The sequence below is a fragment of the Mytilus galloprovincialis genome, chromosome 10 (genome assembly GCF_965363235.1).
Source record: "Mytilus galloprovincialis chromosome 10, xbMytGall1.hap1.1, whole genome shotgun sequence".
Classification (NCBI taxonomy): Eukaryota; Metazoa; Mollusca; class Bivalvia; order Mytilida; family Mytilidae; genus Mytilus; species Mytilus galloprovincialis.
The window spans coordinates 55,940,161-56,084,339 of NC_134847.1; the positions used below are offsets into that span (position 1 = coordinate 55,940,161).

The 144,179-nt window shown below is 30.9% G+C and overlaps 1 protein-coding gene and 1 long non-coding RNA gene across 4 annotated transcripts; both read left to right on the plus strand.

Moving 5' to 3' along the window:
- The first annotated feature begins 224 nt into the window (after window positions 1–224).
- Window positions 225–87,406, plus strand: LOC143047888 (uncharacterized). 3 transcript variants are annotated; one of them, XM_076221212.1, is made up of 44 exons: window positions 225–307; window positions 812–994; window positions 4,648–4,834; window positions 5,227–5,364; window positions 6,001–6,215; window positions 6,859–7,063; window positions 7,458–7,570; window positions 8,220–8,439; window positions 8,936–9,097; window positions 9,501–9,619; window positions 10,114–10,175; window positions 63,374–63,522; window positions 64,081–64,332; window positions 64,763–64,978; window positions 65,239–65,382; window positions 65,961–66,065; window positions 67,049–67,140; window positions 67,595–67,783; window positions 68,458–68,529; window positions 69,133–69,241; window positions 69,867–69,986; window positions 70,543–70,621; window positions 71,486–71,603; window positions 72,222–72,268; window positions 72,964–73,087; window positions 73,384–73,487; window positions 74,057–74,159; window positions 74,345–74,495; window positions 75,014–75,083; window positions 75,853–75,919; window positions 76,565–76,650; window positions 77,068–77,194; window positions 77,705–77,746; window positions 78,253–78,375; window positions 78,711–78,771; window positions 79,086–79,133; window positions 81,331–81,506; window positions 81,861–82,001; window positions 82,401–82,516; window positions 83,425–83,603; window positions 84,417–84,540; window positions 85,077–85,135; window positions 85,865–86,021; window positions 86,642–87,406. In XM_076221212.1, the coding sequence occupies exons 2-44, from the start codon at window positions 887–889 to the stop codon at window positions 86,853–86,855; spliced, it is 5,493 nt and encodes a 1,830-aa protein (XP_076077327.1). In that variant the 5' UTR covers window positions 225–307; window positions 812–886; the 3' UTR covers window positions 86,856–87,406. The 3 variants fall into 3 exon arrangements, with proteins under 3 accessions (XP_076077327.1, XP_076077328.1, XP_076077329.1); XM_076221213.1 differs by having other exon boundaries at window positions 84,420–84,540; XM_076221214.1 differs by having other exon boundaries at window positions 81,861–81,989.
- A 21,150-nt stretch (window positions 87,407–108,556) lies between these two features.
- Window positions 108,557–112,306, plus strand: LOC143049248 (uncharacterized). The gene is made up of 3 exons (XR_012970146.1): window positions 108,557–108,685; window positions 109,372–109,466; window positions 112,183–112,306. It is a non-coding gene; the product is annotated as an uncharacterized LOC143049248 (long non-coding RNA).
- Window positions 112,307–144,179: the final 31,873 nt, after the last annotated feature.

Consider the following 144,179-nt stretch of genomic DNA (forward strand, 5'->3'; position numbering starts at 1 on the left):
GAATACCAATCCATATAAAGTTTTTAATTGTTTCGCGCAACGCGCATTCTGAGATTCAATGAAAACTGAATTGAACAATGTGGATTGATAAGGGAAATTTTTCAAATACGTCAAAACATAATTTTCTGATGTGTATTTGTGAACATCACTTGCGTTAGAATGTGAAAATAGTATTCCCTATTTACAGGATTAGAAAAGGATAAATTGTTCCGTTTTCAACAGGATACTTTAAAACTTAAATACATTTGTTTTTCCCTTCTTGTTTAAAATCTTTTTATTGATACATTAATAAGATCGATATAAGGAGGTAAGAAAAAAATGTCTAAATAACAATGATAATAATAATAATAATAATAATAATAATAATAATAATAATAATAATAATAATAATAATAATAATAATAATAATAATAATAATAATAATAATAATAATAATAATAATAATAATAATAAAAATAATAATAATAATAATTTATAATAAAATAATAACGAATCATATTCATACAATGTTGTTTAATATACATGTAATATGTTCTTCTTTAATATTTGGACAACAAAATTTATGAAAAAAAAAATGCAATTAATTTCCACGTGGACATATTTTTAAAAATTTAAATATGCTTTTTATTTGGAATTTTTAGTTTTAGCATTAACTGATATTAGATTAATACATATCTAATTACTACATTAATATGTTCGACCAATACATTGTTCTTTTCTTCGTCTGTGATATTCAAGATGCAATTCATGAAAAAGGGATAATATTTTGATAATTATATTTCTGCTGTATATAGTTGTGAAAATTTTGCAGGTTTATTTATAATTTACTGGAAAAATATATTCTGACAAAAAGAAAGACACACTTGAAGTACCTGTAATAAGTGAGATGTATAAAGTGGGATTTATATTAACAACAATCCTGCTAGTGTCTTCTACAATCGGAAGTGGCTGCGACAAGAACGAAAACACATGTGATCAAGTCAGAAGTCACACGGTAAGAAATAAACAGTCTGAATGAAAGAACCAATCGATCTAATAATGTCCATGGGGTTATTTCTCAAAGCCCTGGAGTCAGCACTTTGTGTTCCAAACAATATCATAGACATGGTATATTTCCATAAATTAACTTTTAATGGAATATTGAATTAATCGAAACACCACAGTTTTTCGACCCCAGGGATAGATGGTCTTAGAAGTTTTTTTATTACAACCTTTAGGAAAGTTTGGCTTGCACTGATATTCTTCTTTGTGTTTTGCCTTCAACCTTTTGAAGCGAGCACCACTGATGAGTCCTTTGTAGACGAAACGTGCGTCTGGTGTAACACATTATTAACATGGTATCTTTAATGAGCTGTTTTCTTATTAACAGAGGATGCTTTAATTTGTTTGAAACATGACAAATCTTATAACTCGGTCTTCATTTCTTTCCTTGGATATTATGAAGTATAAAGTGCAGGGAAAATGCACTTATGTTAAGAGCATACCATTATGGCATGTTCATCATACATCGCATGCATTATATCGAATTTGCCCGTCCAAAGGAATATGAACATGATGAATCCTGTTTTTGTCATTTCTTTACGATTTTGTTAATTTGAGGAAGCTGTAGAAGATTGTATGTTGCCCTTTAGGGATGTCTTTTGGTTTCATGTTGTTGTTGGAATGCTGTCTCTGTGATATACACAAATTCCTTATTTGACATCTACATAACACGTTTACAATCAAACATCAAAATTACATTTAGAGTTATGAAACTCATGTCAGGTTGAATATAAAACGGAAGGTCAAAGCTATGACGAATATGGTTTGGTCGTTATTTGCACCATAAATATTTTTGGGGCCCTTTATAACTTGCTGTTCGGAGTTAGCCATGGCTCTGTGTTAAAGACCGTACTTTGACCTATAATAGTTTACTTTTACAAACTGTGACTAAGATGGACAGTTGTCTCATTGGCACTCATACCACATCTTTTTATATCTATGTATTGAATAATAGACACAAGTCAGCTTAGCGAATTTTACAGGAGGGTTCCCTCTCAACTTAGAAAACTGTAAGACGCCTTTTTTTATTCTTTCAAGGCTTGCAAACTTCCTTCAAAGGAGATGGTATTGAATTTAAAAATAAAAAAAAAAAGTGTTATTAATCTACCAAATAACACCCTTCAGTTTCTTCAGATGTTCATAAGACATTTGCCTGTTGGACAATAGTATATATTTATTTGACTTTTGTCTAACTTATTTATATTAGAGCTTTAAAAGTTGTGCGAAACAGAAAACCTACCAACAACAGTCTCATGTTAATATATTTTTTGATAATTTGATATTTCAGTAGAAATGAGCAAAAGCCTTACTCAAGCAGATAGTTTGCTACAAAATGTTCTTTCAAAGATATTAAACTGTATACAATATTTTTCGGAGTAAATTTCTTTGTTGTAATTATTTTTTATCAAAAAACTATGCGTGAAATGCAAATTTTGTTCAAATGCGTAAATTTAGGCATGTTTATGATGTCCTAATGATATTACAAATAAAGTGTCCAGATTAAAACAACAGACTAATTTAGCAATAAACTTAACATAGTTTTGAAAGGCTTGAATGCGTTTATATTGTTTTTGCAATTTTAGGAACCAAATTATGTCTCATTGTTATACCTTCTCCTGTGGGAAAAATTATAAACTTTAGAATTGGTTATTATTGGGTGAAAGTCTTAAAGTTCAATTTATTTCTCTTTGACGATTTTTAACATCTCTGACCTACATGGTACCCTACCCTATATCTAGCCAATAATTTCTGATCAGGGAAGTTTGTCTTTATATAGTTTCTACATCTTTGTGCCCTTTTACCATTTTTAAAAGTTTCATAAAGTAAAACAATATGGACCATTATATTTTGTAATGTAAATATCGCCCACAAATATCGTATGCTTAGAAAAAATATTCACTTCCAAACTCTATCTTCAAGATTGCCAATGAGAAATACTATGTTGACGGATTCAGATTTTTTTTCAAGCTGAGTAATGCACTATAGCAGAAAAGAAATATTACTACATAAATTGTGCACATCATTATTTATTCTTTACTTTGGAATAGACTGAAGCTTTTTATTAGTGTTTTCTTGTCATTTGTAATTTCAAGAAATACCCAAAAATTTACAAATAACCAGAAATGAATCATTCTTATTTTTAATTCTAATTTTTTTTAATCTGACAAGAATATACGAAAATATAGTTTTAGGAAGTATTAGATATCCTGCATGACATATTTATTATAATCTGTTAGCATTGAATAAGTGTGTTTCAAAAACACACTATCTTAGATATTTTCCATTTCATATTAAAAAACGAAAGTATTTCAACAGGATATAGAAAATAATCAGGTACTGAAAATAAATAGATATATTTAACTTATATTTGACATCAAAAAGACAGATTGTGAAGGAAAAAAAATCAAAATGTTAACTCAATCACTGTCACTTCTTCCTTTCTTTTATTAAAAAAAATTGCAGAGCATCTATTTGCAAAATTCCACGTGGATAAAGCATGTTCGTATATAATCCTTCACCCGAATACAATAAGACATGTATATGTCAATATAATAACTTCCTAGATTAAGGGTCAATATAAGTTCAATTTGATAATTTGAAAAAAAGATATAGACTTCCTAGAGGCAAAACGTGTCATTAGTTTCTCGTTTGAATTGTTTTACATTGTCATTTTGGGGTCTTTTATAGCTGACTATGCGGTATAGGCTTTGCTCATAGTTGAAGGCCGTATGGTGACATATAGTTCTTAATTTCTGTGTCATTTTGGTCTCTTGTGGAGATTTGTCTAATTTGCAATCATACCACATCCTCGTTTTGTTATACAATAAGATATGTACATGAATTTAAAATATGATGTAACAATCGCACTTTGAAACACATCATTTTTGCCAAGGAGTACAAATGAAACATTAATTAACATGCATAAATACTTTACTTTGCTACTTTAAAACTATGATAAATATATTGTTCAGAGTCTTTAATACACGAACACAAGAACCTTGGGATGCGAATAAAAGCAATATATGGGATAAGCGTCATTTTAAAATATACCGAACCCAACGCCAACTAAAATTAAGACGAAATTTATAGTTCAAAATATGGTCTTTAACTATAGATACTTGACTTTTTGTCAAGTTTTAAATCTTCCCCTGTTACCCATGTTTATTTTCCTGACATGCATGTCATTTATTAATGATTTAAATGCAAAGCAACAACCTGAATTAAGCAGAATTATGATCTCTTTTTTTCACTGATTGACCACATTAAAGGACTATGAGGCGGAAACAGGATTTTGAGACCCCACAAACAAGGCAACGTTTGGAGCGAGACATGTTTTAAGCCTAAGATTCACCATATATATATGTAAACCCTAATAAGGATTGGGGGCTCTCCCTTGAGGATAATAGCATACCTATTATCTAAACTGCTTATACCATTTTTGTTTTTTTTAAATTTCAGTCTACCTTTGTACGCATAAATACAATTAATCAATACAAGAACTTTATACCTAATATATAACGACGATGTTTGATTAAATTTTCATAAGATGGCATAATAACAAGTATACTCATTTCATGTAATAAAATGGTAAACTATTCCTTTCAGGAGAACAGTATCAATGAAGCACCAGTTTGTACCCATGTATTTGAAACTTATGTAATGACAATTTCTGATACAACAGCTATTGGATCAACGATTGGAACATTGGACTGTACCGACCCTGATCATGGCAATGTTACATACCAAATAGCAATTACTGATAATATACAAAATATACAGTCATTGGAAAAAAGTGAGTCCCCACTCAAAAAAAATGTCCCACCATTCAAATAAAATCGATATTTTTCAAACAAATATGCACTGGGTACGCTTATAACAAATATAAAATTTGATCAAATGAATTATTGTTTTTACCATCAAGAAGTAGACATGTCTGTGCTTTGCTATATACATGTTAAATGTTTAAATTTCACTGTTAAGTTTAATGAAATCTACTATAAAAAAAAGTAAATATTTACAATCAACAGAAGGTTTATTTTTTTTTGCAATATTTTTTTGAAAGTTTAACAGTCACCACTGCAAACATTTAAAAAAAATCAAATGTATTCTATCAATGCAGCATACTAGAAAGAAGAGAAGGATAAAAAATGAAACTTTCTTTCAATTCAGCAAACTTTATTTCAGATACGTTTAGTGTAAATTCAGATACGGGTGATTTCAAGCTGAAACAAACTCCAACTTTAGAGTATTACGACTTTGCTGTTATAGTGTCAGATACTGATGGACAAAATACTACAATCAATGTTCAAGTGTTCGTCAATGGTAAGTAAAACTCGTTAGATTATAGCATTGTACAAGACAGACAATTAAACTTGAGGTGTAATCATACAGAAAATTCTTGGCTGTGTTATTTTCTTCTAGTTACCTACTCCAAATCCGAGATTCGAATTGTTGTTTTGGAAGTCTTATTCGGTATTAACTGATTTAATTTATTCAGATATGACAATGCAGTATTGGATTTGCTCATTGTTGAAGGCCCAACGGTTACCTATAGTTGTTAACTTATTGTCATTTTGGTCTGTGATGCAGAGTTGTCTCAATGGCAATCATATCATTTCTTCTTATTTTCGTATTAACCTTGTTTAACGGAAACCTCAGATATACATTGTACATTGGACAAGATTTCTTGCTAGGTTTTTATGGACGTTTGGTTACACTTTTACTTTCGAAAAGTCTATATCAAAAGAGCGGGTTTCTATGCAAACATATTTTTACCATTGATGCTCCAATTGCAGAATTCCGATGCGGCTAAGGGTACGAATAAAACTTATCAGCATCAATTTAATCTTATTCTATGCATGAGCTATGTTTTAATAAAGTGGTCTGTATTGTATTTGAACTGTATAATCTTGACATTTGAAACGTGTTATTGTTAATTTTTGTTCCATTTATTCGCAGATTTTCCACCTGAATGTAATGTTCTGGAAGGATCCGGTACGGTACAAGACAACTTCGATTCATGTTATAGCACAATAATAAAATGTGAAGACCCGCAAGGTGGCTTTGTGAACTATACATCAACCTCTGAACTATTTGATCTGTATAGGAATGCCAATGGTAGACTTGACCTTTGCCCTGCCATGGACCTTCACATTAAATCTGGAATTTACGAGGTAAAATGTAATACTTATTTACAGTTCATATTAGTTTATATGAGATATAGATCAGATCACCACTTTGTATTTATTTATCACATTAGAGAACATAAACACAAATAGTATCCCTGTCAAGTTTTACTATGGTAGACATAATCTCAATCATAGTATACAAACAAAACCAGTAATCCTTCTCAAAAGAGACAGAACAATAGTTAAGACAAAATAATTATTAAAACATGAAAATGAAACAAACGAAAAAGACACGTACGGTTGCCCATAATTGATTACATCTTCTTCATTTGAACTTTTGTGGATAGTTGTCTTACTAGCAATTAAAACAGATCTCTTCGGTTATCTAATAGGGATACATGGTAGTCATATTATAACGATTCCATACACACCTTTTCTATTAGACAGATTTGTTCAAATATTTGAAAAGGCTCTCGTCGAGATATAGACTTTTTGTGCTGATGCAGCGTAAGGCAATCTTTCATGTCAGTTAAAGGTACAGATAGGCGCAGTCCTAACCTGTACAGCATATGCCATTGAGTGATCAAATTCCCCGAATACAGCAGTTCTAATTACTTTTCTGACTAACGTTGTCAGTTTTATATTTTTTTGTCATTTCAATAATTTTTAAGTTTATTTTTTTCCACAGATCATAATATACGCTAATAATGAAATAGGAATGATAGCGTTAGTATTTACAATGACAATCCTGGATGTCAATAATCCACCATACTTTGATGATATCCGTGATTTTAATCTGTTAGAGAAATCACGCCCAGGAACATTGCTGGATGTTATAACAGCAAAAGATCCGGATACTCTACCGGGATATAATACATTAAAATACACAATAGGTACAGTATTTAACGGGACTAGTAAATATTTCACTGAACTTATTTACATGCATCTTAAAATTCGAACTTTTCATATTAAGGTTAAAAGTATCAATTTGAAAATTACAAGTAAGAAAAGGTTTGCTCTTGTTTGCAGTTTTTGCCAAAATATAGTCGAATTATAACATCCTTGTTTTTGGAGATATTTAAAAAATTTAAAAGTATAATTTACTTGCATCATGCAACCCATAAAACAAACTATTTATTTGACTGGCGTTGCACATATATATTTGTAAATCTTTTAAATAGTAAAAAGAAAATTTAAAATCATATGATTTATAACTTCTCTGCATGGAATTGTTAAAGAATAACAAAACAAACGATAAAACTAAAGAATTACTATGATATATTTTAGTTGAACAAACGGTAAACAGTACATTTACTTTGGACCAAGACACTGGAGTATTACGTTTAGGAAATACACCACTGAACGTATCGGATGTATCTATGCACATCTTATCTTTGATGGTAAGTTGAATTTGCCAAAAACGAGGAAAAACACATATCATTAGCCTGTAAAATGACCGATAGAAATCATACAAATTCCATATGGACGACGATGCTTGAACATAAATTTGTTATTGTTTTGTTATGAAATATAACTGAGTGAAAACGCCGTCATTAGATATTTAGATTAGTACAAGCGAAGTAATTTAAAAGAAAAATAGTTGCAACTCACTGTAAACGTTTCATACGTTTTAATTTCAAATGTCCACACAAAGTCATTCAAATACGTCATTGTAACCACCCATGCTTTCTATTTGGTTTGGTTTAGAATTACAACTTATGATACCGCTATTCATATACAAACAACTTTAACAATTCGGAATTTTTATCTTATGTCAAAATTAGGAACAGCACTTTATCTTTCATAACTTGAATATCAATTTTCATAAAATTAATGATAACTTTCATCTTGCATTCAATGCTTGCATGTTGTATAATAAATTTTTGTATAAAAAGCAACTTTAAAATATAAAAAGTGCTACCACTTCTTCGGAGTTAGAAAATGAATAATTAAAAAAAACCACTTACACCAATTAAAAAATGCATTTTTTTCCCTAATTGAAACAGTTTTATACTCATAGTATTTATCACTGACAATTTTTTCTTTAAGGTAACAGATAATGGAGGTCTTTCAGGTTATGGCACGGTCAACGTAACTGTTATTGATGAAAATGATCCTCCTGTCTGTTTACGATCACAAGAAATCCTTAATGCTGAAGTGAGCCGATATGCATCTGTTGGAACAATTGTCACCAGCCTTGTTTGCTGGGACTATGACATTGAACCAGATTATAGTACTATTGTATATACTATCATTGACAACAGTGAAGGTATACACATTTATGTCATTACTTTCCTGTGTATAAGATGGCGTTTACATTCGTTTCGTTTTGCCTTTGCGAATTTTAAATAAATGTCAAAACATTGAGTGTTTTTTATATAATAGAAAGAAAAGGATGCGATGTGGTATCATCTATTACATATGAACTTTGAACTTTGATATGATTTTTTAAATGGATAAAATTTTTATTCAACGAAAGTAAGTTAATTTAAGTGTTTTCATTGGTAAATTAAGAACAATCGATATTGCCTACAGATAATATACCGTCATATTTGCAGGTATTGTTGACAAATATATCAAGTAGTGTCTCGTTTATACAATCTATAAAAGAGAAAAAGTGCGTGCAGTGTGTAGCATTATACTGATATATCCAACAAAATAATTCACATTCTATATAGATCTTACGTTCTTGCGGTACGGTTCTTTGTTAGAAAATAATAAATAGTTTTACTTCCAATGCCATATACACTTTACTTACATTTCAGGACTAGTTTCCATTGACCAAAATGGCAATATTATGACTACCAATGAGATTCCTGCAACAACTGAAAGTTTCAATGTTAAAGTTCGTGTATCAGATTTGATTATGACAAAAACTGGCGACTTTAACGATAGTACCATTTTGGACATACAAATAAGTGTACATGGTAAGTATTTATACATATGGGTCTGTTCTTACAACAGAGATTCAAACTAAAAGATAAAAGTCTCTGTATTCGAACATAATTCGATAAATGTCCATCAATGCACACATGGTAACGTCTTTGTAATAAAATCACCTTTACTTGTTAGAAAGCACATGTCCAATATTAACTGCAATTTTTCTATTTTAGTGCAGTTCCATATTCCATGCTTGTCTTCTATGTTGTTGTAATTTTTAAAACCAAAGAAGTACAAGCTAAAGCCAGGTTTGCATAGCAAACCGTATGATCTATATTGACGCAAAAAAACCCAACCCCAACAACAACCAAAGACTTGTCAAATTATTTAATCAAGAATACTTGCCTTCACAATCTTTACAGCTTAATCATCCATTTATTTGTTTTTTAGTTCCAGAGAAACCATCAATTGTAGTTTCAATTAGAATGCCAAATGAAACATTTGATGTCCAGTTACTTGATTCTCAATCTGAAAGATACCAAAACCTTAGTGCCAAAGTCATAAACAGTGTAAGTTTATCATAAATGGAAAATTTATTTTGAGTTAAATTTCATATCTTTATCTTACATTTTTATTAGTGAAAGATTTAAACATGACAACAAACCGACTTAAAAATATTTTTTCTGAATAACTGCATTATTGGTAATTATGAATCGATTTTACAACAAACTATTTAGAAAAAAAATGGAAAACCAATTTTGCATTACAATTTTTGGTTTCCGAGTAGTATCTGCATGATTTTGCGATGAATAGAAACAAATGTACATATACCGGTAATTTATTTTTACTCTATCTATGTCATCCAACATTTCCTCTATCAAGAATATGGTTTAATCAATCTAAAACACCAAATATTCATTGATAAAAGGATATTTCCACAGTAAATTTGCGTACTAAATGTTGAACGAATAAAACCACATGAAATTATAATGGTTTTCATATATCTTTAACCATACATATATCGGAACAATAACTTACAATGAATGCATTTCTCTGATTGCAGGTAGAATCTATTCTAAACCAGTCCTCTGCCAATGTTCTTTCCGTGACTGTTGTCAGTTTTAGGTAAGCTAACAATTTTGTTGACTTGTTGCTCTAAGACACTATAAAAGAATTATAATTATTTGACTTCCATGATGATACATTGTTTCCTTGCCGAATAACTCATCCAACGAAATTTAGAAATTTACTGTGCGTAAAAATCAAAATAAATAAATCAAAATTAATAATCAAGTTGTTTTATATGGTCCGAGAACACAATTAATTCGTAGTGCATTTCTTTTAGAACATAAATGAAAATAAAAAAAATCCCACCTGCGCTTTCTCAAAGAAACTTTTACAGTGTGTTGTACTACTTTTGGGACAAATTATATCAAATTTATAGAAAACTTCATCGCCTCTAACTCAAAATATGGACAATTTTATGTTTAGGGCGTCTTGAAATCTTTTGACAGCTTCCGAAGTGCTCATTTTCAACCTTTTTCAGCTGGACCAAATCACTACTTTCCTTTAAAATTCTGGACCCAAATTTTTTTACAGTGTAATTTCATCCCCCTCCTTGCAATTTGAGGCATTGAACATGGAGAAATAAATTTGGAAGGGGTATAAAAATTAATGGCAAGTAACCAACCCTCAACACTAGGGACTATATTTGTGGACAACGAAAATCAAGGGACGACAATGGTGATCTCGGACCTAATAGGGTAGAAAGAGTTGACAAATCTTAAAAAAACTTGGTATGAACAAAGTTTAATGTATTATAACACTGCTTACAAAGTTTCATGTCAATAGGATGTATATTGTAGACATTAAATTAAGTTCTATACTCATCTTTGCGTGTAAAATTTTGACGTTAAAATTGAAAAATTTCAACTATCAACATTTGGGGCTTTGAAAATTAAAATATTGCAAAAAAATACTTTTTAAATGCCTTAATATATAACTTATCATGTACTAAAAGCAATAGAGTACTCATTTGATTTATCAGACTTGGCATAATTATTCAAAAGTCAAATTTATATGAGCCTGCCCCTAAAAATTTAGGTTTTTCAATGAAGGGGAGCCTTACATGAAGATGTAATATTTTCCAGCAATTTTAAATTTGTGAAGCTTTTTGGTTATAAATAATCCTTACATATGTATTTAAAGTACTTTAAATGGAAAGAAAAGTTACAAATAACATATCATATTAGTTTAAAAGGGTCTTAGGCCAAGTAAGACTGGAAAAAATTTAGGGTCAATTTAGGCCTTGCCACATATTTACATTAAAAAGTGCATGTTGAGGCTATAAGAAATAAAAATTTGTGTCTTTTTTATCATTTCTATACTCATGTGACATGATACAACAAATCTGAACACAAAAAGACTCTTGCAATTAACTTTTCTTACAAGCAGTATGGGCTGAAACAAAGATTTTTGCCTTTTTAGGGAAAAACTTGCATGCAATTTATTCTCAACAGGCTTATATTTAAACCACTTGCTATCCTACAGAAGAAAAGAAATATATTATGTGAAATGAAACAGGTACAATAGACATTGTAAAGTGCATTTGATGCAAATTTAGTGAGGTCTCTAATATGGACATCAAATTTTATATACCAAGTTCCCCACTATTGACTGCATCCGAACAAGGCGTTAGACAAGGGTCATTTATACAACACATTTTGCACATTTTATCTGAGATAAATTTCTTTTCTGTAGATTCAGAGTTCATAAATAAGTAAAAGAAGCAGATAAAGGCATAGAAACACAAATATTGACACATTAAAACCTGTCAGATAGAAAGTCAGGATGCCATTTATGCATCAATATTGAAAAAGTTATAAAATGCCTATTTTGACAATAAAATGCCAAAATTGGTCGTTTTTGCAGAAATTCTATAAAATAAAAGTTTAAATCCTTTAGTTTCATGCTATTTGACAAGTTGACACCATCAAATCATTAAGGGAAGTTGCCAGAGTACAAATTCTATATTTACAGATTTCACCTCTTAGGTCCGAGAACACAATTAATTCGTAGTGCATTTCTTTTAGAACATAAATGAAAATAAAAAAAATCCCACCTGCGCTTTCTCAAAGAAACTTTTACAGTGTGTTGTACTACTTTTGGGACAAATTATATCAAATTTATAGAAAACTTCATCGCCTCTAACTCAAAATATGGACAATTTTATGTTTAGGGCGTCTTGAAATCTTTTGACAGCTTCCGAAGTGCTCATTTTCAACCTTTTTCAGCTGGACCAAATCACTACTTTCCTTTAAAATTCTGGACCCAAATTTTTTTACAGTGTAATTTCATCCCCCTCCTTGCAATTTGAGGCATTGAACATGGAGAAATAAATTTGGAAGGGGTATAAAAATTAATGGCAAGTAACCAACCCTCAACACTAGGGACTATATTTGTGGACAACGAAAATCAAGGGACGACAATGGTGATCTCGGACCTAATAGGGTAGAAAGAGTTGACAAATCTTAAAAAAACTTGGTATGAACAAAGTTTAATGTATTATAACACTGCTTACAAAGTTTCATGTCAATAGGATGTATATTGTAGACATTAAATTAAGTTCTATACTCATCTTTGCGTGTAAAATTTTGACGTTAAAATTGAAAAATTTCAACTATCAACATTTGGGGCTTTGAAAATTAAAATATTGCAAAAAAATACTTTTTAAATGCCTTAATATATAACTTATCATGTACTAAAAGCAATAGAGTACTCATTTGATTTATCAGACTTGGCATAATTATTCAAAAGTCAAATTTATATGAGCCTGCCCCTAAAAATTTAGGTTTTTCAATGAAGGGGAGCCTTACATGAAGATGTAATATTTTCCAGCAATTTTAAATTTGTGAAGCTTTTTGGTTATAAATAATCCTTACATATGTATTTAAAGTACTTTAAATGGAAAGAAAAGTTACAAATAACATATCATATTAGTTTAAAAGGGTCTTAGGCCAAGTAAGACTGGAAAAAATTTAGGGTCAATTTAGGCCTTGCCACATATTTACATTAAAAAGTGCATGTTGAGGCTATAAGAAATAAAAATTTGTGTCTTTTTTATCATTTCTATACTCATGTGACATGATACAACAAATCTGAACACAAAAAGACTCTTGCAATTAACTTTTCTTACAAGCAGTATGGGCTGAAACAAAGATTTTTGCCTTTTTAGGGAAAAACTTGCATGCAATTTATTCTCAACAGGCTTATATTTAAACCACTTGCTATCCTACAGAAGAAAAGAAATATATTATGTGAAATGAAACAGGTACAATAGACATTGTAAAGTGCATTTGATGCAAATTTAGTGAGGTCTCTAATATGGACATCAAATTTTATATACCAAGTTCCCCACTATTGACTGCATCCGAACAAGGCGTTAGACAAGGGTCATTTATACAACACATTTTGCACATTTTATCTGAGATAAATTTCTTTTCTGTAGATTCAGAGTTCATAAATAAGTAAAAGAAGCAGATAAAGGCATAGAAACACAAATATTGACACATTAAAACCTGTCAGATAGAAAGTCAGGATGCCATTTATGCATCAATATTGAAAAAGTTATAAAATGCCTATTTTGACAATAAAATGCCAAAATTGGTCGTTTTTGCAGAAATTCTATAAAATAAAAGTTTAAATCCTTTAGTTTCATGCTATTTGACAAGTTGACACCATCAAATCATTAAGGGAAGTTGCCAGAGTACAAATTCTATATTTACAGATTTCACCTCTTAGGTCCGAGAACACAATTAATTCGTAGTGCATTTCTTTTAGAACATAAATGAAAATAAAAAAAATCCCACCTGCGCTTTCTCAAAGAAACTTTTACAGTGTGTTGTACTACTTTTGGGACAAATTATATCAAATTTATAGAAAACTTCATCGCCTCTAACTCAAAATATGGACAATTTTATGTTTAGGGCGTCTTGAAATCTTTTGACAGCTTCCGAAGTGCTCATTTTCAACCTTTTTCAGCTGGACCAAATCACTACTTTCCTTTAAAATTCTGGACCCAAATTTTTTTACAGTGTAATTTCATCCCCCTCCTTGCAATTTGAGGCATTGAACATGGAGAAATAAATTTGGAAGGGGTATAAAAATTAATGGCAAGTAACCAACCCTCAACACTAGGGACTATATTTGTGGACAACGAAAATCAAGGGACGACAATGGTGATCTCGGACCTAATAGGGTAGAAAGAGTTGACAAATCTTAAAAAAACTTGGTATGAACAAAGTTTAATGTATTATAACACTGCTTACAAAGTTTCATGTCAATAGGATGTATATTGTAGACATTAAATTAAGTTCTATACTCATCTTTGCGTGTAAAATTTTGACGTTAAAATTGAAAAATTTCAACTATCAACATTTGGGGCTTTGAAAATTAAAATATTGCAAAAAAATACTTTTTAAATGCCTTAATATATAACTTATCATGTACTAAAAGCAATAGAGTACTCATTTGATTTATCAGACTTGGCATAATTATTCAAAAGTCAAATTTATATGAGCCTGCCCCTAAAAATTTAGGTTTTTCAATGAAGGGGAGCCTTACATGAAGATGTAATATTTTCCAGCAATTTTAAATTTGTGAAGCTTTTTGGTTATAAATAATCCTTACATATGTATTTAAAGTACTTTAAATGGAAAGAAAAGTTACAAATAACATATCATATTAGTTTAAAAGGGTCTTAGGCCAAGTAAGACTGGAAAAAATTTAGGGTCAATTTAGGCCTTGCCACATATTTACATTAAAAAGTGCATGTTGAGGCTATAAGAAATAAAAATTTGTGTCTTTTTTATCATTTCTATACTCATGTGACATGATACAACAAATCTGAACACAAAAAGACTCTTGCAATTAACTTTTCTTACAAGCAGTATGGGCTGAAACAAAGATTTTTGCCTTTTTAGGGAAAAACTTGCATGCAATTTATTCTCAACAGGCTTATATTTAAACCACTTGCTATCCTACAGAAGAAAAGAAATATATTATGTGAAATGAAACAGGTACAATAGACATTGTAAAGTGCATTTGATGCAAATTTAGTGAGGTCTCTAATATGGACATCAAATTTTATATACCAAGTTCCCCACTATTGACTGCATCCGAACAAGGCGTTAGACAAGGGTCATTTATACAACACATTTTGCACATTTTATCTGAGATAAATTTCTTTTCTGTAGATTCAGAGTTCATAAATAAGTAAAAGAAGCAGATAAAGGCATAGAAACACAAATATTGACACATTAAAACCTGTCAGATAGAAAGTCAGGATGCCATTTATGCATCAATATTGAAAAAGTTATAAAATGCCTATTTTGACAATAAAATGCCAAAATTGGTCGTTTTTGCAGAAATTCTATAAAATAAAAGTTTAAATCCTTTAGTTTCATGCTATTTGACAAGTTGACACCATCAAATCATTAAGGGAAGTTGCCAGAGTACAAATTCTATATTTACAGATTTCACCTCTTAGGTCCGAGAACACAATTAATTCGTAGTGCATTTCTTTTAGAACATAAATGAAAATAAAAAAAATCCCACCTGCGCTTTCTCAAAGAAACTTTTACAGTGTGTTGTACTACTTTTGGGACAAATTATATCAAATTTATAGAAAACTTCATCGCCTCTAACTCAAAATATGGACAATTTTATGTTTAGGGCGTCTTGAAATCTTTTGACAGCTTCCGAAGTGCTCATTTTCAACCTTTTTCAGCTGGACCAAATCACTACTTTCCTTTAAAATTCTGGACCCAAATTTTTTTACAGTGTAATTTCATCCCCCTCCTTGCAATTTGAGGCATTGAACATGGAGAAATAAATTTGGAAGGGGTATAAAAATTAATGGCAAGTAACCAACCCTCAACACTAGGGACTATATTTGTGGACAACGAAAATCAAGGGACGACAATGGTGATCTCGGACCTAATAGGGTAGAAAGAGTTGACAAATCTTAAAAAAACTTGGTATGAACAAAGTTTAATGTATTATAACACTGCTTACAAAGTTTCATGTCAATAGGATGTATATTGTAGACATTAAATTAAGTTCTATACTCATCTTTGCGTGTAAAATTTTGACGTTAAAATTGAAAAATTTCAACTATCAACATTTGGGGCTTTGAAAATTAAAATATTGCAAAAAAATACTTTTTAAATGCCTTAATATATAACTTATCATGTACTAAAAGCAATAGAGTACTCATTTGATTTATCAGACTTGGCATAATTATTCAAAAGTCAAATTTATATGAGCCTGCCCCTAAAAATTTAGGTTTTTCAATGAAGGGGAGCCTTACATGAAGATGTAATATTTTCCAGCAATTTTAAATTTGTGAAGCTTTTTGGTTATAAATAATCCTTACATATGTATTTAAAGTACTTTAAATGGAAAGAAAAGTTACAAATAACATATCATATTAGTTTAAAAGGGTCTTAGGCCAAGTAAGACTGGAAAAAATTTAGGGTCAATTTAGGCCTTGCCACATATTTACATTAAAAAGTGCATGTTGAGGCTATAAGAAATAAAAATTTGTGTCTTTTTTATCATTTCTATACTCATGTGACATGATACAACAAATCTGAACACAAAAAGACTCTTGCAATTAACTTTTCTTACAAGCAGTATGGGCTGAAACAAAGATTTTTGCCTTTTTAGGGAAAAACTTGCATGCAATTTATTCTCAACAGGCTTATATTTAAACCACTTGCTATCCTACAGAAGAAAAGAAATATATTATGTGAAATGAAACAGGTACAATAGACATTGTAAAGTGCATTTGATGCAAATTTAGTGAGGTCTCTAATATGGACATCAAATTTTATATACCAAGTTCCCCACTATTGACTGCATCCGAACAAGGCGTTAGACAAGGGTCATTTATACAACACATTTTGCACATTTTATCTGAGATAAATTTCTTTTCTGTAGATTCAGAGTTCATAAATAAGTAAAAGAAGCAGATAAAGGCATAGAAACACAAATATTGACACATTAAAACCTGTCAGATAGAAAGTCAGGATGCCATTTATGCATCAATATTGAAAAAGTTATAAAATGCCTATTTTGACAATAAAATGCCAAAATTGGTCGTTTTTGCAGAAATTCTATAAAATAAAAGTTTAAATCCTTTAGTTTCATGCTATTTGACAAGTTGACACCATCAAATCATTAAGGGAAGTTGCCAGAGTACAAATTCTATATTTACAGATTTCACCTCTTAGGTCCGAGAACACAATTAATTCGTAGTGCATTTCTTTTAGAACATAAATGAAAATAAAAAAAATCCCACCTGCGCTTTCTCAAAGAAACTTTTACAGTGTGTTGTACTACTTTTGGGACAAATTATATCAAATTTATAGAAAACTTCATCGCCTCTAACTCAAAATATGGACAATTTTATGTTTAGGGCGTCTTGAAATCTTTTGACAGCTTCCGAAGTGCTCATTTTCAACCTTTTTCAGCTGGACCAAATCACTACTTTCCTTTAAAATTCTGGACCCAAATTTTTTTACAGTGTAATTTCATCCCCCTCCTTGCAATTTGAGGCATTGAACATGGAGAAATAAATTTGGAAGGGGTATAAAAATTAATGGCAAGTAACCAACCCTCAACACTAGGGACTATATTTGTGGACAACGAAAATCAAGGGACGACAATGGTGATCTCGGACCTAATAGGGTAGAAAGAGTTGACAAATCTTAAAAAAACTTGGTATGAACAAAGTTTAATGTATTATAACACTGCTTACAAAGTTTCATGTCAATAGGATGTATATTGTAGACATTAAATTAAGTTCTATACTCATCTTTGCGTGTAAAATTTTGACGTTAAAATTGAAAAATTTCAACTATCAACATTTGGGGCTTTGAAAATTAAAATATTGCAAAAAAATACTTTTTAAATGCCTTAATATATAACTTATCATGTACTAAAAGCAATAGAGTACTCATTTGATTTATCAGACTTGGCATAATTATTCAAAAGTCAAATTTATATGAGCCTGCCCCTAAAAATTTAGGTTTTTCAATGAAGGGGAGCCTTACATGAAGATGTAATATTTTCCAGCAATTTTAAATTTGTGAAGCTTTTTGGTTATAAATAATCCTTACATATGTATTTAAAGTACTTTAAATGGAAAGAAAAGTTACAAATAACATATCATATTAGTTTAAAAGGGTCTTAGGCCAAGTAAGACTGGAAAAAATTTAGGGTCAATTTAGGCCTTGCCACATATTTACATTAAAAAGTGCATGTTGAGGCTATAAGAAATAAAAATTTGTGTCTTTTTTATCATTTCTATACTCATGTGACATGATACAACAAATCTGAACACAAAAAGACTCTTGCAATTAACTTTTCTTACAAGCAGTATGGGCTGAAACAAAGATTTTTGCCTTTTTAGGGAAAAACTTGCATGCAATTTATTCTCAACAGGCTTATATTTAAACCACTTGCTATCCTACAGAAGAAAAGAAATATATTATGTGAAATGAAACAGGTACAATAGACATTGTAAAGTGCATTTGATGCAAATTTAGTGAGGTCTCTAATATGGACATCAAATTTTATATACCAAGTTCCCCACTATTGACTGCATCCGAACAAGGCGTTAGACAAGGGTCATTTATACAACACATTTTGCACATTTTATCTGAGATAAATTTCTTTTCTGTAGATTCAGAGTTCATAAATAAGTAAAAGAAGCAGATAAAGGCATAGAAACACAAATATTGACACATTAAAACCTGTCAGATAGAAAGTCAGGATGCCATTTATGCATCAATATTGAAAAAGTTATAAAATGCCTATTTTGACAATAAAATGCCAAAATTGGTCGTTTTTGCAGAAATTCTATAAAATAAAAGTTTAAATCCTTTAGTTTCATGCTATTTGACAAGTTGACACCATCAAATCATTAAGGGAAGTTGCCAGAGTACAAATTCTATATTTACAGATTTCACCTCTTAGGTCCGAGAACACAATTAATTCGTAGTGCATTTCTTTTAGAACATAAATGAAAATAAAAAAAATCCCACCTGCGCTTTCTCAAAGAAACTTTTACAGTGTGTTGTACTACTTTTGGGACAAATTATATCAAATTTATAGAAAACTTCATCGCCTCTAACTCAAAATATGGACAATTTTATGTTTAGGGCGTCTTGAAATCTTTTGACAGCTTCCGAAGTGCTCATTTTCAACCTTTTTCAGCTGGACCAAATCACTACTTTCCTTTAAAATTCTGGACCCAAATTTTTTTACAGTGTAATTTCATCCCCCTCCTTGCAATTTGAGGCATTGAACATGGAGAAATAAATTTGGAAGGGGTATAAAAATTAATGGCAAGTAACCAACCCTCAACACTAGGGACTATATTTGTGGACAACGAAAATCAAGGGACGACAATGGTGATCTCGGACCTAATAGGGTAGAAAGAGTTGACAAATCTTAAAAAAACTTGGTATGAACAAAGTTTAATGTATTATAACACTGCTTACAAAGTTTCATGTCAATAGGATGTATATTGTAGACATTAAATTAAGTTCTATACTCATCTTTGCGTGTAAAATTTTGACGTTAAAATTGAAAAATTTCAACTATCAACATTTGGGGCTTTGAAAATTAAAATATTGCAAAAAAATACTTTTTAAATGCCTTAATATATAACTTATCATGTACTAAAAGCAATAGAGTACTCATTTGATTTATCAGACTTGGCATAATTATTCAAAAGTCAAATTTATATGAGCCTGCCCCTAAAAATTTAGGTTTTTCAATGAAGGGGAGCCTTACATGAAGATGTAATATTTTCCAGCAATTTTAAATTTGTGAAGCTTTTTGGTTATAAATAATCCTTACATATGTATTTAAAGTACTTTAAATGGAAAGAAAAGTTACAAATAACATATCATATTAGTTTAAAAGGGTCTTAGGCCAAGTAAGACTGGAAAAAATTTAGGGTCAATTTAGGCCTTGCCACATATTTACATTAAAAAGTGCATGTTGAGGCTATAAGAAATAAAAATTTGTGTCTTTTTTATCATTTCTATACTCATGTGACATGATACAACAAATCTGAACACAAAAAGACTCTTGCAATTAACTTTTCTTACAAGCAGTATGGGCTGAAACAAAGATTTTTGCCTTTTTAGGGAAAAACTTGCATGCAATTTATTCTCAACAGGCTTATATTTAAACCACTTGCTATCCTACAGAAGAAAAGAAATATATTATGTGAAATGAAACAGGTACAATAGACATTGTAAAGTGCATTTGATGCAAATTTAGTGAGGTCTCTAATATGGACATCAAATTTTATATACCAAGTTCCCCACTATTGACTGCATCCGAACAAGGCGTTAGACAAGGGTCATTTATACAACACATTTTGCACATTTTATCTGAGATAAATTTCTTTTCTGTAGATTCAGAGTTCATAAATAAGTAAAAGAAGCAGATAAAGGCATAGAAACACAAATATTGACACATTAAAACCTGTCAGATAGAAAGTCAGGATGCCATTTATGCATCAATATTGAAAAAGTTATAAAATGCCTATTTTGACAATAAAATGCCAAAATTGGTCGTTTTTGCAGAAATTCTATAAAATAAAAGTTTAAATCCTTTAGTTTCATGCTATTTGACAAGTTGACACCATCAAATCATTAAGGGAAGTTGCCAGAGTACAAATTCTATATTTACAGATTTCACCTCTTAGGTCCGAGAACACAATTAATTCGTAGTGCATTTCTTTTAGAACATAAATGAAAATAAAAAAAATCCCACCTGCGCTTTCTCAAAGAAACTTTTACAGTGTGTTGTACTACTTTTGGGACAAATTATATCAAATTTATAGAAAACTTCATCGCCTCTAACTCAAAATATGGACAATTTTATGTTTAGGGCGTCTTGAAATCTTTTGACAGCTTCCGAAGTGCTCATTTTCAACCTTTTTCAGCTGGACCAAATCACTACTTTCCTTTAAAATTCTGGACCCAAATTTTTTTACAGTGTAATTTCATCCCCCTCCTTGCAATTTGAGGCATTGAACATGGAGAAATAAATTTGGAAGGGGTATAAAAATTAATGGCAAGTAACCAACCCTCAACACTAGGGACTATATTTGTGGACAACGAAAATCAAGGGACGACAATGGTGATCTCGGACCTAATAGGGTAGAAAGAGTTGACAAATCTTAAAAAAACTTGGTATGAACAAAGTTTAATGTATTATAACACTGCTTACAAAGTTTCATGTCAATAGGATGTATATTGTAGACATTAAATTAAGTTCTATACTCATCTTTGCGTGTAAAATTTTGACGTTAAAATTGAAAAATTTCAACTATCAACATTTGGGGCTTTGAAAATTAAAATATTGCAAAAAAATACTTTTTAAATGCCTTAATATATAACTTATCATGTACTAAAAGCAATAGAGTACTCATTTGATTTATCAGACTTGGCATAATTATTCAAAAGTCAAATTTATATGAGCCTGCCCCTAAAAATTTAGGTTTTTCAATGAAGGGGAGCCTTACATGAAGATGTAATATTTTCCAGCAATTTTAAATTTGTGAAGCTTTTTGGTTATAAATAATCCTTACATATGTATTTAAAGTACTTTAAATGGAAAGAAAAGTTACAAATAACATATCATATTAGTTTAAAAGGGTCTTAGGCCAAGTAAGACTGGAAAAAATTTAGGGTCAATTTAGGCCTTGCCACATATTTACATTAAAAAGTGCATGTTGAGGCTATAAGAAATAAAAATTTGTGTCTTTTTTATCATTTCTATACTCATGTGACATGATACAACAAATCTGAACACAAAAAGACTCTTGCAATTAACTTTTCTTACAAGCAGTATGGGCTGAAACAAAGATTTTTGCCTTTTTAGGGAAAAACTTGCATGCAATTTATTCTCAACAGGCTTATATTTAAACCACTTGCTATCCTACAGAAGAAAAGAAATATATTATGTGAAATGAAACAGGTACAATAGACATTGTAAAGTGCATTTGATGCAAATTTAGTGAGGTCTCTAATATGGACATCAAATTTTATATACCAAGTTCCCCACTATTGACTGCATCCGAACAAGGCGTTAGACAAGGGTCATTTATACAACACATTTTGCACATTTTATCTGAGATAAATTTCTTTTCTGTAGATTCAGAGTTCATAAATAAGTAAAAGAAGCAGATAAAGGCATAGAAACACAAATATTGACACATTAAAACCTGTCAGATAGAAAGTCAGGATGCCATTTATGCATCAATATTGAAAAAGTTATAAAATGCCTATTTTGACAATAAAATGCCAAAATTGGTCGTTTTTGCAGAAATTCTATAAAATAAAAGTTTAAATCCTTTAGTTTCATGCTATTTGACAAGTTGACACCATCAAATCATTAAGGGAAGTTGCCAGAGTACAAATTCTATATTTACAGATTTCACCTCTTAGGTCCGAGAACACAATTAATTCGTAGTGCATTTCTTTTAGAACATAAATGAAAATAAAAAAAATCCCACCTGCGCTTTCTCAAAGAAACTTTTACAGTGTGTTGTACTACTTTTGGGACAAATTATATCAAATTTATAGAAAACTTCATCGCCTCTAACTCAAAATATGGACAATTTTATGTTTAGGGCGTCTTGAAATCTTTTGACAGCTTCCGAAGTGCTCATTTTCAACCTTTTTCAGCTGGACCAAATCACTACTTTCCTTTAAAATTCTGGACCCAAATTTTTTTACAGTGTAATTTCATCCCCCTCCTTGCAATTTGAGGCATTGAACATGGAGAAATAAATTTGGAAGGGGTATAAAAATTAATGGCAAGTAACCAACCCTCAACACTAGGGACTATATTTGTGGACAACGAAAATCAAGGGACGACAATGGTGATCTCGGACCTAATAGGGTAGAAAGAGTTGACAAATCTTAAAAAAACTTGGTATGAACAAAGTTTAATGTATTATAACACTGCTTACAAAGTTTCATGTCAATAGGATGTATATTGTAGACATTAAATTAAGTTCTATACTCATCTTTGCGTGTAAAATTTTGACGTTAAAATTGAAAAATTTCAACTATCAACATTTGGGGCTTTGAAAATTAAAATATTGCAAAAAAATACTTTTTAAATGCCTTAATATATAACTTATCATGTACTAAAAGCAATAGAGTACTCATTTGATTTATCAGACTTGGCATAATTATTCAAAAGTCAAATTTATATGAGCCTGCCCCTAAAAATTTAGGTTTTTCAATGAAGGGGAGCCTTACATGAAGATGTAATATTTTCCAGCAATTTTAAATTTGTGAAGCTTTTTGGTTATAAATAATCCTTACATATGTATTTAAAGTACTTTAAATGGAAAGAAAAGTTACAAATAACATATCATATTAGTTTAAAAGGGTCTTAGGCCAAGTAAGACTGGAAAAAATTTAGGGTCAATTTAGGCCTTGCCACATATTTACATTAAAAAGTGCATGTTGAGGCTATAAGAAATAAAAATTTGTGTCTTTTTTATCATTTCTATACTCATGTGACATGATACAACAAATCTGAACACAAAAAGACTCTTGCAATTAACTTTTCTTACAAGCAGTATGGGCTGAAACAAAGATTTTTGCCTTTTTAGGGAAAAACTTGCATGCAATTTATTCTCAACAGGCTTATATTTAAACCACTTGCTATCCTACAGAAGAAAAGAAATATATTATGTGAAATGAAACAGGTACAATAGACATTGTAAAGTGCATTTGATGCAAATTTAGTGAGGTCTCTAATATGGACATCAAATTTTATATACCAAGTTCCCCACTATTGACTGCATCCGAACAAGGCGTTAGACAAGGGTCATTTATACAACACATTTTGCACATTTTATCTGAGATAAATTTCTTTTCTGTAGATTCAGAGTTCATAAATAAGTAAAAGAAGCAGATAAAGGCATAGAAACACAAATATTGACACATTAAAACCTGTCAGATAGAAAGTCAGGATGCCATTTATGCATCAATATTGAAAAAGTTATAAAATGCCTATTTTGACAATAAAATGCCAAAATTGGTCGTTTTTGCAGAAATTCTATAAAATAAAAGTTTAAATCCTTTAGTTTCATGCTATTTGACAAGTTGACACCATCAAATCATTAAGGGAAGTTGCCAGAGTACAAATTCTATATTTACAGATTTCACCTCTTAGGTCCGAGAACACAATTAATTCGTAGTGCATTTCTTTTAGAACATAAATGAAAATAAAAAAAATCCCACCTGCGCTTTCTCAAAGAAACTTTTACAGTGTGTTGTACTACTTTTGGGACAAATTATATCAAATTTATAGAAAACTTCATCGCCTCTAACTCAAAATATGGACAATTTTATGTTTAGGGCGTCTTGAAATCTTTTGACAGCTTCCGAAGTGCTCATTTTCAACCTTTTTCAGCTGGACCAAATCACTACTTTCCTTTAAAATTCTGGACCCAAATTTTTTTACAGTGTAATTTCATCCCCCTCCTTGCAATTTGAGGCATTGAACATGGAGAAATAAATTTGGAAGGGGTATAAAAATTAATGGCAAGTAACCAACCCTCAACACTAGGGACTATATTTGTGGACAACGAAAATCAAGGGACGACAATGGTGATCTCGGACCTAATAGGGTAGAAAGAGTTGACAAATCTTAAAAAAACTTGGTATGAACAAAGTTTAATGTATTATAACACTGCTTACAAAGTTTCATGTCAATAGGATGTATATTGTAGACATTAAATTAAGTTCTATACTCATCTTTGCGTGTAAAATTTTGACGTTAAAATTGAAAAATTTCAACTATCAACATTTGGGGCTTTGAAAATTAAAATATTGCAAAAAAATACTTTTTAAATGCCTTAATATATAACTTATCATGTACTAAAAGCAATAGAGTACTCATTTGATTTATCAGACTTGGCATAATTATTCAAAAGTCAAATTTATATGAGCCTGCCCCTAAAAATTTAGGTTTTTCAATGAAGGGGAGCCTTACATGAAGATGTAATATTTTCCAGCAATTTTAAATTTGTGAAGCTTTTTGGTTATAAATAATCCTTACATATGTATTTAAAGTACTTTAAATGGAAAGAAAAGTTACAAATAACATATCATATTAGTTTAAAAGGGTCTTAGGCCAAGTAAGACTGGAAAAAATTTAGGGTCAATTTAGGCCTTGCCACATATTTACATTAAAAAGTGCATGTTGAGGCTATAAGAAATAAAAATTTGTGTCTTTTTTATCATTTCTATACTCATGTGACATGATACAACAAATCTGAACACAAAAAGACTCTTGCAATTAACTTTTCTTACAAGCAGTATGGGCTGAAACAAAGATTTTTGCCTTTTTAGGGAAAAACTTGCATGCAATTTATTCTCAACAGGCTTATATTTAAACCACTTGCTATCCTACAGAAGAAAAGAAATATATTATGTGAAATGAAACAGGTACAATAGACATTGTAAAGTGCATTTGATGCAAATTTAGTGAGGTCTCTAATATGGACATCAAATTTTATATACCAAGTTCCCCACTATTGACTGCATCCGAACAAGGCGTTAGACAAGGGTCATTTATACAACACATTTTGCACATTTTATCTGAGATAAATTTCTTTTCTGTAGATTCAGAGTTCATAAATAAGTAAAAGAAGCAGATAAAGGCATAGAAACACAAATATTGACACATTAAAACCTGTCAGATAGAAAGTCAGGATGCCATTTATGCATCAATATTGAAAAAGTTATAAAATGCCTATTTTGACAATAAAATGCCAAAATTGGTCGTTTTTGCAGAAATTCTATAAAATAAAAGTTTAAATCCTTTAGTTTCATGCTATTTGACAAGTTGACACCATCAAATCATTAAGGGAAGTTGCCAGAGTACAAATTCTATATTTACAGATTTCACCTCTTAGGTCCGAGAACACAATTAATTCGTAGTGCATTTCTTTTAGAACATAAATGAAAATAAAAAAAATCCCACCTGCGCTTTCTCAAAGAAACTTTTACAGTGTGTTGTACTACTTTTGGGACAAATTATATCAAATTTATAGAAAACTTCATCGCCTCTAACTCAAAATATGGACAATTTTATGTTTAGGGCGTCTTGAAATCTTTTGACAGCTTCCGAAGTGCTCATTTTCAACCTTTTTCAGCTGGACCAAATCACTACTTTCCTTTAAAATTCTGGACCCAAATTTTTTTACAGTGTAATTTCATCCCCCTCCTTGCAATTTGAGGCATTGAACATGGAGAAATAAATTTGGAAGGGGTATAAAAATTAATGGCAAGTAACCAACCCTCAACACTAGGGACTATATTTGTGGACAACGAAAATCAAGGGACGACAATGGTGATCTCGGACCTAATAGGGTAGAAAGAGTTGACAAATCTTAAAAAAACTTGGTATGAACAAAGTTTAATGTATTATAACACTGCTTACAAAGTTTCATGTCAATAGGATGTATATTGTAGACATTAAATTAAGTTCTATACTCATCTTTGCGTGTAAAATTTTGACGTTAAAATTGAAAAATTTCAACTATCAACATTTGGGGCTTTGAAAATTAAAATATTGCAAAAAAATACTTTTTAAATGCCTTAATATATAACTTATCATGTACTAAAAGCAATAGAGTACTCATTTGATTTATCAGACTTGGCATAATTATTCAAAAGTCAAATTTATATGAGCCTGCCCCTAAAAATTTAGGTTTTTCAATGAAGGGGAGCCTTACATGAAGATGTAATATTTTCCAGCAATTTTAAATTTGTGAAGCTTTTTGGTTATAAATAATCCTTACATATGTATTTAAAGTACTTTAAATGGAAAGAAAAGTTACAAATAACATATCATATTAGTTTAAAAGGGTCTTAGGCCAAGTAAGACTGGAAAAAATTTAGGGTCAATTTAGGCCTTGCCACATATTTACATTAAAAAGTGCATGTTGAGGCTATAAGAAATAAAAATTTGTGTCTTTTTTATCATTTCTATACTCATGTGACATGATACAACAAATCTGAACACAAAAAGACTCTTGCAATTAACTTTTCTTACAAGCAGTATGGGCTGAAACAAAGATTTTTGCCTTTTTAGGGAAAAACTTGCATGCAATTTATTCTCAACAGGCTTATATTTAAACCACTTGCTATCCTACAGAAGAAAAGAAATATATTATGTGAAATGAAACAGGTACAATAGACATTGTAAAGTGCATTTGATGCAAATTTAGTGAGGTCTCTAATATGGACATCAAATTTTATATACCAAGTTCCCCACTATTGACTGCATCCGAACAAGGCGTTAGACAAGGGTCATTTATACAACACATTTTGCACATTTTATCTGAGATAAATTTCTTTTCTGTAGATTCAGAGTTCATAAATAAGTAAAAGAAGCAGATAAAGGCATAGAAACACAAATATTGACACATTAAAACCTGTCAGATAGAAAGTCAGGATGCCATTTATGCATCAATATTGAAAAAGTTATAAAATGCCTATTTTGACAATAAAATGCCAAAATTGGTCGTTTTTGCAGAAATTCTATAAAATAAAAGTTTAAATCCTTTAGTTTCATGCTATTTGACAAGTTGACACCATCAAATCATTAAGGGAAGTTGCCAGAGTACAAATTCTATATTTACAGATTTCACCTCTTAGGTCCGAGAACACAATTAATTCGTAGTGCATTTCTTTTAGAACATAAATGAAAATAAAAAAAATCCCACCTGCGCTTTCTCAAAGAAACTTTTACAGTGTGTTGTACTACTTTTGGGACAAATTATATCAAATTTATAGAAAACTTCATCGCCTCTAACTCAAAATATGGACAATTTTATGTTTAGGGCGTCTTGAAATCTTTTGACAGCTTCCGAAGTGCTCATTTTCAACCTTTTTCAGCTGGACCAAATCACTACTTTCCTTTAAAATTCAGGACCCAAATTTTTTTACAGTGTAATTTCATCCCCCTCCTTGCAATTTGAGGCATTGAACATGGAGAAATAAATTTGGAAGGGGTATAAAAATTAATGGCAAGTAACCAACCCTCAACACTAGGGACTATATTTGTGGACAACGAAAATCAAGGGACGACAATGGTGATCTCGGACCTAATAGGGTAGAAAGAGTTGACAAATCTTAAAAAAACTTGGTATGAACAAAGTTTAATGTATTATAACACTGCTTACAAAGTTTCATGTCAATAGGATGTATATTGTAGACATTAAATTAAGTTCTATACTCATCTTTGCGTGTAAAATTTTGACGTTAAAATTGAAAAATTTCAACTATCAACATTTGGGGCTTTGAAAATTAAAATATTGCAAAAAAATACTTTTTAAATGCCTTAATATATAACTTATCATGTACTAAAAGCAATAGAGTACTCATTTGATTTATCAGACTTGGCATAATTATTCAAAAGTCAAATTTATATGAGCCTGCCCCTAAAAATTTAGGTTTTTCAATGAAGGGGAGCCTTACATGAAGATGTAATATTTTCCAGCAATTTTAAATTTGTGAAGCTTTTTGGTTATAAATAATCCTTACATATGTATTTAAAGTACTTTAAATGGAAAGAAAAGTTACAAATAACATATCATATTAGTTTAAAAGGGTCTTAGGCCAAGTAAGACTGGAAAAAATTTAGGGTCAATTTAGGCCTTGCCACATATTTACATTAAAAAGTGCATGTTGAGGCTATAAGAAATAAAAATTTGTGTCTTTTTTATCATTTCTATACTCATGTGACATGATACAACAAATCTGAACACAAAAAGACTCTTGCAATTAACTTTTCTTACAAGCAGTATGGGCTGAAACAAAGATTTTTGCCTTTTTAGGGAAAAACTTGCATGCAATTTATTCTCAACAGGCTTATATTTAAACCACTTGCTATCCTACAGAAGAAAAGAAATATATTATGTGAAATGAAACAGGTACAATAGACATTGTAAAGTGCATTTGATGCAAATTTAGTGAGGTCTCTAATATGGACATCAAATTTTATATACCAAGTTCCCCACTATTGACTGCATCCGAACAAGGCGTTAGACAAGGGTCATTTATACAACACATTTTGCACATTTTATCTGAGATAAATTTCTTTTCTGTAGATTCAGAGTTCATAAATAAGTAAAAGAAGCAGATAAAGGCATAGAAACACAAATATTGACACATTAAAACCTGTCAGATAGAAAGTCAGGATGCCATTTATGCATCAATATTGAAAAAGTTATAAAATGCCTATTTTGACAATAAAATGCCAAAATTGGTCGTTTTTGCAGAAATTCTATAAAATAAAAGTTTAAATCCTTTAGTTTCATGCTATTTGACAAGTTGACACCATCAAATCATTAAGGGAAGTTGCCAGAGTACAAATTCTATATTTACAGATTTCACCTCTTAGGTCCGAGAACACAATTAATTCGTAGTGCATTTCTTTTAGAACATAAATGAAAATAAAAAAAATCCCACCTGCGCTTTCTCAAAGAAACTTTTACAGTGTGTTGTACTACTTTTGGGACAAATTATATCAAATTTATAGAAAACTTCATCGCCTCTAACTCAAAATATGGACAATTTTATGTTTAGGGCGTCTTGAAATCTTTTGACAGCTTCCGAAGTGCTCATTTTCAACCTTTTTCAGCTGGACCAAATCACTACTTTCCTTTAAAATTCTGGACCCAAATTTTTTTACAGTGTAATTTCATCCCCCTCCTTGCAATTTGAGGCATTGAACATGGAGAAATAAATTTGGAAGGGGTATAAAAATTAATGGCAAGTAACCAACCCTCAACACTAGGGACTATATTTGTGGACAACGAAAATCAAGGGACGACAATGGTGATCTCGGACCTAATAGGGTAGAAAGAGTTGACAAATCTTAAAAAAACTTGGTATGAACAAAGTTTAATGTATTATAACACTGCTTACAAAGTTTCATGTCAATAGGATGTATATTGTAGACATTAAATTAAGTTCTATACTCATCTTTGCGTGTAAAATTTTGACGTTAAAATTGAAAAATTTCAACTATCAACATTTGGGGCTTTGAAAATTAAAATATTGCAAAAAAATACTTTTTAAATGCCTTAATATATAACTTATCATGTACTAAAAGCAATAGAGTACTCATTTGATTTATCAGACTTGGCATAATTATTCAAAAGTCAAATTTATATGAGCCTGCCCCTAAAAATTTAGGTTTTTCAATGAAGGGGAGCCTTACATGAAGATGTAATATTTTCCAGCAATTTTAAATTTGTGAAGCTTTTTGGTTATAAATAATCCTTACATATGTATTTAAAGTACTTTAAATGGAAAGAAAAGTTACAAATAACATATCATATTAGTTTAAAAGGGTCTTAGGCCAAGTAAGACTGGAAAAAATTTAGGGTCAATTTAGGCCTTGCCACATATTTACATTAAAAAGTGCATGTTGAGGCTATAAGAAATAAAAATTTGTGTCTTTTTTATCATTTCTATACTCATGTGACATGATACAACAAATCTGAACACAAAAAGACTCTTGCAATTAACTTTTCTTACAAGCAGTATGGGCTGAAACAAAGATTTTTGCCTTTTTAGGGAAAAACTTGCATGCAATTTATTCTCAACAGGCTTATATTTAAACCACTTGCTATCCTACAGAAGAAAAGAAATATATTATGTGAAATGAAACAGGTACAATAGACATTGTAAAGTGCATTTGATGCAAATTTAGTGAGGTCTCTAATATGGACATCAAATTTTATATACCAAGTTCCCCACTATTGACTGCATCCGAACAAGGCGTTAGACAAGGGTCATTTATACAACACATTTTGCACATTTTATCTGAGATAAATTTCTTTTCTGTAGATTCAGAGTTCATAAATAAGTAAAAGAAGCAGATAAAGGCATAGAAACACAAATATTGACACATTAAAACCTGTCAGATAGAAAGTCAGGATGCCATTTATGCATCAATATTGAAAAAGTTATAAAATGCCTATTTTGACAATAAAATGCCAAAATTGGTCGTTTTTGCAGAAATTCTATAAAATAAAAGTTTAAATCCTTTAGTTTCATGCTATTTGACAAGTTGACACCATCAAATCATTAAGGGAAGTTGCCAGAGTACAAATTCTATATTTACAGATTTCACCTCTTAGGTCCGAGAACACAATTAATTCGTAGTGCATTTCTTTTAGAACATAAATGAAAATAAAAAAAATCCCACCTGCGCTTTCTCAAAGAAACTTTTACAGTGTGTTGTACTACTTTTGGGACAAATTATATCAAATTTATAGAAAACTTCATCGCCTCTAACTCAAAATATGGACAATTTTATGTTTAGGGCGTCTTGAAATCTTTTGACAGCTTCCGAAGTGCTCATTTTCAACCTTTTTCAGCTGGACCAAATCACTACTTTCCTTTAAAATTCTGGACCCAAATTTTTTTACAGTGTAATTTCATCCCCCTCCTTGCAATTTGAGGCATTGAACATGGAGAAATAAATTTGGAAGGGGTATAAAAATTAATGGCAAGTAACCAACCCTCAACACTAGGGACTATATTTGTGGACAACGAAAATCAAGGGACGACAATGGTGATCTCGGACCTAATAGGGTAGAAAGAGTTGACAAATCTTAAAAAAACTTGGTATGAACAAAGTTTAATGTATTATAACACTGCTTACAAAGTTTCATGTCAATAGGATGTATATTGTAGACATTAAATTAAGTTCTATACTCATCTTTGCGTGTAAAATTTTGACGTTAAAATTGAAAAATTTCAACTATCAACATTTGGGGCTTTGAAAATTAAAATATTGCAAAAAAATACTTTTTAAATGCCTTAATATATAACTTATCATGTACTAAAAGCAATAGAGTACTCATTTGATTTATCAGACTTGGCATAATTATTCAAAAGTCAAATTTATATGAGCCTGCCCCTAAAAATTTAGGTTTTTCAATGAAGGGGAGCCTTACATGAAGATGTAATATTTTCCAGCAATTTTAAATTTGTGAAGCTTTTTGGTTATAAATAATCCTTACATATGTATTTAAAGTACTTTAAATGGAAAGAAAAGTTACAAATAACATATCATATTAGTTTAAAAGGGTCTTAGGCCAAGTAAGACTGGAAAAAATTTAGGGTCAATTTAGGCCTTGCCACATATTTACATTAAAAAGTGCATGTTGAGGCTATAAGAAATAAAAATTTGTGTCTTTTTTATCATTTCTATACTCATGTGACATGATACAACAAATCTGAACACAAAAAGACTCTTGCAATTAACTTTTCTTACAAGCAGTATGGGCTGAAACAAAGATTTTTGCCTTTTTAGGGAAAAACTTGCATGCAATTTATTCTCAACAGGCTTATATTTAAACCACTTGCTATCCTACAGAAGAAAAGAAATATATTATGTGAAATGAAACAGGTACAATAGACATTGTAAAGTGCATTTGATGCAAATTTAGTGAGGTCTCTAATATGGACATCAAATTTTATATACCAAGTTCCCCACTATTGACTGCATCCGAACAAGGCGTTAGACAAGGGTCATTTATACAACACATTTTGCACATTTTATCTGAGATAAATTTCTTTTCTGTAGATTCAGAGTTCATAAATAAGTAAAAGAAGCAGATAAAGGCATAGAAACACAAATATTGACACATTAAAACCTGTCAGATAGAAAGTCAGGATGCCATTTATGCATCAATATTGAAAAAGTTATAAAATGCCTATTTTGACAATAAAATGCCAAAATTGGTCGTTTTTGCAGAAATTCTATAAAATAAAAGTTTAAATCCTTTAGTTTCATGCTATTTGACAAGTTGACACCATCAAATCATTAAGGGAAGTTGCCAGAGTACAAATTCTATATTTACAGATTTCACCTCTTAGGTCCGAGAACACAATTAATTCGTAGTGCATTTCTTTTAGAACATAAATGAAAATAAAAAAAATCCCACCTGCGCTTTCTCAAAGAAACTTTTACAGTGTGTTGTACTACTTTTGGGACAAATTATATCAAATTTATAGAAAACTTCATCGCCTCTAACTCAAAATATGGACAATTTTATGTTTAGGGCGTCTTGAAATCTTTTGACAGCTTCCGAAGTGCTCATTTTCAACCTTTTTCAGCTGGACCAAATCACTACTTTCCTTTAAAATTCTGGACCCAAATTTTTTTACAGTGTAATTTCATCCCCCTCCTTGCAATTTGAGGCATTGAACATGGAGAAATAAATTTGGAAGGGGTATAAAAATTAATGGCAAGTAACCAACCCTCAACACTAGGGACTATATTTGTGGACAACGAAAATCAAGGGACGACAATGGTGATCTCGGACCTAATAGGGTAGAAAGAGTTGACAAATCTTAAAAAAACTTGGTATGAACAAAGTTTAATGTATTATAACACTGCTTACAAAGTTTCATGTCAATAGGATGTATATTGTAGACATTAAATTAAGTTCTATACTCATCTTTGCGTGTAAAATTTTGACGTTAAAATTGAAAAATTTCAACTATCAACATTTGGGGCTTTGAAAATTAAAATATTGCAAAAAAATACTTTTTAAATGCCTTAATATATAACTTATCATGTACTAAAAGCAATAGAGTACTCATTTGATTTATCAGACTTGGCATAATTATTCAAAAGTCAAATTTATATGAGCCTGCCCCTAAAAATTTAGGTTTTTCAATGAAGGGGAGCCTTACATGAAGATGTAATATTTTCCAGCAATTTTAAATTTGTGAAGCTTTTTGGTTATAAATAATCCTTACATATGTATTTAAAGTACTTTAAATGGAAAGAAAAGTTACAAATAACATATCATATTAGTTTAAAAGGGTCTTAGGCCAAGTAAGACTGGAAAAAATTTAGGGTCAATTTAGGCCTTGCCACATATTTACATTAAAAAGTGCATGTTGAGGCTATAAGAAATAAAAATTTGTGTCTTTTTTATCATTTCTATACTCATGTGACATGATACAACAAATCTGAACACAAAAAGACTCTTGCAATTAACTTTTCTTACAAGCAGTATGGGCTGAAACAAAGATTTTTGCCTTTTTAGGGAAAAACTTGCATGCAATTTATTCTCAACAGGCTTATATTTAAACCACTTGCTATCCTACAGAAGAAAAGAAATATATTATGTGAAATGAAACAGGTACAATAGACATTGTAAAGTGCATTTGATGCAAATTTAGTGAGGTCTCTAATATGGACATCAAATTTTATATACCAAGTTCCCCACTATTGACTGCATCCGAACAAGGCGTTAGACAAGGGTCATTTATACAACACATTTTGCACATTTTATCTGAGATAAATTTCTTTTCTGTAGATTCAGAGTTCATAAATAAGTAAAAGAAGCAGATAAAGGCATAGAAACACAAATATTGACACATTAAAACCTGTCAGATAGAAAGTCAGGATGCCATTTATGCATCAATATTGAAAAAGTTATAAAATGCCTATTTTGACAATAAAATGCCAAAATTGGTCGTTTTTGCAGAAATTCTATAAAATAAAAGTTTAAATCCTTTAGTTTCATGCTATTTGACAAGTTGACACCATCAAATCATTAAGGGAAGTTGCCAGAGTACAAATTCTATATTTACAGATTTCACCTCTTAGGTCCGAGAACACAATTAATTCGTAGTGCATTTCTTTTAGAACATAAATGAAAATAAAAAAAATCCCACCTGCGCTTTCTCAAAGAAACTTTTACAGTGTGTTGTACTACTTTTGGGACAAATTATATCAAATTTATAGAAAACTTCATCGCCTCTAACTCAAAATATGGACAATTTTATGTTTAGGGCGTCTTGAAATCTTTTGACAGCTTCCGAAGTGCTCATTTTCAACCTTTTTCAGCTGGACCAAATCACTACTTTCCTTTAAAATTCTGGACCCAAATTTTTTTACAGTGTAATTTCATCCCCCTCCTTGCAATTTGAGGCATTGAACATGGAGAAATAAATTTGGAAGGGGTATAAAAATTAATGGCAAGTAACCAACCCTCAACACTAGGGACTATATTTGTGGACAACGAAAATCAAGGGACGACAATGGTGATCTCGGACCTAATAGGGTAGAAAGAGTTGACAAATCTTAAAAAAACTTGGTATGAACAAAGTTTAATGTATTATAACACTGCTTACAAAGTTTCATGTCAATAGGATGTATATTGTAGACATTAAATTAAGTTCTATACTCATCTTTGCGTGTAAAATTTTGACGTTAAAATTGAAAAATTTCAACTATCAACATTTGGGGCTTTGAAAATTAAAATATTGCAAAAAAATACTTTTTAAATGCCTTAATATATAACTTATCATGTACTAAAAGCAATAGAGTACTCATTTGATTTATCAGACTTGGCATAATTATTCAAAAGTCAAATTTATATGAGCCTGCCCCTAAAAATTTAGGTTTTTCAATGAAGGGGAGCCTTACATGAAGATGTAATATTTTCCAGCAATTTTAAATTTGTGAAGCTTTTTGGTTATAAATAATCCTTACATATGTATTTAAAGTACTTTAAATGGAAAGAAAAGTTACAAATAACATATCATATTAGTTTAAAAGGGTCTTAGGCCAAGTAAGACTGGAAAAAATTTAGGGTCAATTTAGGCCTTGCCACATATTTACATTAAAAAGTGCATGTTGAGGCTATAAGAAATAAAAATTTGTGTCTTTTTTATCATTTCTATACTCATGTGACATGATACAACAAATCTGAACACAAAAAGACTCTTGCAATTAACTTTTCTTACAAGCAGTATGGGCTGAAACAAAGATTTTTGCCTTTTTAGGGAAAAACTTGCATGCAATTTATTCTCAACAGGCTTATATTTAAACCACTTGCTATCCTACAGAAGAAAAGAAATATATTATGTGAAATGAAACAGGTACAATAGACATTGTAAAGTGCATTTGATGCAAATTTAGTGAGGTCTCTAATATGGACATCAAATTTTATATACCAAGTTCCCCACTATTGACTGCATCCGAACAAGGCGTTAGACAAGGGTCATTTATACAACACATTTTGCACATTTTATCTGAGATAAATTTCTTTTCTGTAGATTCAGAGTTCATAAATAAGTAAAAGAAGCAGATAAAGGCATAGAAACACAAATATTGACACATTAAAACCTGTCAGATAGAAAGTCAGGATGCCATTTATGCATCAATATTGAAAAAGTTATAAAATGCCTATTTTGACAATAAAATGCCAAAATTGGTCGTTTTTGCAGAAATTCTATAAAATAAAAGTTTAAATCCTTTAGTTTCATGCTATTTGACAAGTTGACACCATCAAATCATTAAGGGAAGTTGCCAGAGTACAAATTCTATATTTACAGATTTCACCTCTTAGGTCCGAGAACACAATTAATTCGTAGTGCATTTCTTTTAGAACATAAATGAAAATAAAAAAAATCCCACCTGCGCTTTCTCAAAGAAACTTTTACAGTGTGTTGTACTACTTTTGGGACAAATTATATCAAATTTATAGAAAACTTCATCGCCTCTAACTCAAAATATGGACAATTTTATGTTTAGGGCGTCTTGAAATCTTTTGACAGCTTCCGAAGTGCTCATTTTCAACCTTTTTCAGCTGGACCAAATCACTACTTTCCTTTAAAATTCTGGACCCAAATTTTTTTACAGTGTAATTTCATCCCCCTCCTTGCAATTTGAGGCATTGAACATGGAGAAATAAATTTGGAAGGGGTATAAAAATTAATGGCAAGTAACCAACCCTCAACACTAGGGACTATATTTGTGGACAACGAAAATCAAGGGACGACAATGGTGATCTCGGACCTAATAGGGTAGAAAGAGTTGACAAATCTTAAAAAAACTTGGTATGAACAAAGTTTAATGTATTATAACACTGCTTACAAAGTTTCATGTCAATAGGATGTATATTGTAGACATTAAATTAAGTTCTATACTCATCTTTGCGTGTAAAATTTTGACGTTAAAATTGAAAAATTTCAACTATCAACATTTGGGGCTTTGAAAATTAAAATATTGCAAAAAAATACTTTTTAAATGCCTTAATATATAACTTATCATGTACTAAAAGCAATAGAGTACTCATTTGATTTATCAGACTTGGCATAATTATTCAAAAGTCAAATTTATATGAGCCTGCCCCTAAAAATTTAGGTTTTTCAATGAAGGGGAGCCTTACATGAAGATGTAATATTTTCCAGCAATTTTAAATTTGTGAAGCTTTTTGGTTATAAATAATCCTTACATATGTATTTAAAGTACTTTAAATGGAAAGAAAAGTTACAAATAACATATCATATTAGTTTAAAAGGGTCTTAGGCCAAGTAAGACTGGAAAAAATTTAGGGTCAATTTAGGCCTTGCCACATATTTACATTAAAAAGTGCATGTTGAGGCTATAAGAAATAAAAATTTGTGTCTTTTTTATCATTTCTATACTCATGTGACATGATACAACAAATCTGAACACAAAAAGACTCTTGCAATTAACTTTTCTTACAAGCAGTATGGGCTGAAACAAAGATTTTTGCCTTTTTAGGGAAAAACTTGCATGCAATTTATTCTCAACAGGCTTATATTTAAACCACTTGCTATCCTACAGAAGAAAAGAAATATATTATGTGAAATGAAACAGGTACAATAGACATTGTAAAGTGCATTTGATGCAAATTTAGTGAGGTCTCTAATATGGACATCAAATTTTATATACCAAGTTCCCCACTATTGACTGCATCCGAACAAGGCGTTAGACAAGGGTCATTTATACAACACATTTTGCACATTTTATCTGAGATAAATTTCTTTTCTGTAGATTCAGAGTTCATAAATAAGTAAAAGAAGCAGATAAAGGCATAGAAACACAAATATTGACACATTAAAACCTGTCAGATAGAAAGTCAGGATGCCATTTATGCATCAATATTGAAAAAGTTATAAAATGCCTATTTTGACAATAAAATGCCAAAATTGGTCGTTTTTGCAGAAATTCTATAAAATAAAAGTTTAAATCCTTTAGTTTCATGCTATTTGACAAGTTGACACCATCAAATCATTAAGGGAAGTTGCCAGAGTACAAATTCTATATTTACAGATTTCACCTCTTAGGTCCGAGAACACAATTAATTCGTAGTGCATTTCTTTTAGAACATAAATGAAAATAAAAAAAATCCCACCTGCGCTTTCTCAAAGAAACTTTTACAGTGTGTTGTACTACTTTTGGGACAAATTATATCAAATTTATAGAAAACTTCATCGCCTCTAACTCAAAATATGGACAATTTTATGTTTAGGGCGTCTTGAAATCTTTTGACAGCTTCCGAAGTGCTCATTTTCAACCTTTTTCAGCTGGACCAAATCACTACTTTCCTTTAAAATTCTGGACCCAAATTTTTTTACAGTGTAATTTCATCCCCCTCCTTGCAATTTGAGGCATTGAACATGGAGAAATAAATTTGGAAGGGGTATAAAAATTAATGGCAAGTAACCAACCCTCAACACTAGGGACTATATTTGTGGACAACGAAAATCAAGGGACGACAATGGTGATCTCGGACCTAATAGGGTAGAAAGAGTTGACAAATCTTAAAAAAACTTGGTATGAACAAAGTTTAATGTATTATAACACTGCTTACAAAGTTTCATGTCAATAGGATGTATATTGTAGACATTAAATTAAGTTCTATACTCATCTTTGCGTGTAAAATTTTGACGTTAAAATTGAAAAATTTCAACTATCAACATTTGGGGCTTTGAAAATTAAAATATTGCAAAAAAATACTTTTTAAATGCCTTAATATATAACTTATCATGTACTAAAAGCAATAGAGTACTCATTTGATTTATCAGACTTGGCATAATTATTCAAAAGTCAAATTTATATGAGCCTGCCCCTAAAAATTTAGGTTTTTCAATGAAGGGGAGCCTTACATGAAGATGTAATATTTTCCAGCAATTTTAAATTTGTGAAGCTTTTTGGTTATAAATAATCCTTACATATGTATTTAAAGTACTTTAAATGGAAAGAAAAGTTACAAATAACATATCATATTAGTTTAAAAGGGTCTTAGGCCAAGTAAGACTGGAAAAAATTTAGGGTCAATTTAGGCCTTGCCACATATTTACATTAAAAAGTGCATGTTGAGGCTATAAGAAATAAAAATTTGTGTCTTTTTTATCATTTCTATACTCATGTGACATGATACAACAAATCTGAACACAAAAAGACTCTTGCAATTAACTTTTCTTACAAGCAGTATGGGCTGAAACAAAGATTTTTGCCTTTTTAGGGAAAAACTTGCATGCAATTTATTCTCAACAGGCTTATATTTAAACCACTTGCTATCCTACAGAAGAAAAGAAATATATTATGTGAAATGAAACAGGTACAATAGACATTGTAAAGTGCATTTGATGCAAATTTAGTGAGGTCTCTAATATGGACATCAAATTTTATATACCAAGTTCCCCACTATTGACTGCATCCGAACAAGGCGTTAGACAAGGGTCATTTATACAACACATTTTGCACATTTTATCTGAGATAAATTTCTTTTCTGTAGATTCAGAGTTCATAAATAAGTAAAAGAAGCAGATAAAGGCATAGAAACACAAATATTGACACATTAAAACCTGTCAGATAGAAAGTCAGGATGCCATTTATGCATCAATATTGAAAAAGTTATAAAATGCCTATTTTGACAATAAAATGCCAAAATTGGTCGTTTTTGCAGAAATTCTATAAAATAAAAGTTTAAATCCTTTAGTTTCATGCTATTTGACAAGTTGACACCATCAAATCATTAAGGGAAGTTGCCAGAGTACAAATTCTATATTTACAGATTTCACCTCTTAGGTCCGAGAACACAATTAATTCGTAGTGCATTTCTTTTAGAACATAAATGAAAATAAAAAAAATCCCACCTGCGCTTTCTCAAAGAAACTTTTACAGTGTGTTGTACTACTTTTGGGACAAATTATATCAAATTTATAGAAAACTTCATCGCCTCTAACTCAAAATATGGACAATTTTATGTTTAGGGCGTCTTGAAATCTTTTGACAGCTTCCGAAGTGCTCATTTTCAACCTTTTTCAGCTGGACCAAATCACTACTTTCCTTTAAAATTCTGGACCCAAATTTTTTTACAGTGTAATTTCATCCCCCTCCTTGCAATTTGAGGCATTGAACATGGAGAAATAAATTTGGAAGGGGTATAAAAATTAATGGCAAGTAACCAACCCTCAACACTAGGGACTATATTTGTGGACAACGAAAATCAAGGGACGACAATGGTGATCTCGGACCTAATAGGGTAGAAAGAGTTGACAAATCTTAAAAAAACTTGGTATGAACAAAGTTTAATGTATTATAACACTGCTTACAAAGTTTCATGTCAATAGGATGTATATTGTAGACATTAAATTAAGTTCTATACTCATCTTTGCGTGTAAAATTTTGACGTTAAAATTGAAAAATTTCAACTATCAACATTTGGGGCTTTGAAAATTAAAATATTGCAAAAAAATACTTTTTAAATGCCTTAATATATAACTTATCATGTACTAAAAGCAATAGAGTACTCATTTGATTTATCAGACTTGGCATAATTATTCAAAAGTCAAATTTATATGAGCCTGCCCCTAAAAATTTAGGTTTTTCAATGAAGGGGAGCCTTACATGAAGATGTAATATTTTCCAGCAATTTTAAATTTGTGAAGCTTTTTGGTTATAAATAATCCTTACATATGTATTTAAAGTACTTTAAATGGAAAGAAAAGTTACAAATAACATATCATATTAGTTTAAAAGGGTCTTAGGCCAAGTAAGACTGGAAAAAATTTAGGGTCAATTTAGGCCTTGCCACATATTTACATTAAAAAGTGCATGTTGAGGCTATAAGAAATAAAAATTTGTGTCTTTTTTATCATTTCTATACTCATGTGACATGATACAACAAATCTGAACACAAAAAGACTCTTGCAATTAACTTTTCTTACAAGCAGTATGGGCTGAAACAAAGATTTTTGCCTTTTTAGGGAAAAACTTGCATGCAATTTATTCTCAACAGGCTTATATTTAAACCACTTGCTATCCTACAGAAGAAAAGAAATATATTATGTGAAATGAAACAGGTACAATAGACATTGTAAAGTGCATTTGATGCAAATTTAGTGAGGTCTCTAATATGGACATCAAATTTTATATACCAAGTTCCCCACTATTGACTGCATCCGAACAAGGCGTTAGACAAGGGTCATTTATACAACACATTTTGCACATTTTATCTGAGATAAATTTCTTTTCTGTAGATTCAGAGTTCATAAATAAGTAAAAGAAGCAGATAAAGGCATAGAAACACAAATATTGACACATTAAAACCTGTCAGATAGAAAGTCAGGATGCCATTTATGCATCAATATTGAAAAAGTTATAAAATGCCTATTTTGACAATAAAATGCCAAAATTGGTCGTTTTTGCAGAAATTCTATAAAATAAAAGTTTAAATCCTTTAGTTTCATGCTATTTGACAAGTTGACACCATCAAATCATTAAGGGAAGTTGCCAGAGTACAAATTCTATATTTACAGATTTCACCTCTTAGGTCCGAGAACACAATTAATTCGTAGTGCATTTCTTTTAGAACATAAATGAAAATAAAAAAAATCCCACCTGCGCTTTCTCAAAGAAACTTTTACAGTGTGTTGTACTACTTTTGGGACAAATTATATCAAATTTATAGAAAACTTCATCGCCTCTAACTCAAAATATGGACAATTTTATGTTTAGGGCGTCTTGAAATCTTTTGACAGCTTCCGAAGTGCTCATTTTCAACCTTTTTCAGCTGGACCAAATCACTACTTTCCTTTAAAATTCTGGACCCAAATTTTTTTACAGTGTAATTTCATCCCCCTCCTTGCAATTTGAGGCATTGAACATGGAGAAATAAATTTGGAAGGGGTATAAAAATTAATGGCAAGTAACCAACCCTCAACACTAGGGACTATATTTGTGGACAACGAAAATCAAGGGACGACAATGGTGATCTCGGACCTAATAGGGTAGAAAGAGTTGACAAATCTTAAAAAAACTTGGTATGAACAAAGTTTAATGTATTATAACACTGCTTACAAAGTTTCATGTCAATAGGATGTATATTGTAGACATTAAATTAAGTTCTATACTCATCTTTGCGTGTAAAATTTTGACGTTAAAATTGAAAAATTTCAACTATCAACATTTGGGGCTTTGAAAATTAAAATATTGCAAAAAAATACTTTTTAAATGCCTTAATATATAACTTATCATGTACTAAAAGCAATAGAGTACTCATTTGATTTATCAGACTTGGCATAATTATTCAAAAGTCAAATTTATATGAGCCTGCCCCTAAAAATTTAGGTTTTTCAATGAAGGGGAGCCTTACATGAAGATGTAATATTTTCCAGCAATTTTAAATTTGTGAAGCTTTTTGGTTATAAATAATCCTTACATATGTATTTAAAGTACTTTAAATGGAAAGAAAAGTTACAAATAACATATCATATTAGTTTAAAAGGGTCTTAGGCCAAGTAAGACTGGAAAAAATTTAGGGTCAATTTAGGCCTTGCCACATATTTACATTAAAAAGTGCATGTTGAGGCTATAAGAAATAAAAATTTGTGTCTTTTTTATCATTTCTATACTCATGTGACATGATACAACAAATCTGAACACAAAAAGACTCTTGCAATTAACTTTTCTTACAAGCAGTATGGGCTGAAACAAAGATTTTTGCCTTTTTAGGGAAAAACTTGCATGCAATTTATTCTCAACAGGCTTATATTTAAACCACTTGCTATCCTACAGAAGAAAAGAAATATATTATGTGAAATGAAACAGGTACAATAGACATTGTAAAGTGCATTTGATGCAAATTTAGTGAGGTCTCTAATATGGACATCAAATTTTATATACCAAGTTCCCCACTATTGACTGCATCCGAACAAGGCGTTAGACAAGGGTCATTTATACAACACATTTTGCACATTTTATCTGAGATAAATTTCTTTTCTGTAGATTCAGAGTTCATAAATAAGTAAAAGAAGCAGATAAAGGCATAGAAACACAAATATTGACACATTAAAACCTGTCAGATAGAAAGTCAGGATGCCATTTATGCATCAATATTGAAAAAGTTATAAAATGCCTATTTTGACAATAAAATGCCAAAATTGGTCGTTTTTGCAGAAATTCTATAAAATAAAAGTTTAAATCCTTTAGTTTCATGCTATTTGACAAGTTGACACCATCAAATCATTAAGGGAAGTTGCCAGAGTACAAATTCTATATTTACAGATTTCACCTCTTAGGTCCGAGAACACAATTAATTCGTAGTGCATTTCTTTTAGAACATAAATGAAAATAAAAAAAATCCCACCTGCGCTTTCTCAAAGAAACTTTTACAGTGTGTTGTACTACTTTTGGGACAAATTATATCAAATTTATAGAAAACTTCATCGCCTCTAACTCAAAATATGGACAATTTTATGTTTAGGGCGTCTTGAAATCTTTTGACAGCTTCCGAAGTGCTCATTTTCAACCTTTTTCAGCTGGACCAAATCACTACTTTCCTTTAAAATTCTGGACCCAAATTTTTTTACAGTGTAATTTCATCCCCCTCCTTGCAATTTGAGGCATTGAACATGGAGAAATAAATTTGGAAGGGGTATAAAAATTAATGGCAAGTAACCAACCCTCAACACTAGGGACTTTATTTGTGGACAACGAAAATCAAGGGACGACAATGGTGATCTCGGACCTAATAGGGTAGAAAGAGTTGACAAATCTTAAAAAAACTTGGTATGAACAAAGTTTAATGTATTATAACACTGCTTACAAAGTTTCATGTCAATAGGATGTATATTGTAGACATTAAATTAAGTTCTATACTCATCTTTGCGTGTAAAATTTTGACGTTAAAATTGAAAAATTTCAACTATCAACATTTGGGGCTTTGAAAATTAAAATATTGCAAAAAAATACTTTTTAAATGCCTTAATATATAACTTATCATGTACTAAAAGCAATAGAGTACTCATTTGATTTATCAGACTTGGCATAATTATTCAAAAGTCAAATTTATATGAGCCTGCCCCTAAAAATTTAGGTTTTTCAATGAAGGGGAGCCTTACATGAAGATGTAATATTTTCCAGCAATTTTAAATTTGTGAAGCTTTTTGGTTATAAATAATCCTTACATATGTATTTAAAGTACTTTAAATGGAAAGAAAAGTTACAAATAACATATCATATTAGTTTAAAAGGGTCTTAGGCCAAGTAAGACTGGAAAAAATTTAGGGTCAATTTAGGCCTTGCCACATATTTACATTAAAAAGTGCATGTTGAGGCTATAAGAAATAAAAATTTGTGTCTTTTTTATCATTTCTATACTCATGTGACATGATACAACAAATCTGAACACAAAAAGACTCTTGCAATTAACTTTTCTTACAAGCAGTATGGGCTGAAACAAAGATTTTTGCCTTTTTAGGGAAAAACTTGCATGCAATTTATTCTCAACAGGCTTATATTTAAACCACTTGCTATCCTACAGAAGAAAAGAAATATATTATGTGAAATGAAACAGGTACAATAGACATTGTAAAGTGCATTTGATGCAAATTTAGTGAGGTCTCTAATATGGACATCAAATTTTATATACCAAGTTCCCCACTATTGACTGCATCCGAACAAGGCGTTAGACAAGGGTCATTTATACAACACATTTTGCACATTTTATCTGAGATAAATTTCTTTTCTGTAGATTCAGAGTTCATAAATAAGTAAAAGAAGCAGATAAAGGCATAGAAACACAAATATTGACACATTAAAACCTGTCAGATAGAAAGTCAGGATGCCATTTATGCATCAATATTGAAAAAGTTATAAAATGCCTATTTTGACAATAAAATGCCAAAATTGGTCGTTTTTGCAGAAATTCTATAAAATAAAAGTTTAAATCCTTTAGTTTCATGCTATTTGACAAGTTGACACCATCAAATCATTAAGGGAAGTTGCCAGAGTACAAATTCTATATTTACAGATTTCACCTCTTAGGTCCGAGAACACAATTAATTCGTAGTGCATTTCTTTTAGAACATAAATGAAAATAAAAAAAATCCCACCTGCGCTTTCTCAAAGAAACTTTTACAGTGTGTTGTACTACTTTTGGGACAAATTATATCAAATTTATAGAAAACTTCATCGCCTCTAACTCAAAATATGGACAATTTTATGTTTAGGGCGTCTTGAAATCTTTTGACAGCTTCCGAAGTGCTCATTTTCAACCTTTTTCAGCTGGACCAAATCACTACTTTCCTTTAAAATTCTGGACCCAAATTTTTTTACAGTGTAATTTCATCCCCCTCCTTGCAATTTGAGGCATTGAACATGGAGAAATAAATTTGGAAGGGGTATAAAAATTAATGGCAAGTAACCAACCCTCAACACTAGGGACTATATTTGTGGACAACGAAAATCAAGGGACGACAATGGTGATCTCGGACCTAATAGGGTAGAAAGAGTTGACAAATCTTAAAAAAACTTGGTATGAACAAAGTTTAATGTATTATAACACTGCTTACAAAGTTTCATGTCAATAGGATGTATATTGTAGACATTAAATTAAGTTCTATACTCATCTTTGCGTGTAAAATTTTGACGTTAAAATTGAAAAATTTCAACTATCAACATTTGGGGCTTTGAAAATTAAAATATTGCAAAAAAATACTTTTTAAATGCCTTAATATATAACTTATCATGTACTAAAAGCAATAGAGTACTCATTTGATTTATCAGACTTGGCATAATTATTCAAAAGTCAAATTTATATGAGCCTGCCCCTAAAAATTTAGGTTTTTCAATGAAGGGGAGCCTTACATGAAGATGTAATATTTTCCAGCAATTTTAAATTTGTGAAGCTTTTTGGTTATAAATAATCCTTACATATGTATTTAAAGTACTTTAAATGGAAAGAAAAGTTACAAATAACATATCATATTAGTTTAAAAGGGTCTTAGGCCAAGTAAGACTGGAAAAAATTTAGGGTCAATTTAGGCCTTGCCACATATTTACATTAAAAAGTGCATGTTGAGGCTATAAGAAATAAAAATTTGTGTCTTTTTTATCATTTCTATACTCATGTGACATGATACAACAAATCTGAACACAAAAAGACTCTTGCAATTAACTTTTCTTACAAGCAGTATGGGCTGAAACAAAGATTTTTGCCTTTTTAGGGAAAAACTTGCATGCAATTTATTCTCAACAGGCTTATATTTAAACCACTTGCTATCCTACAGAAGAAAAGAAATATATTATGTGAAATGAAACAGGTACAATAGACATTGTAAAGTGCATTTGATGCAAATTTAGTGAGGTCTCTAATATGGACATCAAATTTTATATACCAAGTTCCCCACTATTGACTGCATCCGAACAAGGCGTTAGACAAGGGTCATTTATACAACACATTTTGCACATTTTATCTGAGATAAATTTCTTTTCTGTAGATTCAGAGTTCATAAATAAGTAAAAGAAGCAGATAAAGGCATAGAAACACAAATATTGACACATTAAAACCTGTCAGATAGAAAGTCAGGATGCCATTTATGCATCAATATTGAAAAAGTTATAAAATGCCTATTTTGACAATAAAATGCCAAAATTGGTCGTTTTTGCAGAAATTCTATAAAATAAAAGTTTAAATCCTTTAGTTTCATGCTATTTGACAAGTTGACACCATCAAATCATTAAGGGAAGTTGCCAGAGTACAAATTCTATATTTACAGATTTCACCTCTTAGGTCCGAGAACACAATTAATTCGTAGTGCATTTCTTTTAGAACATAAATGAAAATAAAAAAAATCCCACCTGCGCTTTCTCAAAGAAACTTTTACAGTGTGTTGTACTACTTTTGGGACAAATTATATCAAATTTATAGAAAACTTCATCGCCTCTAACTCAAAATATGGACAATTTTATGTTTAGGGCGTCTTGAAATCTTTTAACAGCTTCCGAAGTGCTCATTTTCAACCTTTTTCAGCTGGACCAAATCACTACTTTCCTTTAAAATTCTGGACCCAAATTTTTTTACAGTGTAATTTCATCCCCCTCCTTGCAATTTGAGGCATTGAACATGGAGAAATAAATTTGGAAGGGGTATAAAAATTAATGGCAAGTAACCAACCCTCAACACTAGGGACTATATTTGTGGACAACGAAAATCAAGGGACGACAATGGTGATCTCGGACCTAATAGGGTAGAAAGAGTTGACAAATCTTAAAAAAACTTGGTATGAACAAAGTTTAATGTATTATAACACTGCTTACAAAGTTTCATGTCAATAGGATGTATATTGTAGACATTAAATTAAGTTCTATACTCATCTTTGCGTGTAAAATTTTGACGTTAAAATTGAAAAATTTCAACTATCAACATTTGGGGCTTTGAAAATTAAAATATTGCAAAAAAATACTTTTTAAATGCCTTAATATATAACTTATCATGTACTAAAAGCAATAGAGTACTCATTTGATTTATCAGACTTGGCATAATTATTCAAAAGTCAAATTTATATGAGCCTGCCCCTAAAAATTTAGGTTTTTCAATGAAGGGGAGCCTTACATGAAGATGTAATATTTTCCAGCAATTTTAAATTTGTGAAGCTTTTTGGTTATAAATAATCCTTACATATGTATTTAAAGTACTTTAAATGGAAAGAAAAGTTACAAATAACATATCATATTAGTTTAAAAGGGTCTTAGGCCAAGTAAGACTGGAAAAAATTTAGGGTCAATTTAGGCCTTGCCACATATTTACATTAAAAAGTGCATGTTGAGGCTATAAGAAATAAAAATTTGTGTCTTTTTTATCATTTCTATACTCATGTGACATGATACAACAAATCTGAACACAAAAAGACTCTTGCAATTAACTTTTCTTACAAGCAGTATGGGCTGAAACAAAGATTTTTGCCTTTTTAGGGAAAAACTTGCATGCAATTTATTCTCAACAGGCTTATATTTAAACCACTTGCTATCCTACAGAAGAAAAGAAATATATTATGTGAAATGAAACAGGTACAATAGACATTGTAAAGTGCATTTGATGCAAATTTAGTGAGGTCTCTAATATGGACATCAAATTTTATATACCAAGTTCCCCACTATTGACTGCATCCGAACAAGGCGTTAGACAAGGGTCATTTATACAACACATTTTGCACATTTTATCTGAGATAAATTTCTTTTCTGTAGATTCAGAGTTCATAAATAAGTAAAAGAAGCAGATAAAGGCATAGAAACACAAATATTGACACATTAAAACCTGTCAGATAGAAAGTCAGGATGCCATTTATGCATCAATATTGAAAAAGTTATAAAATGCCTATTTTGACAATAAAATGCCAAAATTGGTCGTTTTTGCAGAAATTCTATAAAATAAAAGTTTAAATCCTTTAGTTTCATGCTATTTGACAAGTTGACACCATCAAATCATTAAGGGAAGTTGCCAGAGTACAAATTCTATATTTACAGATTTCACCTCTTAGGTCCGAGAACACAATTAATTCGTAGTGCATTTCTTTTAGAACATAAATGAAAATAAAAAAAATCCCACCTGCGCTTTCTCAAAGAAACTTTTACAGTGTGTTGTACTACTTTTGGGACAAATTATATCAAATTTATAGAAAACTTCATCGCCTCTAACTCAAAATATGGACAATTTTATGTTTAGGGCGTCTTGAAATCTTTTGACAGCTTCCGAAGTGCTCATTTTCAACCTTTTTCAGCTGGACCAAATCACTACTTTCCTTTAAAATTCTGGACCCAAATTTTTTTACAGTGTAATTTCATCCCCCTCCTTGCAATTTGAGGCATTGAACATGGAGAAATAAATTTGGAAGGGGTATAAAAATTAATGGCAAGTAACCAACCCTCAACACTAGGGACTATATTTGTGGACAACGAAAATCAAGGGACGACAATGGTGATCTCGGACCTAATAGGGTAGAAAGAGTTGACAAATCTTAAAAAAACTTGGTATGAACAAAGTTTAATGTATTATAACACTGCTTACAAAGTTTCATGTCAATAGGATGTATATTGTAGACATTAAATTAAGTTCTATACTCATCTTTGCGTGTAAAATTTTGACGTTAAAATTGAAAAATTTCAACTATCAACATTTGGGGCTTTGAAAATTAAAATATTGCAAAAAAATACTTTTTAAATGCCTTAATATATAACTTATCATGTACTAAAAGCAATAGAGTACTCATTTGATTTATCAGACTTGGCATAATTATTCAAAAGTCAAATTTATATGAGCCTGCCCCTAAAAATTTAGGTTTTTCAATGAAGGGGAGCCTTACATGAAGATGTAATATTTTCCAGCAATTTTAAATTTGTGAAGCTTTTTGGTTATAAATAATCCTTACATATGTATTTAAAGTACTTTAAATGGAAAGAAAAGTTACAAATAACATATCATATTAGTTTAAAAGGGTCTTAGGCCAAGTAAGACTGGAAAAAATTTAGGGTCAATTTAGGCCTTGCCACATATTTACATTAAAAAGTGCATGTTGAGGCTATAAGAAATAAAAATTTGTGTCTTTTTTATCATTTCTATACTCATGTGACATGATACAACAAATCTGAACACAAAAAGACTCTTGCAATTAACTTTTCTTACAAGCAGTATGGGCTGAAACAAAGATTTTTGCCTTTTTAGGGAAAAACTTGCATGCAATTTATTCTCAACAGGCTTATATTTAAACCACTTGCTATCCTACAGAAGAAAAGAAATATATTATGTGAAATGAAACAGGTACAATAGACATTGTAAAGTGCATTTGATGCAAATTTAGTGAGGTCTCTAATATGGACATCAAATTTTATATACCAAGTTCCCCACTATTGACTGCATCCGAACAAGGCGTTAGACAAGGGTCATTTATACAACACATTTTGCACATTTTATCTGAGATAAATTTCTTTTCTGTAGATTCAGAGTTCATAAATAAGTAAAAGAAGCAGATAAAGGCATAGAAACACAAATATTGACACATTAAAACCTGTCAGATAGAAAGTCAGGATGCCATTTATGCATCAATATTGAAAAAGTTATAAAATGCCTATTTTGACAATAAAATGCCAAAATTGGTCGTTTTTGCAGAAATTCTATAAAATAAAAGTTTAAATCCTTTAGTTTCATGCTATTTGACAAGTTGACACCATCAAATCATTAAGGGAAGTTGCCAGAGTACAAATTCTATATTTACAGATTTCACCTCTTAGGTCCGAGAACACAATTAATTCGTAGTGCATTTCTTTTAGAACATAAATGAAAATAAAAAAAATCCCACCTGCGCTTTCTCAAAGAAACTTTTACAGTGTGTTGTACTACTTTTGGGACAAATTATATCAAATTTATAGAAAACTTCATCGCCTCTAACTCAAAATATGGACAATTTTATGTTTAGGGCGTCTTGAAATCTTTTAACAGCTTCCGAAGTGCTCATTTTCAACCTTTTTCAGCTGGACCAAATCACTACTTTCCTTTAAAATTCTGGACCCAAATTTTTTTACAGTGTAATTTCATCCCCCTCCTTGCAATTTGAGGCATTGAACATGGAGAAATAAATTTGGAAGGGGTATAAAAATTAATGGCAAGTAACCAACCCTCAACACTAGGGACTATATTTGTGGACAACGAAAATCAAGGGACGACAATGGTGATCTCGGACCTAATAGGGTAGAAAGAGTTGACAAATCTTAAAAAAACTTGGTATGAACAAAGTTTAATGTATTATAACACTGCTTACAAAGTTTCATGTCAATAGGATGTATATTGTAGACATTAAATTAAGTTCTATACTCATCTTTGCGTGTAAAATTTTGACGTTAAAATTGAAAAATTTCAACTATCAACATTTGGGGCTTTGAAAATTAAAATATTGCAAAAAAATACTTTTTAAATGCCTTAATATATAACTTATCATGTACTAAAAGCAATAGAGTACTCATTTGATTTATCAGACTTGGCATAATTATTCAAAAGTCAAATTTATATGAGCCTGCCCCTAAAAATTTAGGTTTTTCAATGAAGGGGAGCCTTACATGAAGATGTAATATTTTCCAGCAATTTTAAATTTGTGAAGCTTTTTGGTTATAAATAATCCTTACATATGTATTTAAAGTACTTTAAATGGAAAGAAAAGTTACAAATAACATATCATATTAGTTTAAAAGGGTCTTAGGCCAAGTAAGACTGGAAAAAATTTAGGGTCAATTTAGGCCTTGCCACATATTTACATTAAAAAGTGCATGTTGAGGCTATAAGAAATAAAAATTTGTGTCTTTTTTATCATTTCTATACTCATGTGACATGATACAACAAATCTGAACACAAAAAGACTCTTGCAATTAACTTTTCTTACAAGCAGTATGGGCTGAAACAAAGATTTTTGCCTTTTTAGGGAAAAACTTGCATGCAATTTATTCTCAACAGGCTTATATTTAAACCACTTGCTATCCTACAGAAGAAAAGAAATATATTATGTGAAATGAAACAGGTACAATAGACATTGTAAAGTGCATTTGATGCAAATTTAGTGAGGTCTCTAATATGGACATCAAATTTTATATACCAAGTTCCCCACTATTGACTGCATCCGAACAAGGCGTTAGACAAGGGTCATTTATACAACACATTTTGCACATTTTATCTGAGATAAATTTCTTTTCTGTAGATTCAGAGTTCATAAATAAGTAAAAGAAGCAGATAAAGGCATAGAAACACAAATATTGACACATTAAAACCTGTCAGATAGAAAGTCAGGATGCCATTTATGCATCAATATTGAAAAAGTTATAAAATGCCTATTTTGACAATAAAATGCCAAAATTGGTCGTTTTTGCAGAAATTCTATAAAATAAAAGTTTAAATCCTTTAGTTTCATGCTATTTGACAAGTTGACACCATCAAATCATTAAGGGAAGTTGCCAGAGTACAAATTCTATATTTACAGATTTCACCTCTTAGGTCCGAGAACACAATTAATTCGTAGTGCATTTCTTTTAGAACATAAATGAAAATAAAAAAAATCCCACCTGCGCTTTCTCAAAGAAACTTTTACAGTGTGTTGTACTACTTTTGGGACAAATTATATCAAATTTATAGAAAACTTCATCGCCTCTAACTCAAAATATGGACAATTTTATGTTTAGGGCGTCTTGAAATCTTTTGACAGCTTCCGAAGTGCTCATTTTCAACCTTTTTCAGCTGGACCAAATCACTACTTTCCTTTAAAATTCTGGACCCAAATTTTTTTACAGTGTAATTTCATCCCCCTCCTTGCAATTTGAGGCATTGAACATGGAGAAATAAATTTGGAAGGGGTATAAAAATTAATGGCAAGTAACCAACCCTCAACACTAGGGACTATATTTGTGGACAACGAAAATCAAGGGACGACAATGGTGATCTCGGACCTAATAGGGTAGAAAGAGTTGACAAATCTTAAAAAAACTTGGTATGAACAAAGTTTAATGTATTATAACACTGCTTACAAAGTTTCATGTCAATAGGATGTATATTGTAGACATTAAATTAAGTTCTATACTCATCTTTGCGTGTAAAATTTTGACGTTAAAATTGAAAAATTTCAACTATCAACATTTGGGGCTTTGAAAATTAAAATATTGCAAAAAAATACTTTTTAAATGCCTTAATATATAACTTATCATGTACTAAAAGCAATAGAGTACTCATTTGATTTATCAGACTTGGCATAATTATTCAAAAGTCAAATTTATATGAGCCTGCCCCTAAAAATTTAGGTTTTTCAATGAAGGGGAGCCTTACATGAAGATGTAATATTTTCCAGCAATTTTAAATTTGTGAAGCTTTTTGGTTATAAATAATCCTTACATATGTATTTAAAGTACTTTAAATGGAAAGAAAAGTTACAAATAACATATCATATTAGTTTAAAAGGGTCTTAGGCCAAGTAAGACTGGAAAAAATTTAGGGTCAATTTAGGCCTTGCCACATATTTACATTAAAAAGTGCATGTTGAGGCTATAAGAAATAAAAATTTGTGTCTTTTTTATCATTTCTATACTCATGTGACATGATACAACAAATCTGAACACAAAAAGACTCTTGCAATTAACTTTTCTTACAAGCAGTATGGGCTGAAACAAAGATTTTTGCCTTTTTAGGGAAAAACTTGCATGCAATTTATTCTCAACAGGCTTATATTTAAACCACTTGCTATCCTACAGAAGAAAAGAAATATATTATGTGAAATGAAACAGGTACAATAGACATTGTAAAGTGCATTTGATGCAAATTTAGTGAGGTCTCTAATATGGACATCAAATTTTATATACCAAGTTCCCCACTATTGACTGCATCCGAACAAGGCGTTAGACAAGGGTCATTTATACAACACATTTTGCACATTTTATCTGAGATAAATTTCTTTTCTGTAGATTCAGAGTTCATAAATAAGTAAAAGAAGCAGATAAAGGCATAGAAACACAAATATTGACACATTAAAACCTGTCAGATAGAAAGTCAGGATGCCATTTATGCATCAATATTGAAAAAGTTATAAAATGCCTATTTTGACAATAAAATGCCAAAATTTGTCGTTTTTGCAGAAATTCTATAAAATAAAAGTTTAAATCCTTTAGTTTCATGCTATTTGACAAGTTGACACCATCAAATCATTAAGGGAAGTTGCCAGAGTACAAATTCTATATTTACAGATTTCACCTCTTAGGTCCGAGAACACAATTAATTCGTAGTGCATTTCTTTTAGAACATAAATGAAAATAAAAAAAATCCCACCTGCGCTTTCTCAAAGAAACTTTTACAGTGTGTTGTACTACTTTTGGGACAAATTATATCAAATTTATAGAAAACTTCATCGCCTCTAACTCAAAATATGGACAATTTTATGTTTAGGGCGTCTTGAAATCTTTTGACAGCTTCCGAAGTGCTCATTTTCAACCTTTTTCAGCTGGACCAAATCACTACTTTCCTTTAAAATTCTGGACCCAAATTTTTTTACAGTGTAATTTCATCCCCCTCCTTGCAATTTGAGGCATTGAACATGGAGAAATAAATTTGGAAGGGGTATAAAAATTAATGGCAAGTAACCAACCCTCAACACTAGGGACTATATTTGTGGACAACGAAAATCAAGGGACGACAATGGTGATCTCGGACCTAATAGGGTAGAAAGAGTTGACAAATCTTAAAAAAACTTGGTATGAACAAAGTTTAATGTATTATAACACTGCTTACAAAGTTTCATGTCAATAGGATGTATATTGTAGACATTAAATTAAGTTCTATACTCATCTTTGCGTGTAAAATTTTGACGTTAAAATTGAAAAATTTCAACTATCAACATTTGGGGCTTTGAAAATTAAAATATTGCAAAAAAATACTTTTTAAATGCCTTAATATATAACTTATCATGTACTCAAAGCAATAGAGTACTCATTTGATTTATCAGACTTGGCATAATTATTCAAAAGTCAAATTTATATGAGCCTGCCCCTAAAAATTTAGGTTTTTCAATGAAGGGGAGCCTTACATGAAGATGTAATATTTTCCAGCAATTTTAAATTTGTGAAGCTTTTTGGTTATAAATAATCCTTACATATGTATTTAAAGTACTTTAAATGGAAAGAAAAGTTACAAATAACATATCATATTAGTTTAAAAGGGTCTTAGGCCAAGTAAGACTGGAAAAAATTTAGGGTCAATTTAGGCCTTGCCACATATTTACATTAAAAAGTGCATGTTGAGGCTATAAGAAATAAAAATTTGTGTCTTTTTTATCATTTCTATACTCATGTGACATGATACAACAAATCTGAACACAAAAAGACTCTTGCAATTAACTTTTCTTACAAGCAGTATGGGCTGAAACAAAGATTTTTGCCTTTTTAGGGAAAAACTTGCATGCAATTTATTCTCAACAGGCTTATATTTAAACCACTTGCTATCCTACAGAAGAAAAGAAATATATTATGTGAAATGAAACAGGTACAATAGACATTGTAAAGTGCATTTGATGCAAATTTAGTGAGGTCTCTAATATGGACATCAAATTTTATATACCAAGTTCCCCACTATTGACTGCATCCGAACAAGGCGTTAGACAAGGGTCATTTATACAACACATTTTGCACATTTTATCTGAGATAAATTTCTTTTCTGTAGATTCAGAGTTCATAAATAAGTAAAAGAAGCAGATAAAGGCATAGAAACACAAATATTGACACATTAAAACCTGTCAGATAGAAAGTCAGGATGCCATTTATGCATCAATATTGAAAAAGTTATAAAATGCCTATTTTGACAATAAAATGCCAAAATTGGTCGTTTTTGCAGAAATTCTATAAAATAAAAGTTTAAATCCTTTAGTTTCATGCTATTTGACAAGTTGACACCATCAAATCATTAAGGGAAGTTGCCAGAGTACAAATTCTATATTTACAGATTTCACCTCTTAGGTCCGAGAACACAATTAATTCGTAGTGCATTTCTTTTAGAACATAAATGAAAATAAAAAAAATCCCACCTGCGCTTTCTCAAAGAAACTTTTACAGTGTGTTGTACTACTTTTGGGACAAATTATATCAAATTTATAGAAAACTTCATCGCCTCTAACTCAAAATATGGACAATTTTATGTTTAGGGCGTCTTGAAATCTTTTGACAGCTTCCGAAGTGCTCATTTTCAACCTTTTTCAGCTGGACCAAATCACTACTTTCTGGACCCAAATTTTTTTACAGTGTAATTTCATCCCCCTCCTTGCAATTTGAGGCATTGAACATGGAGAAATAAATTTGGAAGGGGTATAAAAATTAATGGCAAGTAACCAACCCTCAACACTAGGGACTATATTTGTGGACAACGAAAATCAAGGGACGACAATGGTGATCTCGGACCTAATAGGGTAGAAAGAGTTGACAAATCTTAAAAAAACTTGGTATGAACAAAGTTTAATGTATTATAACACTGCTTACAAAGTTTCATGTCAATAGGATGTATATTGTAGACATTAAATTAAGTTCTATACTCATCTTTGCGTGTAAAATTTTGACGTTAAAATTGAAAAATTTCAACTATCAACATTTGGGGCTTTGAAAATTAAAATATTGCAAAAAAATACTTTTTAAATGCCTTAATATATAACTTATCATGTACTAAAAGCAATAGAGTACTCATTTGATTTATCAGACTTGGCATAATTATTCAAAAGTCAAATTTATATGAGCCTGCCCCTAAAAATTTAGGTTTTTCAATGAAGGGGAGCCTTACATGAAGATGTAATATTTTCCAGCAATTTTAAATTTGTGAAGCTTTTTGGTTATAAATAATCCTTACATATGTATTTAAAGTACTTTAAATGGAAAGAAAAGTTACAAATAACATATCATATTAGTTTAAAAGGGTCTTAGGCCAAGTAAGACTGGAAAAAATTTAGGGTCAATTTAGGCCTTGCCACATATTTACATTAAAAAGTGCATGTTGAGGCTATAAGAAATAAAAATTTGTGTCTTTTTTATCATTTCTATACTCATGTGACATGATACAACAAATCTGAACACAAAAAGACTCTTGCAATTAACTTTTCTTACAAGCAGTATGGGCTGAAACAAAGATTTTTGCCTTTTTAGGGAAAAACTTGCATGCAATTTATTCTCAACAGGCTTATATTTAAACCACTTGCTATCCTACAGAAGAAAAGAAATATATTATGTGAAATGAAACAGGTACAATAGACATTGTAAAGTGCATTTGATGCAAATTTAGTGAGGTCTCTAATATGGACATCAAATTTTATATACCAAGTTCCCCACTATTGACTGCATCCGAACAAGGCGTTAGACAAGGGTCATTTATACAACACATTTTGCACATTTTATCTGAGATAAATTTCTTTTCTGTAGATTCAGAGTTCATAAATAAGTAAAAGAAGCAGATAAAGGCATAGAAACACAAATATTGACACATTAAAACCTGTCAGATAGAAAGTCAGGATGCCATTTATGCATCAATATTGAAAAAGTTATAAAATGCCTATTTTGACAATAAAATGCCAAAATTTGTCGTTTTTGCAGAAATTCTATAAAATAAAAGTTTAAATCCTTTAGTTTCATGCTATTTGACAAGTTGACACCATCAAATCATTAAGGGAAGTTGCCAGAGTACAAATTCTATATTTACAGATTTCACCTCTTAGGTCCGAGAACACAATTAATTCGTAGTGCATTTCTTTTAGAACATAAATGAAAATAAAAAAAATCCCACCTGCGCTTTCTCAAAGAAACTTTTACAGTGTGTTGTACTACTTTTGGGACAAATTATATCAAATTTATAGAAAACTTCATCGCCTCTAACTCAAAATATGGACAATTTTATGTTTAGGGCGTCTTGAAATCTTTTGACAGCTTCCGAAGTGCTCATTTTCAACCTTTTTCAGCTGGACCAAATCACTACTTTCTGGACCCAAATTTTTTTACAGTGTAATTTCATCCCCCTCCTTGCAATTTGAGGCATTGAACATGGAGAAATAAATTTGGAAGGGGTATAAAAATTAATGGCAAGTAACCAACCCTCAACACTAGGGACTATATTTGTGGACAACGAAAATCAAGGGACGACAATGGTGATCTCGGACCTAATAGGGTAGAAAGAGTTGACAAATCTTAAAAAAACTTGGTATGAACAAAGTTTAATGTATTATAACACTGCTTACAAAGTTTCATGTCAATAGGATGTATATTGTAGACATTAAATTAAGTTCTATACTCATCTTTGCGTGTAAAATTTTGACGTTAAAATTGAAAAATTTCAACTATCAACATTTGGGGCTTTGAAAATTAAAATATTGCAAAAAAATACTTTTTAAATGCCTTAATATATAACTTATCATGTACTAAAAGCAATAGAGTACTCATTTGATTTATCAGACTTGGCATAATTATTCAAAAGTCAAATTTATATGAGCCTGCCCCTAAAAATTTAGGTTTTTCAATGAAGGGGAGCCTTACATGAAGATGTAATATTTTCCAGCAATTTTAAATTTGTGAAGCTTTTTGGTTATAAATAATCCTTACATATGTATTTAAAGTACTTTAAATGGAAAGAAAAGTTACAAATAACATATCATATTAGTTTAAAAGGGTCTTAGGCCAAGTAAGACTGGAAAAAATTTAGGGTCAATTTAGGCCTTGCCACATATTTACATTAAAAAGTGCATGTTGAGGCTATAAGAAATAAAAATTTGTGTCTTTTTTATCATTTCTATACTCATGTGACATGATACAACAAATCTGAACACAAAAAGACTCTTGCAATTAACTTTTCTTACAAGCAGTATGGGCTGAAACAAAGATTTTTGCCTTTTTAGGGAAAAACTTGCATGCAATTTATTCTCAACAGGCTTATATTTAAACCACTTGCTATCCTACAGAAGAAAAGAAATATATTATGTGAAATGAAACAGGTACAATAGACATTGTAAAGTGCATTTGATGCAAATTTAGTGAGGTCTCTAATATGGACATCAAATTTTATATACCAAGTTCCCCACTATTGACTGCATCCGAACAAGGCGTTAGACAAGGGTCATTTATACAACACATTTTGCACATTTTATCTGAGATAAATTTCTTTTCTGTAGATTCAGAGTTCATAAATAAGTAAAAGAAGCAGATAAAGGCATAGAAACACAAATATTGACACATTAAAACCTGTCAGATAGAAAGTCAGGATGCCATTTATGCATCAATATTGAAAAAGTTATAAAATGCCTATTTTGACAATAAAATGCCAAAATTGGTCGTTTTTGCAGAAATTCTATAAAATAAAAGTTTAAATCCTTTAGTTTCATGCTATTTGACAAGTTGACACCATCAAATCATTAAGGGAAGTTGCCAGAGTACAAATTCTATATTTACAGATTTCACCTCTTAGGTCCGAGAACACAATTAATTCGTAGTGCATTTCTTTTAGAACATAAATGAAAATAAAAAAAATCCCACCTGCGCTTTCTCAAAGAAACTTTTACAGTGTGTTGTACTACTTTTGGGACAAATTATATCAAATTTATAGAAAACTTCATCGCCTCTAACTCAAAATATGGACAATTTTATGTTTAGGGCGTCTTGAAATCTTTTGACAGCTTCCGAAGTGCTCATTTTCAACCTTTTTCAGCTGGACCAAATCACTACTTTCCTTTAAAATTCTGGACCCAAATTTTTTTACAGTGTAATTTCATCCCCCTCCTTGCAATTTGAGGCATTGAACATGGAGAAATAAATTTGGAAGGGGTATAAAAATTAATGGCAAGTAACCAACCCTCAACACTAGGGACTATATTTGTGGACAACGAAAATCAAGGGACGACAATGGTGATCTCGGACCTAATAGGGTAGAAAGAGTTGACAAATCTTAAAAAAACTTGGTATGAACAAAGTTTAATGTATTATAACACTGCTTACAAAGTTTCATGTCAATAGGATGTATATTGTAGACATTAAATTAAGTTCTATACTCATCTTTGCGTGTAAAATTTTGACGTTAAAATTGAAAAATTTCAACTATCAACATTTGGGGCTTTGAAAATTAAAATATTGCAAAAAAATACTTTTTAAATGCCTTAATATATAACTTATCATGTACTAAAAGCAATAGAGTACTCATTTGATTTATCAGACTTGGCATAATTATTCAAAAGTCAAATTTATATGAGCCTGCCCCTAAAAATTTAGGTTTTTCAATGAAGGGGAGCCTTACATGAAGATGTAATATTTTCCAGCAATTTTAAATTTGTGAAGCTTTTTGGTTATAAATAATCCTTACATATGTATTTAAAGTACTTTAAATGGAAAGAAAAGTTACAAATAACATATCATATTAGTTTAAAAGGGTCTTAGGCCAAGTAAGACTGGAAAAAATTTAGGGTCAATTTAGGCCTTGCCACATATTTACATTAAAAAGTGCATGTTGAGGCTATAAGAAATAAAAATTTGTGTCTTTTTTATCATTTCTATACTCATGTGACATGATACAACAAATCTGAACACAAAAAGACTCTTGCAATTAACTTTTCTTACAAGCAGTATGGGCTGAAACAAAGATTTTTGCCTTTTTAGGGAAAAACTTGCATGCAATTTATTCTCAACAGGCTTATATTTAAACCACTTGCTATCCTACAGAAGAAAAGAAATATATTATGTGAAATGAAACAGGTACAATAGACATTGTAAAGTGCATTTGATGCAAATTTAGTGAGGTCTCTAATATGGACATCAAATTTTATATACCAAGTTCCCCACTATTGACTGCATCCGAACAAGGCGTTAGACAAGGGTCATTTATACAACACATTTTGCACATTTTATCTGAGATAAATTTCTTTTCTGTAGATTCAGAGTTCATAAATAAGTAAAAGAAGCAGATAAAGGCATAGAAACACAAATATTGACACATTAAAACCTGTCAGATAGAAAGTCAGGATGCCATTTATGCATCAATATTGAAAAAGTTATAAAATGCCTATTTTGACAATAAAATGCCAAAATTGGTCGTTTTTGCAGAAATTCTATAAAATAAAAGTTTAAATCCTTTAGTTTCATGCTATTTGACAAGTTGACACCATCAAATCATTAAGGGAAGTTGCCAGAGTACAAATTCTATATTTACAGATTTCACCTCTTAGGTCCGAGAACACAATTAATTCGTAGTGCATTTCTTTTAGAACATAAATGAAAATAAAAAAAATCCCACCTGCGCTTTCTCAAAGAAACTTTTACAGTGTGTTGTACTACTTTTGGGACAAATTATATCAAATTTATAGAAAACTTCATCGCCTCTAACTCAAAATATGGACAATTTTATGTTTAGGGCGTCTTGAAATCTTTTGACAGCTTCCGAAGTGCTCATTTTCAACCTTTTTCAGCTGGACCAAATCACTACTTTCCTTTAAAATTCTGGACCCAAATTTTTTTACAGTGTAATTTCATCCCCCTCCTTGCAATTTGAGGCATTGAACATGGAGAAATAAATTTGGAAGGGGTATAAAAATTAATGGCAAGTAACCAACCCTCAACACTAGGGACTATATTTGTGGACAACGAAAATCAAGGGACGACAATGGTGATCTCGGACCTAATAGGGTAGAAAGAGTTGACAAATCTTAAAAAAACTTGGTATGAACAAAGTTTAATGTATTATAACACTGCTTACAAAGTTTCATGTCAATAGGATGTATATTGTAGACATTAAATTAAGTTCTATACTCATCTTTGCGTGTAAAATTTTGACGTTAAAATTGAAAAATTTCAACTATCAACATTTGGGGCTTTGAAAATTAAAATATTGCAAAAAAATACTTTTTAAATGCCTTAATATATAACTTATCATGTACTAAAAGCAATAGAGTACTCATTTGATTTATCAGACTTGGCATAATTATTCAAAAGTCAAATTTATATGAGCCTGCCCCTAAAAATTTAGGTTTTTCAATGAAGGGGAGCCTTACATGAAGATGTAATATTTTCCAGCAATTTTAAATTTGTGAAGCTTTTTGGTTATAAATAATCCTTACATATGTATTTAAAGTACTTTAAATGGAAAGAAAAGTTACAAATAACATATCATATTAGTTTAAAAGGGTCTTAGGCCAAGTAAGACTGGAAAAAATTTAGGGTCAATTTAGGCCTTGCCACATATTTACATTAAAAAGTGCATGTTGAGGCTATAAGAAATAAAAATTTGTGTCTTTTTTATCATTTCTATACTCATGTGACATGATACAACAAATCTGAACACAAAAAGACTCTTGCAATTAACTTTTCTTACAAGCAGTATGGGCTGAAACAAAGATTTTTGCCTTTTTAGGGAAAAACTTGCATGCAATTTATTCTCAACAGGCTTATATTTAAACCACTTGCTATCCTACAGAAGAAAAGAAATATATTATGTGAAATGAAACAGGTACAATAGACATTGTAAAGTGCATTTGATGCAAATTTAGTGAGGTCTCTAATATGGACATCAAATTTTATATACCAAGTTCCCCACTATTGACTGCATCCGAACAAGGCGTTAGACAAGGGTCATTTATACAACACATTTTGCACATTTTATCTGAGATAAATTTCTTTTCTGTAGATTCAGAGTTCATAAATAAGTAAAAGAAGCAGATAAAGGCATAGAAACACAAATATTGACACATTAAAACCTGTCAGATAGAAAGTCAGGATGCCATTTATGCATCAATATTGAAAAAGTTATAAAATGCCTATTTTGACAATAAAATGCCAAAATTGGTCGTTTTTGCAGAAATTCTATAAAATAAAAGTTTAAATCCTTTAGTTTCATGCTATTTGACAAGTTGACACCATCAAATCATTAAGGGAAGTTGCCAGAGTACAAATTCTATATTTACAGATTTCACCTCTTAGGTCCGAGAACACAATTAATTCGTAGTGCATTTCTTTTAGAACATAAATGAAAATAAAAAAAATCCCACCTGCGCTTTCTCAAAGAAACTTTTACAGTGTGTTGTACTACTTTTGGGACAAATTATATCAAATTTATAGAAAACTTCATCGCCTCTAACTCAAAATATGGACAATTTTATGTTTAGGGCGTCTTGAAATCTTTTGACAGCTTCCGAAGTGCTCATTTTCAACCTTTTTCAGCTGGACCAAATCACTACTTTCCTTTAAAATTCTGGACCCAAATTTTTTTACAGTGTAATTTCATCCCCCTCCTTGCAATTTGAGGCATTGAACATGGAGAAATAAATTTGGAAGGGGTATAAAAATTAATGGCAAGTAACCAACCCTCAACACTAGGGACTATATTTGTGGACAACGAAAATCAAGGGACGACAATGGTGATCTCGGACCTAATGCAACATTTAACGCAGTCTGTCCTTTTCATTTTTAGCCATGGCGTTGTCAGTTTGTTTTAGATTTATGAGTTTGACTGTCCCTTTGGTATCTTTCGTCCCTCTTTTTTAACGTAAATATTAAAACCGACAATTTTTAACTTGAAAAATACAAATTTTTTATATTATATCTTTCAGAAACGGAAGTGTAATTGTCGATACTGCAATTGTTGTAAACGAAACGAGTTTGATATCAGTAGTAAACATTACTCTTTGGGACATTGTTGCAACGGGAAATCTGGGCGGAATAATAGTTGATTCCTCATATTTTGAAGCTAAAGAAGGAGGTGAGTAGATATCAGAAAAAGATTACAATAATGAAAAATCTTTAAAAAACAGATTGTTTACATGAAATTTAGTGTTGTCCAATGGAATATTTTTACCAAATCGGTTACTCATATTATTTGTCGACGGTTAACCGGTATGAAACTGATGGATTTTAAACAACATCTGCGGTACTTTATGCATGGTTATATGATACTATGTATAGAAGGTTATCGTCAAATCATTTCTGATATCGATCTGTATTGTCCATGTTTGTATGTTTCTTGTATGACCAGTATATATACACTAAATTTGAAATTCACAATTTCTGAATCAGCATTTCGTTTAGAATAAAACCTTTGATGTGGTAACATAACATTTGTACATTTACGTCTACGCAACATTAAGTTAAAGTGATATAATAAACTGAATTGGTAACTCAGTTAATAAGTGTTCCCTTTACTTTGGTTTGCCCAAGATGACAGCCAAGATGTCTTTGTGTAATTTCTATATGAAATAAGTCAATTTGTTTTTATAAGAGGCTAAGCTATTTATTTATTATTCATAATTTACCTTTCCAGACGGATATATTGTTATCACAGACATAAGCAGCACTGGCAGCTACCATGAAGATAATGATGTCAAGTTCACATGTGGCGCAAGTGTAATAGGAAGCACTGGCACAGTGACGGTGACATGGAAGCTTAATAATGCAGTGATTAACCCGACAGCTAGATCCAGATGGAAGACACGAACACTACCTGAAGACTCATTGTATCCAGAGAGGAAGGAGTACACTTTAACGGTCAATCCAATGAAAAAAAGAGATTCAGGTACAAAGTTTTATACGAAATCATGAAGGAAAAGTAAAATAAGAAAAAAGTCCGATGAAAATTCAAAACAGAAAGTCCCTAATCAAATGTCAAAATCATAAGCTCAAACACATCAAACGAATAAAAATAAATTCAGGTCCAACGTTTTGTAAGAAATCAGCAATGAACAGATTATGGAAGTTTGTCTTATTATATCGATCCCATTTCTGCAAATTCTGGTTGTGCATCGTCAACAACCTTTACAGTATTATCATCATAACAAAAAGGTTTACAGAAAAACAGAAATAATCTTAAACCGGGTTTATTAGATATTTGTATCTAACAAGGAAATAAACATCCCGAAAATAAAAATATAACTTATAAAATATTATGCGTCACAAAACAGTATGTGTTTTTACATGCATTGATAAAGTATCTTTTATCTTAATAGGAATACTTTCCTGTCTAGTAAGTGATGGTTCCTTGAAGTCTGAACAGAAAATAAATATAGCTGTAATTGGAACACCTGAGGTTTCAGTATCTCCAATGACAACTGTAGTAAACACGGGAGACTCTACAACTGTAAATTGCGAGGTTAAAGAATCATACTCAGTACCAGTACTTATAGTATGGTATAGAAATGGCATTGTGTTCACCTCAAATCAAGGTAAGTTGACACTGAATTCTATTATTTAGAACCATGCACACACTTTACATTAAAGTAAAAATGTTCTAATTCCAAAAAGTGTTTACACAATTGTATAATTAAAAATTCTGGTAAACTTTAAATTTCATCTAAGTTCCTTAAGGCTAAACATATTATAACTTCGTGACCTGATCATGTTGAACATTATTTGTTTACAGGAATAAATCTCACTTATTTGAGAGAAAAAAATAATGAAACGATATTCACCTTCCCTTTTGCAGATGAAATTATTGTAGGGAATGGTACCGTCAGTACACTTGAAGTCATTAATATTAAAGAATCCATTAATTATGGTTGCAAAGGAATAAATGTTGCTGGAGAAGGAATGGTTGTGACTTCAAATATCATTGTAATAGATTCAACCGGTATGTACAGGTCTAACGTAAATTATTCAATCAAATATTCATTTAATCAAAATAGCTGTATATACATTTGCATCATGTGGATTTCGTTAATCTTTGCAGTTATTGTTGGTTTCTAACTTGTAGAAATATACCCCAAAGCATTTCACACTTGTGATGAAACCGTTTCGTTATATTATGTGAAACATTGTCCTTTCACAATGCCAATAGTACAAAACAATTAAAAATATATTAGATATCCAAAGTGGACAATAAACAATCAAACACTATTAATTTAATTGTGAATGATTGGCATGTGTATTGATGGTCTTGTTGTTTTACCAATCATGAAGTAAGCAAACTTCATTTACATGACAGCGAATCGTCCTATTTAAGCTGATTATAATTTATGTTTTAGTACACGTACACATTTATTTTATTGAATATTTGTAGTAAGATGTATCTTCTGTTTTCACGTTGAATAGTTGTTTCCGAACAATTACACATATTACAAGTAATCTTGCATTTGTCTTTTAAATTGTGGGCATGTGTGTGACTACACAATTGAGATATGTTTAAAGTATATTCCTTGATATTTCCAGGAACAACTATTTATTGTCCTAAAAATACTGATAATTATGGTACATTTTGGAACAGGACAGTATCTGATACTATTGTTGTACTACCATGCAGTGGTAATTTCACAGGTAAGGATAAAACAAGGCTACATTTCTGATTAATGATAAATTTGAGAAGACCACCTTTGTATTTAGATTACCTTTTGATATTTTTTTTTATTAAACTCAAATCAAAGTTAGTATCTGATACGGTTGTTGTACTACCATGCAGTGGTAATTTCACAGGAAAGGATAAACAAGGCTACATTTCTGATTACTGATAAATTTGAGAAGACCGCCTATGTATTTAGATAACCTTTTGTTAATTTTTATATTAACGCAAATCATAGTTAAGAATATAATGATTGATGGATCAACATTATTTGTTTTCAGAGTTTTGTGTAAGAAAAGGAATTTTAGCACGTATATGTATGCACATATCTTTCAAGGTGTCAATTTTATTGAAATAGTTACAAGGTTTTTCTTTTAAATGACTGCAGAAATCAAAATCGACTAATTTGAGGCATCTGTATTAAAATCTTGTAAATCAATTAAGATGATACAAGTCAAGGTGAAAAATAAAACGGTAAATTCAGCTGAAGTCCAAAAGGAGCGAGACTTAGTTCGTCGACAGGATTTGTGACTCATACAATACATGCATAACCAGCAATGCAAATCTACACCAAGTTAAACATTTCATCGGAAATTGATAATAATATATACATATATAAAGACTATTTCGGTTTGTAAGACCGCGGAAACATGTCTAGTGAATAAGACACAAACACATCGTAGGCGGTCTACTTACCGTTTCAAAATGATGACCCTGAAGCTTATATACTGTCTATTTAACATTCCCTTCCTTAAATCTTTATTGGAGCAGCGTTTGTGTCAGTATACACCCGCTTAATGAAGATCGTATATTATTAACATGCACGAATGAAACTTATTATTTTTTGATATTTAAACGTCACATCAAGTTACTTTCGATATCCAAAATGATAAAGGACTTGATGAAATTTGCACAAAAAGAAAATAATGTCATAAACTAATTTTACCTACCTGTTGTTTAGGTTTAATTTCAAGACAATGTGTTGGGGGTAACTGGCAAACACCTGATTATAGCACATGTGTGAGACAGGATTTACAGAAAATATTTGAAGAGGTAGGAAACTAGATTATTATGTTTCTTTCGTTTTGATATCAAGTTATAACCTTGCAATTTACATTGAAAATAAGTTAGAATAGAAAAAAAAAAAAAAAAAACACGACTAAACAACAACAGCAGTAAAAAAACCCAACATTACACAAAAATAATTGGTAATGAGTCCTTCACAAACGACACGAATCAACATGAAATACACGCAAAATTAATTTTCTATTTCGACGTAATTAAGATGCATGCACTAGATGAGTTGCTATTGTTCAATTTTAAATCATTAAACAGGATAATATTACTCACAAGCCTAGGATTTTGTGTATGGCTTCTTAAAGGATATGCAATTAGCGTCTCGTTTGTAGATTAAGGGAAAAAATAAATGTTCGAAATAAAAACCAAAGTGTTAATAAGATCGAAAATAATAAGCACATACAAGTATCTAAAAATGTTTTGTTTACAGTCTGATAGTCTTGTCGAAGGGGTTCTAGTTGTGGATGTAGATGCAATCCTCCAAAACCAAAATGTATTGACTTCAGATGACCAAGAGGACCTCAGAGCAGGAGATTTGGAAATATCGTCATCTACGTTAATCAATGTGGCAGATTATGCAGCAGAACGGAATGATGCTGTAACAGTAAATCAACTCGACGTAGGTTTGATGAAATGATACCAATGTATATGATGTTGTTTTTTAGTCATATCAATATAACAACACACATCAATTACCTTAATCTTATTATCATTATTTGTAACTATGTTTTAACTACATTTCAATGCTTAGTTTTTGTTAGTGCAATACTCTAGAAGGAACTTTATTTACATACAATTACATAAATAAAGGCAACAGTAGTATACCGCTGTTCAAAACTCATAAATCTATGGACAAAAAACAAAATCGGGGTAACAAACTAAAACTTAGGGAAACACATTAAATATTAGAGGAGAACAACGACACAGCATTAAAATGTAACACACACAGCAACGGACCAAGCATTAGACAAAATCCGATGAGAATAACCAATATAACATCAAAACCAAATACATGAATTTGGGATAGAAAAGTACCGTGACACGTCTTATAGTAATGTGAATTCACACTCAAATATAGGAGAAAACAAACGACACAACGGAAACTAAGAATCTTTTTAGTGTAGAGTGTCTTTTTTTTTATTAAAAAAAAAATGTTTTTTAAAATTTGTTTTAAAGAGTATGTGTAATATTGAATACGTTTTACAATAAATAATTCTGATAATAAGGACAACTTATTACAAAGAATTATTTTGAAACCGTAATGAAACTCATACGTCGAAAATTTTCTTTCAGACGTTCGTTTCAAGTTGTAATAATCTCCTTGAAGACAGAAATAGACCAGAATGGGAACAACTTACACGCCAGGTAATTAGATGCATTACTTTACTACCTTACAATTTACAAGTAAACTCATCATAGATACCAGGATTAAAATTTTATATTTACGCCAGACGCGATTGGTTTGACTTCTTTTTTGAAATCATTCCACTTTTAATTTTTCCATCGGCTGTCTAGAATTATGCGCTTATTGTTTCTGAATAGTAGAAAAAATTAAAGTTTCGTTATGAGTATTTTGATATTAGCAATTAGTAAATCAAAATGTGTTTAACAAAAATACATTTTAAGCTTGAATACAAATTCTTTTTAATTTTGAATTAAAATACCCCAAACACTTATATGAACAACCCTATGATTAATTTTTGCTTTCATCATCGTTTTTGTAGATGTTGTTTCCGTGGGACTTTGCTGATTTTAGTCATAAATTGTAACTCATAACAAAACAAAAGCAGGTCCGCAATAAGTGGTACACAGTTAGTTTCCATTAGAATTCCGATAATCAAACATTCGTATTATGTTTTTTTTGTCCCTTAAAATGTGAATTTTAATCAGTTGAAAAGTTTTCACTGAAAGTGTAATTTGTAGGACTAATCTAGTTTGACAAAAATGAAATAATATTGATTTTTGCAGAACTTAGGCGGAGTAAGCAGGCTTGTAGACGCTGTCACAACATATACAAAAGCTTACACACGGCTTAACGGCAGTGAATTCAGCAAAACTGTAAAGAGGGACAATTTAGGTAAGTTTTAGTTACCAGGTTCAATCCACCATTTTCTACATAAGAAAATGTCTGTTCCAAGTCAGGAATATGACAGTTTTTATTCATTCGTTTGATGTGTTTGCACTTGTGATTTTGCCATTTGATAAAGGACTTTCCGTTTTGAATTTTCCTCGGAGTTCAGTATTTTTGTGATTGTACTTTATGCCATGCATTGCTGTTAACAATCTAAACCAGATTATTATAAGATTTAGATAAAGAACTGAATATTTGCAAACTAGCCAATATTTCAATCGCTATACTTGAGACCGAAATGACCAGAAGCGTCAACTTAAGCCGTAAGGTTCGATACTCACCGGTAATCGGTGCAAATGCCAGACAATATGTACGGAAATTTAGTATGTAAAGGAATTGAACTCGATATGATCATTTCATAGAAGCATTATTGAATATTATTTAAACCAATGTAAACAAATGCTCTACATAAAAATAAAAAAATGAAATGAATGCTATTATTCCTACAATTAATAAGAATTTTATTATTGTTAAACGAATGTTTATTTGTCCGACGATTTTTCAATAATAATATCAAGTCTGTCGTTAAAAATGATCTACTGAAACTGTTTTTGCATTTTCATTACTTAAGTTGTACAGGTTGGAAAAGTTCAGTCACAGGGTGTAAAATTTCCAGGCAATTCATCGAACCTGCCATCTTGGGTAACAGAGTCCAACACCGAAGTTACATTAAACAAAGCCTCACTTAATGGTATATATCATTTTGTTATTGTTGAATTTTGAACTGATTCTAATATGATTTATTTGACTGTGCATACACTGCAGTTGTTATACATTCATTTGATGTGTTTGAGCTTTTGATTTTGCCATTTGATAAGGGACTTTCCGTTTGTTCGGTTGTTTTGCAATTTTACTTTTTACAGCGTTAATTAAAAAACAAACAAGAATTTTTCGTCATGTCATTTTTTCTGTTTATTTCTCCTCCTGGTTTTGAACTTGGAAAATAAAGTTATGATAACTTTAAAGTTGTAAAAAATGCAGTTAACAGTAAGCTTTAGTGATACAGCAGCACAAAAATAAACTAAATTGAAAGATACCAATCCACGATTAATGAAAACCAAAAGTAGAAAAAAGGCAGACAACACAAAAAAAAAAAAAAAAAAAACTCAAGACAAAATGCGACTTTGAATTTGTGAATTATTTTTAAACACCTGACATAATGAGTGGTTTCTAAACTTATAAACTGTTGAAGTACTAACTGGTAATATGATAATATAAACTATGATATCAATGTATATGTGTTTTAGCATCAGAACTTGTTGGATACAGCAGCACGTTTTACAAGAACATTTCAGGTCTATTCCAGAAATACTTGTTGTCAAATGGGTAAGTTTTGTTGTTCTTGTATGATATACATAGACAAATAAAGGACTTACAACTCCACAAACACAGTACTGGTATTTTATTCAATTCGCCTTTTCAGAATATAAAGGACGATTGGTAATCTCATTGTCGTACACCAAAATTTAAATAACGTTACGACATTGGTTGAATTTCAATTGTTTTGAACGTTTAGCCAATCACAGTTTTTTAGTGTACACCTTTGAAAATATTACCCAGAATGCATTAGATTAGTTAAAACCCGATTTACACAACGAAGTGCATTCAAAACCTTATAAATTGTGCGGTGTGTCGCACCTTGCAAGACAGCCAACCACTAAAAGATACTCTAATTAAGGATGTATGGATTTTCAGTAAAATTTCTTAATTCATGAAAAGTTAATTGATGCATTTGATTGTTTCAATGCAATAAAACGATCTCCTGAACAATAAGATAGTTCGTTTATGGACTGTTTTCCCATTCTTCCCTCTAACGGGTCTTCCATGTTTTAATTTCTATTTGCTTTTTTTCTTTTTGACACCAATTTCTCTCTTGATATCCTGTTTGTGTCTCCTTGACTGAATTATGATTCAGAGACAACAGTACTTGCAATACTAAAAGTATTTTCCCGGTCCTCTTATAAACGTGCTTGGGCTGTTTTTCCTCATTGGTCGGATTGTCTATATTTGACACATTTATCATTTCCATTCTCATTTTGTTTTATACTGACAGTTGCGTGGTGTCACAATTATAAATAAAGCTGTATCATACTCGAAAATGGTACATATCTTCTCATATATATTTAGATATTTTCATCATTTCAATAGTTGATATAACAACTTTGTAATTGTTTTTTTTATTGTTTTCAGTGTAGCCGTATCTACCACTGGTAATTACGATGTAAACTCAGTGGTGGTAGATTTTTCTATAGATCCTGCCCCAGTTACACTGAATCCACCTTTAACTGTAGAGTTTAAACATATGCAAGTATGTCTTTTATTTTTACTTTTTTTTCTAAATTATGATTTTAATGATTATTTCTATACCAGTTCAACTTTTACAGCAAGGCGTCATAGTATAAAGTCCAATGCGACATTAAACAAATAAGCGAACATACTACAAAAAACATACAAAGAAGATCAAGTGTAGACATTAAAGTACTGAAAAGCTTAAAACATTTTTTCTCATTAACAAAATCGTCGAAGATCATGTTATTAAGTATTAATAAGTAAACTTATATTTGCGTCAGACTCGTGTTTCGTCTACAAAAACACAACAGCAACACTCGATTAAAAAAAGTTATACAGTCCAAATAAAGCACGAAGTTGTAGAGTATTGGACTATTTGCAGAAGTCAAAACACCAAATTTACTAATAGGAACTATAAATAAAAATATAATCTATCTACCGATAATACATATGTTTAAGTATAAAAAATGTTCGCGTATTCATCATCTAGATTTTTTCTCTTTAATAAAAACTAAGTTAAAAGTGAAATGGCGAAAACTTATAAAATAAGAATTCATTTAGAGAGATTATTATTTCAATTGTATATCCGTATGATTATGAAAAATATATTGAAATCTACCATCTTTGTGTTCTTCAGACTCCCCCATTTGGAAGTTTATGTGGATTTTGGGATTTTAATGCACCGTAAGTAAATGTTATTTAAAAAGTAAATTTTTATTCCCGATTACCACTGTAGCTTATAAGAGTGGACCAGCATTGTAACACCTGAAAAATTTCTAAGATATGTTACTATTCAAAGCTGCAATTTGGAAAATGACAAAATCTTAAATATATTTTCTATTATAAGATTCTATCTGTGACAATGTCTGGTAAAAAAAAATATCTATATTAACAAATATGTGTAGTGGTTTAATGTTTCTATCTAATGGAGTAAAATCGCAGGAATTTCATTATAAAGAGTCAGGCTATTTTTTTTGAATATCATATTATGGTAAATAAAAATAAGTTTTCTTGAAAGGAGGTTCAAAAGTAAACATTTAAATGCGTTTTACTTGTTGAAATATAAATATGGGCGATTAAATATATATCAACATAAAACAATATTTATTTGTATTTAGCTAAGTAAAAGCTAAATTATTTCTGTGTGTTACAATCTAAATAATACGCTGCCTTATATAGGTGTAAATTTTTACCTTTCTTAAAATACAGTAAAACAAATGTTAAGTCAGACCCTTCCGACGTTATAATTCCATTACAGATAAATGCAAAGGACAAGCTTAAGTGAATAATTAACCATATTTAGCTATGTAGCTAAATATTTAGACTACAAGTTATCGTTCAGTTTTATTATTGTTGATGGTTGATTCTATTTATGACAGGGACACACCAAATGGAGCATGGTCTACAGTAGGGTCTAAGGTTGTCCAAACTACAAGTGATGCCACCATATGTGAATATGATCATACTACAAATTTTGCTCTTCTGATGAGTCTCTCTGAAACGGTACGTGGAGCGTAAAATGAGTTTGAAAACTGATGAAGTGCAAATTTTGCCTTGAAGCAAAGATATTATAAATGATGTAGTTTTTTTCTTTTATCTATTTTAAACTTAAAAGTATTTTGATCAACTTCAGTTGGTGGCCAAAACAACTACATGACAAGCCATTTGAATGTTAGATTACATACGTTAACTTTGAATTTGGTTTGAACGATGACAATTGGTTGCTTTATTTATAATGTGGTGTTTTAAAATTTGAGGGTCAATTATGATACTAATCGATAGGATGTTTTTTTTTCCAGCCAGCTGAACATGTCCTGGCTCTGAGTGTAATATCAGGGGTTGGTTGTGCTATTTCAATCTTATTCTTGTTGATTACAATCATAATATACGGTTTATTATGGAAGTAAGTAAATAAGTCTTCAAATTCAAGAATGATTGTATTTAAATATGGAACTCCTTGGTTTCTCATGATATGATGGATTAAAAAAAAAAAGGACTGTAAATACCATCGAGGAAATACAAATCACGTGTCAACGAATAGACCAGAATTTTTTTCATCATAAGAGAAAGATACCAAAAGGCAACCAAAAAATCAGTTGTTCCCGGAGAGTCATTGGTTGCTACTCCTATACAGCAATACGACACGAAGAAAGTAATAAATTTATAAATAAACCAAGTAATCACAAGTGTATGATAACTATGCAATTGGAACAGTAACTGTTCGAATATATGTAATTATTTCAAATATAGGGTCAAAATGCGCATGTAATTTACAATATAATTACTTATCATATTCCAATATAATATTTTTCATACGAACTTTGAAATGAATTTAAGGAAAGTTTGATAATATGACATACTGATAGAGTATACAGCTAGAATATCTGTTTTGATAAAAAAAAAATATTTATCGTATGTTACCGCTTGAATTGAATATTCTGTGAAATAACATGCAGTTCTTTTCTCATTTAGATACGTAAAGAGTGACAAATCTAAAATAATGATAAGTTTATGCATAGCATTGCTATTGTCATATATCTTATTCTTAGCTGGGGTAACACAGACGGCAAACCAGGTAATACTTGTTTACAATACTTGCAAAATGAAAAGATATGAATTTACGATATATCCAAATTCACTTAAAAAATTGGTAATTAGGACAAGTCCAATTTATAGAAGTTGATTCTACATTCTCATGTTTTTGTATCAACAATTACAAATGCTTTAAGATAAAACCATTTCTGTCTTTACAAAATTTAGGATGTGTGTACATTTATGGCTATACTTCTACACTACATTTTCTTGGTGGATTTCTTCATGATGTTAGCAGAAGGAGTAGAAATGGCATTCTGTGTGCTGTATGTGTTTGCTACTAGATCAAGAGCACGATGGTTGATACCAACTGCATGGAGTAAGTTTGGCAGATATCATATTTAAAAATACAACATTTGTTTTCGTGATAAAAATTTGGTAATTCATCTGGTAGACACATTTTCATAGATATGATATGCCCAAAATATTTGGCTGTATTAATGCACAATTGTACCATTGACTTAATTTTATCAAATGCTTAATGAAATAACATGTGATTACGAGATCAATGGGAAGCCAATATTAACCAGCAGTGACACATACATTTTAAAAATTTATTCCATGCTTTATGAGTTTTTGAATAAAATTTCTCTTTTGATTTAAAGATCTCTGCATCGCAAAACCCATATTGGTCGAGTTTTGTTCATCATTTAAGTACAAAAAGCTGGGTAAAACAAACATTTGAAGTAAACGTTTACAAAATAAGCCAATATTTTGTTTTACATGGATACCTGTAAATTGTGTTTGTGTTTATTAATAACATATTGCATCAATTTGATTGATGTTTTTAGATTTATGTTCCTATTGTTATTAATCGAACACAATTACTTTTTTCAGTATTTCCAATATTTATTGTTGGAGTATCTATGGCAGCTACACAATTAGATGGATACGGTAATCCTAAATTGTGAGTACAATTTTATCTTTATTTTAAGTATGACATGAATTATTATATCTGGAAAAGTATAAGTTGAAAAAAATCAGTAAAAATTCAATCTTGAAATGTGCTTTTTGAAAATGTTTATAAAGACATCAAATGTAGATCTATCATTCACATACCTACTCGTACTCTGAATAACTAAATTATTAATTTTTTAAACAATATTCCGTTCTCCTAACAACTAAAATGCGTTTGAATTTACCTGTATAAGTTGTTTTATTTAACGCCATATAAAGTTTGAGTAGTGGTTGGCGCATGTTAAAACTTTTAAACTCGTTGCATTTGTATGACTCTGTCTGAATTCAGAAGCTTGTTGTATTTTGTTTCTCGTTTTTCAATAGATTAGACCGTTATTTTCCCTGTTTGTATTGTTTAACACTAGTCATTTTGCTGCCCTTTATAGCTTGCTGTTCGGTATGAGTGACGCCTAGGTGTTGAATGCAATACTTTGACCAATTATAGATAACTTTTGTGTGACTAGGATGGAGAGTTGTCTCATTGACACATACTACATCTTTTTATTCATTTGTATGAATATTGTTATTACATCTGTATGCAATTGTGATAGAAGAAATTATAGAAATCAAGAGTTTGTAATAAGTATATACTTTATAAAGAACTAGAATATGACATATAACCATAAAAAAGTTTTACATTAGTAGCGTTCCATTTTTGTGCAGTTTACCAATATGTTAACATATGCAATAAAAAAATATATATACATTGGCTTTTTTAGTTGCTGGCTTTCTTTAGAGTCCGGTTTGATTTGGGCATTTATTGCTCCGGTTATAGTTGTAATTCTGGTAAGTCCTTTAATACATCTTAATTTAATTAATTGTTTTAATTATATTTTTTGATAACTTCGTTAACAGGTTTAATCCACCATTTTCTACATTTGAAAATGCCTGTACCATGTCAACAATATGACAGTTCTTGGCCATTCGTTTTTGATGTGTTTTGTTATTTGATTTTGCCATGTGATTATGGACTTTCCGATTAGATTTTCCTCTAATTTCAGTATTTTTGTGATTTTACTTTTTTGTATCACACATCACAACAGTATTTTGAGGAAGAAAAAAATTTGTGAAAAAAAATCAGTTTGGACTTTATTTTTTTTTTCAAAATTTTAAAATCGATAAATGAAAAAAGAGACAACTTGTGTCTGGTCAAAATAGTTCGACGTAAAAGTTTACAAAATCACAAGTCAAAAACTCTTCATTACATCTTTATGCAATTCGTCTACATTTTTGAGTAAATCAATACAATATAACATAAAAATTGCTTTATATGAATCAACACATTTGAAAAGTAGTTTTCTTTTTATTTACATGTATACTTTCACTTCGAAATTAATGCACATGTATAAGAAAAAAACACTTATACAGTGATCACAATAAAATGAAAAAAGTATTTGTATCAGAAATTAATACTTCTACTGATATTTTCAGGCAAATGTAGTTATTCTGGTTTTAGTGATAAAAGCAATTTTAAGTTCCCACTGTATGTTGACCATAACCGCAAAAGAACAAACAAAGTAAGTTGTGAATGTAGACGTGAATTAAATGAGAAATTGGAAGTTTTTTTTTTATTCAGAAAAATTGATGAATATGATACCAACAATAACAAATTATCTAAGTGTAGGATTACATTTTTAGTTTTTAATAATAACATTTTAATAACTCAAATTGTTAATCAATGAATTTAGACACCATGAATTGTAATTTAAACACTACATTTGAATTATTTACAAAGGCACATCCAGAAATTGTTATGTTTTATTGATATGTAAACGTATCAGACGTTTTTATTAGTCTTAACATTACCGAAGTAGGAAGCTGAGAACAACATAATACCGATTGCGCATAATAAATTAATGAATTGGTATAAAACAAAAATGTTTAACATTATAATTCAATTTACAAACCGATCTAAACAGTTCTTTTATTTTCAGGGCCAGCATTAGAAGTCTATGTGTCCTTCTTCCACTTCTTGGAATAACATGGCTATTTGGGATCTTCTCAGTTAATGAGGATTTGGTTGTATTTCAATATTTATTTGCAATTTGCAACTCTCTTCAGGTATTGGTTTATTAAAAATTAAAATGTGTATGTTATATAGTTAAACGTGGCAAATTATGGTCAATCACGTACAATAAGAAAGATTTTGCAAATATTTCACCCATGAATGCATATTTAATGATATGGCAATTTATGGATATTTCGATAATTTCTCAGTACCAAAAGTTGTGAAATTTTAACTCGGATATTCTCAAAAGAAGATAACTTAGAAATAATTATGATAAATGTTGTAAATTTTAACTTAAATCGCGCTAACGCTCAGGATAAAATTTGAATATCACAGCCCAAGCCATGTGCAAAATTTCCAACAAATCTATGGGTTTCATGAATTATTTCTGAAAAAGACCATATTTGCTAACACTATGACAAAAGGTATATGAATTTGCAAATCTTAAAGAAATATATGCATTGCTAAAAGTTAATCACTCAAGATGTGAAAATATAGCTTTTGATTATAATTGTATTTTGTATGTCACTGCACTTTTCTGTATATTTATATTTTTGTTTCAGGGGCTCTTCATCTTTTTGTTTCATTGTCTTCTATCCAAACAGGTAAGAATGTATAGCAAATATTAAAAACCATTATCGGATGGAAGTGACATTCTCCGGTTAACATGAAATCTTTTAAAATATTGTAACATTGTAATGTAATATCAATTTACTTTTATTAGATATTCTACCTGGATACCAAATAACTGATATATCAGGGATACTTAGTGCAATGCTGTACACTAAGTAAATTGTTAAAAGCAATAATGTGCAATGAAATATATATGTCACGTTAAAGAAAAGAAGGTATAGCAATCGCAACAAGCCACACTAAACAAATATGCATATTCAACAACAGGCAGGCAATGTAAAAGATCTTATTCGACTGCAAAATGGGGTTTTCCACTGTTTCCTCATATCATTCAAGCATAGACATTTTTGATATCAGTGTCCTTCTATGGATAAATTGACAATGTTTCTACCAAATTTTGGTTAGTAATGTCTGTTGTTTTTGCTACACTTACGCAAAATACACAAAAATACATTTTTCATTATTATTTCCTCCATAGATTAGGGATGGCATGAGTCATTGGCAGAGTAGACGAAATGGAGAGTATGGGGTATCTGGAACAACAAGAACAAGGCAGACTGCAATAACATCAGAAACTGAAAAACCAAGTACATCACAACAGGTTAGTTATATTTTATGGATACATATTCCTAATATCTTTGTCCTGATTATGAAATGAACCGTTGATGGTATGCATTATGACTTTTTTTTAACAACAAAGAAGGTTTTACGAAGAGGGAACTTGGAAACAAAAGACTAGACAGTCATGTTATTTACCTTCCACCATATATAACATTCCATACTTTTCCCGTTATCAAGCGAATAATGGAAGGCATGGTTAAGGTTCTTATGGTTAACACGGTTTATTAAGGCAAACAAAGTAATAGCATTACATTATACTGTTTATAGTAAATCCTCAAACCAAACAAACTTTCCATTGACATATCTCATTTTTAGGAATCATCCAAAGCAGAAGCGGGAGAAATAACTGAGCACGACGCTAACGTTGCAACAAAAGGTAACTAAAATTTAAATATTAGTAAATGACTATCTATAATCGTATATGGTTAAATGAAGTTGCAATGTATCAGGAGTTAAAGTTTTAGATAAGGAAAAGACAGCCAAATTTTAATTTCTTTGATTCATATGAATTTAAATTTACTGAGATATTTTACAATGCACTGTTGAGTGAGTTCGCATAACTCCATAACACTAAAGCTGCTGAGGTTGTACTGATATATTTTATAGTTGGTGTAATCATGTGATATTTATTAAATGAAATTGATTAAAAAAAAGTACATGCTTTTTAAAACTAAATACAATTTTTTTTAGAGTCAAGACGCGATGCTGATTATATTGAAAAATCGAAAAATCTCTTGAGTAAGTAATTATTACTAATTAAAACAAATGTTCATTGTTATATTTTAGTTCGTTTCGGTGTGTGTTACATTTTAATGTTGTGTTTCTGTTGTGTCGTAGTTCTCCTCTTATATTTGATGCGTTTCCCTCAGTTTTAGTTTGTAACCCGATTTGTTTTTATGCCCCACCTACGATAGTAGAGGGGCATTATGTTTTCTGGTCTGTGCGTCCGTCCGTCTGTCCGTTCGTTCGTTCGTCCGTCCGTCTGTCCGTTCGTTCGTCCGTCCGTCTGTCCCGCTTCAGGTTAAAGTTTTTGGTCAAGGTAGTTTTTGATGAAGTTTAAGTCCAATCGACTTCAAACTTAGTACACATGTCCCCTATGATATGATCTTTCTAATTTTAATGCCAAATTAGAGTTTTTATCCCAATTTCACGGTCCACTGAACATGGAAAATGATAGTGCGAGTGGGGCATTCGTGTACTGAGGACACATTCTTGTTTTCTCTCAATCGATTTATGAATTTTAAACAGCGATATACAACGGTTGCCTTTATTTCTCATAATTTCTTTGTAATATCCTTAAATCCATAATTGCTAGTCAGTCAAAGTTACTGTAGTACTAAAGGATCTCTTAAAGTTTACAATACGTTTTAAGTATGTTTATTGAAAGCTGTACGATGACCTGTTGACATCCATGTTCTTTGTTCTCTTTCTGATAAATGTATCATTGACAATAATACCATATCTTCTTTTTTTTGTGTAAAGTTTTTAGTACGTGTAGGTAATATAAATTTAATAGCTTTACAAACTTCTGCGTGCCCGTGTTTTATAGAAAATTGAATTATCACTTACTTATACGGAGTGTAAATTTGCATTGCTATACAACGTGTTTCAGCATTTTTTACATCCAACATTCATGTATTTATTTTTGATGTTTCTGTTGTGGTTTCGATTCGGTAATGTCTTATTGTTTGTAGCCCAGTTTATTATGAAAAACTCATTGCCATGCAAATTGTAAGGACGAGTATTGTGAAATTAATTGTATGAAGGTTGAGATTGCATGTTAGTTACCCAATTGCAAGCGCATCAGTATTTGGGATATCATGTTGTATCTTTCGTTGATTGAATATGTTGTTGTTGTTCTGAGGTTTGCAGTTTGTGTTGATCATTACATTGTTTGTGTGTGTATTTCTCTGTGATGAATGTTTGTTTGTACGTTTCTCTTTGTTGAATGATTTTGCGTGTGCATGTGCTGTATTTCTGTTACGTAGTGTTGTCATTTTAGCGATATATTTCAACATTGGCATAAAGCGGTAGGTTTGGCTAGCCATTTAACCAGGTTCAACCCATCATTTTGTATTAAAATATCCTTTACCAAGACAGGAATTTGTCAGTGGTTTTATTGTAGTGTGGATTCTATGTATATAAGCGTGTTCCTGTTGTTTCTTTGTTATCTGTTGCACTACAGTGTTACTGTTTTTTCTTTGTTTTCCTCTTATAGTTGACGTGTTTCCCTCGTTTTTAGTTTGCTACTCGGAATTGTTTTCTCTCAAATGATTTATGACTTTTGAACACAGGTAAACTACAAATGCCTTTTTGTACAAGACGTATTATAATTAACCAAAAACGAATTAATAAAAAAAAAGGTTTTTATGTTATATAAAAATAGGACTGGAAATATAATTTGCCTACATTTTCGTAGCACTTAGTAACTATGATTTTGGTGAGGTCAGTGGGGTTTGGTAATGAACAGTCTTTAGTTGTCAATGTGTTTCATGCACTGCAAACGTGTTTGGTTGTTTGCCATAAAAATTGTGAGTTTGGCATCCAGATATAATTGAATATAATTTTGGCATCTTCCGCCACTCTATATTAGACAGCAGAATAAATCTAAAAGAGTTACGAACCGATTATAACTGAAATGTGTCTTTCTAGTTAAAATCTTTGAAAAATATGATATAGAAGTAATACCAAAGAGGGACAAAAGACACCAGAGGTACAGTCAAACTCATAGGTACAAAATAAACTGACCATGCAATGGCTAAAAAGAAAAAGACAAACAGACAAACAGAAAAATAATAGTACACAAGACAAAACATAGAAAACTGAAGACTAAGCATAACGAACTCACCAAAAAACTTGAGGTGATCTCTCAATTGCATTATAAGTTACATGTTTCACAGAATACAAAACCTTGTATGTAATCTCATTACCTCAGGAGAACGACAGGCAGATATAGATAAAAAGCAAAAAGCCCTTGCTGAAGAACTCCGAGCTAAATTAGGTGGAAACAGTGGAGTTGCTACAGACACCATCAAAGTAACAAGTATCAATAGAAAAGATGAAAGTCCTGAGTGTGAATTATCGGCAAACAAGTCATCTAGTGAGGAAAAGGTAGAAGATGTATATAAAATTTATCTTGCCTGTGTATGTCATTTTAAAGTTCATGACTTAAGATATAATAAGATGTCAAATAAACTAATGCCTTAACCACTTAAAACAGTTATTGGCATATCCAATTTCTTTATCTTTTATTCGAATTAATTTGATATACACCCATACCACAATTGATATTATTCACTTGAATGACCAGACCATGCAATCATATTCATAAGTTCACAAAAGAAACATATTATGAAATGATAAACAAAGATACCTTGTTTTGCAATTTTAGGGATAAACTAAATTGATTTTTTAAACTATAATATCATTTTCAGCATATAATATTGTGTTTGTTATATTATTTAGAAATTCAATGATATAACTGATGACCAGACATCGAAGAATTCAGAATGGTCAACGGAAACTGAATCTCCAACTAATTCGACAACCATTGATGTACATGCTGAGGATGTGAAACAAAAGCCGAATCTCAATGTAGGTGATAAGGTAATTACATGAGGAACATGATATATGGTCATTCGTCAATAGACATCAACAAAGCAACATAATAAATCAATTGATATCTAAAGGATGAAAAACAGCCTTCAACAATTGAACTTTACATTAGAAAGATACCATCAATACCAAATATACCATCCATAACATTTATATAATTACTAAGTAAAATGAGAACCTCATACTCGAATATGACGCCGAGTTTTTTCTCTCGATATGTTGGCATTAAATTGGACAGCTAAATATGTTATTTTCATTATTTGCGCTTCTTCATGGCCTTGTGCGATGCACTTAATTGAAAATGAAATTTCTGTTAGGGTAAATTGTGCGGTAAGATATTTATCTCGGAAATAGCAAAAATAAGACGTAACCTCTCGTTGATTATTGTAGGAAAGAACAGTTTCAAAGTTGTATGAGGAAGCTTGTATTGAGAAAGATGATGTCCTTGAGTTAGAGGTCAAGGTGGTCACATCATCGCCTCTTCCGAAACGAAAATCGGATTCCAGGTAAATTACTTTTCATCATCAACCACTACACATGAAAAATTTAAGTGTTGGATAGCGTTTTGATCGTAACAACATCTGTCAACTCGCAATTTGTCTTTTTTAAGAGTTTAGATTATTGTCAAGATATTCTATTGTTGTAAATTCAGTTCTGTTAAGTAAAGTCATATGCAATCAATACGGTATTGTTCAGTAGCTTTTACAGAAAATGATGTAGCAAGGTTCACGCGAATAACCACTTTCAAACTGTCTGAACAGAATTCAATTAAGATCAAGCAAGCTTTGTAAACAACACAAAATAATTAAGATCCTATGCTATCAGTCAGACTCGTGTTTTGTTTTCATTAGACTCATTAGAAATACTCTAATTGAACCAGTTGAATGTCCAAATCAGAAATGTTGAAGGGTCGTAAAAACTAAGACGTTCGAAAAGTTGTACCAAATAAGACCAACGAAGTCTTTACCTGTGGTTAGAAAAATATAATTGTCTCGAATAAATCGTCATTTTATGAACAGTCAATTCACAGTAAGATGAATACATCAATGATATTTCATGTCAATTTAAAAATGTTCATTAGTGGTCTGAAACTAACCGTTGGGACCAGCATTTGCATCGTATTCTCATCACAGATATCAACTGGTTATTTATATGTCAGACTGCATTTTGTCCCCATGACACGTTAGACAAATAAGTGACGCTCAAATTAAAACAGGTGGAAGGTGAAATCATATACGAAGTTGTGAGTTTATTTTCGATCTATGAGTTTGAATTTCCCTTTGGTACAAAAAAATGTATCTTTCGCCCCTCTTTTTAGAGATCAGTAAAACAGAACATTGCGAAATATGAAAGTTTAAATCTCTTATTGACATCATCATTTAACGTAAATGTTTTCCTTCATACATTCATACAGCTCCTCATCGAATGAAGACGAAATTGCTGTCAAAAATTCGAGTCAAACTGTAGAAAGCAAGAAAAATATTGAAATCGTATCTTTTATCAAATCAGAAAATACAAGTTCAGATAGCGAGGAAGACCTTAACTCACCAACTTTAATCGTACAGCAGCCTAGTAGTGAAATAGAAAATTCCGGTAAGGAAGAATTGTTAATCATTATCAATTTTCAGAATAGAAATCCAATTGTGAAGTTTTTGATGGTGAAAAATTCATTATGGTTTCCGATATCGATATTTCGTCCGTTATGTTCAGAGAAACGTTACACATACCCACAATGTAAAAAAAGACACATAAACGATACATTTATGTAAAGATATAGTTTTGATTTGAAATAGTTACAACTTCAAATTAAGAAAAACTCCTTATTTAGAGGTACGATTATCAATACTGCTTAGTGGCTTTATATTTAATTAATAGAATTAGTTAAAACAAATTATTCTATTATCGATGGTATTTCCTAAAATACTAAAAAACGTTTTATATAGGATTTTTTGCATGTCAAATCTACCTATTTCTATACATGTTACAGCTTCACAGCGTCTTTGCATGGGAGGTTCCTATATTCCTTTCATTGTCTTTAAACATTTAAAAACGGTAAACTGCTTATCAATTTTTAGCTTTTATTACATCGTTATGACTATAGATATATTTTGATGTAACGAAAGTTTCATTTTTCATAACGACCTTAACAAAAACATCTTTGGCATTTGAATTATACATATATATCTATTGTTACGTGTGTTTCACAGATTACTGAGAATTACACTGTCTACTATTCCAATGCGTATCCATGCAACAATAGGTTTAGTGTGATCAATCTTAATACAACTTGTCATTTCTTTTTTTGATGTTTGTCTCTTGAATATATTTTTTATCGAGTCGTCCTATTTTAACTTTTTTTTAATTCTAACTGGGCACCTTAGCATATTTTCATTTCTTTTTTTTAAGAAGATTCATTTTGGAGTTTACCTCCAACGATATCAGATGGCAACTTAGTAGATTTTCCTGGAAAGTTATCGATGAACGACAAAGAAAACTGGTCAAAGGATACAAAAATAACAGATCTGAATAGGTAATTTGATCCCTGTTTAAAATGTATAAGATTAATTATGACGGGAAATGTTATTTTTGAATAATTCAATAATTTGAATGTAATGAAGTGTTAATATTGTGACAGAATATCAACGTTTTTTCATATTAGATAAGTAAATCGATCACAGAATGAAAATTCTGCAATTCGAAACATGGTTAAAATATGTATATCTCACAAATAGCGTTGGTTTTGCATGCACGAACAATGGTAAACATACACGAAATGTTAAGCGTTCAGTTTGTCAATCATAGCAACCGACAATGATGTCAATAAAAATCTTCAACCATTGCAAAAGTAAGTACATAAACAATATGAATTATGTGTTGATGATACATCGTTTTATTAATTTGGTATAATAACGCTTATTTGCGCTTATATACCACTTAAAGCTATTGAACAGTGTTACTCCAGGATAACTTTTAAAAGTAATTGTGCAATTGCAATGGCTTAATTTTAATGCCTTTAATGCTTTAAAAAACAAAACAAAAACAAGTCATTTGTTATTTTTGACTTAGGTCTGAACCAGGACTTATATCTGATACAACAGAAGAAAAATCCAGAATTTCAGATTTCTGTAAGTCAGTAGTAATAATTTAAGGAAAACCTATTTTATTGATTGCTACTCGTACCAGTTGAAGCTCATAGCCGACTTTAATATTTTTGTCTCTCTGTCTTAATCGTCATAGTCTACTTTAAATGGTTTAGAGTCTAATTTGGTCAATAAATGTGTTGTTAATTGCAATGAATGAAATGTTGATAATAAAATCAATACAATATTCTCTTTAAAACATATTGTAAAGACAAATTACCTGCCAAACTGTATTTTCTTCGAAACAGTGATGCACAACCGAAAAACTTTAAAGCCTATGTCACCTTCTATTATGTAAACAGTATCTTCTAAATAAGTTGGATAATAGACTAAAAGAGAGGCAAAAGATACCAGAGAAGCATTCACATCCGTACGTCACATAATAAACTGACAGTTACAGGGTTGAAAAAACCCGATCATCAGATAATAGTACACAAAACACAACATAGAACACTAATTACCGAGCAACACAAAACCCATCTAAAATAGTGGTTGATCTCAGGTATTTAGAGAGGGTAAGCAGAATCTGCTCCATATGTAACATCCGTTGTGTTGCATATATTTGTACAAATCCAGTAATACGTCTTATTAGATAGGTCGCATTCAGGAAATGTTTTAAATGTTTAATATAATGATACATACACATAAAAAGTTGTATTGTCTCCGTTATGTCTTCGTTTACATTTTAACAATCTATTAATGATTCAATTACAGCAACACAAAGTGCACCAGCTGATTTGATTACTTCAGCGGATGATATTGCAGATACAAAGTTAGAAAAAATACTGTCAGAATCGTCAATTGAAGATGCCGATTCCTCTTCCTCTGAAACATTGGATGGTGAAACACAGAACACCAATTTGAAAGCAAGGTATTTTGTAGTATCTATTGGCCTTATTTTTAACCCCCCAAAAAAATAAAAAATCTACGGTTTCGATTTTAATCTGTAATTTTTTTCACCAGGATGGTTCGAAATCAACTAAAGCAAAGGTTTGTGAAGTCAAACACATAAAATGCAAACCCTCAATTTATTGCTTTACTAAATCGAAAATATGCATGAGTTAAAGTGAACAGGTGCAGCTAGGGTTTGTACATTTTTTCTAAGCTGATTTAAAATTTTATCTCAAATCAATGTTTGATAACCTGTTTACTGTTTTGTTATATTGGTTGCAAACGTTCCGCTATTTCAGAGTCATTAGATTAATACTTTGACTAAATAACAATAAAAACTTTCTCTAAAAAAAAAAGAAGTAACGTTGAAGATTGTTACCTTATATTTTTATATTTTATGTTCTTATTATAACCTTTTTGTATAAAAATCAATCTGACTGATGGCTAAGGAACCTGAAAAGTTTTAACATCATCATTTCTGTAATGAACTGAACTTTTGTAATTCACTTATAAATATTTATTGGTATTGTCGTTTCAAATTTCAGGGGTACACAAAAATTAATGATGAAACCCTGCTAATAAAATGTTTGCCTGTTTCAGCATATCAGATTCCCTGGAGAGTCTTAGGCAAATTGACGAGTCAAAGATGTCAGAATCAGATGAAAACACAAAGGAACGTCCGAGTTCCGAACAATCAATGGACATTCGGAAAATTACAGATACAGACGACGAAGAACCTATACATGATACAACTGAACAAGCAGAATCTAATAACACCAGACTGAACAGCTCGGAATATAATACAAAATTTTAAAGATTGTGAGGATTCAAAACTTTGAAAGTACATTCTTATTTTTACTTTCTCAAACCGTAGTTTTTTCATTCGTGTGAAATGAATTTGAAAAGAAAGTGCTAGGATAAGCTGAAAATGACCCCAGCATTTGTATGAAAATAGGAATACAAGTTGTAGTTTTACAAATATCATTATTTCATTCATTAATGTAATTAAGGTAAAATTCATAAAATAACATTTTTGTTCATGAAAACAAATTGAACAATCATTTTCTATATTTATCGAAATCTTTTAGTTACAACAGAACTTTGTCTGAAGTCATACGTTTCATCTTAATAATGTTGAGTTTATAGAAGTCATTGGTTCTTTTTTATTTATTTATTTATTTGTTTGTTTGTTTGTTTATTTACCTTTTATTCATACATTCATTTAAATATTAATTGATATACGCATTTTATTATGTGTCCAGTTTCATTGACATATGATTACAAGTAATTGATATAATTGAATATCCGAAGATTAAAAAAAAGAAAGGTTTTTTAAATTCTACAATAAAAGAATATCTGCTATCATTGTTTGTTTTTTTTACATGCAAATAAGAACAATTACATGAACGATTGTTTTTGTAAATCCTTATATTCTAGTCTAGATATTTGTGTCAATTATAAATTGCATCATTACTGTCCGTTCATGCTTGAAATCTACCCCTATTAAGTTTTCCTATTATTAAATCGCCAGGAGGATTGAATACCATAATCTTAAAATATGTATAAATAAATGTTTGGTAAAATCCCTTAATCAATACTAGTTACAAGATCCGGTACATACACACTTACACACTTACACACTCAATTTTGCACCGATTGACGTAATGACGTTTGCAAAAAAAAAAATCAATCTTTATTTGTGACGTCAATGCTTTCTAATAGATGTGTTAACATTTTGATTACCTTGATTGGTAGATAAACTTGATAAGGGTGTATTCAATGAATCGCAGTGATTTCACATTTCATAGACACGATAAATTATTCACCAATAAGTTGAATCTCTGTTTTTACTATTATGAATCGTTGTATTTTACAGTCACACACATTATATACAGTTCTACGTTGCATCGGTCTATAGCATATGGCAAGAACTTGTGCGACCAGAACCATACTGCAAATGTTATTCCCAGTTTTACAAATCTTTTAGAAATTGTCCGTTTATGAATTTAGAAATTAAAAAGAAACTAAGCTAAATCCCGTAGACAAAGTTGACCATATATTGGCCTGCTTGTTTGGAGATCCTTTTGGTCATATTGCACTTCTACTATTCCTGTTCTAAAAGGGGGTTTCAAAAATGAAATATGCTTTGATTATTCTACATTATGGTATATCCAGAAAAGTGCTTTGAACGCAGAAAATTAATATATACCATTTTTCCATCTCACTTTTTTTGCAGCACGGAGTCTACCGCTGTTTGTCTATTATCGGTCCCTGGGTTTATCATCAACTCAATAATCAATACTTCGGAACTGACATAATGTATAGCCATTTTTTATTTAAGTTGTCTGTTTATCAATTTGAAAACTAAAGTTTCAACTTTATCAAGCAAAGCTGACCTTCGTAAATTTGGCCTTTTTAAATTTTTTTTGGTCATAATTCATTCCCAACTGGTTTGGTTCGAATGCCTCCTTGACTTTCAAATATTTGGTTTTGAGAGTTCCTTGTGTAAGTAAAACAGAAAAGCGCATCGGACGCATGCGATTTGTAAAGTTTTTTTTTGTGTATTTCCACTGCTGGTGGACGTTTCGTCCCCGAGGGTATCACCAGCCCAGTAGTCAGCACTTCGGTGTTGGCATGAATATCAATTATATGGTCATTTTTATAAATTTTCTGTTTACAAAACTTTGAATTTTTCGAAAAACTAAGGACTTTCTTACCCCAGGAGTAGATTACCTTAGCCGTATTTGGCACAACTTTTTGGAATTTTGGGTCCTCAATGCTCTTCAACTTTGTATTTGTTTGGCTTTTTAACTATTTTGATATGAGCGTCACTGATGAGTCTTATGTAGACGAAACGCGCGTCTGGCGTATAAAATTGTAATCCTGGTACTTTTGATAACTATTAACACCACTGGGTCGATGCCACTGCTGGTGGACGTTTCGTCCCCGAGGGTATCACCAGCCCAGTAGTCAGCACTTCGGTGTTGGCATGAATATCAATTATATGGTCATTTTTATAAATTTTCTGTTTACAAAACTTTGAATTTTTCGAAAAACTAAGGACTTTCTTACCCCAGGAGTAGATTACCTTAGCCGTATTTGGCACAACTTTTTGGAATTTTGGGTCCTCAATGCTCTTCAACTTTGTATTTGTTTGGCTTTTTAACTATTTTGATATGAGCGTCACTGATGAGTCTTATGTAGACGAAACGCGCGTCTGGCGTATAAAATTGTAATCCTGGTACTTTTGATAACTATTAACACCACTGGGTCGATGCCACTGCTGGTGGACGTTTCGTCCCCGAGGGTATCACCAGCCCAGTAGTCAGCACTTCGGTGTTGGCATGAATATCAATTATATGGTCATTTTTATAAATTTTCTGTTTACAAAACTTTGAATTTTTCGAAAAACTAAGGACTTTCTTACCCCAGGAGTAGATTACCTTAGCCGTATTTGGCACAACTTTTTGGAATTTTGGGTCCTCAATGCTCTTCAACTTTGTATTTGTTTGGCTTTTTAACTATTTTGATATGAGCGTCACTGATGAGTCTTATGTAGACGAAACGCGCGTCTGGCGTATAAAATTGTAATCCTGGTACTTTTGATAACTATTATGAGCATTTGAAGCGTAAGAAAATGTTGAATTATACCTGTATTAGGCCATCTAAAGAATACTAGTAAATGAAACCCTAATGTTATGAGCAATTTTATCAGTATTGAAATATTTGGCTCACCGGGTGACCTTCCTTTAAGTCTTCATTTTCCTTCATGAATCGAACTATTTTATGACATCTTGTTACTACGTTTGGTACAAACATCAGGTTAATGATTTATTAAGTTTTTTAAGACATTAACAATTTTGTGAGGTTTTGCCATTATAAGAAATATCAGGCTATTTAAGTTAAATATTACAATTATCTTGGGTACACAACAACTCGTACTTTCGGCAACTCGTACTCAACTAACTCGTACCCTATTTTTACCAACTCGTACCCTTGCTTTATTTGATATTATTTATATGCATAGTTGTTGTAATTTTCTTTCGTATATCATTATAGTAACATATAAATAAAAAAAAACTTTTATTGTTAATAAAATGCAATCATAATTGTTTTAAATATATCAAAGCTTATCAAATGCAAATCATTATAATCATTAGTATTCCTTAGAATTTATTGTTTGAAATTGTTTGGACGGCAATTTATTTGATACTAGAACACACCCGCGAAATCGCGGGCATATACAGCTTGTGAACTGTTGTAGGATGATTTTTTGTAAAAGATTTTATGTATGGAGAATTTCATAAAAGGTATCAAAAGCCCTCTCCCTTTTTCCAAAGTCCGATATTTGTTTCCTTTCTGTTAAATTTAATTATTTTCGTGTTTCTGGCCTCAGACCACAATTATTCTGCATTGCTACAATGCCTCATTTGGTAAAAGTCAAATCAAATTAAAAATTTCCACGTTTCAAACATGAAATAAATGTAACTGCTTATATATAGACCATTATTAGTCTAATAAAATATGCTTCTAGGACAATCCATCTGTGCCTTTTCTTTTGAGAGCCTTATTAACATACCAATGGTAGGCTATGAATCATGTATAAATGACTAACACCGACTTGGGCTAATTTGAGGGGTGGTCGGAGGGGTACTGATCCCGAAATCTCGAGATGCAGAATTTAAAAAAATTCATATCCCGAAATCCCAAAATCGAAAAATATATTCCCGGATTCCGTAAGGATCAATCCCCAAATCCCGAGCTTAAAAACAACCGATCCCCACGCCCCGAAAAATGTCCTGCCTCCTTCTAATCTCTACCTTACTTTCATTTTTGCCAAATCACTATTTGCCCTTTCGATCCCGAAATCCCGGGCTTAAAATCATGAAATCCCGAGATGCAGAATTTAAAGAAATTCATATCCCGAAATCCCGAAATCGAAAAATATATTCCCGGATTCCGTAATAAAAACACCCGATCCCGACGCCCCGAAAAAAGTCCTGCCCCCCTATAATCTCTACCTTACTTTCATTTTTGCCAAATCACTATTTTCCCTTTCAACCATGAATTTTTATGCCGCATTTATGGGCATTATGACATTGTTTTCTAGTTTGTGCATCCGTCACTTGTATACTTGGGCTTATATAGATTGATTACACATATTAGAAAATGCAACGTTTTCTTACTTAATGCACGTATTTCCGACAATCTTCATGTTCATGCTAAATCACGGATAACTAAATTTTCGATTTCTGCAATTTTTTTGTTAGTCTAAGTCAATAATGACATCAAAGGCTCGGTTTTTGCCAGATAAGGGTCCTATACATATGCTCTAAATTGATGTTGGTGAATTTCTGACACCGTAAGTGTTAGCAAAAAATATAACCCGTCCTCGTATCTGTCTATAAGTAGGTATTTTATCAGTTTTTTTAGTTTAAATTTTGTTTGGTGTGTCTTTTAAATACTTAGGTGTTGGTTCTAGATGATATTTTGTGTCCTTTTAATATTTTCAACTGTGTGATTAAGAGCTTATCATTTTTTCTTTAAACATGTCCTGTACCAAGTCAGGAATATGGCCATTGTTATATTATTGTTCGTTTCTGTGTGTGTTACATTTTAACGTTGCGTCGTATGTTTTCTCTTAATTTTGAGTGTAAATTCACATTGCGATAAGACGTGTCACGGTACTCGTCTATCCCAAATTCATGTATTTGGTTTTGATGTTATATTTGTTTTTCTCGTGGGATTTTGTCTGATGCTTGGTCTGTTTCTGTGTGTGTTACATTGTAGTGTTGTGTCGTTGTTCTCCTCTTATATTTAATGCGTTTCCCTCAGTTTTAGTTTGTTACCCCGATTTTGTTTTTTGTCCATGGATTTATGAGTTTGAACAGCGGTATACTACTGTTGCCTTTATTTATCATAGGCGAGCGAACGGACAAAATCACAGAGTCTAATAAGTTTTATATTTAAACTTTAAGGGATAATCAATATGTTTGACATTGAATACTGCATTTGTATGCTACACACAGAAAGACATATACATACGAAAGAACTCTCTAGAACGATTTACGTATTAAGTCCGTTTTCTAAATAAATCATTCAAAATTTTCCCCAGTAAAATAATCATGTAGTTTATTTGAAAAAAGTAGGACTATGATTTAAACGATAAAGTATAAAGTAATTGTTCATATATTTAAATCAGTGTAACAACATAACATGCTTTGTTTACTTAAATCGATATTCACAATTCATTAGTTGTGTCATATTACAGGAAGGTGGTAAAGTTTAAAGTAAATTATGTATGTTTCTTAAGGTTAGAAAGAATTAAGGCATGACGGCAATCGGTGAAAATGTCCATTTTAATGTAATGTAGACTATTTATGTAATGCTCACAGAAACATACTCACCCGCCCCTTCTATTCAAATCGTGTTACTGTTTAAGAAAAGAAAATGTCTTCTGTCATTTATCAGATGTTTGCTGATATGGTGAAGTCAATGTTATGATATAAAAAACCCAAAATTTCAATTAGACAAATAAATGAAATAGGAGGTGTACAATAACAGTTTATAATACAAATTCTGTGAATGCTATCTTGAATTCACAATATAGTCTAGGCTAAGTTGCGGGTTTAAAATAAATAAATCATTTGTCATGTTTGAGAACTTTTCAAAGTAAATATATAATTATGGGAAACACCTAAACATTATCCGGATAAACAGTTAAAGCAGAAGAGGAACAATGTATGTAGGTGCGGACGATTTTCAAGAAAATCTAGGTAGTAGCTAAGGGGATTAACTAATGTTAAGTGTGAGCAGACCGATTTAAGAACTGACACAAATGTCACTTAACTTTTCCTCTGAGTTCAGTATTTTTGTAATTTTACTTTTTAACAGTGCAGGGATAATTCAATACAAGTATCTATTTTAGTTGTCAAGACACTTAACAGGTGATACATAGTTGGCTTTGTTGTAATCACCAAGAATGTTGGACTGTATTCAGGTTTTGGTATCTCTTGGTTTTTTTAAGAGCATTGAGAACCCAGAATTCAGCAAGGTTTTTCAAAATATAGCTTAGACAATCATTTCCTTGGGTAGAAAGTTTCTTTAAATATCCAAACAAACAATAAAATTATGAACATATCACTGATACACTACCAGACATACAATAACACGATTATTAATGACACAGTTGTTGTTGTATCCGATCTTGATCCTTTAAAGATGATGATATTCACTTTGTTTTTGTTCTTGTATCAAAATTGATTTCTGAGATTTAAAAATCGCTTAACTACAGTTTAGTCTAATTGAGTAAGGGGCAATTATACAAAGTTTTTTTGAACACATGATAATTCGTCAATGCAAAACAAAAATATAGAAATAAATGCTTTATCGTTTGATGTGTTTGGACTTTTGATTTTGCCTTTTGATTTTTGATTTTCCTTTTTGAATTTTCCTCGGAGTTCAGTATTTTTGTGTTTTTACTTTTTAATGCATTGAAAGTAATTATCAATTAATAAAAAATCTTAAAATGATGTTGTAAATCATTTCAATTGAGAAGTAGACTAACTACATACTGAGCTGATGATACCCTTGTGACCTATATTCCACAAACAGTGCTATCGCGGATTCAGTGCCCTCATCAGGTACAACACTTGCCATAATGCATCAATTGATTATATCATATTAAAACACTATAAATTAGAAACCAATTTTAATCAGAAACATAACAAATAATAAATATATAACTTAAATATACATGAGATCAACAATAAAGTCATTTGGCATTTTAGAACTTCTACAGGATAGCACCAATAACGAAAAGACAATCCGTTTGTTTATTTGAAATTCCATCACAAACGTCGTTGTGGTATGTGAATTCCCATATGATCACGTAACCATTTAATCTGTAAAAAAACAACCAACTTAGTAATAAACACACCAATCTGATTAGCATTTATAAACACAGTAAAGAAAACCCAATACATATATTTTATTAAAACAACATAGGTTTACTGACATCATAGTCGAAATTCAATAGTGAAGTTTTTACCCTATGCTTCCATATATAATTGATTTATGCAGAATGGCGAGTCTGGTTTAGACGGAATGAGCGTTTCACGTAAAAAACGAGCCTCATATTTTTAGTTGATAATTATTTATAGGACGCTGTTTCAAACACTTCAATCATGAAAAGTCATGTAAGCTATTATTAACTGATATCACACGTTCAAAGTACTCCGATTAAGTTCTTCACTAATAATTCCTTCGTTTTACACAGTTATTTTGTACGAAAAAACTTCTTTGTAAGATTTTAAGGACACTGTTTGACGTCTTTATAGACAAACAGATTATTGAAAATACGCTTTTTAGGTAATATGTAGATCTGTAATAAATTAATTCTTTTACAAGAACAAGTAAACCAAAGTCTTAGCATCACGATCATAATCCACAAATGACATTCGTCGAGTAAGTACAAAGTCGATGAAAAATCTAATTCAAATGTCGCAATAGAAGAATTGGTGGGTTTCGAGATTTTGACTGAGCAGGTTTGCTAAAAAGGCTTGATAGCCAACATAGTTTCGTTTTCACTGGCATTGCTTAAGTTATTCGTCCGTTATTTTGACTGATTAAATAAAGACTTACCATACAGAGTATATCACCATATCCAACTTCATTTTGATTCAGATAGTGGTCGAAACCATGCATGGACAGGTTATATTCTATAAGAGTAAACGAAATATCTCAATATTAATTTATGCCAAAGAAGTTGAAAATGAATGAAATACACAACAAAGTTTAAATTTACTCATGTATAACACTCATTATTTATCTATCGCCTTTTTAATATCAAATTCGTCACGATATAAATAGGATAAATAAAAATTGGTAAAAATAATAAACAAAAAGATAATAACAATTTACTGTGCATAACATCATCGATTAACATGAATTGAATTGAAGGATTTATGTAAAAAGCATAAAATATTAATCTGCAGAAGACTTTTTTTTTTATTAAAAGTTTTTCCTCCTTATTGACATTTAAATTGTATCCAACTCCCCACTCTTGTTCATAATTCATTTCAAAAACCATAATTTCAAAAACATTTGGTTAAAATAAAACACCGGTAAGAAATGATACTTCATAACAATGTAAAAATTGCAATATGTATTTAAAAAGTTGAAAATTACATACATAAAAAAATAAACAAATTACAAAATTCAAATTAAAACCTGAATAACATTGTGTGATTTATGTGTTGTGTTGTTTGTTTTTTAATACATAATAAATAAATTTCAAAATGTATTTTTTTATTTTGATACGAAATGTAGGAAAAACATGGATTTGTTGATATTTTGACTCGTGACTTAAACCGCAATGCTTTGAATTAGTTTCATAGCATAGAAGTGCTTAACTCCGTTTAATATAGATAAAAATCTTTAAAATCTTTCATGGTACAGTGAATTACCTACCGCATTTTTCGAGATCAACTTCTTCACGGCATCTATGAGCATGTCGTTTTCGTCTAGCAGTTGTTGAACATACAAGTAACAAAATTAAACTAAATTTGAAAATGTTCATCTTGACCCGATCCTTGATGTTTTGAAATTTGGAAACTTAATGAAAGCTAGGGATTTTATATGGTTTCCATTGCGGATATAGAACATAAAATGTACCTTTACTTTACTATAGTTTACGTCAAACGCCAATTAATCGGAATTAATAAATATTTTAACACCTGATTTGTTTTTCCTACCTCACGAATAATGTTATAAGTGCAATCATTGAAGATTATCGGAAGTGTTTATTTTTCCAGTTGAGCGAATTTGACTATAAAATGAAATTGACACCTTCTTCTAAACCACAATTACACGGTAAATAAATCAAATATTTTGATTTTCTGATTAGTTGATAGATGTCCGGTCAGGCAACCAATGACTATTTTTATCATACAAAAACAAAAGTAGAAAAGGTTAGGGCTTTTGTGCTGATTATTGGTCGAACGTGTGCAAAAGCACTTAAACCAACACTAACTCGGCAATAAACACATCTTTAAGATAGTATCTTGTATAGTTCCTGGGTTTGAAGATCTAAAACGGATTCTATTTCTAACCATAGATAAGATAAATTGTTTAAAATGTAAATTCCGGTGACTACATACATATTTTGTCTGTTTGAATTTAATGACATAGACAAGAGGATTGCTATTGCGTTACATCCTGAAATTAGATCTAGTGTATTTTTATTTTAGAAAACAATCCTCAATTAATTCTGAACCTGATTATTGAAAAAAATGTATTAATGCAGACTATGATAATAAAAGAATATAATAACAGGTCATACCACATTTTCTTTTTTTCATGTTTTTATTCGTGGTATCTACTTCGCAGAAATTGAAAAAAGATTATCTAGCGTTAACTATTATATTGCATGACCGTGTAAGATCTCTTAATATCTTAAGAAATGCATTGTTTATGGAATTTTCCCTGTTATGAATTTTTATTTTTTTTTTATTTACCCTTTGTATAAGTTAAGACTGTAAGCTAGATGGTTTATTTTGAAATTGATTTTCTTATACGAGAAGAATTCAATGAATATGCGAGAATATTTGAAGAAGGACAATATCTTAATTATTCTCTATGTATTGGCAATGGTCTGAAAAAATGTTTTCCTGTACTTTACGGAGCACTTGTTCATTTGCACAATTTATTAAATGCGGCTGTTTTTGCAAATGTCGTGGTTATCATGCATGCGAAGCTGGGGAATAGTCGATTTAAATTTTGAATTTTTAATCTGACCATATCAAATGACAGTTAACGTAACTATATATTTATATTTGTGAAAAATACTTTTCCGGAAAATACATTATTTTCGTCTAGCCATCACCTCACAAAAAACCCATATTCATAATTATAGATCTGTTCAAAAGGATACAAACACCACTGTTACCTTTTGGTTTATATCTTTTAGGGATGTTGGTTCTTCAATGCTCTTCAATTTTCTACTTGTCTGGATTTGTTACTATTTTGTTCAGAGCGTCACTGACGAGTCTTATGTAGACGAAACGCGCGTCTGGTGTATTACATTATAAACCTGGTACCTTTGATTACTATATTCACGCATTTAATGTACAATATCTTTGATAAAATGATACACGTGTCGCGTGTTGCAGGAGGAATTTACATGAAGGATCAACATTTGTTATAACTATGACTTGTTTATCATTCTGAATAAATTAACCTGAAAAACATATCATTAATTTTTGCATAAATATATGAAATGCATTAACGACATAATACTAGTATTGAGGACTTAAGTGTTTAAATTGTCATATTAGCGGAAGGTTTGGCTAGCCATACAACCAGGTTCTTTTCTTACCAATACCATGTCTGGAAAAGAGGGGCGACATATACCAGAGGGACAGTCAAACTCATAAATCGAAAATAAACTGACAACGCCATGGCTAAAAATGAAAAAGACAAACAGACAAACAACAGTACACATAACACAACATAGAAAACTAAAGAATAAGCAATACGGTGATCCCAGGTGCTCCGGAAGGGTAAGCAGATCCTGCTCCACAATAGCATCCGTCGTGTTGCTCATGTTATAACAAATCCGGTGAATAGTTTTATTCGGTAGATCACAATCATGAAAGGGAAGGGGATTGTAGTTACGACGTAAGGAACATATCCGATATCATTTATGAAAACGGTTATTCCATAACGGTCAACCAACTCGTGATGGCGTCAGTAAAATTTACGTAGGGATGATTTCGACTTCATCACTGGGTACTTTTGGTTTAATAGCTTCCTGGTGAGCAGCAACCCTCTATCAAAAAAATCATGATAGGAAATGCAAGCACGGGAATATCGTATTAATTGGGAGATATATACCCTGTATGCAGGTGCTGATGTAATGCATATGGTAGTTGTCAGTTTCTATGAACGTTCGCGTTTATTTTTGTAACAGTTTCGTTCCGCTGTTTTTCTCTTATGATTGACTTTTTTCACTCGGGTATGTTTTGTGACTAGCTTAAACAATTTATGACTATTGAACAGCGATATACTACTGTTGCCTTATTTATCTAGTTTGAATATAACTAAAGGTGTAGATAGCCTTCCCGGTATTTGGCACAATTTTTTGGATTCTTTTTAAGCAAAGCTCTTTAACTTCGTGTTAGATTTGCCCTTCTTACTATTTTGATTCAGATAACTGTGAAGCCTATGTAGGCGACATCGTATCAGATGTAAATATTCATAAGCCTGATATTTGTGAAGAAAATTAAGTCTACAAAAATGAGCATGATATATGTAAGGGAAATATGTACATTAGTACCCTCTATTAAAAGTAAAATTACAAAAAATTACTCCGAGGAAAATTCAAAAAAGAAACTCCCTAATCAAATGGCAAAATCAAACACGCAAACACATCAAACGAATGAAGAACAACCGTCATATTCCTGACTTGATACAGGCATCTACTGTTGTCCTATTCAGACTAACTTTATTTATATAAAATATCATACTCATCGACCTTATATACAGTTATACATATCAGGCTGATGTTCATCGATTTTCTGCGGTTTGCATGCTGTGTCAACTATCATATTCGTTTGTGCGATTCTCTGTGATGAGTGTTATTAAGTGTGTGTTCTATAAAATAACTTAACATACATATCTAATCACGTTCATACCATGCAATTAAGGAATAAAAGTTGGAGATAAATATCCGGCATTACGATTAATTAATTGTTTATTGCTCTGAAAAGGGTCGATTGAATACTGCTGTGACGTTTGCATGTTATCGATTTAACTTAATTCGGACATTTTATTACCCTATACATTTAAATAAATGCAAATTTCACAGAGATCTTACATAAAAGTTTATTTGCATATTTAATAGTTTGTAAAACGTAAAAGGAATAATAAGGCCTAAATTTTGTCAAATGTTAAGATTTCTTTTTAGGTTAAAGTCCATTTGCACTTCACCACGTCTTACAGTAATTGACAAATTTAATACAGTTCGGATGTTCGCACAGAAGATTGTTTGAATTATATATTCAAATTATACATAATTATATTGTGTATAAACATATATATATATATATATATATATCAATCAGACGCTACCAAAGTCAATAAATCTCTCGAAGTCTCTGTAAGTTCGGGATTTTTATATCAATTTTATACTGAACATTATATCAGAGTCATTTCTCATTTATTTAGATATACTGTTCCCAGGTCTAAATATCTGCTATGTGATTTTGTGTCAATGCTATCCATTGGCTTACGACTGTTTTCATAAAATCAAAAAACTCTAAGGTGAGGGTACCCAAATTTCCACTAGTTAGACAGTGTGTTCACCTACATGTACTTATGATCCAGACAAAAGAAAATTATGTGTTCATTTTGTAGATGTATCATTATTTACTATATGGTTTCACCAATTTAATTTTGAACTCATATTGGTTTATAGAGAAATAGTTTTGAACAGATCTCCAAACGATCGATGATTCTGAAACGTAGAGTACACATCCATGCTTAAATTCACATCTTTACAAAATCGAATAACAGATGTTTTGTTTCATTTCTTTAGATATTGAGAATAATTTGACATTCGCCAATGCGTACTATTTTTTTTCAAGAAATGGATGCTTGAAACATTTTGTATTTGCTCATTTTAAAAGTGGCCTTTTGTGGACGTCGAATGGCGACGTTTCAGTACATTTTCATTTTTGCAGAAAACAATTCTTCTGTTAAAATATACTGTGAACGTTTGGTGAACAATTTAATATTTCAACTAATGTTTGAAGACGTGCATAATGTCAATTCATAAAAACATAAATCCGTTGATATTTTTGATAAATTGTTGCAACTTGGGTACTCTGACGTTATTTTCATAATTGTGGAGCATTTCCCGTAATTATTGTTATTTGACTTCTTTTTCAAAGGGTTGAAGAATAATGCCAGTTTTATTTTTTTTCAAAAGAAGCTACTGTATGAAATCTCCATCATAAGAATAGAGCAAGTCATTGTTTTATCAAGCAAAAGGACTGTTATCATTATGAATGCCAATTAATAAAGTTATCCAAACATACCAAATGTGTGTCACTAGAAATGATAAATCATTAGGACTACAATTCCAAACAACTTTTGTTCTTATATTTAAAGGGGCATTATGAGTATACTTGTACATTTTCTGTTCCTTTTCTTTTTGTGTGTTTTTTCGGTTGTTTTTGTGTATGTACTGATTTTGTGTCATGGATAGATATCACATATCCCTTGTTTTCTATTATACTTACTAAAATTTTGTTTCGTCAGTTTTGCAATATCTTCTAAATCAATATTACGAAACTTTTAATTTATCAAACTGAAAGTTCAAAGATAAATAAATTGTACTTTAAATTGCTGCGTTGATATTTGACAATACATTTTTGTAATCAGATCAGACATTCTTTAATAGTATTGTGGTTTTATATGAATCAATTATTTTTGAATATTTTTTAAATCAATCACTTTCAAGGTAAATGTTTTAGTTTCTTTTATCTTTTAGTAATGCTTCTGTAGAATTTTGATTTGATCAAACCACTTACGCGACTACAGGGTTTTAACCGCCATTCACGACGACCTTAACGTAGTATTTATAATTTACACAAACTGTGCGTTAAAATGAAAATATGTGATATGTATGCCAAATTGATAACAATCCAACAGAGATAAATAGACATAGTTGAAAGCAACTATAGTTCATCGTAGATTTAACAATGAGTATGTAATATGGGTTTTGGTCGTTGGTGAAAGCATTGACATATAGGTTTTAACTTCTACGTCATTTGGTCTCTAGCGGGAAGTTCCCCTGGCAATTAAACCAACACTAGGTTGTGATATTCGTTAATGATAAGATTTCAACGTCAAGAATCATGTTTAGTTGATATTATTAAAATCTAACATAATAATAATAGATAACCCAAATTATTATGTCTCGCTTACGCGATTACGATGAAGTCGCGGAACCTAGATTTAACTTGTTTCATCCCCGTTATATTTTGTATATGCATGTCCCAAGTTATGAGCCTTTAGTTTAGTGGTTATTTTGGTTTATGTCTGTTACATTTGTTTTTCGTTAATTGATTTGTTATACATTAGGTCGTTGGTTTTTGTTTAAAATGTTTCACATTTTTCATGTCGGGCCCTTTCATATCAGAATATACAGTATATTTTTTTCTCATTGTTGAAAGCCGTACGGTTACCTTTAATTACTTACATCCACTTCAGATACATTTCGGTAGAAAGTTGACTCGTTGACATTCATAGCATAAAGCTTAATTCTAAAAAGGCATGCTGTGTAGATAGTCAAATAATCAGTAGCCAAAAAGTTTTCCCATTTAATCAACATTTTACAATTCAAAATTGAATACAGACGAATATTTCCTCAGGTAACATCTAATTTTATTTGGCATACATCAATAGAACTAAATATTTTGAACTTATCATATGTATTTCTTAGTGCCATGTAATGCTGTTTTGATAGGGGTCAATATAATAAGGGTGCTTGTTTTGTCAATTTAATCGTAGAATTATAAAAAACAGTAAGCATAGGTGAAAAAAATATTTCATTTGAAAATAGTCACTTGTTAATATACTCAGAAAAAATGCACACCTTCGAAGACACGCAAGATATCGCAAGGTTCAAACTTGTCCAAACATACCAATGGTTAAACGATGTAATTGAAATCCTTCCTTAACAGATAGAGTAACTTGTATTACAACAGTCCACTCAAAAATTGAACATGCATTATGATGACCTCCAGCAACTGCCTCCATCCGTAGGCTTTTTCAAATTTTGGAATTCTTTTGTTCCACTAGTTAATTTGGTATAGTTTGCTATATAATTAGATTTTTGGTTTGTCCTTTTGATTTCTTTTCTATATTTTTCTTCAAATGCTTGAAAGGCATGGAGCATTTTATTCATTAATTAATATTTTTTTTTGCATCCATACAAAGAATATAATATTCAGCTAGACAATTGGAAAACTGTTATGTTATGTGGTATTGTGGCGTGGCATGACTTTGTACTCAAATAATGCATAGTCGTCCCAAGCAAATTCGTCATTGCAGAACCATCTCACTTGAACATCATTTAACAGAAAAGTTAAAATAGACTCATTTGACGTCGTAACCAAATCATCTGTAAAAAATATCATCATTTTGATAATTATCACATAAAAAATATGAAATGAAATCATAACAGTGTCCATATTTGATGTATATGAGATGATTTTAAACGTGTCTTCAAAACAATACTGTGCAGCTAGCCAATTATTCAGTATGAAGCCAAGAAATTTACATAAAAAATAATTGCTGCACAATTCATCGGGTTTATGGTCAATTCAATAAATGAAAATATTGAGTAACCAATACATTATGAGGATTCATCATGACTTTTTGTTTACACGTGTGTCTTGTATATTGCAATTAAGTTCCTCGATTTCATCTGAAAGTTAGAAATGGGAGAACCTGTTGATTTGGCACAAGAACTTTTGCACTTATAACCGAATATTTAATGAACGATGTAATTTAGCTTAAAGTTAAATAAAAAGTACTGAAAATAAATTCTATTTGGGTGATTTTTACGGTTTTTGTTAAGTAAATATACTAGATCAAATTTAAAAAAAAATGTCCAGGTTCAGTATTATGTGTTGTTCTGAGTACTATATACATGATATTTCTAAGGCCAGTATTAGATAGTTCTTTAACAGTTTTCATATAATCATAAGTTCATGTATTAAACTTTACTCACTTAATCAATATCAGTGATTATCGGATGAAAAACAGCAACATGAGACTTTAAACTGCAATCAAAAACCAGTCAAGTGGTTTAATCCGTACCAAATCAGGCTATTTAGACCGTTTACGGTCCGTTGTTGTTTTTTTTTGTTTTTTTTTAATTTGCTTATTTATTTTGTCTGGTGTTGATGATTAGTGTGGTTTGTTGTGTTTTTTTAAAAATATTTACCAATTAGTGTTTTGTGTATTGCATATTTTAATCAATTGTTCAAATATATCATTTTGAAACTTACCATACAGATAATATCGCTATACTCTACTTCTCGTTTATTGTAAAAGTACTCAAACCCATAATTATCATCACTCAACAGATAAACTGAAACAAATAAAATATCATTATTTTACTCTTTTTTTTACACGAACATTATTCGTTGAAAAGTACAAATGTAAAGAGAATATTGATTACAATTTCCAAAAAAAAAAAAAATTACTATTTTTTAGCAATTACTAACTAATTGTTTTCTAATGATCAGTTTATTAAGGAATGACTGTAATACTTTTTCTGTCTGTGAAGAAAGAACATAAAAAATTTGGTGCACACTGAATAAAAAAAAAAGGGTGGGGGTCCCAAACAACGATTAAGGGTTTTCCAATCATATGACCTCATTCAAATGCATTGATCGTAAAAAAAGGTGAATCAACCACCCTGGAACCCACTCCCCCTGGATCCGCTACTGTTTCCCATTCTTGGTACCGCGTCAGTGGTTGTCTATTGTCATATGTTTGTATTATTATAGTTTGGTGTAGTGATGATAGCATTTTTGTTAAATATAGTCATAGCTTTTTAAGACTTGGAACACAAATTTGGTTTATTGTCCCCGGTGAAAATGAGGCAGACTATACAAATAGGACATTCAGAACTCATAAATCGAAGAGAAACGAACAAATCCATTGGGGGAAAAGACTATCAAGTCAAAACAACACTTCGCAAATTATCCTTGCTTAATAAATTTGAAACAAATATGACTTGAAAAATAAATACCTACTGCATTTGTCAACATCTACATCTTCAACACATCTATTCATCTGCTGCATGCGTCTAGAAGTAGCTGAACATATACATAACAGAAATAAAAACAATTTTAAAGTGCTCATCCTGATAAATTCCTATGTAACTAAATATTTCGTTATTTTAGAAATGTTATTTTATATGTATATCAATGCAGATATGCTTCACTAAAAATTAAATTCAAATTTTATTTAATAGATAAATTTTTATGAAAGCGTCATAAATACCCCACAATTGTTGAATAATTGAATACATTGTACCTATATCGTGATGGTTTCCAGCGAAGTGGGAAATGATTAAAAGTGCAAACATTAAAAATGCACCATGTTTATAGAATCAATCTGAGTTAACTAGTATATTTGATAACTATTAGCTACTGATGACAAAGTGAAAAAGTCAGATAGTTCTATTAAATTTATATAATCTAATATGGCGCATGGTAGCGTGTTTGTTTTGGGTGCAGGATGTCGTGGGTTCGAACACCGACCGGGTCAAGGCAAGGACTGTAAAATTGATATTTGGGTTTTCTCTGCTAAACCTTCGGCTCTGAGGAGTAAGAACAAAGACTGAACGGCTCAGATTCAGTAAAATATGTCCGAGTAGGGCGACATGTCTTACTTTGGACTGTTTACCTTTTAACTAGCAAGTTAAAAAATCCGACTTAGGGTGTCAGTAAAATACAAAGCAGGATTAATTTTAATATTGTATTATCATGTTCTCGTCCTGAATACACATCCAATTTGCCGCTTGACGTGAAACAGCCATCCATCATTAGCAATCTGAATGTCTTAATTGTATAATGAACGTAATAGTAATTAATATTTATTAAAAAAGAGGGACGAAAATACCAGAGGTACAGTCAAACTTATAAATCGAAAATAAACTGACAAGGCCATGGCTAAAAATAAAAAAGACAAACAGACAAACAATAGTACACATGCAACATATTAAAATATATGATATAGAAGGAGAATGCAATGATTCAATGACGTTTCGTCCTTTTTTGGTTTGATTCTGTTGTAAATCAATTATGCTGAAACTGAGTCCAAACTTAATAATTAGTCACTAATATACATGTTATATAACACAAACAGAAGAATATATATTTGGACAAGTGGTCCTATTATTTGCTAAAAAGCTTGTCAAACATGAAAAAATGACACCATACATGGTTTGGAACATTGATACTGAAGTTATTCGGTAATTCGTTGAATACGTTTTTTTTATTTGGAATCTTCGATTAATATATATATATAAAGGAAACATTTGAACTTAAAAAGGTTAAAAGTAAAAGAATCTGAAAAAGTACGTACCAGATTAGTATGTTTTCCCCTGAATTCTTAAATGAAGATAACACAAAGGTGTTAGCACATATGGGATTATATAGTGCAGATTTAAATTTCTATTTATACATTTGTTTAGATTTCTTTGAAATGGATTGTTTCCTTTCTCAAGTTATTTCAATGCTCAATATGGTATAGGTCTAAAACTTTCCATGATATCTATTACATGAACACATCCATACATCTATTACTATTTTATTCGGCAGGCAACACATAGTTTTTCGTCAACCGTTGCAAACAAAATGACAGTCATAATATAGGCTCGGAAATTAAAGTGATGAACTGCTGCATCTCCCCATTCATTTTCCTTCAAAAACATATTTGAGTCCAAAATAAAACAAAAACACCCCTTAAAGTGACGTCAAATATTCAAACGTGACATTTTACGTCAGTTGTAATGCTTCCTATATAGACTTTTAATTAAAGGAAAGGTATCCCTCAAATAATTTTATAACCAATTTCAAATGATCATAATTGCAAAAAAGAGTTATTTATTGAATTTATCTTATTTATTTTTGATTTACTGTACATATTTGAATGTGAACTTTCTTCAAATGTTTACGTCAGACGAAAATAAATATTCGACAATTACCATGACTATTAAAATGAAATATAAAATTAATTCAGATTATATATTTGTATCTGTAATCCTGGTCCAATTAGCAAATAGTATCGGATGTATACAATGTTATTTTGAAAACAAACTCTGGTCTTAGATTTCTTTTTAAAGATGTTATTGATAAAAAAAAAACGAATAGAAAGTAGTAAACAAAATTTGTATTATTGCCTGAACAATTGATTTAGATGGGTTTTAAAATAAAACAAAAACGTGTGTACTTAAAACGGATGTTACAATTTTGTTTCAAATGTTCGTCCTTGTACATAATGTCAAATAAGACTTAAATTACTTTTTAAAGTAAAACGAATATAAACGTTATTCAAATATCTAAAAATATTATTATCATCTGGTTATCGATAATTATCAACTGTTTAATTGGATGTCAATTGTTTTGATATTTAATTTTCAATTTCGATAAAATTTCATAAAAATGTGTTGATAAATGTGCATAATTCAATATTAATAGCTAAAATGATCCGTCTTATTTTTGATTATCTTTATGCAGGTCTATAAATTGTTATTTTAAAATTCACTTTTTCGTAAATGTTAATGCAAAATTGACCTATATGTTGTGCCAAAAAATATAGCATATATGATTCAGAATTAAAGTAACTTAAAAATGAATAACTGATTTTCACTCCACCATTCAATCCACCCTTTTCTACATTTGAAAATGCCTGTACCAAGTCATGAATATGACAGTTGCTCATTCGTGTGATGTGTTTTATCCTTTGATTTTGCCATTTGATTAGGGACTTTCCGTTTCAATTTTCCAGTTTTTGCAGCCAAAAAGGTTCAATTTTGTCAAATTACGCTAAAAAACATTGATAATTATTAATTCACTTGCAAGTGAATGAGTCGACCTCTTTTAATCCGTATTCATGTGAACTTCAATTTAACTCCTAGATAGAGATTGACAACGCACTGGTTATTTAAAAAAAAATGAATGTCAACAATGAAAGTGAAACTACGGTAAATCATTTTATTACTAATTCGATGCACATAAAAGCATTCTTATACGGTTAAAAACAATGAGGAACATATATTTTTAATCTATAAAATAAAATCAAACAGACCTATAAAAATCCAATTGCACGTGTTGGTTTAATCTATTCATATCTTTATTTATGTTTACATCGCTTATATGGTCATCTGAGGTCAAATCGGTAGTTAATTAGATGGCGTCTGGACTAAAATACACACCAAACGAACCTATATATTATATACCCCATGCTCTGTAAACTGTTTATTTTAGACTTTTGATAGTTTGGATAAATGTTTTACATTGTTATAAATCAACTACGAGAATTTGAGTCAAATCGGTGACCATGAATTTGACAGCTAGTGCCCCTTTAACAGGCTTTTATTTTTTCTCTGGGACAATTCGTCAGTTGTTTCAGTGTTATGCATTCTTTTATTTGCTTTTGTGAATTATTACTTTTACTGTGTATTCTATTTTTTAAATATCTATTTGGCATGGCCCGGTACTTATATTCGTCATTGTGTTATTGTGCTATTGTAAATTTGTGTATGGTTTTCGTTTTTGCTGATGTGCTTTGTTTGTTTACATAGGCATTTAGTTGTTTCACAATGTGACTGCGGTATTCTTTTTTTTGACATTTTACCTATTAAGTCTGTTTGTTTTACTCACACATCGTTGGCAATTGTCATACAATTTGGAGGTTCATCTAGCTATAAAACCAGGGTATACATATGACGTCACATTTTTAGATGATAAAGATGATGCAACAGTTTTGTGGAATTTTTATTGATGACATTTTTGAGCACAAATATTTATTAAATGGAATTTATTTTAACATATGGCATTATAATGGAGATAACTGTAATATATATTTTATCTATGTTTTACGAAAGCCAAGCTTAAAATACAATACAGTTATCTCCTAATTTTCTACATAAGAAAATGCCTGTACCAAACAAGGAATATGACGGTTGTTATACAATCGTATGATGTGTTTGAGCTTAAAATTTTGATTTTGCCATTTGCTTAGTGACTTTCCGTTTAGAATTTTCCTAGGAGTTCGGTATTAGAATTAACTTACTTTTTCCAATGTTTAAATTAGTCAATGCTGTTGCAGTGTACACATCAGGTTTGTTTAAAGAATCTTTTCCGGTAAAACTTAATCAATAAAAATTAGTTTGAAAAATAGGTTTTGTGTCTACTGACTTCGAGTACTTAAATAAAGGCCATTTTAGATCTCCTTTTGTGATAAAATCTTAAATTTTTCTCTTTTTTAAGTTTGAATATTGTAAAGCTCATATTATTTCTTCATTTCAAGGAATTACCATGATTACGGTGGATAAACCACACAATGAACAAATAAAAGTTATACTATTAGCAATTTTGATGTAGTTAATCCTTAGTTATCGAATTTCCTAATTGTCAATTTGTGAAGGGACCGATTATATTGGACTAAAATCTATTCATTAATATTAATTTTGATCATATTTTCCCACATGTAACAACGGTAATGGATATAGGATGAGCGCTTGAATGAATCAATTAAAGGGATTACAATGAAAGAATATATTTTTTCGTCAAACCCACGATACAATTTCTCTTACGCAAGGTTTAGTGTTGGAATTCAGAAAAAATACCCAGAATAGAAAGGGGTGCAAGATATAAACCATTACTTCCCACATCACAGTACGACACGCTGTTACTGAGACAATTCGATCAATTCCTCATAATAGTTGCTATAAATTGTTTGTTTATGTAAAAGAAAATGTATAATCGGAAATGAAGATCATATTAATAATAATTACCATCATTGGACATGCTTTATGTTCGTTTAATTGTACAGGTAAGCTCTTTGAAATGTTTCTGTCTATTTACAAATTGTCACGATGATTTCAAAAACGTCACATTTTTTTTCACTCATTAAACACAATTTTATTTATATGCGATTCTTTGGATGTTTACATTGTACTTATAAGTTCTTTTGTTCCTGCGATTTAAAAATATCCATAAATGAAATGTAATCCATGCCATCAAAATATCCGTAAATTAAATGTGACCCCTATAAAAATTCACTTTTAATGACCACTGAATAGTAGAATTATTTTTGCACATATAGTATTATTACATTCATTAAAATTCTAATCAGTCTGATTTAAATCAGCTAATAATCAGAGCTTTACATACAACTGAATACACTTTGTCAGATCTTAATGAGATTGTCCCGCAAATTTAAAGGTTAATTGAAAGTACAACGTTAAGACTTATTTATTTTATAATCAAAACGTCAAGACATAAATTTAACGAAATTGTAGTTTTAAACTGTTTAAGCATTTATAATAAGCTTGTTATATGTTTTCCTTTCTACGATATTATCGATAATGTTGTTATAAAATACGATGGTACAAAGTTGACATACAAAAATATTTTAATATAATAGTCCATAATTCTACAGTTTTATTTTGATAATTATTCTTATAAACCAAGACTAAAGCATGAAGAATATTTCTAAAGATTTTTTTTAATATTCAGAATTTGCACATCGTTTTCGCTCAGACAGCTTACCGGTACTTATGCAAGATTTTATTGGAACCCACAGCAGAGGATTGTTAGCCATTAAATGTGCAGTAAGTTTAATATGATTATAAATAAGCAAGGAACTTTTAACATGTTAAAATCGATGCCTTATATTTGGAAGCATTGTCAATACATTTTTTGCGTTAAAGTCATTACGTGTGCGAGCAGCTGTCGGTTACACCAACGTTCAAGAGTGTTTTATGTACCCTTCATGCATGCATGTCATCCAAAGATAAGAATGCAGGCACCTTATATAAAGCATTTTATCTAAATTCCTATACATTTATGGAGATATGATTGGCTAAAGGACTACACGTGATGACTATGTTTATTTGTAAAAGCATTTTATGGGACTGTCATCTGTATTACATTTTCTAACACGTGATATGAAAAGAAGAAAAAATTTCATGATCATCATAATAGACATCTATATGTAATACAGTTCACAGTACGCAATTTCGACAACATATTTCATTTTCATTGTCATTTGTAACATTTAACTTTCAACCATATTTCAATTTGGACAATTAATCAATGCTGAAGTAATTTTCAAGGAAAGATATAAATATCACTGAGAAATCGATCAACTTGTACTGAAAATTATAGTCCAAGCGCGAAGAAAAGAAGACCAGCCTTATAAATTTGCACAAATAACTATTTATCGATATACTGATTTGTACGAAAACGTTCTTGACTTTACTGAATCGAATGAAGGCGTTTCCAGTCAGTACTGAACTGTACTGGATCTCCTGCGGGTACTGAACACAAACTAAATATCTGAAAAAGAGCTTGACAATTTTTATAGCGGTAATTGCAGGCATTAAAGTTTTGTTCAGTTGAAAATAACCGTTTGAGTAATAATAAATAGTTACTAGTGTGAAGAAGACAAAGACAGAATGATATTATAATACCACGTGAGAACATTATGTCCTTGTCGTTTAACACCCTCAAGGTAAAGCAAAGAAAAAGGCTAAACCACCAAAGACTTTACATTTTAACATTGTCCAAAATGAGTTACGACTTAGGTCTTAGTGCAAATGTAAAGGGGTTTAGTAAAGTTTTTTTCGCATTCATGGAAAAAATGGCTACTGTCAAGTACACTTTAAGACACCGTGTAACTATATTTCCTTCTATATTGACATATTGGTCATTCCTATCGCAAATACCTCCCTGAAAGGGTTATTCTGAAGTAGACAATTTTTTATTTTCTCTTATACTGTTTATATAGCATAACCCGAAAGTATTAAACAATCTAATGTTCCGCTTCTTGCAATTTTCTGACAATAATGAATACTTACTGACCCTTTATACAATGCTGTACATTAAAAAAAAATTGCATTTTCTCTGACTGAAGCCGAACTGAGTTGTTTGTTTCTTTTTATTGTTAATGATCTTAAGCAACAGTTAAAACCAAAGGCCGTCACTACTTTAAAGTGGCTTTTTTCTATTGAAGTGAACACATTTTGATTGAGATTTTCATATTATATGTCGTCTATAATTTTCTTGACAAAGTTACCTGTATCGGTATTTTACTGTGTGTTTGCTTCGGCAAGGTAAGCAATAAGCACAGCATGCGTTTATAACATGTTCAACAAGTTTTCTTCGAAATACTTTTCTTATCCCAGGCATAGCTTACCTTAGCCGTATTTGGCATAACTTTTTTTTAGAATTTTGGGTCCTCAATACCCTTCAACTTTGTACTTAACTATTTTGATCTGAGCGTCACTGATGAGTCTAATGTAGACGAAACGACTAACTTATGTATATCTATAGTGCATCCTACAATAAACATTTATTGCTGGCGTCTGGCGTACTAAATTATAATCCTGGTACCTTTGATAACTATTTACACCACTGGATCGATGCCACTGCTGATGGACGTTTCGTCCCCGAGGGTACACACTTCGGTGTTGACATGAATATCAATAATGTGGTCATTTATATAAATTTCCTGTTTACAAAACTTTGAATTTTTCTAAAAACTAAGAATTGTCTTATCCCAGGCATAGCTTACCTTAGCCGTATTTGGCATAACTTTTTATAGACTTTTGGGTCCTCAATGCCCTCCAACTTTGTACTTGTTTTACTTCATAACTATTTTGATCTGAGCGTCACTGATGAGTCTTATGTAGACGAAACGCTCGTCAGGCGTATTAAAATATAAGCCTGGTACCGTTGATAACTAAGAACTCAAACGCATTTGTTTGCTCTATGTAGGCAGATAATATGTTTTGGGTAATTCCACCTATTCATTTCATATATTGTCATTTATTTCTCGATAATTTTAAATGTAAAACTTAAAATCACAAAAATATTGAACTTAGAGGAAAATCTAATCGGAAAGTCAATAAACACATGGCAAAATCAAATAACAAAACACATAAAAAACGAATGGTACAGGCATTTTCAAATGTAGAAAATGGTGGATTAAACCTGGTTTTATAGCGCTTACCCTCTCTCTTTCATGACAGTCTCATTAAATTCCGTTATATTTACAGTGATGCGTAAACTAAAAGACATGATAAATAAAATAGTCAAAATATAGGTACAGCAGTCATCATCGTGTAACAATTTTAAAAGGAACAATTTAACAGAACACAAAAACATCTATCTACAAACACATTCATTGATTCGCGTGTTTGAAATCAGAAAATTTTAAACGTCACAGATATTTGTCGTTCAATGTATATACAAACAATTTTAAAATTTCACATAGGCAATGTTAGCATACAGGTAATTGATATGATATCATTATTTTGTTTTCAGATGAGAACTCTTCGAGATGATATATACAATCAGAACTTTGCAGTCTATCGGAGAACATTGTTTAACTGAACGCCTTGTAATGACAGTTAACCTAGTTTAGATCTCAATTTAAATTATGGCACTTTTTAGTTGTTACTTTTCAGTTTATAAATTGACTTACTCATAGTACTTCTACAACTACAGTTGCGATTCCGATGGCAAAGTTGTGGACATATGAGAGGATTTCTATAATTTGTTTAGGTCTTATTTGTTTTTAAGTTTATTTTATTTATTTAACATGTGGACTCTATATCATATATTTATGTTACAGTACTAATTATAATTGAGTAGTATCAAGAACCCCCCATAGTACTAATTATAATTGACTAGGATCAATTCCACGTAGTACCAATTGGAATTTCAATATATACTAGTAGAAAATAATTCGAATTAAGTACACATAGGAATTTCAATTTGTAATGTATCATCATTCTAAATTACTTTAAAGAGATGTATTATTGCTTTTTGGCCTTGAATGTTTGTCCCTAATATTTTATTAACTGTGCATTTGCATTCAGATATCGCAGATCAAATTTATTCGTTTATAGTGTATTAATGTACGTTTTCTGATTAATTAAGCCTGCCAATTGATATTTTACCGTGTGTTTTTCTTTTTTTTGTGATGTTATGCTATTGTTTCAGAAAAAGGGAGAAGGTTTGGATCCATTAAAACGTTTAATCCCGCTGCAAATGTTTGCACCTGTCTTAAGTCAGGAATCTGATGTACAGTAGTTTTCGTTTGTTTATGTAATTTATACGTGTTTCCCGTTTCTCGTTTTTTAATTTTATATAGATTAGACCGTTGGTTTTCCCGTTTGAATGGTTTTACACTAGTTATTTTGGGACCCTTTATAGCTTGTTGTTCGGTGTGAGCCAAGGCTCCGTGTTGAAGGCCTACATTGACCTAAAATGGTTTACTTTTTTAAACTGTTATTTGGATGGAGAGTTGTTTGTCTCATTGATACTCACACCTCATCTTCCTATATCTATAACATAACCAAATATAAACAAGTTAATCATGAATATTTATAAAATGATTATGCCATGTTCATTTTTTGTTTCCGTTACTTTTTTATACTTTGATATATATGATGATTGTGTTGTTATGACTGTATCTGGTCTTACGTCTGGTTACTAAATTGTATTCATAATATATACAAACCCTCATACACACTAAGATAAAGATTAACATAAGCGCGTTTTGCTATTTTATTCATCTAATTTGCTATGATGGACATTTACATGTGGAGCAGGATCTGCTTACCCTTCCGGAGCACATGAGATCACTCCCAGTTTTTTGTGGGGTTCGTGTTGCTTTGTCTTTAGTTTTCTATGTTTTGTTCTGTACTATTATTTGTCTGTTTGTCTTTTTATTTTTAGCCATGGCGTTGTCAGTTTGTTTTCTATCTATGAGTTTGACTCTCCCTCTGGTATCTTTCGTCCCTCTTTTACATTATGGTACAAGATACATTTTTCCTCTAGTGATATATTGTGAGTTATACCTCTTCGGAAGTCATATTAACGCTCATTTGGAATGCAATCATTCATTGAAATCATATCATATATTTTGAGAAACGGATACAGTTTGAATAAAACATATGTTTAGGTCAATTAAGGAGCAGGAATCGCCTACCCGTTGGGAACACCAAAGTTTAATCTAGGATTGTTATAGAAAATGAAGGATATGGGGTATCTTTCAATCACACCAAATCAGTACATGCACATCAAAAAACATACGAAGGCAAAGGAACAGTGCTTTCAAAGTTGTTCATTATCTGAAAGTCGCAGGCCTTAAAGACCATTAAAACTTACTAAGCACTACTCGGCCTTAAGCATCGGCTTGATCAGAACTCCTTGTAAATTTAATTCGGATAGACTTTATGAAATATCGGATCCGGTCGAAAAGAACATACTTGAAAGTGAAACGTACTTAAAACAAAATGGTTCCTACGCACATGTGCAAATATCAAGCAATGTAGAATGCATTCTGACAATGTGTAAGGACTGTCGATCTCTGTAGACCACATCTCATGCTGTGCTAAGTCGTTGTTTTTTAGTTGTATTTTTGGTCATCTTCTCAGTTTTCTAATTTCTTTTGAGGTTATTTTTTTTTTATTTTTCTACACAGCATTTTGGTATAGCTTTTTGTCCAAATAAGCGATATATAACAACAATGTTCAAGTTGTAAACTAGAAATTTATGAAGTTGAATACCAAAGAACAATAGAACAATCATCAAGTGTGCAGTGGCGTATTTGCTTTTATTACTAAATTTATTATAGTTTGAACTTAGTATATCACAAAAAAATGCATTTTACCTCCACCAATACTATGTGAGGTTCAAAATTTCGGGAATATTCACATAGTACTCTTTGGTATCCACACGAACAGTAATCTCTTGAACTTAGTATTAAGTTGCAGATAAAAAGAGATAAAAAACCAAATACTTAAAAAAGTCTTAACTATTTGAAAGATTATTCACTTGACAAGGGATGCATGAATACATTTTCTCCGATATACAGACTTGTTAGTATAATTTGTGATGGAGCTCTTTTCCGTCTTTTTAAACCAGAAAGATCGGAACCATTACACGATGAAAATAGGAAGTTCCTTCAAGTTCAATTCTCTAATAAAGGAATTGATGCAATCAATATTGGCAATGTTCTTCATCACCGAGAGGTAATATATAAAATTTTGCTTTAATTTTATAATCAGTCTGTTCCTATTGTATCCTACAGTTGCACCGAAAGCATTGCACCAAAGTATTTAAACTATAAACAAACACTGCCGAAACTTTAGATTTAGAACTATACCTAAATACCCCTCTGACATGTGACTATTACAATTATCCTTATATCTACAGCCCCTCTGGTCATGTTTATAATGGGGATCTTAACATAATTCAACATGAAACGTTATTTAACGTGAATTAGTCTTCTGTAGAAGATAACTGGCGTACCAAGTTTAAAGCCTGGTATCTTGACGAGTTTTATTTAACCCTGCAGCATATTAATTAGCTAGAAAGTCTGCTAATGATTGACTTATTTCATGTCTGACATATTTATGTAATTAACACACACACACACACACACACACACACACACACACAGAGAGAAACGGACTAATCGACACACGTCTCATTTTTCATTTTATATGAAAAAGTCAGAGTAAATGACGTAAGTTATGAAAATAAACTAGAACACATAGCTTCACGTTCGCAAAGTGTGTTTTGACAGACTTTGTGTTGGCGTTAAACATAAAGGAATTTGTCATGTTTTGCATTTATTTTTTTTTATTTTCAAAGCGATGAAATCAACTATCCAGCAAAATGCGGGGCACCATTAATATTACTGTGAATACGACCTATAGGTGTTACGGTAGAATGAGTCCTAACATATACCGTATCTCCAATATTTAAAACTACAACGATACTTCCTGTCGAAAATTGACGACAGCATCCCTTGTAGACATTAACATGATTCCTTCCCTTCACCTCGTCGTTTTTCATAACTTTGAATGTTCCTGTATCCTGGCAATTCATTCTTAATGAATATATAAATCCATATCCCTATAGATCGGAGCAATAAAGGCACCTGTAAAATGATTATAACTGTTGTGAATGTTGGTCATCACTAAATCAAATGCTATAGTATGGCGCGTTCCTGGGTTTATGTCATCGTGAGTCAAAAGTGCATAAAATGCAACACCTAGATTGTCTTGCGCTAAAATAAAAAAGGATAATTACATTTAAAGTTTAAATTTGCATTTTGCTTATAGAAAGGAAATCCTTTTCAATAAAACAATAATTACATAGAGACACGTAGTTTACCCGTTTTTTCCATCATGTTGAGTCCCAGACTATGTCAAAGATTGTCTGATGAATAATACAAATCTGAAAGCAATTCAGAAACCTCAACTGATTTGTGTCTAAGCTTTGTTTATTCAGATCAGTCATCGTTTCAATAGATGTGACCATTTTGAAGACCTTTTTGGAATTCCTAGGGTTTTCCATCATGATACCTTGGCCCTTTAACTGGTATAGAACACTCATTCAATAACAAAAAAAAAAATCAGCAAAAAATAAAATTTCGACAATATAAAATGCCAAGTTTCTTGAAAAATGGAATTACTGCCATTCATCCAAGATATGATTGATTTAATTCCATATTTAACGAAACAAAATGTTCATAAAAAAGAATCTAGCACTGACCTCCGTTAAGTTGAAACTTTGGCAGTCGTTTTTTTCTGAAAATGTTCAAAGTTCTTGTCATGATTGTCCTTTGTTAACAAAGTATTCTTTTCTGGTGCCGATTCATTGGTCAATGTTTAGTTATCTTGGTTAAGTCTGTTTCTTAGTAACTATAAGCAACAGGTCAACTTTGTTTTAATGTATTGAATGACTGTAAGATGTACATGCATTTCTGATTAGTTTATATAACGTTGACCTCATTTTCTTGCATTATGGTTAGTTAATGTGATAGTTGTAGTAAAGCTTTATATTTACGTCTATCAACATTATATTAATGATTAGTAAAAAAGGCGAGACATTTCAGCGTGTGCATTCTTGTGTTATCCATCAAAACTCATCTGTTAAACCTATTTTGCGTAGTTGTGAGGAGCATAATAGGTGGTAGAATTGAAAAGTAGGAGCTTCTTACCCGAGATCCTCCCTCTGTTTCGGGATTCATTTTTTATCCCCTCGCCAACGTATAGGAACACCTCTATCTGTCCGTAACAACGAGAACCAACATCCCTTAATGGATTTCAAACAAATTTCAATGAATGTTCATAGCAAGATCTTGAAAGTTATTGATTTTTAAGATCACGGCTTCAAGGCCACTACCATTTTAGACCTGAAAAATTTTCAGCAAATATCATCCTTGTGAACACTATTAAACTTACGTTGCTAAATGCTACATGGATATTGATTTTCAAGGCCATGCGTCAAAGGTAGAGGTCGATAAGGGGATGACATTTTCAGTCGAAATCCTTATGAACACTCTCAAAGGATTTAAACCAAACTTAGTACATAGTTTCCAAAGCAAGACCTTGAAACCTATTGACTTTCAAGGTCATGGGTCAAGGTGATTTTGGGACTTTTTTTCAGCAATTTGGGTATAATTAAATATTTGCTTAGGGTGACAACTCAGATTACGTCAGAATCATTTGATATAGGATAAACAGAGTTGGTGAGGAATACAAAACATATAGATATAATATCTTTATTTAACAAATTACCTAAAAATACGGCAACAAATATTAAGATACTAAAGAATATTATGTGACTAGATGAACAGTAGATATTTCTTTGAGATCATCATTAGATGTTCCTCCCATTATTGATTGCCTTGATTCTATTATTAAGAACCACCCGAATCGCTCACCTGTATAAATACTATAATATGACGTGCAGTATCATAGAGAGATAACTCTTCAACAGAAAATCTGACAATATAGCATTTAGATTTCAACGAGTTGAACAATTTCCAAGTATAATTTTGGCTCTTAAAATGTTCATGATATATGCAAAAGTATGTGAAAATTATCACATTTAGGTATTTAAAGGGAAATTACTATTAAACACAAAATCTGACAATTTAACCACTGCAGTTTATGAGCTACACATTTCAATTAAGTAAGTATGGTTCCTATATATTACCAAAATAGCAGAACATTCAGGAATAAAATGGAAATAAAGGATCAGAACTCCTACTAGATTAAGATAGGATTTCAAAACAACCTGAAAATAAGTTATAGGTAGATGTAAGAAGATGTGATATGACTGTCAATAAGACAACTCTCCATATAAGTCCCAATTTATAAAATTAAACACTTATAGGTCAAGGTACGGTCTTCAACACGAAGCTGAACTGCAAGCTATTAATAATAAAGGGTCCCAAATAAATAACAAAGTGTAAAACCATTCAAACGGGAAACTAACGGTGTAATCTTTATAAGAAAAACAAAAAAAACAAGAAACACTTATGAACCACATAAAACAAATGACAACTGCTGAACATCAGATTCCCGACTTAGAACAGGTGCACACAATTGCAGCAGGATAAGACGTTTGTATGGTACCAAACCTTCTCCCTTATATCATGGAAGTAATGTATTACTTCCATGCTTATATGAAACAATAGTGTAATATCTGAATACGCTGATCAATTAAATTTTGCCAGAATTTTGACATCTCTTATTGTTTTTGAGTAATTTGCAAACAATATGATGTCAGACACCTATGACTAAGGTCTTAATTTAGCTATGGAAGTCATTTTGTTTTGACGAGCGTTTATAGGATTCCTTTTCTTATAGCTAGTCATAATAAAGAAAATGTCCATGAAGAAAAATCTCATCGTAATAGAAAAAAAAACTCATCATAATAAAAAAACCCTCATCATAATAAAGAAAAACTCATCATTTTAGAGAAAAAGCTGTTCATAATAAAGAAAAAACTCATCATATTAGAGAAAGTATTAGTATGTCAGTCTTGAACAGATGCACGAGGGATAACTTTAAAAAGGAGCAACCCCTTCCGTCATCTTTGCTTCGATAATCATCCTCTTTCTTCTATTGCAAATTATGATAAATTGATTTAAATCAATGTTTTTCTAACGTGAGTTGGCAAACATGTTATGCATATAAATCAGAATATATTTTTAAAGATAAACCAAAAAAAAAATATTGTGAAAAGGGATATATCCCTTAAGAATTTTAAATGTTTGATTTAAATTATACTCGTGACTAGTTATTTTTACCTATTTTAGTCTCCTTTAATTTTTCCAATAACGCATTTACGTCTGTTCGAATTCGGTCCATTTCTTCTTTGCGAGCATTTTCTTTTTCCATAAGGAGTACATCAATTTGCACTCTCGTTGAATCTAATTCTATTTTCTCTTGTTTAATTTCATTTCTGTTCGATTCCAATTCTTGTTTAAAGTTCCTTTTTGGTTGATTCCAATTCTTGTTTAAGTTCCTTTCTGTTTGATTCCAGTTCTTGTTTAAGTTCCTTTCTTGTCGATTCCAATTCTTGTTTAAGTTACGTTTTAGTGGATTCCAATTCTTGTTTTAGGTTCTTTTTGGTCGATTCCAATTCTTGTTTAAGTTTCTTTATTGTCGATTCAAATTCTACTTTCACTTGCGTAATTGCTTCACTGGTCGATTTTAATTCTTCTTTTTACTTTCATTTTTTTTATTTCCGTGTTCAAGAAACTCTTCTTTTATTTGGATTATTCTTCGTTCTACAGTGTTTTCATAAAATGCACCAAGCAAAACAAATACAGACAGTATCAAAACAACTAGATAATTCGGCATTATTGTTATGTTATGTTTCAAATTATTTGTAAAATTCACGGATGACTGACATGTACTAATTTTGCTTGCACAAAGAAGTTTTAAGTCCACAAGGGCCTGGCTGGCTGGGTCTTCAATTCTGTATTCTTTCATTTGTTAGCAATGTTGTCTTTTTTCTTTATTTTTACCATTCGTTCATCAAGAGATAATTTGAGCGTATTGAAAAAGGGGGGGGGGGTAATTTATTACATGATTACTAATTTGGTTAATAAGTTCCCAGAGTTTGAAAGTATAGTTGGAAATAACTGCATCTTACCAATGTGTTACGGTACACATAATGATAATTGTACACCAGAACAAGAATGTGTCCAAAGTACACGGATGCCCCACTCGCACTATCATTTTCAATGTTCCATGGACCGTGAAATTGGGTAAAAATCTAATTTGGCATTAAAATTAAAAAAAAGATTATACTATAGGGAACATGCGTACTAAGTTTCAAGTTGATTGGACTTCAATTTCATCAAAAACTACCTTGACCAAAAACTTTAACCTGAAACTCCCACTTTCATTTTCTATTTTAAGTGGACCGTGAAATTGGAGTCAAAGGTCTAATTTGGTATTAAAATTAGAAAGATCATACCATAAGCAACAAGTGTACTAAGTTTCAAGTTGATTGGACTTCAGCTTCATCTAAAACTACCTTGACCAAAAACTTTAACCTGAAGCGGGACGAACGAACGGACGGACTAACGAACAAACGGACGAACGGAGCTATCGTAGGTGGGCATAAAATCATTCTTGTCAAAAGAAAATATTAATAAACTTAATGATGAATGTTGCTGTTGTCACCAGTGTAACCATTTTCATGTAGCAGTTACAAATATTGATATGTTGATTTTAGGACACATTTCTAGACATGTATGAACTCTTGAGACGATCTTTCAAGCATAGGACACATGCTGCCGATATTTTTCACCTTACTTGAAATGAAGTGATATGACTGTATTTTAAATGTAGTTTGACAGAGTCAAATCATTATTATTGGTCTTTCATGGCCGACGGGAGTTATGATGACAGAGCAACGTATATCATGTACTACATGATCATATCAAGATGATATTTGTTTTTTTTTATGTACATATAAAATTATTAATTGTACTTTGTGTAGCCTTTTTGAACTATCGGCTATATTTATATGTATATTATAGGGTTATTGCATGAATATTGGGGAATATTGTCCCGAGTAGAATTTGATACTGCACGAGGACCAAAATTCCCCAATATTCATGTAATAAGCCTTTTATTGTATAGCAATATGATATTTGAAGTAAAAATTGGTTTAAACTAAGATTTTGTCGTTGATGACGTCATGAATTTTGAAGATTTATTGCACTGGTGCAATATTATCATTTATTGCCACTAACTTTCGGTTACTTTCTGTGGGAAATATTATATTGCTATGCAATAAATATATATATTGTAGTATTTTATTGATATGTCCTAAGAAAAGTTAAGTCGAGTCACACCATGTATTTTAAACATTGCAATTGTTTATTGTTAATGTACCATTGTAAATATGAATTTTCTCCCGTACAATTTGCATAGATACTACAAATTCCATAATTTGCTGTTTTAAATTAGAATTAGAGATAATGTGAAAAATATTTATCTCTGATTTTATTTATTTTCTCAAAGTTCGGATTTGGAGTACTATTTCGACTTAGATTTCGAGTTTAACTAACACAATGTCAAATCACACATTTATATATTAATAATTTTTTTACAAAAATCGAGTAAGGAGAAAAATAAAATACAAATTTTAATGTGCTATCGTTTTTATCCACTACGAGACTTGTATTTATGTAATAAGTAACATTACCACGTGGGGATTGTGACGTTGCATAATGTAGTGCATTAATTTACGAAATTTAGATTTGCTTTGAAATATAGCGACAAGGAGAGACAATCTGGGTTTAACTCATTGTTGAAGTCCGTACGGTTACCAATAATTGTTAATTTCTGTTACATTTGGTCTATTGGGGAGAGTTGCCTCATTGACAATCATACCGCTTCTTTCTAAATTTTATAAGTATATGACCCTCTTTCAAGGCAAAGGTTAATGCGTAAACATGATAAATAAAGTACGCAATGAATACACTATAATAATGTTACATCACACTACCCTGTGGTAACGTTACTTATCTTGCGTCCTGCGTCTTTTTAATTTGATAGATGCTTGTGTGCTTTTTTGTAAAGTTGTTTGTTTTAAGATTATAAGACAGTGATGACTGCTGTACCCATATTTTGACAATTTTATTTATTATGTTTGATTTGTTCCCGATCGTTGTAAATATAACAGAATTTGATAAGACTGTCGTAAAAAAAGGTTTAGCGCTATAAAACCAGGTTCAATCCACGATTTTATACATTTGAAAATGCCTGTACTAAGTCAGGAATATGAAAGTTGGTGTCCATTCGTTTGATATGTTTTGTTATTTGATTTTGACGTGTAATTACGGACTTCACGATTGAATTTTCCTCGGAGTTCAGTATTTTAGTGATTTTACTCTTTATGAGGGTATATTAACTTTAAGAATTATATCAGTCAATATACCTCGTTCTGGTCAACATATCCTCGTAACGATATCCCATTGGCTTAAAAAGTCAATTGAAACGACTGACTGGTGAACAATAATGTTTATCCAATTCTCGAACTAATGCATGTTTACATCATAAAAAGTTATCAAAGGTACCAGGATTAAAATTTCATACGCCAGACGCGCGTTTCATCTACACAAGACTCGTCCGTGACACTCAGATCAAAATAGTTGTAAAGCCAAACAAGAACAAAGTTAAAGAGCATTGAGGACCCAAAATTCCAAAAAGTTGTGCCAAATAAGGCTAAGGTAATCTATTCCTAGGATAATAAAATCATTAGCGTTTCGAAAAATTCAAAGTTTTGTAAACAGAAATTTAAAAAAAATACCGTATAATTAATATTCATGTCAACACCAAATTGCTGACTACTGGGCAGGTGATACCCTCGGGGACGAAACGTCCATAAACTTAGTCGTCTGTGCACAATTGTATCATTTTTTACGTAAGTTATCGTATAGTCGTCAAGGTTAAACTCTCTCTGTCTGTTATGATTTGAAAAAAATGACAGCTTATTTTTTGTTGTGTTTTGAAGCCGTACTTGTCACCTTATAGTAAACAATCAACAAAGAAGCATGGATATTTAGCACTTGTGTTACATGCACAATCAGATAATAGCTTATTTCAATGACAAATCCATGCGTATTGAGAGCACCAGATTTTTACGAAAAGGGTTAAGCGAAGGTCACTTGCATATGGAAAATCATGTCGGTGAATTGCTTCCTGGAAGCAAGCAATTAAAAAAAGTAAACTTCTTCTAAATGTGGACAAATCAAAGATGTTATTTTTCGTAAAAAGTATAGTTACATAAGTTTTATAATGAAAGCTATCCATTTAGTTATAAAAAAAAAACATATGCATCATATTTGTTTTATTTGAGGTGTCATATGACTTTAATTAATATCTTATTATCAATTAACATACCATTTGAAAGACAATAAAGCATAACATAGAAACTGCTGAGAAAAATATTTTTTTTACACATTTTTTTTCAATTATCAAATCCTCATTAGTTCTGCAAAGCTAATAACGAGACAAAACCTGATTTTAAGTACATTTACATACGGTATAAACTGATATCAATTACAAATATTTCGAATATAAATTTCAGATGCATTTTAGACTTGGTGGTAAATTATGTTTTCATTTTATTTAGTGATTTTACTTTTAATATGCTTTAAAAAAATTACTTTAGCTGTGAAAACTTTCATCAATATGTATCTCTAATTGTTGATGCTAAAATATCTTTACAGATTGTGTGTAACCAACTTATTTGATGATTAAAAATTGTAGAAATCTGGGTTTTCCTGAACACAATAAAGTTGTTCCTAAATGCTCCTGTTGCGAAAAAGAAGAGGAGGATTATTTCTCCTATTTTTTTAATTTCTAAAATTAGGAGATAGTGTATACAATCAGCGTGCTGTTATAAATATAATGTTGATATTGATAATGAAACTAAGACCATATAGATTTAAGGCTTAAGAAGCTTTTATTGTTTAGACTTCACCACGAATGTTCAAACTCAACAATTTAAAAACCTATGATTTTTTAAATAAACTCAATGACGGCTATGATCAAGGAGGGGCGAAAGGTACAAGGGACATACAAATCAACTCCACATATGCAAACTTTACTTGGGGCAGTTTGAACCTTAGTTTCTTATCAATTTGTTTAACAACAGAAAATGATAACTTAAGCACATGTACAAGAATTTTGCCAATCCAATCCAATTTAAATATAGCTGTTTTCATATGACACAGTTTAATTCTCGAGAAGCATTAACATAGCAATTATTTTTTTTTAATTTAGTTTATGAATCTATCGAAACAACTGAATGGAATCCCAAAAATACAGACATTATTTGAATTTTCTGAGACGAGGGTGAAGCTCCACCACAATTATCTTTTTCTGTTGTCGTGGACTGCAAAATATACAACAACACTTCCAGAGTGTTCCATCAAATTCATTACAGTCTGTTAAAATCTATTCGACAGTCAGGGGTACTTTGCTTGACAAATTTGGTAAAGAAATAAAATGCTTTATAATATTTTGATGATTTGCTTTTGCGTCTAATGTTTGGAAGGCATAATCATGTTTTCTTCTTTATTAATTTTAATTGCATATATTCAAAGAACATAATTTTTATTTGGATAATTGGAAAGCTGTAATGTTATGCGGTGTTCTTGAGTAGCATAGTTCATGATTTGTAATAAAGGGGTCAGAAACTAATGACTTCGTCCTTGACTATGCGTAGTCGTCACACCACTGAACATTGCAGAACTCTCACACTTTAACATCCTTACCCCGAAGATTTAAGTTACAAAAGACTCATTTGACGACGTAACCAAATTATCTGCAAAAATAAAAAAAAAAAAAAAAAAATATTTTGAAAGTTTAAATTATCACAAAAAGACTTTGAAATGAAATCATGACAATATCCATATTTATATGTATGAGATGGTATTACATGCTTCTACCAAAAATACTGTACTGCGAATTATTAATTATGAAGTCGAGAATTACATTTTAAAAGAGTTCAAAACCAGTTACGGCACATTTGATAAAGTTTGAAATCCACTCTAATAAAACATATTGATAACCAATGCAATAGTGTGATCCATCATTACTTCTTGTGTGTCTAGGACTTTGCAGTTGCGTTCTATGATTTCCTTTGATTCAATTGAGTGACTTTTATGGGATCTTTTTAGGCAAATGCACTATACGAAAATTAAAGAAAAATATCACAGGTCAGTATAATATGTTGTTTCAAGTATTATAGACATGATATTTATAAAACCATTATTGAATTCATGTTTTAACCATCTTCATATGAGTATAATAACATGTGGTAAACTTTACTCTCTTCATTGTCACCAGTAATGATTGAATGATGAACAGCAACACGAACCTTTAAACTGCAATCAAAAGAAATACAACTGGTTCAAGCCGTACCAAATAAAACTATCTGGACCGCTAAAGGTCCATAATTGTTGTTTATCTTTGTTGATATTTTTTGAGATGAAGTGTGACGGTGGTTAGTGTGGTCCGTTATGTTGTCAAAAATGGTTTGCAATTACTGATTCAGTAATAGTTTTTGTGTATTGCATATTTTATTCAATTGTTACAATATAGATTATTTTGTGACTCACCATACAGATAATATCGTTATAGTCTATGCAGGTTTATTGTAAAAGTACTCAAAACCATAATAATTATCACACAACAGATACACTGAAACAATTGAAAATACTATTGTTTTATACAAATATTTTTTTTTATTTTTACGCGCACCCGTTGAAAAGTACAACAGTAAAGAAAATATTAATTCAAATTTCAAAAACAATTAATGATTTTTTTTAGCGATTACTAACTACTTATTTCCTAATGATCAGTTAAATAGTTATAATTGAAAACAAGAAGGTGTCTGTATTACATAATTCATTGTAATATATTCAATGATGTTTGCTGTGGTTAAGTATATTAGATATGCACCATTAATCATGATCTATGCCTGATATAGCTGTAAATCTTTCTGCATTGAAGATCTATGAGGATGTCATGTACGTTAGTTAACAGGTATTGATTTAGAAATGTCTTTTTTTGTTTTATTATATTTTTGTTGATGACAGCAGTCTAAAAAACAAACATAATTTAACTGCGCAACATTTTCATATGACTGTCCAGGGGCGGATCCAGCCATTTTAACTAGAGGCTCTCAAGAGCCTGTGTCTCTCGCCTTTGTCTTTGTGCATATTAAACAATGGACACAGATAAATTAATGAAAAAAATTGAGTTTTGGAGATGGCGATGTGTTTGTAGATCTTACTTTACTGAACATTCTTGTTGCTACAATCATCTCTATCTATAATGAACTTGGCCCAGTCATTACAGTCGAAAACATTTTCTAAAAATTTACAAAAATTAACAAAAATTTATGAAAATTGTTAAAAATTGACCTTAAAGGGCAATAACTCCTTAAGGGGTCAATTGACAATTTTGGTCATGTTAACTTACTTGTAGATCTTATTTTGCTGAACATTTTGCTGCTTACAGTTTGTCTCTATCTATGATAATATTCAAGATAATAACCGAATTCTGCAAAATTTTATTTAAAATTACTTATTAGGGGCAGCAACCCAACAAGGAGTTGTCTGATTTGTGTGAAAATTTCAAGGCAGATAGATCTTGATCTAATAAACAATTTAATTTCTATCAGATTTGCACTAAATGCTATGGTTTTGGAGATATAAGCCAAAATCTACATTTCACCCCTATGTTCTATTTTATTTTATTTTATGTTTTTTATTTTATTTTATTTTTATTTTATTTAAAATGTCTTATTAGGGGCAACAACCCAACAAAGGATTGTCTGATTTGTCTAAAAATTTCAGGGCAGATAGAACTTGACCTAATAAACAATTGCATATTATGTCAGATTTGCTCTAAATGGTTTGGATTCAAAGTCAAAATCTATATTTTACCCCTATGTTCTATTTTTAGCCATGGCGACCATCTGGTTGGTTGGCCGGGTCACGCCACACATTTTTTAAACTAAATACCCCAATGATGATTGTGGCCATGCTTGGTTAAATTTATCCCAGTAGTTTCAGAGGGGAAGATTTTTTAAAAAGAATACTAAAACTTTTGAAAAATGGTTAAAAATTGACAATGAAGGGCAATAACTCTTAAGGGGTCAAATGACAATTTTAGTCATGTTGATTTATTTGTAGATCTGATTTTGCTGAACATAATTGCTGTTTACAGTTTATCTCTATCTATAATAATATTCAGGATAATAACCAAAAACTGCAAAACTTTCCTTATAATTATTAATGTGGTGGCAGCAACCCAACAATGGGTTGTCTGATTTGTCTGAAAAGATTTTTGTAAAAGTTAACGACGATGGACGCCGGACGTAAAGTGATGAGAAAAGCTCACTTGGCGCTTCGGGCCAGGTGTGATAAAAGGGGTTGATCCCACCACATGATAAAAAAATGGGTAGGGTGTCCAACCATATGTCCCCATTCAAATGCATTTTATCGTAAAAAAGGGGGTACAACCCCCGAACCTCCCTCTTTCCTGTCTCAGTCTTGGAACCCGTGTCAGTGTATGTCTATTGTCATATGCTGGTAGTTTTATAGTTTGGTGTAGTGAAGATGGCAGTTTGTTTATTGTTTAATAATAAGCATAGCTTTTGAAGACTTGGGACACTTACTTGGTTTGCTATCTTGACTCCATTTTCATGGAATGGTTTTAATTTCCCCGTTTAAATGAGGCAGACGATACAAAAAGCAAAACTCATAAATTTGGCGTGTAATATAAATACATACTACATTTGTTTACATCTACCTCTTCAACACATCTATTCACCGACCGCATTCGTCTAGAAGTAACTGAACATATACATAACAGAAACAAAGACAATTTTAAAGTATTCATCCTGTTAAATTTTATGTAAACTAAATATTTAGTAATTTTAGAAATTGTTACCTATTTTATATGTACAACAATGCGGATACGCTTCACTAAAAATTCAATTCGAATTTTATTTAATAGATAAATTTTATGAAAGCGTCATAAATACATCCCTATTGTTGAATAATTGACTGCATTGTACCTATATCATAATGTTTTCAATCGATGTGTGAAATGATTAAAAGTGCAAACATCGAAAATAACCTGCAAGTTTTATCTAATCAATCTGATGACAAAGTAAAAAATAAGTTAAATAGTTCTATTAAATGTATACGAACTTATATGATTGTATTGTGGTAGCGTGTTCGCTTTGGGTGCAGGATGTTGTGGGTTGGAACACCGACCATGTCAAACCAAAGACTTTAAAATTGGAATTTGGTTTTTCTCCGGTAAACCATAATCTTTAAGGAGTGGAAGCAAAGACTGTCGCTCTGATTCATATAAATAGGTCCGAGTAAGGTGAAATGTCTTACTGTTAAACTTGTGAACTAGCATGCTAAAAAATTCGACTAAGAGTGTCAGTTGAGTACAAAGCAGGATTAACATTCATATAGTATTATCATGTTCTCGTCCAGAATATATTGTTACGAATTTACAGTTTAAGAATGTTATAATACTTCTACAGTTATATATTTTCCGATACCTCTATGAATTTTCCGATTTGATCTTTTTATCGTTGACAACGGCATCGAAAACATCCCTTTATCCTTAGTTGTCATAAGACGCTTTATCTGTACAGTTGTTGTTTGTGTGTTCTCTTCGAGGTACGCGTTTGAAGTATACATTGGTAGCTATTCACCAGTCTTGAAACCGCGTTAGTGTTTGTCTATTGTCATATGTTGATATTTTTAGTTTGGTTTAGTGATGGTAGTTTTTTATTTGTTGTCCGGGAAGCTATTCAGTCAAAGTTGACAGACCGTACAAGGGCTGTGTAGCCAGTCAAGCTTAAAAACTTCCGTTTGTTTGTTGTTATGTAAAAGTCTCGTTTGTACAGAAGACAGCAGACAGTCATAAAATCGGAAAGGTTGGGAAGGAAGTAGTTAAGAGCAGGCAGAAGGTCTTGTTTAAGTGAAGTGCTCGGAACCTGCTGACAATTTATAGAAAGGCTGAGACAGTTGAGTTGGTTCGGTACAGATTTTCCAAACAGGGGCTAGTGCTAACTTTTTGCGTCTCACATCTCTCATTATTGTAGTGAGTGTTTGATGAGATACCATGCCTTAGTGCTACCCTGTAGTTTCGACAGTTATAGACATAATTGTTTAATAAAGTTTCATCAGAAAGTAAACACCAGTTTAAATAGTTTCATACATTTAGGTTTAAGCCAGTCTCATACATTTTGATTGCAGACTAGTTCCATACATTAAAGTTATAACCTATAGTTCCAAACAGTTGGTTTTAAACAAGGATCGGACTAAAATGGTTTTAAACAGTTTTAATTTATCAGGTTAGGGTTAGGTTGAATTTCAATTTTGTGTAGCGTTTGTTTTATATTTGGTAGTACTGATATCCTAAACTATTTTACTTTAGAAATTTTGCATTGCTCTTCAAATCCCAAGAAGCGGGTACGAACCCGAGGATAAAAATATTAAAACGTCCCCTCCTGGTTACACTTTAGAATATATCCAATTTGCCGCTTGACACAAAACAGCCATCTATCATCAGCAATCTGAATGTCAAAAAAGTATAATGTATGAAATAGTAATTGATATGTAATACTATTAAGATATACGATATAGAAGAAGAATGCAATGATTGAATGAAGTCTCGTCCTTTCTGGTTTGTTTCTGTTGTAAATCAATTATGCTGAAACCGAATTCAAACTTAATGATTAGTAACTAATAAACATGTTAAATGAGACAAACAGAAGAATATATATTTGGACAAGTGGTCCTTTTATTGGTTTAAAAGTTTATCAAACATGAACAAATGACACCATGAATAGTTTGTAACATTGATACAGAAATTGTTTTGTCGGTCTTTGAATATTTTTTCTATATTTGAATTATTAGATTAGTTATTCTATAACTCATGAGATATATATATAAAGGAAACATTTGAACTTAAAAAAGTAAAACGTAAAAGAATCTGAAAAAGTTCCAAATTGAATAGTATGTTTTTCCCTAAATTCTTAAATGAAGATAACCCAAAGGTGTCAGCACATATGGGGTTATATAGTGAAGATTAGAATTTCTATTTAATTATTTGTTTTAGATTTCTTGGAATTGGATTATTTCCTTTCTTTAGCTAGTTCAATGTTCAAGATCGGATAGGTCTAAAACTTTCAATGATATCCATTACATGAACACATTAATACAGCTACAACGATTTTTTTCGCCAGGCAACACAAAGTCTTTTGGCAACCGTTGCAAACAAAATGACAGTCAATACATAGGCTCGAAAATTTAAAATGGTGAACTGATGCATCTGCGCATTTTTCTTTCTTCAAAAAAGTATTTGAACCCAAACCCGTAGGAATGCATTATATGAAATAAGCCGTTTTCAAAACTAAACAAAACCAGTCCTTATAGTGATGTCAAATATTCCCACGTGACACTTAACGTCCGTGGAATGCTTCTTATAGACTTTTAATTAAAGGAAAGGTATCCCTCAAATCATTTGATAACCAATTCCAAATGATCATAATTGCATGAAGAAGTTATTTGAATATTGTACACTCCAAATTTATATATATCTGAACTTATCTTTGATTGACGTCAGACGACAAAATGTTCGACAATAATCATGACTATTGAAATAAAATAAAAATTAATTAGAAAGAATATAATTGTATCTGAAATCCTGGTCCAAATATCAAATAGTAAGTGTTGTATACGATGTTAATTGGAAAACTGTGGTCATAGATTTGTGGATACATCATATATTTAAACATAGTAAACAAAACTTATATAATTGCATGAACAATTAATTCAGATTGGTTTGATGAAAACAAAAAATGATTTTACATGCGTACTAAATGCGGATGTTACAATTTTGTTTTTGCTCTTGTACACATTGTCAGTTAAGACTTATATTACATTTTAAAGTAAAACTAATATTTTCCATCCAGTGATGTCAGCCATTGATTGCACGGTTAACTTTATTCTAAATATAATAACCATATAAAATATTATCAACTGGGTATATATATATTCATAAATGTGTGGTTGAGTGTCCATTGTTTTGATACTTATTTTTCAATTTTGTTGAAAGTTCATACAAATGTGTTGAAAATAACTCAGTATATCCAAGGAAAAGATTACCATAGCCGTAATTTGCACAACTTTGGGGAATTGTGGGTCCTCAATGCTCTTCAATTTTGTACTTATTTGACTTTATAACTATTTTCATCTGAGCGTCACTGATGAGTCTTATGTAGACGAAACGCGCGTCTGGCGTAATAAATTTTAATCCTGGTATCTTTGATAATTATCAGTATAGCAAAACTAATTATTACATTTTATTTAGATTATCTGTATGTTGGACTATAAATTATTATTTCAAATTTCACTTTGTCGTAAATTCAAATGCCAAATTAACCTGTATTAGTTATCAAAGGTACCAGGCTTATAATTTAATACGCCAGACGCACGTTTCGTTTACATAAGACTCGTCATATGGTGTACTAAACAAAATATAGCATATATGATTCAGAATTAAAACAACTTAAACAAATTATGTACTGATTTTATAAAGGTTCAGTTACTACAAATTGAATTCATACTTTAAAATACCGAACAATTCAAAAATTCTTTGCTGTATTTTATCTTGGTGAACTACGTAAATGTTCAGGCACGACGTCTATAATTGTTCTAAAAAAAAGTTTATCATTTCAATATGATGCAGGGAAATGCGAAACATAGCAAATTTAATGAGCAAATAGTATTAAAAGATCAAACTTTACGTTTGTCTTGTATATTTATGTCAAAGAAGGGATCAGAAGTCTTATTTGGCACCAAAATTGACAAAAAAAAAATGAATCTTCTAATCAAATATCATAACTAAAACACTTTAGGAGAATGTGTATTATTTTACAATTCATAGGCTTTTATTTTTTCTCTGAGACAATTCGTCAGTTGTTTCAGTATTATGCATTCTGATATTTGCTTTATTTGTGAATTATTACTTTTACTGTTTAGTCTATTTTTGGCAATATCCATTTGACATGGCCCGTAACTTATACACCCGTCATTGCGTTATTGGGCTTTTGTAAATTTGTGTATTCGTGACTTTCGTATATGCTGATGTGCTTTGTCAATATGCCTTTTTGTCTATCTGTGTTGACATGCTATCTGAAGCGTACAAAAGTATGTTAATACGTCAAGTGTTAATGTTTGACATCCATATTATACATATGACGTCACATTTTTAATTGCTAAAGACGAAGCAACAGTTTCGCGGAATTTTAATTTATGGCATTTTTGAGCCAAAATGTTTATTAAATGGAATTTATTTTAACAGGTAGCATTAGAATGGAGATAAATGTAATGTATTCTAATCTACGTTTTACGAAGGCCAAGCTTGAAATACAATACAGTTATCTCCTAATTTTCTACATAAGAAAATGCCTGTACCGAATCAGAAATATGACGGTTGTTATACAATCGTTTGACGTGTTTGAGCTTAAGGTTAAAAACAATGACACTTTTTAATCTTTATTCTTTTTTTTGAACTAAGACTTCGAAATAACGAAGATATAAAAGGATTTCAGATAAAATTTGATAGAAAAACACATTGTATTAAAATAAGCCAATTAGCTGATGACACAACTTTATTTTTTAATGATAAAAATGATATCGAACTAGCATTGAATGAAATTGAAATCTTCGGATCTTATTCCGGATTAATTATAAATAAAAATAAAACAGAAGGGATATGGATAGGAAAACTCAAAAATAGTAAAGACAAAATAGCAAATATTAACTGGACAGATAAACCTGTAAAAGCTTTAGGGATTTATTTTGGACATAATAATGAAGAATGTGAGAAATTAAATTTTGAAACTAAAATAGATAAAATGGATAAATTATTTATTCTTTGGAAAAAGAGAAATCTCACTATTTTAGGTATAATATTGATAATTAAATCTTTGATTATACCACTCTTTACCTTTTTAGCTAGCTCATGCGTATGTCCAGAAAAATATAAAAAAGAAATAGAAAGAAAATGTTTCAAATTTATCTGGAATGACAAACCAGATAAAGTTAAAAGAAATACGATGATTGGTAGTTATGAAATCGGGGGTTTGAATATGATTGACATTGAAAGTCACTTTGAATCACTAAAAGCATCATGGATAGGTAGAATCTTACATACAGATATGGCCAGATGGCAACTTATACCTTTAAATTATTTACAATGCTCAGGAAAAAATTGCCTAGCAGCTTATATGAATATGGATTATAATAAAGTTGATCAATATCTACCTAATATTCCAATATTTTATAAAAACGTGTTAAAAAGCTGGATGAAATTAGGAGGAGGACAGACAGATATACCAAAAACCTTTTACGAAATCAGAAAACAAATTATTTGGGGGAATAAATACATTAAATTTCATAACAAATGTCTTTTTTTCAAAAATTGGATAAAAGGTAACTTAATTTATATAAATGATATTTTAAATGAAGATGGCGAAATTTCACAAGATGTAATTTTGCAAAAAATTGAAAATAAATCCAACTGGATAGCTGAGTTGACATCCCTAAAAAAAGCAATTCCAAAAGATTGGTTACAATGTCTTAGATCAGAGAATTCAACAAGAAGTATAGTCAATGTAAAAAGACAATGTTTGTCAATAAATGGTAAATATATTGACATTTCTTTTTTGACAAATAAGTTATTATATAACAGATTAGTAAAGAAAAAAATTGTGAAACCTATTGGTATAAATGTATGGTTAAATGTATTGCCATTACAGACAGAATTTCATTTGAAACCATTGTACAACTTTATTTTTTACTATTTAGAAGAAAATAAATTAAAGATGTATCGATGGAAACTTTTACAAAGCATTTTACCAACCAAAAAGTTATTATTTAGATGGAAGGTAACAGACAATGATTTATGTAATAAATGCTTTACTGAAGAAGATTATCAACATTACTTTATGTCATGTTCTTTTTTGCACGATTTTTGGAGAAAAATTCATAATTTATTGCAAAAAGTAAATATAGAAAAAGATTTCACATTGAAAGATATTGTTTTTGGCTATAAAATATCTGATAAATATTACTTTGGCTTTAACTTTCTTATAACTATTATTGGGTTTTCAATTTATAAATCCTACTATGGATCTGAACAGAAAATGAAAAGACTTGATGTTTTTTGTCTATTCAAAAGAGAATTTACAAAACGAATGTATTATTCAAAGAAGTTAAAAGAAGATAATTTTTTAGTTAATGTTGAGAAACATTTATTAGATTGATGTTTTGTTTATTAATATATAATAGAATTGAAATTTAAATGTATTCTTCACAAGGAGCTTGGACTTGTTGAAGACAATGTAACAAGCAACTGATGGAAATAAAGGAATTTTAAAAATTAAATAATAAAAGGAAGCTTGCATATATTGAAACATGGACATATGTGTCCCTCCGGCAGCAAGAGAGTTAAACAGTATTTATAGGAATTAATTCAAAAATTAAGTGGTGAGTCTAATGACTAAGAGTTCTTATTCAAATAAAAGCTATTTTAGATCAACTTTTGTTTTTGGTTGATAAAATCTTACAAATTACTTTTTCTTCAGATGAAAAAGGTACTCGCTCATATTATTCCTCGATTTAAAGGAATTATGTCATTACACAATGAACAAGTTATAGCTGTACTATTAACAATTTTAATGCAGTTAATCCTTAGTTATCGAATTTCTTGATTGTCATTTTGTGAAGAGAGCAATTTTATTGGTCTAAAATCTATTTGTTTAATATAAATTTTGATCATATTTTCCCACCTTTAACAAGAATAATAACCATAGGATGTGTGCTTGAATGGATCAATTAAAGGGATAGCAATGAAAGTATATTTTTTTCATCTAACCTACAATACAATTTTTTGTGTTGGAATTCAGAAAAAAATACCCGAATTAGAAAGGGGTGCCATATATAAACATATAAAATCGTTACTACCCACATCACTGTGCGACAAATTGTTGCTGGGACAATTCGCTCAATTATTCATTCTAGTTGATATAAATTGTTTGTTTTATTATAAAACACCATGTATAATCGGAAATGAAGACCACTTTATTACTAATTACCATCATTGGACATGCTTTATGTTCGTTTAATTGTACAGGTAAGCTCTTTGAAATATTTCTAATTGTTTACAAATGTCACGATATCAGTAAAAACGTCATATTTTATTTTTTACACTCATTAAAACACATTTGTGTCTACATGCGTTTATTTATTTGTTTACATTGTACTTAAACGTTCTTTTGTTCCTGCGATTTAAAAATATTCATAAATGAAATGTAATTCTTGCCATTAAAATATCCGTAAATTAAATGTGATCCCTATAAAAGGTTACTTTTAATGACCACTGAATAGTAGAATTATATCTGCACATGTAGTATTATTACATTCATTTTTTTTAAAAATTTATATCAGTCTGATTTAAATCAGCTGGTTAACAGAGCTTAACATACAACTGAATACACTTTGTCAGATCTTATTGAGACTGTCCTGCAATTTTAAAGGTTAATTGAAAGTACAACGTTAAATTAGAACTAAAATAAAAAAGACTTATTTTATAATAAAAAAGTAAAATCACAAAAATACTGAACTTAGAGGAAAATCAATTCGGAAAGTCCATAATCACATGGCAAAATCAAATAACAAAACGCATCAAAAATGAATGGACAAGACCTGTCATATTCCTGACTTGGTACAGGCATTTTCAAATGTAGAAAATGGTGGATTAAACCTGGTTTTAAAGCGCTAACCCTCTCACCTTGATGACAGTCTCATCAAATTACGTTATATTTACATTGACTTAACAGACACAATACATGAAATAAATGAGGCGGAGGAAGCTGTGTCTGTTGTTTCTTTAATCTCTAGTTCTGAGTAATATATAAATGGAACCCAATCAGAAAAGTTCGGATTGCTTATGGAAAGAACATCATTAATATATCTGAAAGTGAAATTAAATAATCTGGCTTCTTTGATTTTCTTGTTTTTGACAAGTGTCTGGAGGAACTCCGATTCATATGAAGATAAGAAGAGGTCGGCAAGAAGAGGCGCACAGTTTGTCCTCATAGGAATGCCGACAATTTGTTGAAAAAACGTCAAGACATAAATCTTAACGCAATTGCAGTTTTTAATAGTTTGTTACATATTGCATAGTTCTAGCTTATCGGTTATGTTGTTATGAAATACGATGGCTCAAAGGTGACATACAAAAAAATTAAAATGGTACAGTTTTATTTTGATAACTTACTCTTAACAATCATAGCCTAAGATCTCAAAATGCAAACATAAAGAATATCTAAATATGTCTTAAATTTTTATTTTTTTCAGAATTTGCACATCGGTTTCGCTCAGACAGCTTCCCAGTACTGATGCAAGATTTTATTGGAACCCATAATAGAGGAATGTTAGCCATTAAATGTGCAGTAAGTTTAATATGCATTATGAATAGCACTTAAATTAATGAATTGCATTGGGGTGTATTGTCATACAAATTATAAACATTACTGATTAAAAATCGTGACGTGTGCTCTCAGCTTTTGATGACATTTACAATTTTAAATATGTTTTTTTTTTTATATTTAATTGTAAAAATTAATTACATTTGGTTACTTTAATTTACCTTTGTTAAATGCATGCAATCAAATGTAATAAAAACTGCTTGCTTGCAAACGTGTTTCATTGTGACTCTCTTACATATAAGTCATTCAAAGACACAAACTTGTGGCCCTTTATATTGAGATATTTTACAGGGCTTGAATCTGTATTAGAATTTTAAACATGTGATATTGAAAAAAAGGCAAACTGTTCAAGATCACTATTTTAGACAATTATACGTAACAAAATTTCATGAAGCCAACCAAATAATGATATTATAACACCATGTGAGACCCTCAGTGCTTGTCGATTAACACCCCGAGGTAAAACAAAGAAAAAATGCCGAACCGTTAAAGACTGTAACGGTTAAATTTGTCCACACTGAGTTGCAACTTTAGTTTTAGTGCATATGTATGAGTTAAAAAGAGAAAATTTTAAACGATGAATGTATATTTTTGCGAATTCAAACAAATACTTTTATTAATGATTACTGTCATATCTACTGTAAGACACCTCGTAACTATCTTTCCTTGTGTATTGTATCTTGGCCATTCCTATCGCAATTTTTTCCCCGGAAAGTGTAACGTCTTAAGTATGCAACGTCTAATTTTCCCTAAAACTATCAATATGGCTTGCACCGGAAGTATTTAAAATGTGTTTCTCCATTGCATTCTGTTGCTTTATATGAAGGCAGAAAATGTTATTGTTGATTCTTGTAAAAAAAAATATACGTACGTTTACGGTACGTATTATAGTTATATACATGCAGTGTTTTTTATTTTTCAATGATCATAAATTAACATAGTTAATATAGTATCATTATTTTGAGAACTCTTCGAGATGATATACACAAACAAAACTTTGCAGTCTATCGGAGAACATATTTTAACTGAAAGCCTTGTAATGACAATATAGCTATATATAGTTAACCTATTTTAGAACTTAAATTTTATGACACGTTTAAGTTGACACTTTTAAGTGTGTAAGTTTACTTACTAATAACACTTCTACAATTACAGTTGTAATTCCTGCAGCAAAGTTGTCATGTGAAGTATTTCTCAACTTTATTTAGAACGTTTTTGTTTGTTACGGTTGTTTTTTTTGCCTCTTAAAGTGTTGTGAAACAGGGGTTCTATATCAAACGTATAATTATGTTACAGTATAAGTTAGAGTTGTGCAGGATCTAGAATCCTCCTGGTACATAAAGGCAACAGTAGTATACCGCTGTTCAAAACTCATAAATCCATGGACAAAAAACAAAATCGGGGTAACAAACTAAAACCGAGGGAAACGCATTAAATATAAGAGGAGAACAACGACATAACACCGAAACGTAACACACACAGAAACGGACCAAGCATCAGACAAAACACCACGAGAATAACAAATATAACATGAAAACCAAATTCATGAATTTGGGATAGACAAGTACCGTGCCACGTCTTATCTCAATTTCTCAAAAATAAGAGAAAACACAAACGACTCAACGTTAAAATGCAACACACACAGAAACGAACAATAATATAACAATGGCCATCTTCCTGACTTGGTACAGGACACTTTTAAAGGGGAATAAAAGTGGTGGGTTGAACCTGGTTTTGTGGCATGCCAAACCTCGCACTTTAATGGCAAAGTTAAATTTAACATTGAAATGACAACATAATATTACAGGACTACAATACAATAAATTAATAGAACATATCAGACAAAGAAAAACATGACTAATAGATAACAAAAAGCATCAGGTTTAAAATTCAATACGCCAAAAACGCGCCTTGTCCACACAAGACTCACAAGTGACGCCCAGATATAAAAGATCGAAAGTGAAAAAAGTACAAAGTTGTACAACACTGAAGATCAAAAGTTGAAAAGGTTTCGCCAAATACGGCATTGTTTTTATGCCCGGGATAAGAACATTCTTATTATATAGAACAATTCATGTTATTGCAAACAGTAAATTTTATCAAATGAATATGAAAGAGATATACATAAAGAAACTGAAGTATTAACTAATTACAGAAAACTAAACACGAATACATAACGCCCAGATATAAAAGATCGAAAGTGAAAAAGGTACAAAGTTGTACAGCACTGAAGATAAAAAGTTGAAAAGGTTTTGCCAAATACGGCATTGTTTTTATGCCCGGGATAAGAACATCCTTATTATATAGAACAATTCATGCTATTGCAAACAGTAAATTTTAACAAATGAATATGAAAGAGATATACATAATGAAACTGAAGTATTAACTAATTACAGAAAACTAAACCCGAATACATAATGCTATTAAAGTTTAACACAAAATAGACACACCCGAATCAGTCCAGGCGTCAACGTAATTAAAAAAATGTGACGTCACATACGATGGCGAAAAGGCACAAACGTTATGCCACATTTGAATTTATGAAATTTAGAAACAGCATGACGTCACATATGAAAAACTATCAAAGTGAGATAGAATTAGGATTGATTTAAGATTATATTAGAACTAAATACTGATAATTCATTTTAACAAAATGCATATTGCAATACTTATTAATAACAATTAACTGTAATATATATATGTCCAGTTTGTTATGAATCCAACTTCAAACGTAAATAATCGTACAAAATTTAATATAATTAATAAAGGCGGTGATTAATTTTTCTATACAAGTCGGAATTCTTATTTATACTATATACTGTATACTTTATTTATAAAATCCAGTACAACTAAGAAATTAAATTTGTTGTGTTATAAATATTGATTTTGTTATCAGTAAGTTAAACCATACTAGAAATTACATATTATGTACTTTCTATGAGGGTCGGTGGAAACAAAACTTTACGACAAAAGAGATGATTTTAGCTTTCCAATTGTAAACGTTCCATTTCTAAGTAACAACATTCCAGCAGCACATCTCTCAATCGATACGATATTCGCATGCTTGTATTGTCTATTGTGATTTTTTTGATAGAGGGTTGCTGCTCACAAGGAATCTATTAAACCAAGTGTTCCAAATGGTGAAGTTGAAATCATCCCTACGTAAATTTTACGGACGCTATCACGAGTTGGTTGACCGTAATGGAATAACCGTTTCACAGATGATATCGGTTTGTTCCGTACGTCGTAACTACAATTTCCAATGATTGTGACCTAACGAATTAGCTTATTTACCGGATTTGTTATAACATGAGCATCGCAATGGGTGCCACATGTTGAGCAGGATCTGCTTACCCTTCCGGAGAACCCGAGATCACCCCAGTTTTTGGTGGGTTTTGTGTTGCTTATTCTTAAGTTTTCTATGTTGTGTCATCTGTACTATTGTTTTTTTCTGTTTGTCTGTTTCATTTTTAACCATGGCGTTGTCAGTTTTTTTTCGATTAATGAGTTTGACTGTCCCTCTGATATCTTTCGCCGCTCTTCTACAATCTGTCGATACTTATATTTTGCATTACACAAGGTCGTGATATTCTCCGACTGTTAATGTATGATTTACCTGTACTCATGCCAAGTACTTTGAAAAAAAACAATAAATGCCCTAGCTAGTACAACATGGGTAATGTAATTTGAATTATTACCTAACAGTATACAAACAATATGAAAAGGTCTTCTGCTTGTTTGAGTCAAGACACAATTCTCCCAATAACAGGTTTCATCTGCTCTGTTAAGCAGTAATCCATTCAAAAATAAAGCTTTCACTAATGTATCTTAAATTAAACATAGTTGTTCTTAGTAAGAACATGTCTTTTCATGAAACATATCTGTACATATCTATATTTGTGTAACTATCGAAAAATTGTTGTTGATGACATATTAAAATATTATTTTTTCTGTTGATTCTACCAGAAACAAGATTATGTTAAAATATGTCTATTTTGATAATGTAGTATTGTCCGATAGGTATTGACTTAAAATATATATATTTATATATCAATTTCGTTTATGCATCATGTTATCATATGCATGTATAACGGTGTATTTAGTTTAGAACAAACACAACACATCCGCTTGGTGAGCATACACGTAGTTTCTCGTAAACTAAGGCATTTTATCCTAAACATATTTTTTCATACAGCTTTTTTTTCAGACTTTTACAAAAACTCTTTTTTATCTATAATGTCATTGCATTCTTACCATTACAGTCTTCTGGTGATTCATCTGATCCATCGTTACATTGCTTTACACCAGAACATAACAATCGCATTTCTCACGCACTAGAGACGGTTAACTATAATGAAAAGTAAAATAGCAAAAATACTGAACTCCGAAGAAAAATCAGAACGGAAAGTCCCTTATCAAGTTTCCTCTATTGTCTTGTAAATGGAATTATATTTATTTTATTTCTCCCTTTAGCCAGAAAAAAGAAGCTGAATGTATACGTTTTAAGGGTGTACACCTCTGAGGAGTCAAATATTTCTAGAATTAAACTTTTTTTCTTAACTTGAATTTATGGGTTTATATGACTGTAGGAAAGTAATTGATGAAGAAAAAATTGGTATGGTGGGCACTTCTTTTTTTTTTGTTATGGCTCTTTGAAAGAACCTTATTATTTTTATGATATACCTATTATTCATCAATATTTACCCATTTTTGGGTTATTATCATGAAAAAAATCACTATTTCACAATTTTACCTTTTTTCAGACTTTCAACAACGATGAAGTGAACCAGTCTAAATAAATTTAACTTAAAATGTTTTAGGTAGATGTTAATATAAAAAAAAAACTTTGATAAAAGTTTGTTGCTTTTTCGCGTTAAATTGATAAAGCTTTAAATTTGGGATTTATCTCATATTTTCTAGAACAAAAAGCACATAATATCAACTTCTTTGTTATGAAAGATTGCAAAATATAGATATCTAAGAATTTGGAAAAGAAAAATAATTTATGAAGGATGTACATATTTTTGGTAAAATAATTCAAAAGAATACACCCTTAAACGCTTTACATTGTGACGGATCAATAAATGGTTACTCGCACAATACACAGAATGTCAGAGAACGGATAATTGTATAAGTGAAAACGAAATCATTGAATGTATATACGCATGGTAAAAAGGAAAGGACAGGAAATGCAGTTCTTTACGCATATTTTTGCATTTATAAAAGCCATACTTTATTTTAAAACTTCATTAGTAGTCTGATATATCACCATCTGCACATAACTTTATTGATGTTAATGTACAAAAAAGTTATAGTTTTTGAAAAAAATTTTTATGTAAATTCTAGCAGAGATTATTCAAAAAGGTATTTCACTGTTTTGTATTGAACAATTGGTATTTGATTGAAAATAAAAAAAATCAATCAGTTTATGAATTTAATGTCAATGGATGTATTTTCTTTTATAATAATCTCTATTCCATTCAGTAACCTTCTTTTTAGCTCCGTTTGAAGAAAATATTTCTTTCCAGTTTTTTTTATATAACGGTGAATTTAAAAAACAAAAAAATAATACATCTTTCTACATTTGTATTGTAAGTCTTACCATTACAACTCCTGGTGATTCATCTGATCCATCTTTACAATTTATAGAACAAGAACATAGATCACTTTTATATATACACTGGATACCATTCTGACATTTTACCATACCTTTTCTACAGTCTAAATCTGAATTATAATTATAACAATTATCGAATCATCTATATTTTGTCACACACTTTTGAAATGAATACACACATCCTGATAAATCTGATTCGGTAGATCACATTCGAGGGAAAAAAGACGTGATTGTGTATCATCGACTATTGAAACTTATCTGTCAACAGCTGTAACGTAGTAGATCATAACGGTCAGCCAACTCAAACCAGTGATGGTCGTAAAATAATGGAAGGGTTTTTATTGGGGTTTTATTAACTTTACTAAAATGCTTACGTTACATACGTATATCGATACAGGCTCGATTTGTCTTCAAGAACACGTGTTCACAGTATTTATAGATAAGTCATGAATATCTAAATGAATACGGTTGAATTGAGTGCAACCTAGTATATTAGTACTGTACGTTATTCGAGCCATTGCAGTTAAGTTCGCTAGATGCTTAATTCAAAACAAATAATTATATTATAGGGTTATTGCAGGAATATTGAGAAATACTGTCCCGAGTAGAATTTTATATTGCACGAGCTTGCGAGTGCAATATATGTTCTACGAGGGACAATATTCCCCAATATTCATGCAATAACCCTTTTATTGTAAAGCAATATAGTATTTGAAAGTAAAAATTGGTTTAAACTAAGATTTTGTCGTTGATGACATCATGAATTTTGAAGATTTATTGCACTAGTGCAATAGTTGAATTTATTCAAGCTAACTTTTGATAACTTTCTGTGGGAAATATTGTATTGCAATGCAATACATTAAAGTCAGTTATTCATTTTATAGTTGTGTTGCCTAAGCTATGTTGCTAATACTAACAGAGGGACGAAAGATACCAAAGTGACAATCAAACTCATAAATCTAAAACAAACTGACAACGCCATGGCTAAAAATGAAAAAGACAAACAAACAACAGCACACATAACACAACATAGAAAACTAAAGAAGAAACAACTGGCACCCCATCAAAACACCGGGGATGATCTCAGGTGCTCCGGAAGGGTTGGCAGATCCTGCTCTACATGTGGCACCCGTCGTGTTGCTTATGTGATAAAAAATCAGGTAAATAGTCTAATTCGGTAGGTCACATTCATGAAAGGGAAGGGGATTGTAGTTACGACGTAAGGAACATATCCGATATCATTTGTGAAACGGTTATTCCATAATGGTCAACCAACTCGTGATGGCGTCCTTAAAATTTACGACAAGATGATTTCAACTTCACCATTTGGAACTCTTGGTTCCTTGTGAGCAGCAACCCTCTATCAAGAAAATCATGATAGGGAATGCAAACACGGGAATATCGTATCAATTTGGAGATATATACCCCGTATGCAGGTGCTGCTGGAATGTTGCTACTTAGAAATGGAAAGTTCACAATTGGAAAACTGAAATCATCTCTTTTGAAGTTTTGTTTTCAAGTGCTTTAGTGTGTGTGTGTGTGTGTGTGTGTGTGTGTGTGAATTTTTCGAAAAACTAAGGATTTTCTTGTCCCAGGAATAGATTACCTTAGCCATATTTGGCACAACTTTTTGGAATTTTGGATCCTCTATGCTCTTCAACTTTGTATTGTTTGGCTTTATAACTATTTTGATATGAGCGTCACTGATGAGTCTTATGTAGACGAAACGCGCATCTGGGGTACCAAATTATAATCCTGGTACTTTTGATAACTATTATAACATTGCATGAAGTTTTGAATATTGTTAAGATCAGACATATTTGAAAGAGGAAATGAAAAAAAAAACATTTTGATTAGTTCCAAGCGGTTTTCAGGATTTACATTCGTCAGGAACCGTCACGTCCCGAATTTGTAAAAGTCAATAATAGATATTTATATTTTTGATGTGCTTTATGATCATGATATACCTAAAACTAATATTTAACATTCAAATGTGAACTTTACCTGCGTTAGTTGAAAACGTGTTTGTATAGCCCCGCAACGAAGTTGTCGGTGCCATATAGTTTTACCGTTGTCCGTAATTCCGTAATTCCTTCATTCCGCAACAAAATGTGGACTTTGATAAATTGTTGAAAATCACAATTATACGGACATTTTTTTCTAAATGATTTCAGATATAGGAATGATTTTTGGCATGTGAGTTAACCAAGATGAGTTACAGATCAAGTTTAAGTTTTGTTCCGCTAGGCTAATTTTTGCCGAAATT

Excerpts from the sequence above, each read along its gene's own strand:
- LOC143047888 (XM_076221212.1), top strand. The coding sequence starts at position 887 with ATGTATAAAGTGGGATTTATATTAACAACAATCCTGCTAGTGTCTTCT. Across the intron at positions 10,176-63,373 it reads GTGACTGTTGTCAGTTTTAG|AAACGGAAGTGTAATTGTCG; the intron begins GTAAGCTAACAA and ends TATATCTTTCAG. Across the intron at positions 78,772-79,085 it reads CGCTAACGTTGCAACAAAAG|AGTCAAGACGCGATGCTGAT; the intron begins GTAACTAAAATT and ends AATTTTTTTTAG.